The sequence below is a fragment of the Halichoerus grypus genome, chromosome X (assembly GCF_964656455.1).
Source record: "Halichoerus grypus chromosome X, mHalGry1.hap1.1, whole genome shotgun sequence".
NCBI classification, from domain to species: Eukaryota; Metazoa; Chordata; class Mammalia; order Carnivora; family Phocidae; genus Halichoerus; species Halichoerus grypus.
In genome coordinates this window covers 45,196,668-45,340,846 of record NC_135727.1, presented here as the reverse complement: position 1 = coordinate 45,340,846, position 144,179 = coordinate 45,196,668, and the positions used below count along the sequence as shown (strand labels likewise).

The 144,179-nt window shown below is 38.6% G+C and overlaps 1 protein-coding gene, 2 long non-coding RNA genes and 1 pseudogene across 11 annotated transcripts; 3 read left to right on the top strand and 1 right to left on the bottom strand.

Moving 5' to 3' along the window:
- The first annotated feature begins 13,319 nt into the window (after positions 1-13,319).
- BEX3 (brain expressed X-linked 3) lies at positions 13,320-14,824 on the top strand. 2 transcript variants are annotated; one of them, XM_036075842.2, is made up of 3 exons: positions 13,320-13,376; positions 13,773-13,857; positions 14,258-14,824. In XM_036075842.2, exon 3 carries the CDS (start codon positions 14,270-14,272, stop codon positions 14,576-14,578), a length of 309 nt encoding a protein of 102 aa, XP_035931735.1. In that variant the 5' UTR covers positions 13,320-13,376; positions 13,773-13,857; positions 14,258-14,269; the 3' UTR covers positions 14,579-14,824. The 2 variants fall into 2 exon arrangements, with proteins under 2 accessions (XP_035931735.1, XP_035931734.1); XM_036075841.2 differs by having other exon boundaries at positions 13,321-13,376; positions 14,213-14,824.
- A 24,089-nt stretch (positions 14,825-38,913) lies between these two features.
- Positions 38,914-137,707, top strand: LOC118525249 (uncharacterized). 8 transcript variants are annotated; one of them, XR_013444514.1, is made up of 12 exons: positions 38,914-38,968; positions 39,589-39,752; positions 41,880-41,955; positions 42,340-42,403; positions 43,633-43,765; positions 80,393-80,533; positions 118,729-118,882; positions 131,827-131,981; positions 132,654-132,930; positions 133,878-134,021; positions 134,691-134,905; positions 135,847-137,707. It is a non-coding gene; the product is annotated as an uncharacterized LOC118525249 (long non-coding RNA). The 8 variants fall into 8 exon arrangements; XR_013444516.1 differs by lacking the exon at positions 133,878-134,021 and having other exon boundaries at positions 132,654-132,824; XR_013444515.1 differs by lacking the exon at positions 133,878-134,021 and having other exon boundaries at positions 132,654-132,885.
- LOC118525247 (cyclin-dependent kinase 2-associated protein 1-like) lies at positions 76,033-83,022 on the bottom strand (annotated as a pseudogene).
- Positions 83,751-94,382, top strand: LOC144380365 (uncharacterized). The gene is made up of 2 exons (XR_013444519.1): positions 83,751-83,820; positions 93,896-94,382. It is a non-coding gene; the product is annotated as an uncharacterized LOC144380365 (long non-coding RNA).
- Positions 137,708-144,179: the final 6,472 nt, after the last annotated feature.

The following is a 144,179-nucleotide window of genomic DNA, read 5'->3' as shown; positions in this document are numbered from 1 at the left end:
CTATTAGTGTATCAGTGGATCCCATAAAACTTTCTGTATACAAGATCACGTCATCTATAAATATAGTTCTACTTCTTATTTTTCAATCTGGATGCCTTTTATTTCTCTTTCTTGCCTAATTGCCCTGGCTAGAACCTTCAGTGCAATGTTGAAAAGAAGTGGTGAGAACACACATCTTTGTCTTGTTCCTGATCCTAGGGGTAAGGCATCCAGTATTTCAGCACTAAGTGTGATGTCAGCTGGGTTTTTTTTTGGTAATGCCCTTTATCATGTTGAGGAAGTTCCTGATTTGGGGATGTTAAACCAACCTTGCATTCTGGGAGAAATCCTGCATAGTCATGATGTATAATTGTTTTTATATGTTGCCAGGTTTGTTTTCCTGGTATTTTGTTGGAGATTTTTGCATCCATGTTTATAAGAGATTCTGGTCTATAGTTTTTTCTTGCAATATCTTTGTTTGGTTTTGGTATTAGGGTAATACTGGTCTCATAAAATGAGAGGAGTATGCTCTCATTTTCTGTTTTCTTGGAAGAGTCTGTGAAAGATTCTTCTTTAAATGTTTGGTAGAATTCAGCAGTGAAGCCATGTGGGCTTACACTTTTCTTTGTGGGCAGTTTTATTACTACTACTACTATTAATTTGATCTCTTCACTTGTTATAGGTCTTTTCAGATTGTCTATTTTTTCTTGATATAGTTTTGGCAGTTTGTGCTTTTCAGGTAATTTGTCCATTTCACCTAAGTTATCTAATGTAATGTTATACAATATTTCATATTATTCCTTTATAATCCTTTTTCATATCTATAAGGTCAGTAGTAATGACCCCTTCTTTCATTTCTGATTCTAATAAATTGAGTTCCCTCTCTTTCACTTTCCCCTCCCCATCAATCTAGCTAAGGATTTGTCAATATTGTTGACCTTTTTGAAGAACCAGCTTTGGTTTCACTAGTTTTCTCTACTCTTTCCATTTTCCATCTTATTAATTTATGCTCTACTTATTATTATCCTATCTTCTGCTTGCTTTATGTTTAGTTCACTTTTTTGTCCAGTGTTTTAAGGTGGAAGGTTAGGATATTGATTTGAGATCTTTCTTCTTTTTAAATATCAACATTTGAAACTATATATTTCCCTCTAAGCATAGGTTTAGCTCCATCCTATAAGTTTTGGTATATTGTATCTTAAGATACCAAAGTTGCACTCCATAAGTTTTAGTATGTCCTATGTTGTGTTTCATTTTCATTCATTTCAAAGTATTTTCTGCCTGCCAAAAAGGATTTCCTTTTTGATTTGTTCTTTGATGCACCATCCATTTAAGAGTGTTTTGCTTAATTTCCAGATATTCATGAGTTTCCTAATTTTTTTTTCTGTTATTGATATGAAATATTCCACTGTGATCAAAGAACATATCTTGTATTATTTCTAACCCTTAAACTTATCTGTGGTTTGTTTTATGGACTATCACATGGTCTACCATGATAATATTCCATGTGTACTTAAAAGAATGTGCATTCTGCTGTTGTTGGGTGGGATATTCTACATATTTATTAGGTCTAGTTAGTACATAGTGTCCTCAGGTCTTTTATTTCCTGGTTGATCTTCTTCCTATTTGGTCTATTTACTATTAAAAGGGGGTATTAAAGTCTCCCAACTATTACTGTTGAATTATCTATTTCTCCCTTCATTTTTGCCAGTTTTTGCTTCATGTATTTTGGTGCTTATAATTCTTATATATTCCTTATGGACTGACTCTTATCATTATAAAATGTCCCTCTTGCTTCTGGCTTTTGGTCTGGCATGGGAAGAACTTGGAAGCCATTGCTCCATCCTAACAACAAGTAAAACACTGAACAAACTGAAAATCAACAACTGTTTTAAGATCCATTAGAGAATTGAGGCCACCAAGCAAATCATTGTCCCAAAAAAGGAGAGACAGGCAGATATGGAGAATCATAATTTGCTGGAGCAAAATCCATAAACAGAAACTTCTCCAGGAAACCAGTACTGAGGTAGAAAAACCTAAACTACAATTGATAAATTGCCAGAAGTTCAATGGGGGACAAATCTGAGAATTAAAACTCCAGATAAGCCCAGTCTTAGGTGGTGTTCCCCCACTTTTATGAGTTTTACCTCCAGGAGCCCTATGAGGTTCTCACAGTGAATACTCTAGAAAATCCCCTTGTGTTTCTGGCCGGGGGAGGGGAAAATAGCTGTTTTTAAATACATATGGAACATTCTAGTCTTCTTAAGAAGGCTTTCACTCAAGAGCAAATTTCACCAAGCCTAACCTACTAGAATTTTATCAGAGACCAGCTGACGGGGAGGAAGGGAAATATCCAACTCCAACCCCCTCTAGCCAGCCTGTCTCACCTAAGTAAGTGTGGGGTGGGGAACTGAGGAGCACTTATGAAGGCCACAGCCCTGACCATACCCAAATGTTAGGCTCCTCTAATTGCTGACTGATTAATCTATTATTTTCTTTTCTTTTTTTTAAGATTTTATTTATTTATTTGACAGAGAGAGACACAGCGAGAGAGGGAACACAGGCAGGGGGAGTGGGAGAGGGAGAAGCAGGCTTCCCAAAGCCGAGCAGGGAGCCCGATGCGGGGCTCGATCCCAGGACCCTAGGATCCTGACCTGAGCCGAAGGCAGACGCTTAACGACTGAGCCACCCAGGCGCCCCTAATCTATTATTTTCAATAATGCCCTTGGGCATCAATTGTTCTGCAGACTAATTCAATCAAATTTGGGCTGTTCCAAAAGTCAGTGCTTGATATTTGTTCCAACTCAGGGAGGAGGAGTCCTCCCAACCATCTCCTTCCCTGGATCTTTAAAACAATCTAGCCATCCTACAGTTAACTTGTATTTTCATTGAATATATTAGTCACTTCCCAGTTGCCTCCACCACAACCATCACTGTTTTTAGAGCAACTTGTGGCTTGAACTTCTCCATGGTCTGTTGAAAATTAAGTAAGTTTCATCAGGAAATGTTTGAACCTATATGCTTTATGGCTTTCTTCTTTTCCCAGGCAAAATCTCTGAGCCTGGACTCTGGATCTGGGGGTGAGGACAATGGTACTCTTCTCTCAGAGTGATACTCGTGCTTCAGGAGCTAATATCTCAGTGGAGGCAGGGAGGAAACAGCAGCCTGAGGTCCTCTCAGCTTGCTTCTCAGAGTGCGAAACCATACCTTATGAGCCACGCCAAGAGGAATAGGGCCCCGGTATTCTCAGTGATGTCACACTCACAGGACAGCCTCCATTCTATCAGTGGGGGCTGGTTGCAAGGAGAGAGCACTCACCTCTCAAATGCACTCACTTGGAGCTTAACCTTACAATATCAGTCATTGGGGCAGGATGAGAAATGCTGATGTCTTCCTCTTCCCAGGAAGAAAGATCCATAGCTGGGAGCTGCAGGAAGAGGATGCTCTATGTTCTTGGCTCATGGTTAGGAGTGCAGTTTGTGCCTCCCCGACCTGGGAGTGAGAAGGTAGGGAGAGGTCTAGGCTCAAATACCACAGACTCTCACTTTCTTACGGATTTTTTTATAGATTTTCTTAAATAGATGTTTCTCTATTTGATATATGCCCTTAAGACCATTTCCAGAGGCTTTAAATTGTTTTGTTTTTATAATTTTCACCAGTTTCACTGGAGAGCAGGTTCGCAGAGCTCCTCATGCTGTCATTCCAGAAATTGACCTTCTACACATTGCTTCTTCCTGGAAGACTTCCCTGGCAAATGGATTAAGTCCTCTTAAGTGCTCCAACTGCCCCTTCAGTACTTGCTACACTCTTCCTCTGGTTTCCTCCCATTAAATCATGAACTCCAAAAGAATATAAAAGCTATATCTGCTGTGTTCTCTTTTATATCTCCAGGGCCTTGCCTGGCACATAGTAGATGCTCAATAAATTATGGTTGAACTAAAAGTATAGTTCTTATATTTTTATTAAGTGGAAAGTCCTATGTCCTTAGAATCACTGCTAAATAGGGGCGCCTGGGTGGCTCAGTCATTAAGTGTCTGCCTTCAGCTCAGGTCATGATCCCAGAATCCTGGGATCAAGCCCCGCATCCGGCTCCCTGCTCTGCGGGAAGCCTGCTTCTCCCTCTCCCACTCCCCCTGCTTGTGTTCCCTCTCTGTGTCTCTCTCTGTCAAATAAATAAATAAAATCTTGAAAAAAAAAAAAAAGAATCACTGCTAAATATGGTAGTGAGATTGAGATGTGAAATGGGCAGGCAGTGCTTAGCACAGAAAAGGGCTTAAACAATGGATGGATAAAAGAATGAATGAGATATAGATTTGGGACTTATTAATAAACGAAACTGAGTAGAGGTTAAGAGCATGGACTTGGGAACTACACTACATGAATCTGAATTCCTGTTCTATCATTTCCTATTGTTGCTTAGCCTTGTTGTCCTGCAATTCTCTTATTTGTAAAATGGGGGATAATATTAGTACCTACCTCGTAGGATTTGGGGGAGAATAAAATGCAATAATGAATATATATATATATATATATATATTACAATGCCTGGCATATATCAGCGTTTATATAAATGCTGTTTATTTTCTTTTTTAAAAAAGATTTTATTTATTTGTCAGAGAGAGAGAGAGAGAGCACAAGCAGGGGGAGCAGCAGGCAGAGGGAGAAGCAGGCTCCCCAATGAGCAAGTAGCCCAATGTGGGACTCAGTCCCAGGACCCTGGGATCATGACCTGAGCTGAAGGCAGATGCTTAACTGCCTGAGCCCCCCAGGCGCCCCCCAGTGCTGTTTATGTTCATCACTATATATGTTTTTAAAAACTGGGATAATTCTATACATGCTATTTCATAATGTGAATTTAAAAGAAAAGTAATGATTTTTTTCTTCTACTTACCAAAAGGATACATTTTCCTTGAAGATAATTTAGTTGATAGGGGTAATCAACACCTGATGACCAGCATCTGAAATGCATCTTTAATCTCAAAGATGAGGACCACTAAATGGGAAGGGATGAGTGAGGAGCAAGGGCATCAAGTCACTAGGCATAGGTTTCTAAGTATAAAATATGGTACAAGATACTGTCATGCTACTACTGCCTGAGTCTCAGATACATGTTGGGAAATGTAGCCCCTGACTCAGAAGCTGGGGTAGGGGTATAAAGGGGGGAGGAGGAAGGGAGAATGGGAAGAGATGTGCCCATGTGTTTGTGACAGAGAGTTTACTCTTTTGTTAGAGATATATAAAAATCATCTGTACTACGAACACATAAAAAATATTGGTTTTACTAGTCTTTAAAAATAATTTCTTGCTTATTCTCTTAATTTATTGTAGAATATTTGGAAAATGTGGATCATCATAAATTAGAAGATTTATTATTATGGCTTATCACCCATCACCACAAAAGCCAAAAGCAGTTATAATTAAAATATTAGTGTATTTCTTTTAATTTTAATACAATATGCATAAACCTACAAGGTATGTGATATATATGTGTATATACACAAATATATAAACAAACAAATAAACAGTATTGGCCAAGAAAGCATAGGTGGCTCTATTTCTAGTTCTGCCACTATCTTCTTTGATAAACTTAGGCAAGCCTCTTAATTTTTCTCAGTTTCCCAATTTCTAAAATAGCCTCTTGAATGAAAATAATTCTAAGGTTGTTGTAGTTTTTTTTAAAGATTTTATTTAATTATTTGAGATAGAGAGCAGAGCGAGAGAGAGAGAGCATGAGAGAGAGAGAGCAGAGGGAGAGGGAGAAGCAGACTCCCTGCTGAGCAGGGAGTCCCGATGCAGGGGCTCGATCCCAGGACCCCGGGATCATGACCTGAGCTGAAAGCAGACACTTAACTGACTGAGCCACCCAGGCGCCCCAAGGTTGTTCTAGTTTTAACAATACATGATCTGTGAAAGCTTAGGACTCCTAGTGATACTAGCAGTATCATACTCTGTATATCCAAATCATACTCTGTAATATAAATCATACTTTGTAAATCCAAGATTAGGCAAAGGCATAGAAAACATGACTATAAAATCTAATGTTCTATAAGCCTACTAATCCATTCTTTTGGCCTCACAGTTTATTTTGTTCTATTTCCTATCCTTTCTGATGACTTTGCACATCAGTACCCAATCAGTACATAGGTGGATAATTGTAGACAAACATCCTAAACTTTTTTCTAGTAAAAATTAATTTCTTAGGGGATGCCTGGGTGGCTCAGTTGGTTAAGTGTCTGCCTTTGGCTCAGGTCATGATCCCAGGGTCCTGGGATGGAGTCCTGCATTGGGCTCCTTGCTTGGCAGGGAGCCTGCTTCTCGCTCTGCCTGCTGCTTCCTTTGCTTATGTGCTCTCTCTCTCTCTCTTTGACAAATAAATAAATAAAATCTTTAAAAAAATTAATTTCTTAGAAATCCTTAAGGTAGGAAAAATACGGGTGGAACAAGGCTGTGGAAATTCCATTTTAGGTCCTACTCAAAAATTATTTTGTACTTAATAATTGTAATCAAACAAGTGTCACTTAACATATTGACTGCCTTGTCTAGCTGGAGGGTAAAAAAGGGATTGTAAGAGGCACATACCAGTAAGGTGTGTGATGGTTTTAAAACATGGCTACCAATTATTTGGCACTCCTTCCATCAAAAGTTGGAATCTATAGTCCCTCCCCTTGAATCTTAGAAGAGGACTTATGATTATTTTGACCGGTGGAGTATAGAATTTGATTCTATGTGACTTCCAAGGTTTGATCATAAAAGGCCATATAGCTTCCACCTTGTTTACAGGGAAGATTTGCTTTAAAAGCCCTGAGATGGCCATGTTGGACAGGCTACATATGGGAACTTTGGTTGATAGTCCCAAATGAACCGGTCCCTAAGCCATCTCAGTCTCAGTTGTTCCAGGATCCAGCTGTTTGAGTCATCTACAGCCTTTCCAGGTACCCTCAGCCAAGCCATCGTAGCTGAGGCTGCAGACGTCCTGAAGCAGAGAAGAGTAGTCCCTGATATGTACTTTCTGAATTTCTGACTCACAGAATCTGTGAGCATAAATATCAGCTGTAGTTTACACCAGTGAATTTTGGGAGAGTTGTGACCCATCAGTAGAAACTTGGAAGAGCTACATGTTATGCTGCAGGTGCTAGCCACAGGCACACAACAGTCATGAAGCCAATGTGTTATCAAGTCAGTCAAATGGAATTGGGCAAGTGTGAGAAAAGGTGAGAAAACAAATGCAGAGTTTTAACTTAGCAGTTCATTTTGCGGGGGGGAATCACATACATTTTTGTATTTCTGATATCTCTTGAAAAAGAGAAGGAATATTTGGCAACCTTGGGCTTGAATCGCCTAACAATAATTGGCAAGATGTAAGCAGAGGCTGTCCCATATTGATAGAGCATGTGCTCTCCAGTTTAACCAGATTCCTGCTTAGCTGGCTTCACTCACATATATGTTACCTGTGACCACGTGAGTTGCAATCCTTGAACCAAAAGGGTCTACTGGGCACTAGGACCTTGCTAGGTGCTAAAATTGTATTATCAGTGGAATTTACATGGGACTAGCAACAGTAAGGCAAGGTAAAGTCATCTCATGAACACTGATACGTAAGTTTCCTGATATTCCTCTAAGTTCATCCCAGAGTCTACGGGAAGGTAGGAATGGTACTAGCTAAAATCTGAAGCTAGAAGGGTCAAGTGAATTCTCTTGGCCCATACATAGTCCAGCTCAATTAATCACTTTAGGAAACTATACCGGACAGAACTTCTTTTCCACCAGAGTCTTAAACAACAGGAGTGAGTGGCCATGGGTCTCTGGTGTCTCAAGATATCATCTGCAGCCCCTGAAATAAAGAAAAGCTCTCTAATAGATAATGAAGTGCTGAATATTTGTTGCTTTCACATTCAGACATCTTGAATGAAATATATTATCTCTCAAATGTTCCAAATTCTTACAGGAACACACTTAAAATTTCATCGGGTCCATTCTCCATTCTTCAAAGTTATTGGCATCACAGTTATAATGGCCATAACTTATAGGGAAGTTAGAGTACGCATAATTTCCTATATTCTTAATACTTCGTTTCAATTTGTTAATAAGTGCTTAAATTTAGAGAAAAAGAGAGAACTATAGTAAGATTGCAGCAATGAAGCCTGAAGAAGACACATAGAGAACTACTCTAGGCTGGAAGAGAGATATCCACACCCACAGAGCCTACCAGGTCTCAGACCACCATCTCCCAAGCCTGGAATTCACACAGGAGGAGATAATGAGAGAAAAAGAGGATAATAACTACAATCCAACTGGGTGCATTTCCAGCCAAATACATGTGAGCTATGTCATGGCAACATGCAAAAAGATTTCAGCAAAGAGCTTCCTCTGATGGGATACTAATCTGACATCTCCATGGTTCGATTAAGGGATAACTAGTTAAGGCAAAATTACACAACAGGTTTTTTTCCCCAGTAGCTGTCTCAGTCGTGCTCTTTCTGTCAAGCCCCTCCCCCTCTTTCTACTGGGCAATGGGCTTCTTTAACTACATCTCAATCCTGTTCCCCAACTTTTTAGTCACTTTTGCTTATTAAAATAGTCTCTGTTGGACTGTTAAAAATTTGGTTCTAGGTATTTTAAAATGCAAATCTCAGTTGTAATTTAGAATACTCCTCATCCCTCTGGGAGATCTATATCAATATCCTCTATATCTATCTATCTACATTTATATCTATAGATAGAGAGATTGATTGATTGATTATAAGGTCTTGACTCCCACAATTATGGAGGCTGTGAAGTCCCACAGTGTGCTGTCTGCAAGCTGGACAGCCAGGGAAGCCAATGGTAGAGTTCAAAGGCCTGAGATCTGGAGAACCGGTGTATAGATGCCAGTCTTAGTTAGAAGTCCTGAGAACCAGGAATACCAAGGGCAGAAGAAGATCAATGCCACAGCTCAAGCATTCAGGCAGAGAGCAAATTCAAGCTTTCTCTGCCTCTCTGTTCTATTCAGGATTAGATGATGCTCACCCACGCTGCGGAGGGCCATCTGCTTTACTCAGTTCACCAATTCAAATACTAACCTCTTCCAGAACACCCTCACAGACACACCCATAAATAATGTTTAACCAGATATATTGGCATCCTGTGGCTTAGTTGACACATAAAATTAACCATCATACCCTCCTTCATTGTGTTTACTCAGATGATTTGAGAGTTTGGAGGATGGGAACACAAAAACAATTCTTTATCAGACTACCTAGTGTAAGACTGCTGTCCCTGTGTGATTAATCACCACTGAAGCTCAAGTTTAATTTCTATAGAGCCTGCTGATAAGGACTCACATGCAAGCAGCTCCCTCAGGTTTTGCTAGCACCTTGGAAAACTGGGCCATATCTTGCATGTGACTCCTAGTTGATGACCCTCACAAGGCATTCCTGTGATTCACAGGTCTCTTTGCCCTACTCTAATAGTTTCTGGTAAGCCTATATCTCAATAAATCCCCTCCCCAGTTCCAACTCCAGTGCCTATAGGCATGGTATGATTTATTTCTCATGCCTCTCCAGAATTGAGAACTTAGGTAGGGGTTCAATCCTAGCCCTTTTCCACCTGGCCATACCACCACATCATCTCCTTAAAATGTTCTTTCCAGGATTCTGTAGCTTATAGGTAGCTCAAAATCCCAGTGGTAAAGCAGATATCCAGCAGAGGAATAAGAAGGAAATCTTACCATCTTGTAGATATCCCTAAACTTGATGTACAATTCTTTTGGGATCCCACTCCCTTGGCTTTGGGGAAGGGACCCAATCAAGTGCCACCATCTACCATAATTACAGGAGATACGGAGAGGGAATAGGTTCTTTCCACAAACACTACACTTCCTAAAATGTGAACCTAGTCTTTTCTTTCCCAGTATTACACTCCCCTTCTATCATTTTGGGGTAAGAGCCACCAAACTAGTTCATTCTCTCTCTGTCCTTGGGGGCACATGAGTCCCAAACTAAGACTCTTTTGTCTTTCTAACTCAGCCTTGGGAAATTTTAAATTTTGTTCTCAACAGGTTGCTACCTGTCTCCAACTCCTCAGACAACTCCAAGACCAAGAAAAGATCTCAATCAACAACTCAAAACATGTTAGTAAAGATAACATCATTTCCAGGACATTTTTCACCTATCTTTAAAACATCACTTCATTACAACCAACCACCTATATAGCATAATATCTGATCTGGAAAAATATACAAATGTATATTTTTATCCAAGAAAATTTGGTAGTGTCAAACAAAAGACTTACTCAAGATGGGTCAAAAAGACAACAGCAAAGCATTTAGCCACTGTGAGAAATAAAAATCCTCTTGCTAAACTTTATATTCAATAGTTACATCATAATGGTTTCCTACTTTCAAGGGATTCTTTCTAGGTAATTACTAATTTTCATAAAAGTTTTTTTTATTGCTCTAAATACAGTCCCCTGAATGAAAAGCGACTAGTTAACCTCAGTAGTGGATGCATTCAGTCAACAAATATTCACTAATCACCCACTTTGTACAAGGAACTTTATAAGTCATTGGGTATGCAAAGTAGAATAAAGCAGATATGTTTTGGGCCCTCATGGATTTTCTTTTCTTTTTTTTTTATTATATTATGTTAATCACCATACATTACATCATTAGTTTTTGATGTAGTGTTCCATGATTCATTGTTCGCATATAACATCCAGTGCTCCATTCGATACGTGCCCTCTTTAATACCCATCACGAGGCTAACCCATCCCCCCACCCTAAAGACAAGTGGATTTAGCTAAGGAAAGAATTATGATCTGCTTACTCTTCAAATCTTGTTAGAAACCATCTAATAATGGTAAAAAAAGAGTCAACTTTTAGTGAAGATTTATTAGGTTCTATGGTAAGGACTTGATATGTGTAATTTACTTCTAACAAAACCCCTGTTTCACAGAGGAAGCACAAAGACCTTGATAAGTAATTGATGCAAAGCCACATTTCAAATAAGTAGCAGGTATGATTTAAACCCAGACATTCTGATACCACAGCTCATGCTTTCAATCAGCATCCTTTCAGCCAATGTCATTAATAAATCTGTATGAAGAGTTGTGAACTGTGAAACAGAATCCAGGAATCACTATTCCTTTAAAAGACAATTTTGGGTGTGATTATGTAATTTGAGCTTTTGAAACTTGTTAAAAAGAGAACCACAGGCCCCAAAGGGCATCACTTAGGTTAAGGCCCCAAGTCAGTAGTAAACCAAGAGTTAATACCTAATCTAACTGCAGTTTTGACCCCCTAGGAATGTAACCTTTAACCAGTCAGTCAGGAATTTTCTGGTCAGCACCAATAAGGTAATCTGTCACATGGGCCCTCTTCATTCCTCCAAAGTAAAATCAAGAAATTCATATACTAAGACCCATTTGTCCCCAAATGAAGGTGACTTCAGGTGAAATAATCCTTTTTTTTTTTCTGTTTATGACTTCCTTGTACTGCCCTTAAAAACCTTTCCTTTTCTGTAGCCTATTAGAGCTCCCCTCTACTTGCTAGATGGGATGCTTCCTGATTCATGGATCATTTAACAAGCCAATTAAATCTTCAAATTTACTTGGTTGAATTTTGTTTTTTTCACAAGCTATATATCAAAATACCTCCAAAGCATAAAAACCTCAAACTATGTATGCACTAGGCATATATTCTTCCTTTATTCAATGTCCCAGCTAGTTTAACAGGGTCAGAGATTACACAGGAGTTTGGAACCAAAACCAGAGGCAGTAAACATTTGTCTGGCCTGTCTTGTCTCAGTGCATATAACTCTTTTGGTTCCTTTATCACAACCAACATCTAGTAAGTATTTTTTTATATTAAATGCCACTTTTCTAAAGACATCTGTTTTCTAACTGTGATAAAATTTGTTAAGTTACTCCAAGGTGGAGAAAGGAACATTTACTCAATTCACTCAAGGTGAATTTCAGTCTCAAGTTTAGTTGCTTCATATACCCCCTGCTTATTTTCTTTTTTTAAATTTAAATTCAATTAATTAACATATACTGTATTATTTGTTTGAGGGGTATAGGTCTGTGATTCTTATCTTATATAAGACCCAGTGCTCATTACAACACATACCCTCCCCAATGTCCATCATCCAGTTACCCCATTCCCCCATCCCCCTCCCCTCCAGCCCACCCTCAGTTTCAAGGGATTCCTAAGATTAAGAGTCTCTTATGGTTTGTCTCCCTCTCTGGTTTCATCTTGTTTCATTTATTCCTCTCTTCCCCTATGATCCTCTGCCTTGTTTCTTAAATTCCACATATCAGTGAGATCATAACCCCCTGCTTATTTCTAATATTTTTCTCATTTACATCAAAAGGCAGATGGCTGTGGAACTAACTTCTGCATATTGTATACTTCCGATCATTCTAAGAAGATATTTGTAGGGGTGGTTTGGAAAGTTTGTAAAGGAAAGCAGGGAGTAAAAAAGGCTCCTTTTCTCCAAAGACTATGGTATCAAAAACATCACAAATTTACATTAAATGGCCAATATCTGACAACTGGACTTCTCCCTAAAGATTTACTTTACAGATCGTTTTGAAAATACCGTGTACATAAAGATGCCTCTTTTTTCAAAACAGAAATTTGAAACAAGCTAGTATGTTTCAAAAGGGATGTTAATGTTGTGTGGAACTCAGAAAATATTTTCTGTGTTATACAGGTGAATATAATGAGTAAATGAGGCTTTTTCATCCCGCAAGATGAAGCGTTTCTTTCAAAAGTGAAATCTCGCAACTGTTAATTTTTTGAGGCATGCTGATTTTTTTTTTTTAAAAAAGGAAATAAAAGAAATTCTTTGGAAGAATTCACTCTGTCTCCTGGCCTCTTTCTGACAAGTCCCCTGCTCCCACCCCACCCCAGCCCTCATTCTAAATTTCCTGGGGATCTGAATTCAGGGGACGCAGTGGCAATGGTGGCAGTGCACTTGAGGGTGGGTGGGGGAAAGGGGGGGTGCGGCCAGCGAGAAGGGGAGAGAAAGCAGAACAGGACAAACTCAAGGCCCGGGGCGGGAGTGGGAGGGGTGGAGGGTGTTGCAGACCTTCCCGTGTAACCGGAGAAGGGTAAACTCCAGCCGCAGGGAGGAGAGGACCAAGCTGAGTGACAGGGCGGTGCGCGCTGGGGTTCAGCGCAGAAACAGGCGGAGGGGGTTGCCTGCGCTTGTGCTTGAGGCGAGGGGTGGAGGCGGGCACTCCCGCCGCACAAACCGCTGGAGTTGGGGGGCGAGCGCGTTGGTGACGCGGGGCCCTCACGTGACCTGGAGCTGCAGAGCGACGCAGCCTTCGGTGCAGTCGTCACTCCCGTCTGGGTACCGGCTCCCCGCGGTCCTGCGCCTGGCGGGCTGGCATCGGGCCCGAGGAAAGCGGAGCAGGTAAGGGCTCCGGGGCCGCGCGCCGAGGCCAGGTAGGCAGCTGTCGGCCTACCCCGGAGGCCGGCGCAGGGGGTCGGCGCAGCGGGTCCCGGCCAGCTTTCTCCACACCCAGCACTCTTGGGCACATCAGTAGTGGCCCCCTGGGGTGGGGGTGCTGGGGCGGCCGTTGGGGGGGGCAGCAGAGCAACTGAGAGCGACTGGAAATCACCGCCAAGTTCCTACAGGAAAATGGTGAACCTCCGGGGCAGGATGGGGGGGGGGGGGCTAGGGGTGAGGGCGGGAATGCAGATGGGGGGCGGCCGGGGGGGCCCGGGACCCGGAAAGGACCAGGTGGTGGCCGGTCGGCGCCAAGCGCTTCGCAACAGTCTCCGCTCCCTCCACGCTGGCCCTCTGCAGGTCTGCGGGTGTAGGTGTCAAGTGTCGTGGCGGCGCACTCACGGCGAGAATCGGGAGAAGGAGGAGACAGCAAGGATAGGCCCAGGTCGGTGCGGGGGACAGTGGGGGGGGGCGGGTGCAGAGCCCAGTTTGAGACCCCCCCCTCCCATCTACCTCATCCACCCCATTCCCCTGCCCCCCAGTCCTCCATTTTGGTGCCTGCGGAGCTCGGGGAAAGAATCCTGGGAAAGGAAAAATGGTGGGCTTCGGGGGAGGGAGGGAAAAAGAGAGAGCTGGAGGGAGGGGCTCGATTCGGAGGCCCCCTAGAGGACGCCTGAAGCTCCTAAGGTGGGAAAAAAATAAAATTTACAAAACCTTAGATATCAGAGCTCTGAATCCTGCTGGTCAGTGCACCAAGCATTCAGTCTCTCTCCTTGCCTTTGTCTTACTTGTGTTCAAAGAAAAACAACCAGGAAAAAAAAAATCTCATGGCAAATATCCACCAGGAAAACGAAGAAATGGAGCAGCCCATGCAGAATGGAGAGGAAGACCGCCCTTTGGGAGGGGGAGAAGGCCACCAACCTGCAGGAAATAATAGACGGGGACAGGCTCGCCGACTTGCTCCAAATTTCCGATGGGCCATACCCAATAGGCAGGTCAATGATGGGATGGGTGGAGATGGAGATGATATGGAAATGTTCATGGAGGAGATGAGAGAAATCAGGAGAAAACTTAGGGAGCTGCAGTTGAGGAATTGTCTGCGTATCCTGATGGGGGAGCTCTCTAATCACCATGACCATCATGATGAATTTTGCCTTATGCCTTGACTCCTGCCATTTTCCATGAGATTAATACTGTGATTCAACACTGTTTTCTTTTTCCTTGCATTTTCCTGATATACCTTTACTGATTCGTTTGCTGTGAACCTTATGTAATTTCCATGTGTCAGGTGGGTTCTGTGTTACCAGATTCCAATTGAAGATTGCCTTGGCACCCAGTCTAAGTTTCTGTCAACAGTAGAGTCACCCAGTTGCATGAAAAAGTGTAAAGTTAATAAAGCAATTAAAAAGCAACCTATACATTTATTATTGTCTCATTTAAAAGCATATGTATATATTATATGACCCCCCCCAATCAGAAATAAGATGTCTCAGGGTGTTAATTGGGTACCATTTCTCTGTAGTTGGATAATATGTGACTTTTTTCTTCTTCTTATCTGGAGTTTTAGAAGCAAAAACAATTTTTCAAGGAGTCCGAATATAGTACAGGTATATAATACTGGTTCAACAAACTTTAAGAGTGAACTTTAAGAATTTTCCAGTTTTAAGTGGAAGAATAAACCCTCCCTTTATTACAGATACATTCCTTTTATTTATTTTTATTTTGTTTTTTAAAGATTTTATTTATTTTTACAGAGAGAGAGAACAAGCAGGGGGAGCAGCAGAGAGAGAGGGAGAAGCAGGCTCCCTGCCGAGCAGGGAACCCAATGCTGGACTCCATCTCAGAAACCTGGGATCATGACCTGAGTCAAAGGCAGACGCTTAACCGACTAAGCCACCCAGGTGCCCCGAGATACATACCTTTCAAAAGTCAATTTTCTTGGGGCGCCTGGGTGGCTCAGTTGTTAAGCGTCTGCCTTCGGTTCAGGTCCATCCCAGGGTCCTGGGATCGAGTGCCGTATCGGGCTCCCTGCTCAGGGGGAAGCCTGCTTCTCCCTCTCCCACTCCCCCTGCTTGTGTTCTCTCTCTTGCTGTGTCTCTCTCTGTCAAATAAATAAATTAAAAAATCTTTTAAAAAAAGTCAGTTTTCTTTTCTGTGAAATGGGGAATAATGCTTACCTTACAGGGCAGCTGAGTGGAATAGATGAGGTGTGGAACTGTGTTGGGCTGCCTACTATGCAACTCCATCAGGTACTTGGGAAGGACTAAAGGGAGTTTTCACCTATGCTCACATTTTGTCCAAAGGGCAAAAATAGTTGGCTTCCACCTTGTCATTTCTCTGATATTTGCAGTACTTCTCCCCTGATCTAGTACCATGTCAGCTAGGCATACTTAACCTTCTTCTGGGTTCTGATTCTGTTTTCATTGCTGATGTGAGTCCTCAAGGTAGCAAAAACCCACTGATTTCTCTTGAGTCCCTGGTGAGCTAAACCCTGCTCCTTTGACTACTGTCGAGAATGCCTTTCTCCCCCCTTTAAAGTTATATTTATCCAAGTGAGTACCACTCCCATGGTTCTTGGTCTTTTGTTGGTTCTAACAAAATAGCCCTTTTTGGTATTATTTTTGTGCTCCTCTTCGGAGAATTCAGACTTCAATGCACTGGGGCCTAGCTCAGGAGATATATCTAGATGTCTCACCACGGTGTGTCTAGAATTCCACTACTTCAAACCTCCCAAACACAAACAGGCTGAAAGCTTTGTTTTGCCTGTGTTTTTACCCTTTGGGGGGATTTTCTCAAAAGAGAGTCTGGGCAGGCTTACCCAACCAGTTTAACAGACTTACCTAGAAGATGTCCAAATTACATTAGGGGGACACATTTTAAAGCTGAAACACTCCCATTTTTATCCCTTCCACACCTGAAACATGAAATTGCTTTGTAAGTTCTTAAAAACTATATTATATGTTAAAAAAAAAAAAGCAGGAAGGGAGGAATGAAGGGGGGGAATCGGAGGGGGAGATGAACCATGAGAGACTATGGACTCTGAGAAACAAACTGAGGGTTCTAGAGGGGAAGGGGGGTGGGGGAATGGGTTAGCCTGGTGATGGGTATTAAAGAGGGCACGTACTGCGTGGAGCACTGGGTGTTATACACAAACAATGAATCATGGAACACTACATCAAAAACTAATGATGTATGGTGATTAACAACATAATAAAACTATATTAAATATTTGGCATTAAAATTTTTATCTGAGTGCATGCCCTTCTTATGACAATAATTTTGTCTTAATCATCTTGGAGCTCAGTTTCTAGTATAGTGCCTGACATAGCAGATACTTAATTATTCATTTTGATTGATTAACTATAATGGAGTTAGGAGCCCAGCTTAATATTGTTCCTAACTGACTGTCCTTAATCAAGTATACTGAGGCAAGTAACTCCTCAGAAAGTACTACTTTTACTTTCCAGAGGAAATGGCAAGAAAAGTCTCTAACCCAAAATCTTTAATTTCTTCTTTTTTTAAAAGATTTTATTTATTTATTTTAGAGAGTGAGACCAAGCCAGGAGGAGAGGCAGAAGGGGAGGGAAAGAATCTCAGGCAGACTCTGCACTTAGCATGGAGCCTGATGCAGGGCTTGATCTCATGACCATGAGATCATGACCTGAGCTGAAACCAAGAGTTGGTCACTGAACTGACTGAGCCACCTAGGCACCCCCAAGATCTGTAATTTCTTTTAAAAACCTTTTATATACCAGCATTTATGTAAACACAGACCTCTTACTTGCATCATAATTACCTAGGGAGAATGTTAAAAATGCTGACACTTGGGTGCTCTTCCCACTTTCAACCGCCATTATCACCTCTTGAATCACCTGATCAGGAACTACTGTTTTGACAGTTCCTCAGGTGATTCTGATGCATCTGAGTTATGACAACATAGGCATAGAGAAACACTAGCAGTGATTACAGCATTTTACAGTGTGATCTAAATTACCTTGCTTATTGATAATACAATGAATATACCTTTCCAAAATATAATATTTCCAAAATTAGATTGCATTAAACAATCAATATATATCTATAAACTAGTACTGCTTTTTATCTTTCAAAATATCCTATTAAATTAATGCATTATCATGAATCTCTTATTAACAAGTATATAATAATTATGTTATTAAATAAGGTAAGCATTATCATTTCTTTTTTTTAAAGATTTTATTTATTTGACAGAGACACAGCGAGAGAGGGAACACAAGCAGAGGGAGAGGGAGAGGGAGAAGCAGGCTTCCCGCCGAGCAGGGAGTCTGATGTGGGGCTGGATGTGGGGCTCGATGTGGGGCTCGATCCCAGGACCCTGGGACCATGACCTGAGCCAAAGGCAGACGCTTAATGACTGAGCCACCCAGGTGCCCCAGCATTATCATTTCTATGCAAGCGTATGCCCTTTTACACCAATGATTTTGTTTTAATCACCCTGGAGCTCAGTTTTTTGTATAGTGCTTGATATAGTAAATATTTATTTTATTTTATTTATTATTTTTTAAAAGATTTTATTTATTTGAGAGCGAGAGAGAGAGCACGTGAGCATGGGGTGGAGGGGCAGGGGGAGAGGGAGAAGCAGATTCCCCGCTGAGCAGGGAGCCCCATGCAGGGCTCCATCCCAGGACCCCAGGATCATGACCTGAGATGAAGGCAGATGCTTAACCAACTGAGCCACCCAGGTGCCCCACAGCTTCTTGAACATATGCAATACAGTTATAATAACTCTTTTAATGTCCTTGTCTAATTTTACCATCTTTTTCATATCTTGGTCAGTTTTGATTGATTTTTCTCCTCATGGTGGGTTAGATTTTCCGGCTTCTTTGCAGGCCTGGGAATTGTTTGGATGTCAGACATTGTTAATTTTAACTTTTGAGTATTAGATATTTTTGGATCCCTAAATATATTGGTTTTTATTCTGGGACAGAGTTAAATTACATGTGAACAGTTTGATATTTTAGGTTCTTGATTTTAATCTTCGTAAGGCTGGACCAGAGTAGTGTTGAGGGTTAATTGTACTCCACTAATGAGGAAAAATCCTTCTGAGTACTCTAGCTGATGTCCCATGAATTATGAAGTCTTCAAGTCTGGCTATTAGGAACATATAGTGTTCCTAAACATGTGTGAACTTAAATTGTTCCCTTTAATCTTTTGGGGGTGGTTCTTTTCTTGGTGTGGGGTAGTTTTCTCACAGGCATTTAATGATCAGTACTCAGATAATTACTCAGACGAGATTGGGTAGGCTCAGGGTTGTATGGTCCTAGACTACTCAGATAGTTATTCAAAGAGGACGCTGAGCAGATCATCAAAATTCTTTCTCTGTGAGCTCTTTTCTTTTTGATACTCTGCCCTGCAAACTCTAGCAGCCTTGACCTCCCTAGTTCCTAATTTCTTATCTTGATCTATGGAATACCACTGGGCTACCCCTGGATTCCCACTCCTTGCACTGTGGCCTGAAAACTTTCTCTGGGAAGTAGGCTGGGGCAATCATAAGAATAACCTCATTTGTTCCCAGTCTCTCAGGGATCACAGATCTCGTTGCCCAATGTCCACTCTTTTGAGAAGAGTTGGTTCATAGATTTTATCCAGTTTTATAGTTGCTTCAGATTGGAAGGTAATTCCAGTCTCTGTCACTCTGTCCTATTCAGGAGTAGAAATACTGGTATGTCTTGAATAAATGTTTAATGTGGCCATTATGACTCTGGAGATCCTCATCCCCCAACCCAGTTCTACCCTTGACTAAAGAATTTCATTCTTTTCATTCATGTCACTTCTCTAGAGGCAAAGACTTGCATTTCTCGAGGAGTGTAGCAGGGGCAGGATGACACAACAATTTAAAACATGAACAAAAATTTTGCATCATATTGTAAAAGAAAATTTGCATCAGATACTTGTTAAAAAACAGCAACGAAGACTTAAGATTATTGCAATAGGGATCAAGACTATTGCCTAGAGGGGAGAGATTGAACTCAATTCCAATTTTAGTATATGTGCTGCCGAAGCGAGCACTTGAACTCAATTCCAAATACAAGGACAGCTGGGAACTTACTGCCAATGGGAAGGGTGAGAGAGAGGATGGAAAATTATGAAGAATAGTTTGATTAAGTATCAAGGTGGGGAAACAGCAACTTGATTAGATATGAAGCTTAATTGGATATTAAGGTTGGGGGGGGGGATTCTTGATCACTTGGCTAACCAGAATTCCTTTTTAAAACAGCTTTGCAGACCAAGACCAGGACCAAGGACAAGACCTAGTAGAAAGAAGGCTCAGAGGAGTCCGACTAAAGTTTTGGTCTAGGGGGGAATCCTTGTCAGAATGTACCAGTGATTTTTGAAGCATGGCACACAGACTTCTTGCTTTAGAATTTCCTCTTTTGCTAACAATGCAGACATAGGCACCTCTTCCCCAGATTCCATGAATCAAACATACTTCCAACTGGGTCCCCAAATATGCATTATTATCATGCTCCCCTGAAAAATTCTAAAGCACAATAAGAGACTGAAGAACCACTAGTAATGGAGTAGAAATAAAATTATGCTGGTACAAACATGCCTAGAAAAAGAATGCAAAGAAATACATAAAAATGTCAGAGATCCTAGCAATGTGTATATAACATGACCTAAATTGTCTTTTTTTTTTTTTTTTTAAGATTTTATTTATTTGACAGAGAGAAACACAGCGAGAGAGGGAACACAAGCAGGGGGAATGGGAGAGGGAGAAGCAGGCTTCCCTCTGAGCAGGGAGCCCGATTTGGGGCTTGATCCCAGGACCCTAAGATCATGACCCAAGCTGAAGGCAGATGTTTAATGACTGAGCCACCCAGGCGCCCCAAAATTGTCTTATTCTATATTAGGCTCTATTTTTAAAAATCTTTCAACATTTCTTACATCATAAAATAGATGTGTAGATTTTATGTGATGGTTTTATTTTTATCTCAAAAAAGTATTTGAATCAATGGTGTATGTTACAGATCTTGTAATCTAATAATCAAGAAAGTAAGGTGTGTAAATATATATGGGAACAGAAAATATATTTGAAAAAAGTAATGGCAGAAATGTTTCTAAGTTCAAGGAAAACGAAAAACTCAAAGATCCAAGAAGCCCTCTGAAACTACGTAGGAAAACACAAATAAAAATAAGACCACACCAAAGCATATAATGACAAAATATCTGAAAACTAGTAATAAAGAGAAAATCTTAAAAGAAGCTGGAGAAATATGTCATAACATGTAAAGGAAAACAAAGATAAAAATCACCATGTGTGGATTACTTATCAGAAACACTGTGGGCGCCTTCGTGGCTCGGTTGGTTGGGCGACTGCCTTCGGCTCAGGTCATGATCCTGGAGTCCCTGGATCGAGTCCCGCATCGGGCTCCCTGCTCGGCAGGGAGTCTGCTTCTCCCTCTGACCCTCCCCCCTCTCATGTGCTCTCTCTCATTCTCTCTCTCTCAAATAAATAAATAAAATCTTTAAAAAAAAAAAAAAAAGAAAAGAAACACTGCCAGTGGGACATCTGGGTGGCTCAGTCAGTTAAGCGTCTGCCTTTGCCTCAGGTCACAATCCCAGGGTCCTGGGATCAAGTCCCACATTGGGCTCCTTACTTGGCAGGGAGCCTGCTTCTCCCTCTGCCTGCCGCTCCCCCTGCTTGTGCTCTCTCTTTGTCTCTCTCTCTGACAAATAAATAAAATCTTAAAAAAAAAGTACAATAGAAAGCCAAAGTACAATGGAAAGATATTTGAAGTGCTAAAAACACAAACTGTCAAACTAGAATTAGATATTCTGTGTAAATATCCTTCAAAATAATGACCAAATACTTCAGTATTCAACAAAGCTTTGAAACAGTTTGTTGCCTGTAGACCAGCAATATAAGAAATATTTTTAAAAATGTACTTAAGACTGAAGGAAAATAATGCCAGAACCTTGAATATGTGCAAAGGACTAAAGAGCACCAAACATATATGTAAATATATTTTTCTCTATTTTCAATATTTTCATTTTATTTTTCTTAAGATTTTATTTATTTATTTGTCAGAGTGAGAGAGAGAAAGCACAAGCAGGGGGAGCGGCCAGCAGAGGGAGAAGCAGGCTACCCGCTGAGCAAGGAGCCTGACGTGGGACTCGATCCCAGGACCCTGGGATTATGACCTGAGCTGAAGGCAGACGTTTAACCGACTGTGCCACCCAGGTGTCCCTCTATTTTCAGTATTTTTAAAGATTATTTTAAAAATTAAAATAATATAAATACAGTGTAGAATTGATATATATTCCAGTAAAATATATGACAAAAATAATGCAATAAAGGAGAAGAAAATAGAATATGATTATTATAAGATTCTTAACATTTATAAATGAAGTGCTAAATTATTATTTGGAAGTAGATAGTAATATGTTAGAAATACAGTATGTAAACACCAGAGAAACTAGTAAAAATAAAACTGTAGTAACAAGCCAAAAGAGGAGATAACATACTAAAAATGTTTAAATAATTCAAGTGAAGGCAGGAAAAGAGGAAAAATGTGAAAAAGAGACACAATCAAATAGAAAAAAAGAGCAAAATGGTAAAATTGAACCAAATTCTGTTGAAAATTACATTAAACATAAAGCATCATGAACACTCCAATTAAAAGACTAGATTGTCTGACCAGATAAAAAGCAAGACCCAAATATATGCTCTCTACAAGAAATGGACTTTAAATATAAAGACACATATAGGCTAAACTCAAAGGATAGAAAAGTATATTCCAAGGAAAACACTAATCATAAGAAAGGCAGAGTGTTTATACTCAGACAAAGTATACTTCAGAACAAGAAATATTACTACAGAAAAACAAGGACATTTTTATGACAGAAGAATTAATTTATCAAAAGTTCATAGATATCCTAGATATGTTGCACCCAGTAAATTGCTTCAAATGCTTAAAGCAAATCCTGACAACACTGAAAAGAAAAATAGACAAATCTGCAATTATGGTTGTAGATTTCAATGCTCCTCTCTCAATAATTGTTAGAGCAAGTAGATAAAAAAAAAAGGTAAGGATATAAATACCTGAACATTAGCACACAAAAATTTGCATACAAATGTTTATAGTAGTTTATAATTGCCAAAACATGAAAGCAACCAAGATGTCCTTCAATAGGTGAATGAATAAACAAAATGTGGTTCATCCATGAATGAAATATTATTCAGTAATAAAAATACATGAACTATCAAGCCACAAAAAGTCATGGAGGATAGTTTAATGCATATTGTTAAGTGATAGAAACCAATTTGGAAAGGGTCCACAGTATATGATTCCAACTGTATGACATTCTGGAAAAGGCAAAATTATGGAGAAAGTAAAGACATCAGTGGTTGCCAGGGATTCAGGGGAAAGAAAGCAAAGTTGAAAAGGTGGAGCACAGGGGATTTTTAGGACAGTGAAACTATTCTGTATCCATAATGGTGGATACATGCCATTATACATTTATTAAAACTCATAGAATGTACAATACAAAGAATGAACCCTAATATAAACTATGGATTTTAGTTACTAATAATGTATTAGTATTGGTTCATCAATTGTAACAAATGTACCATGCTAATGCAAGATGTTAATAATAGGGGAATCTTGGGGATGGGTAGGGTGTATATGGGTACTCTCTGTACTTTCAATTTACTATTTTTGTAAATCTAAAACTGCTCTAAAAAAAAAAATCTATCAATTAAAAAAAAAAACCTGAACAACATTATCAACTTGACCTAATTGAAATTTGTAGAAGTATTCAGCCAACAACAGCAGAAAAAATATTATTTAAAGTTGGAACATGGAACATTAAATAACATTCAAACACATTTTTTAAATAAACAAGTTTCAAAAAATATAAGAGGATTAAAATCAGTGTGCGGTTACCATTGGCAACGGAATTAATTTAACAATAAATAACAGAAAAATCTCAGAAAATCGTCTTATATTTGAAATTTAAACAACATGACTATAAATAATCCATGGGTCAATGAAGACCTTACAAAAAGAATTATAAAATATTTTGAACAGAGTAATAAACTGAGAACATAGTATATAAAAATACGTGGGGTCTAGATGTGTACACACTAGGACCAAGTAGGGTTTATTCCTGAGATGCAAGGCTGATTCAACATTCAAAAATCAACCAATGTAATCCACAAAGTAAAAATATATTATTATTTCAATTGACACAGAAAAGCATTTGACAAAATTCAAACCATTTCATGATAAAAATTCTCAGTTAGGAATAGAGAAAACTTCCTCCACTTTATACAGAATACTGACAAATTGCATACAGATAAGACTGTACTTAATGGTAAAAGACCTAATGTTGTCTTCCTAAAATAGGCAGCGAAACAAGAGTGTTTGCTCTCTTCACTCTTATTCAACCTAGCGCCGGAAGTTCTAGCCATTGCAGGAAGGCAAGAAAATGAAACGAAAGGCATGCAAATTGGTAAAGAAGAAATGGAGGAAGAAAGCAAGCTGTCCCGGGGCACCTGGGTGGCTCAGTTGGGTGTCCGGTTTTGACTCAGGTCATGATCTCGGGGTTGTGGAATTGAGCCCCATGTCGGGCTCCATGCTGGGCATGGAGCCTGCTTAAGACTTTTTCTCTCCCCTGCCCTCTGTCCCTCCTTCCCCCCTCTCTACTTCTCTTAAAAATATATATATTATATATATTTACATATAAAAGAAAGAAAACTGTCCCTATTTGCAGGTGACATGATTGCTTATGGAGGAAACCCGAAAGAACTTACATTTTGTTATCTTTTGTTGTTGTTATCCATTTATCATTTTATTTTTATTTTATTTTGTATTGACTTATAATGTATTATTTGTTTCAGGGGTACAGGTCTGTAACTCATCAGTCTTACACAACACACAGTGCTCACCACAACACATACCCTCCCCAATGTCCATCACCCAGCCACCCCATCCCTCCCACCCCCCACCACTCCAGCAGCCCTCAGTTTGTTTCCTGAGATTAAGAGCCTCTTATGGTTTGTCTCCCTCTCTGGTTTCATCTTGTTTCATTTGTCCCTCCCTTCCCCTATGATCCTCTGCCTTGCTTCTTAAATTCCGCATATCAGTGAGATCATATGATAATTGTCTTTCTCTGATTGACTTATTTCGCTTAGCATTGTACCCTCTAGTTCCATCCACATCGTTGCAATAACTCCCACAAGAATTTGCAAAGGAATGTGTTCCAAAGAACATCTTAAAAAATAAAATAAAACAAATAAAAGAAAATATAAAACATTATTTGCTGATGTGTAAAGGATTCCTTTGCTCTATACAAATGTCATGAGGTTACTTATGAAATGCTAAGAGGCTTGATTGTGTTGAGTGTGCACCAGGCTACAGCCTCAAAGGAGTTCATGTTAAGCTAAGGGAAAGTTGGGGTAACCAGGGGAAATTATCCCATGTCTCCAAGTCATATGGCTAGGACTACAGAAGACTGTCACATTCTCTGTCCACCAGGGAATATCCTAGAGGTTGGGATTGTATTTCTGGAGGTCATATGGTCTGGGTATGAGTCCCATCCTTGCCACACAAAATTAGCTGGTACTGTGGACAAACCCTCCAGCCTCCATTTCCTCTTGGGTAAAGCAGGCATAAAAATGGAACCTACCTCTAGGCTTGTGGTGAGGATTAGATGATGCAAGAAGAGCACTTACCACATTCCCTGTCATACAGTAAAGAGTATTTACGGAAAAAGTTACTTACAACACCTGTACAAACTGAGAAGCTTTTAGGTAGATAATGACAAAAATACGCAGAGGCAGACACAAATAAACTTGCTGTTTCTTTATGTTTTCTGCTCTTATGTCAAATGGTGAGGAGATCCATGGTTTTGTGAACAAAAGTCAAAGCCAGCTGTTCGGTACCAAAAGGCGATGTTAGTGAACTACATGATCGTCTCCCCTTTCAGTGTGTTCTTTGTTCTTTTCTTCTGAGGGCTGCAGATGACAACTGAGTTTGAGAATCTTTCATCTTAAAGAGGCTGCATCTCCTGGAGTTAAGTTGCCCAAAGTTGTCTCCAAACATGGAAAGCCATGCGTGACGCTAAGGTGATGAGGAGCAGAAGAGAAAGAATTAGCTGCAATATGAAACAGTGATAGGGAATCATATCTGACCAACCACCCATTGTGATGGATGGATATTTCACTCAGAGGACGCTCTCTTCACTTTGCCAGCATCAGTGAGTTCATCATTTTGTGTTGGAAGAGGAGCCTTCCCACAGCCACGAGCCCTTCAGGTTGTTGTCCTCTCTTCACTCAGTCTAAATTCACAGTGATGGGTGATTTGGGCCAGAGGTTTAAAGGGAGTGTGACCAGAGGAGTTCAATGTCTGTTGGCCTGGCAACGGGGCAGCTTCATTATTACCTGCCAATGGTGTTCACCCTGAAACCTCCCTTATTACCCTAGCATACAGACCTGCTCCTCAGCCTCTGGGCTTTCAGTTCAGCCTCGGGTGGAGGAGCTACTGCTAATTTTCCTAAGAACTTTGATCACTGGCTGATGTATTTAGTGTTCCTCATTTTATACTGAAGAGTGAGTTGTGATTCTTTTCTGCCAGCACATCAGGAGGGAAGAGAAGCGCTGTAGCTTTCATCAAAAGTGTCCAACCACTGCTTTACCACATGTGGTTATCTCCTTCTGGGCTTTATCACAAATCCTCACTCTTGCTTTGGGCGGATTATGCTGAACATAGGTTCCTCTGGCCTCAGGGCCCTTGAGGAGAGACTTCATCCAAGGGCCCTCTTTCCAATCCGCTTCCCCAACTGTTCACAGGGAGCAGGGGTAATTTCTCAGAAGCCCTTTGCCCAGCCCTCAATAAAGAAAACTCCCCTCACTTTGCCAGGAGGACTTAAATTAATTCTTTTAGGATCTCAAAGCCCTTAAATTAATTCTTTTAGAAAAACAATCTACCCCACAAACCACCTTACTCTATGACTAACTCTTTCCGTGTCTAAAACTGCTGGACTGAACAGAAGCTGTGATTTCCAGTTCTTGCCCAGAAACAGCCTTCTCCCACAGGTGGATTCTGCCACCTCCCTGCTCTTCTGGATTGATCCACCAAGCTCAGAAAAAATGCTCACCAGGAAACATCTAGTGCCTTCCTACGGTCCAGTGGGGACAGTGCAGTCACTTCTTGACTTGGGGCTTTGGCCTCTTTTCTTTCCAGCCTCAGTGGGCCTGGGAAGACAGAAGCTGAGTGGTACATTGGAAAGGAAAAGGAAGGGGGACTCATAATTTCTGAGGGTGGATCTGCTGAGAGTCAGGAATCTGGCAGAGCTTTACCTTACTGGCGGTGGAGGAGGCTGGAGACTCTGACCTACAGGTGTGAATATATTTAAGGGGCAGCATGATCTGGAGTATGTGGAGAAGAGAAGAAAAATACATGTATGTTTCTATTTTAGCTGTGAGTCAGTGTCATTTCTATATGGTGGAATGAGTGTCCTGATGGGTTGGGGGAAGGGAATAAGACAATTACATTTTCATTCAATTGAGTTCTGTACCCCACACATGGAATTTAGGGTAAGGGACTGAACTCACGACCCACCCCATCCCTGTGTTTTCTTAGTCCCTTATCTTACTCTCTTGTTTTACATAAGAGTGTTTCTTTTGAGCTCCTGATGGGCAAGATCAAAGCCTAATACTGTGTCTGCTAGACAGCATACTGGAGAAAGAGAGACAGGAGATCTCCTTAGGTCCCAATGCCAGACACAAAATAATAACTCTGTGATGTTCATGTCTCATGGATCAGTCACCTCACCCTGTTAGCCTTCCTTGGAAATAGATATTTTTGTCATGTGTGCGCTTCATTGCTATGTGGTAGAGTGATGACACTGCAAAAGGAAACAGATGGAGACTGAGAGCTTGGTGAATAAACCAACATCTAGAGCATGGGATCCAGTACTTGTGTTTCCTGATTTGCCGTTCTGGTGGTCAGGCACCTCCCATCTTTCTGTGCCCCTCTCAGGGTACCCCACATTCCTGACTTCTCTTTACATCCCTCTATTATCACAAAGCATGGGGGCAAAGGGTAGGAAAGGAGGCAAAGAGAGAGAACCCTGGAAAACCTAAAATTTTCTACTCTCCTCCCCTGGAGGAATTGGGAAAAAGGAAGAAAATCATCACCCGGTTTTCTCTTGTTCCATGTGCTGTCATGTTCCCTTACTTCTTGCAAATAACTTCAGAGGAGCCCTTGTCCATTGAACCCTTGAAAGATGAGGAATTGCATAGGATCAAAAGCTATTTCCGTGTATTTTGGACAGGACCCTGCAGTACCAGCCAGATCTTCTTGGGTTCTGGTGGCAGACCACATTCATTACTCTGGGATGACATTGCATTAGTGACCTCACTCTATGTGGCCTTACCTGTCAAAGAGGATCAGCCTTTTCTTCCAGCCAGCTAGGTTGGGGCCATAGAATAAAGCCATTCCCATCCAGAAAAACACTTTGAGTTTATAGAAGGGAACTACTTTTCCATGTTAAGTCCAAAGAATTATTTTAAGAGTCATGCTATAGGCTCACTGGAATTCTTCATTCAATCACTATATTAAGTTCAATTCAGTTAAATAAAAATTCATGATTTCCAGGTCTTGGGTGGGCTCTAGAGATATTTTTGTTACATGATAGGATACCTTCATGGTTAGTACCAGTGGGTTTTGATACCACAAAGTCCTGGCTAGGGTCCTGCCTCTGCTACCCACTAGTCCTGTAACACTTGACAAGTTTCTTAACCTCTCTGTACCTTGAATTTCTGACCCATAAATGATGATAAAAACATTAAAAGGCTGTTGTGAAGATCAAATATGTCAACGTCATTGAAGTACTTAGCAAGGTATCTGGCATAGAAATGTAGACTACAATGGACCTTCACTCTTTATTTAGCCATCTTGATGTTGAAACTACTTTTGGCTCTGGCTATACCTGGTGGTAGTGTAATCAGTGTCTACATGTTCTACCACGTCAAATGCATTCTTTTTAAAAAGGGAAGCAAAACCTAAGCAATAAAATTTGGGTTGAAAATGTAGATTTTTAAAATTAGATTTTTATTTATTTATTTTTATTTTTTTAAAGATTTTTTAAATTTATTTGACAGAGAGAGAGAGGGAGCGAGAGCAGAAATACAAGCAAGGGGAGTGGGAGAGGGAGAAGCAGGCTTCCTGCTGAGCAGGGAGCCCGATGCGGGGCTCGATCCCAGGACCCTGGGCTCATGACCTGAACCAAAGGCAGACGCTTAACGACTGAGCCACCCAGGTGCCCCGAAAATGTAGATTTTGATGAAGTTTATAAGAATGATCCTACTTCAGTTTGTTGAACTGATATACAGATGGAAAAAGACTTGATGAGTCTAAATTCTATAAGCCATTTGCATTTATTTAACAAATATTTATGGGACATCTATTACATGCCAGGTGCCACAAGCCCACAAACCATATCTTCATCTCAGAACATTCTCCTAGACTACAGACCCATATATTCAAGTACCTGCCAGAAATGTATAGCTAGAGCAGTGGTTCTTAAATGGTGGTGACTTTGTTTCCTACATCAGGAGACATGTAGAAATGTTTGGAGACATTTTTTGTAGTCACAACTGGGAGAGCTACTGAAATCTTGTGGGTAGAGGTTAAACATTCCACAATGCATAGAACAACTCTCACAACAAAAAGCTCTCTGACCCACAATGTCAATAGTGCTGAGTTTGAGAAAACCTGTTCTAGAGTAAAGTAAATATTACTACCCATCCCATATACAGAGATTCAGGGTGGAACTGAACTTTCGAGTTCAACAACCGTGGATTAGAATAACCATGCTGCCTTTTACCAGGCATGTGACCTTGGAAAATGTATTTAACCTCTATGACCATTAGTAGAGCATGTCTTGGGGGAGGAATGAGCTATAACAAGGAATACTGATACCTAACTTGCAGAACAGCTGTAAGTAGTTAGAGAAACAGTATGCAAAATTCCTAATATGATGTCTGACCAGTAATAGGCCCTTGAAGTGTTAGTTTTCTTTCCGCCCCACTTCCTAGCTTCTGCTTCTGAGATGACTTTAACCTAAACTACATTGCTCTAAACAGTCAGGACACAAATGGCTTCTGAAAATGTGATGACAGGAAGGAAAATAAACTCACAGAGACCCACAAGGTGTGTAAGAGTCAATGCCACTTCTGTGTTGTAGAGTTGTTTTATGGAGGTGGGATAGGGAAAAACTTGTTTTCTCATTTTCTTTTTTTTTTAAGATTTTATTTATTTATTTGAGAAAGAGAGTGAGGGAGAGAGAGAGCACAGGCAGGGGGAGGGGCAGAGGGAGAGGGAGAAGCAGACTACCTGCCCAGCAGGGAGCCCTACAAGGTGCTCCATCCCAGGACCCTGGGATCATGGCCTGAACCAAAGGCAGACACTTAACTGACTGCGCCACCCAGGTGCCCCAAGTTTTCTCATTATCATTAAATCAATGTACCTTTACTAACTTCTTTTGGCCTCTTGGAGAGTTAACATCAAGAGTGCACACTAACTGGGTATCTGGGTTCATCTTGTCAGTAAAGACAAATTCCCAGAGAAGCACAAATCATGATGATGGGTCTTCTGGAGAACACAATGGAGCAAAAAGAAGGAACTGTTGGTCCCTGACTGTTTTCTGTATCATGTTGGGTAAGATGTGTACCTTCTCCTGGGTACTGACTCAGTTTTAGAGCATGAGATTTGAATTGGTCTTCCAGAAGGTCAAATTTGGGTATAAGCCATTTAACTTCCCTCTTCCCAAGCTTTCCTATTATCATATAAATTCTCATATTCTAGTGTTACTGGAAAATTAGGTGAATTAAACTGTGTTGTAAAAAATCTGCAACATTTATCAGTCAGAGGGAAAAAAAAGTCTTGGCAGTGGTTCTTTTAAAAAATTCTTTATTTAGGGGCGCCTGGGTGGCTCAGTTGAAAAGCGTCTGCCTTCGGCTCAGGTCATGATCCTAGGGTCCTAGGATCGAGCCCCGCATCAGGCTCCCTGCTCGGCGGGAAGCCTGCTTCTCCCTCTCCCACTCCCCCTGCTTGTGTTCCCTCTCTTGCTGTGTCTCTCTGTCAAATAAATAAATAAAATCTTTAAAAAAATTCTTTATTTAAATTCAATTTAGTTAACATATATTGTATTATTAGATTCAGGGGTAGAATTTAGTTATTTATCAGCTGCATATAACACCCAGTTCTCATTACATCAAGTGCTTTCCTTAATGCCCATCACACAATTATCCCTTTCCCCCACCCACCTCCAGCAACCTCAGTTTGTTTCCTAGAGTTTAGTGTCTCTTATGGTTTGCCTCCCTATTTTCATCTTATTTTATTTTTCCTTCCCTTACTCTATGTTCATCTGTTTTGTTTCTTAAGTTCCACATATAAAGATGTGGTATACATATATACAATTGAATATCACTCAGCCATCAAAATGAATGAAATCTTGCCATTTGCAATGACATGGATGGAACTAGAGGGTATTGTGCTAAGTGAAATAAATCAGTCAGAGAAAGACAAATACCCCTCAGTGGTTCTTAACACTTCTGCTTGGAAGGGAATATTCAATTTCCTCTTATATTTCAATGGCCACATCCAGTCACATGTCCAAGCTTGATGTCAATGGAGTGGGATCAGTGGGCCTGGGAGGGACTTGAGGGACCAGCCAATCCATGTGACCCCATAGCCAGACTTCTTAGCCCAAGGGGCAGAATTTAATCACCATCATCTTACTCAACAAGAGGGGGTTGTTGAGTACATACTAATGAGGGCACAATATTGGGGAAGTATAAATCTATTATCTTCTAAATGGGAAGGTGCTTGTTATATTGTGGGGAGGCCAAGAGATAGACCCTCATCCATTCCTGTCATTTATCTGGAAAGGTGACTTAGGCTCTATGAGCCTGAACCTGGTTATCTGTGATGTGGAAGCCATGATATTTTTCTCACAACACTGTCCTGGGGGGCAAATGAGAAAAGATGTGAAATACATATGGGCTGTAGTAGGACTTCAACACGTATTAGTCCTGGCCCACCTGCGTCCTCCCTCCTAGAGAGGAGATGACATTGACCTAATCAAAGAGCATTATTAGCATAGAAAACACCTGGAAAGGGAGTAGCAAGAACTGAAATATATCCCTATATAACATATTTGTTTTGGTGCTAGTTCTGAATTACAGAATAAGTTACCTGTGGAAGTTGGGGAAAGAGAAGAAAAGTCACTACACCATTTCCTGTTAAAGCATATGCTTTCCTGTCCCTTTAGTTTATCATCTAGTTTGACACTGGAGGAAGAGTTTCCCATTGATTCTCAGGCAGAAGAGACAGTACAGAGCAAAATAACATGGATGCTGGTTGGAAGACTGGAGTCAAGACAACGGACACATCACTGACTACAGAACTTTGGATAAGTCACTCCCCCTATGCTGACCTCAGCCCTAACACAATGATGCTCTATAATTCTATAACAGTGGCCTGAGATTTGGGTCAGAAAACTCACTTTAAATGTGGGCATCAGCAGTTGAAGGTTGAAAGATTTTTTGTGTTGTTTTGTTTTTGTTTTGTTCTGAAACTACATGTGGTAGGCAAAATTCTAAGACAATCTCCAATGATCTTCATCCTTAGGTAATCCTCTCCCCTTTGAGTGTAGGTGGAATCAATGAATATGAGGAGATATCACTTCTGTAATTATGTTATGTTATATGATAAAATGGAGAGTATCTAGGTGGGCCTGACTTAATCAAACAAACCATTTAAAAGCAGGAAATTTTCTTTGGCTGTTTACAGGAGGGGAAGTAAGAGATTCAAAGCACAAGAAAAATTCACTTCGCTATTGCTGGTTCAAAGATGGAGGGGTCCATGTGGCAAGAAATTAGAATAGCCTCTAGGATCTGAGAGCACCCCTAGCTGACAGCCATCAAGGAAATTGGGACTGTAGTCCAACACTCATGAGGAACAAGAATGATCTTGGAAGTGGATTTCCCCCAGAATCTCCAAAGACCTCAATCCAACCTACATAGACACTTTGATTCCAGCCTTTTGAACCCCTTAGGAGAGAACACAATCATGCTATACTAGGTTTCTGACCTACAGACTTGTGAGCTAATAAATGGGTATAGCTTTCAGCCATTAAGTTTGGATGTAGATGATAACTACAGAAAATACATTACCATGATAACAGTTTTTATAGTGCATGGTGTGATTGAATATATTCACATTGGTATTTGAATGCACATTCTGCATTTCTAAATGGATAATGGGTTACTTGATAATTAGAAATAAAGCCTGTTAGAGCTTTATTCATGCCAAATATATTTCAGACTTTTAAAAAGGTATAGTAAGTACTACAATACACAAACATGTATATAACCAAAGTTATGAAGTAAAACATTACAGAAAGTAGATGCCCCTGTATAACTCTCTGAATGCCTCATCCCTAGAGAGACCCATTATCCAGGGATGTGAATACATCCCTAAACAAAACACATAACTGCTTTATATATTTTTAGTTCTAATTATATAAGTAATATATGTATGTATTGCTTATTGAAATTTTTCTCTCTGAAAATAGTGTTTCTAAGATTTCTCTAATAACGTGATCTTGGGACTGTTTTGATATTTTTAAGCATGCGACCATGAACATACTTGCACATGTGCCCAGGACTCTGCAGTTCAGACTTAAGAGTGCAGCAACTGACAAGACCTCATGTCCTTTTCTCATAGATGTTGCCAAATGTCTCTGTAAAGAGACTGTACAACTGTGTTCTCCCCCAGCAGTGTATGGATTTCTCATGGCTCCACAGTTTCAGTGTAAACAGGGTGCAGCATAAATACAAAGTCAATGAAAAAAAATACAAAGTCAATGACCAGGTTTTCTTTTGAAATTCAAGAATTATTTCAATATATATTTGGAAGCATGAAGTAAGGATAAAACTGAGCATTTAGAAATGGACATGTGAAACGTACCATTTATAGGGAAATAGAGAAAAAATGTAATCTAACATTCTAACAAGGTGTCAGATTAGCAAATATTAAAAATTCCATGAAACCCATTGTTTGCACAGATTTGCACTGGTGCTCTCATCTTGTAGTGGGTTGGAATACACATTAACAAAGAGATCTCAAAACTCAACTAGATAGTAAATATTAAAAATTATGAAATGTTTATGCTCTTTGACAAAGCAGTCTCACTTACGGAATTTATCCTCCTGATGCAGTTGGGGAGGCCCCTACATCATTATTCATCTGTCCACACTGCTCAGGACTGAGTTGATCATTGCCCTAGCTGGTTCTGTACCATCCATTCCTTAATTCAAACAGGACAATCTGTCTCATAGCTGGATATCAGCCTTGGTGGACCATCCATGGAGTCATTTTAAGCACTGATATGGAACAGCACTCAGGTTCCGCCTGGAAGGACGTATTGATCTCTGATCTCACCCTTGTCTAGGTAAAATCTTCTTTCCTCTCATTCTTGGGTCCTCAGAGACCCTCGTCTCCCCACCAGGCACAAGAAGCCCAATCCTTTCCGCAAACTTAAGTTTTCATAAGCATGGAAGAAACACAGGCTTCAGATACCTTCTACTTCCCACTCTGGCACAAACCTCCCCTGAGGTAAGGGAAAGAGGCACCAAGCCTGGCTTTCTACTGCAGGGAGGGTAAAAAAAAAGCAGAGCAGAGATTACTCACCTCAGCAGTATGTGTCCTGGTATCTTTCTAAAGCTCTGCAACCAGCAACTAAAGGTGCCCAGGATGCCTGGTTCCATCCCTGGCTCTGGCAGTGGGTATGGGGAGCAACCTCTTTGCTGTCTGTGTCTGTGTTCAGGAGCACATGCTTTGTACTGACATACATCCATGAAGATAGGATAGCGATACCTCACTACCAGGACTATCATGAGGATTAAATCCAGCCACTAAGTGAAGAAAGGACCTGGGCCCAGCTCCACCATCTGGTTCATAAATAATAACTGTTTTTCCTCCCCAGAGCAGGAAACTCATGTGGCTCCTTGAATTGCTCCCTTAGGCAGGGCCCATTAACCTGAATGCAGGTCAGAATCAACTTTGGGATCCTTTCCTAAACCCTCACCTGAAACTTCCTTGTTGGTGGAAATAGGGCCTCTATCAAAGGTCATTCAAATTATTAAGTTATAACAATATAGGCCTCAGAAAAGAGATAAACCCATTTAGCACCAACTGTGTATGTGAGTGTCTGTTGCCCTTTCATTCCACCAACACCAGGTATTATGAACTTATGTCTTTATTTTCAATCAATTTGTGTTCCCCAGACTTTCCCTATTGGAAGAGTCTTATCAGATGGTCTTTAAAATTACAGATTCACAGGCTTGTCCCCTAGAGTTGTCAGATTTAGTAAGTAGACATACATAAAATAGGATGCCTAGGTGAATTTGAATTTCAGACAAACAAAATAATATTGCATGAGACATATTTACACCAGAACGTTTTTATTGTTTATCTGAAATTCAAATTTATCTGAGTTAAATTTAATTTGGCAACCCTACATATGGAAGGCTATGTGGGGTAGAACAAAGATGCTCCAGTCAACAGCCCCAGCCGAGCCCCTATCCCAGCATGGCTCGTCATCCATGTTGAGTGAGCTCTCTTGGATGTCCCAGCTGAGTGGAGCTTCCAGATGACTGCAGCCCCTGGTGACAGACACCAAATAGAGCAGAAAAATACCCAGCTGAGCCCAGTCAACACACAGAATCCTGAGAGAAAAAATGGCTACTGTTTTGGGGGTGATCTGTTAAACAGAAATGGATGTACAAAACATGTGGTTTTGTTGAACTCTCCCTCTTTTTCAGTTTGTTAACATTGGATGAGATAGGGATTCTCTTATCCTTGAAGGCTTAGTAGGATTCTGTTAAAATTTTAGCTATTGTCTGCATGTAGGCTGATGTGCAGATACAGATTTTTTTTAGCATTTCCTCAATTCCTTCTTGTAGAAAACTCCATGGGAAATTTTCACAATATATGATTTTCATCTTACTCTTGGGATTTAGAATCTAATTCCAATCCCCCTCTATAAGATGAGCCTCCTTGTCAATAATGCCTGGCAAATGACTAAGATGCTGTTGCTAAAAACTTCAATGAGCAACATGGAAAGCCATATTCTCAGAAGATTCCCTGGTGAGTATTAAAACAGAACAAGGCACAGAGCTAGAACAAACAATCCTAAAATTTGTATGGAACCACAAAAGACCCCAAATAGCCAAAGCAATTCTGAAAAAAGAAAAAAAAACTGGAGGCATCATGATTCCAGATTTCAAGCTATATTACAAAGCTGTAGTCATCAAGACAGTATGGTACTGGCACAAAAACAGACACATGGATCAATGGAACAGAATAAAGAACCCATAAATGGACCCACAACTACATGGTCAACTAGTCTTCAACAAAGCAGGAAAGAATATCCAATGGAAAAAAAACAGTCTCTTCAACAAATGGTGTCGGGTAAACTGGACAGCAACATGCAGAAGAATGAAACTGGGCCACTTTCTTACACCATACACAAAAATAAATTCAAAATGGATAAAAGACCTAAATGTGAGGCAGGAAACCATCAAAATCCTAGAGGAGAACACAGGCAGAAACCTCTTTGACCTTGGCCATAGCAACTTCTTACTAGACATGTCACCAAAAGCAAGGGAAACAAAAGCAAAAATGAACTATTGGGACTTCATCAAGATAAAAAGCTTCTGCACAGTGAATGAAGCAATCAACAAAACTAAAAGGCAACCAACAGAAGGGGAGAAGATATTTGCAAACAACATATCTGATAAAGGGTTAGCATACAAAATCCATAAAGAACTTACCAAACTCAACACCCAAAAAACAAATAACCCAGTTAAGAAATGGGCAGAAGACACGAATGGACAATTTTCCAAAGAAGACATCCAGATGACTAACAGACAGATGAAAAGATGCTCAACATCACTTATCATCAGGGAAATACAAATCAAAACCATGATGAGATACCACCTCACACCTGCCAGAATGTCTAAAATTAACAACACAAGAAACAACAGATGTTGGTGAGGATGCAGAGAGAGGGGAACCCTCTTACACTGGTGGGGGGGCTACAAACTAGTGCAGCCACTCTGGAAAAACAGTATAGAGATTCCTCAAAAAGTTAAAAATAGGGGTGCCTGGGTGACTCAGTTGGTTAAGCATCTGCCTTCAGCTCAGGTCATGATCTTGGGGTCCTGGGATCGAGCCCCACGTTGGGCTCTCTGCTCAGCGGGGAGTCTGTTTCTCCCTCTCCCTCTGTGATATCTCTTGCTCTTGCTCTCTCCCAAATAAATAAAAATAAAATCTTAAAAAGAGTTATATGCAACTGATAAATTATTGAACACTACATCTGAAATAATATGTTGGCTAATTGAATTTAAATAAAAAATTTTTTAAAAAGTTAAAAATAGAACTACCCTACGATCTAGAAATTGTACTACTAGGTATTTACTGAAAGGATACAGATTCCAAGGGGTACGTGCACCCCAATGTTCATAGCAGCATTATCAACAATAGTCCAACTATGGAAAGAGCCCAAATGTCCATTGACTGATGAATGGATAAAGAAGAAGTAGTGTGTGTATGTATATATACATATATATATATACACACATATATATGTATATATAGATAAAATATACATGAATTATATACTTTATATATACATTATATACGTATATATGTATATTATATACATTATATATGTGTATATAGTATATATATACATGAATATTACTCAGCCATCAAAAAGAATTCACATTTGCAATGATGTGAATGGAGCTAGAGTGGATTATTCTAAGTGAAATAAGTCAGTCAGAGAAAGACAAATACCATATGATCTCACTCATATGTGGAATTTAAGAAAGAAAACAGATGAATACATGGGAAGGAGGAAAAGAAAAAAAGGAGAGAGGGAAACAAGCTATAAGAGACTCTTAACAATAGAGAACAAACTGAGGGTTGATGGAGGGAAGTGAGTGGGGGATGGGCTAGATGGGTGATGGGTGTTAAAGAGAGCACTTGATATGATGAGCACTGGGTATGTAAGTGATGAATCACTGAATTCTACTCCAGAAACCAATATTGCACTGTATGTTAACTAAAATTTAAATAAAAAATAAAACAGAACCAGCAATATTTATACACTTGGAGAAGTATTCCTCAAAGAAGGTGTCCTGAAACACTTTCTCTGGCTACAAGGATGGCTTTGCAAAGAAACTTCTTTCTTGGATAAACTTGGACATGGCTCTTTCACCAGATACTCATTGCAGACCTTGGCCTTTGTGACTATCTCAATGCAACACTGTGGGATGGCTAAATCTGTCCAACTCTGGGGTTTATTAATAGGAAATGCTTTGCCTGCAGATTCTAAGCCCTTTCTCTAATATAACTTTTATAAGAAAGTTGATATATTGTTCTCCTTATTCTTTTTTCATATTTTTAGCTGGTTTAGAGTTCAGATATGGAGCAGGGATGTATGTGGATGGGACCTTAAAAGCCCAAGCATTTTGGAGCAAGATCATAGGAACGTCTGAGAGCCAGCAAGACACAGAAAGGGGAGAAGAGCAGGGGGTCAATTGTGAGACCCACCCCTGAGGGTAGAGCAGAACTTTGCTCCATAAGGGCAACTTACCACCAGGGGTTTGAAGGGGGAAGACCTGTTATACAGAGAGGCTAGAAGTATTTTGGTTATGTATGGATGCCCCTCCATATGGAAGAAGTTATCAGGAATGAATGATCAGAATTCTCCAGTACAAACCAATGTATTGTTCAATTGACTAAGTCTGCCTGCTAAATTACTATAATATTCTAAGCCGGCTTCCTTGAAATAATTTCCAAATTGCTTAAATTACACCTTTTGTGTATGTATCTGGTCATTCAGTCACATGATTATAGACAATCTTTTAGTTTTCTGCCACAGATGGTTAACTGCTTAGCATGGCGAGTAACTTTACATGTTCACCCTCCCAGGGCTAGCTCATCTCCAAGAACCCCAAGATACCTCCCTAGGGTGTGCGTGCTGATACTACTCCCCTACTGCGTCTTTAAAGCAAACTCTACATCAAAAACAAATGATGTACTATATGCTGGCTAATTGAACATAATAATAAAAAAATAATAATTAAAAAAAAACCCTGCTAAATAAAGTCTCAACAACTCAAAAGAAAAAAAAAAAACAAACAAAATTCCTCACGACAGGAACATTCTTTGTTCCACCAACTTGGGCAGAGTTCCGACAACTGCCTATTTCAGTCTAGAGCCTCTAATTCCTATGCTTTGTCCTGTGGTGGCCCGAAGAGCGAAGGTGTTTTACGTTCAGCGAGATTCCCGGGGGTGGGTGAGTCTTGCGGAGGCATTTCCGGAGTGGAGGAGAAGCCTGCGCTTTGCAGTTGCCATAGAAACCTGACGTCATGCGGCGACCGTGACGAATTTTTCATGGAGACAGACTTGCCCTCGCAATGAGAGCAGGTACCGCCCTCAGATGTTTGGGACCCAGCTGAGGGTGGGGGGGTCCTCGCCTTGGGGGCTGAACCGCCCGGGAGTGTGAGGAGACAAAGGAATCCAGGTCCAACTCTTTTCCGCTTTGGGGCTCGTTGCCCCGGCTGTCTCATAGGTAAAGCCCCTGGGGTCCTGCCCAGCTCCAGTGAGTGTGGGTCTTGCTCCAGGGGTGTCCTGGAGCTGCTTTCCTCAAAAGGCGGGGGCTAGGGAGGGAAGACAGGTAAAATGATTCTGTGCCCCAGCTTCCCAGTCTGTACAATGGAGATGAGAATACTTCATCCACAGGATCGCTGAGAACGTTCAGCGATACAACTGAGCAAGCCCAGAGCCCTGTGGTTACTGGGGGGTCATGAATGCCTGTATGAATTTAGGCCATTTCTCACTCCTTTTCAATTTTATTGTTAGGAGATAGACAAGCAAAGGAGGAGAAAAGGGCCCTCGTGAGAAGCCCATTAAAACATGTGGTTGTTATGACAACCACCCAGTTGTATCAGTGTCATTGTCAGTAACCTAGTGCCTAGCATGGTACGGGGGCACGTAGTTACACCAGTAAAGCATAGTGATAGTTGGATCTGTCTCTTCCTGTGCAGCTCTCCTTACCAGTGGCCCAGCTCCAATCAGGTGCCTGAAGGAGGCAGGTTCTGAGGACTTGAGTCCTGATGGCTGCTGAAGCTTCTACTCCAGATTCAAGGGCAGCAGTCCTCAGGAGACCCCAACACTTCACATTCCTGGTGCAATATGACGCCTGGATCAAGTGAGTGCATAGATCTGAACAAAAGCATGTTGTGGAATAGCTCCTGTGAGGTTCACAAACTAGCCTAGAAGTAGAGAAGCTACTTTGATCTGATCATGAGAGAAGAGGTTTAGCACGTGGAATGTCATTTCTTCAGCAGCCACATGGTTTGTAGTAGCCCTTGAGGCCCATCTTGGAGAAGTCTTTTGTCTGAAAGCACTGAATTGTCCAGCTTGAGGAAGGAATGTGATCTTTTAACATGCATTTGGAGTAAATATACCTAAGTTGTTCTCCCTGGGTAAATATTCAGTGATTCTCATGTTTCACTCAGATGGGTGTTGAAAAATGCATTTGATTAGAAAGTCTTCCTAGCAATTTGAGAATGTAATATAGATTGAGAATGTAATATAGTTCCCTGGCTGCTACATTTTTATTCATTTTATAATGAAATACTTAAGAAGCCAGAAATTTTCCAAATATTAGTTAAGCATGTCAGTTATAAGAATTTATATATTTTTTAAATACTTCAGAGTGTTTTATTATTATGTATTTATTATATCCAGCCATATCTGCTATAATAACCAAGTATTCTTAAATATGGTTATGTTTACTTTCCCGGTATATAACAGTTTCAGTTCCTTATTACTTGGCCTCCACGCCCCCCCACCCGCCCCACTATGTATACCCAACAAGCACTGATCTTCTCTTACTATAGATTAGTTTTCATGTCCTAGAATTTTATTTAAATGGAATCATAAAGGTTTTTTTTTTGGCTTTTGGTTTTGGCCTGGCTTCTTTCATTGAGCCTATTTGTTTAGATTTACCCATTTTTTTTGTATATATAAATAGTTCATTCTTTTTTAATTGATGAGTAGAATCCTATTATACAGATATACTACAACTTGCTTGAAATTTGTTGCTTTAAAAAAAATCAAAGCTCCTATGAACATTTTGTATACATTTTTACATGGATATGAGCTTTCTTTCTCTAGTATTTCCCCCAGGGTAAATACTTAAGAGTGCAGTGGCTGGGTCACATGGTAGATTTAAGATTAACATTGTTAAGAAACTACCAAACTGGTTGTACCATTTTTTCTTTGCCACCAGCATTGTATGTGAATTACATCCTCCACAACCCTGCCAATGCTTGGTATGGTCAATCTTTTTAATTATAGCCGTTCTCATGGGGATGTAGTGGTATCAAATTATAGTTTTAATTTACAATTCCCTTATGATGTTGAGCATATTTTTATGTGCTTATTTGCTATTTCTATATGTTTGGTGAGGTGTTTATTCATTTGGTGAAGTGTCTACATGTTTGGTGAAGTGTCTATTCTCTATTTATTGTAGTGTTTTTTTTTTTCTAATTGACTTTCTATATAGATTTTTTATATTCTAGATACAGGTACTTTGTCAGATATGTAATTTGCAAGTATCTTCTCCCACTTAGTGCCTCATTTTTTCATTCTCTTCACAGTGTCTTAAGAAGAGCATTTTTTAACTTGGAGGAAGTCCAATTTATGTATTAGTTCACTTATAGATTGTAGTTTTGGTATCTCTTCTATGAAACCTTCACCTAACTCAAGATCACAAGGACTCTTTCCTATGTTTCTTCTAGAAGACTGTCAGCTTTAGGATATATATTTAGGTCTGTGATCCATTTTGAGTGGACTTTTATATGTAGTGTGATACATGGGTCACAATTGATATTTGTGTATATGATATCCACTTGTTTCAGCACCATTTGTTGATAAGACTCCCATTTCTCCACTGAATTGCTTTTGCCCCTTTTCCAAAAATCAGTTGTCCATATGTGTGTGGGTCTATTTCTGGACTCTATTCTTTTTAATCTACTTGTCTACCTTGATTCCAATACCACACTGTCTTGATTACGGTAGGTTTCTGAGTCTTAAAATCCGTAAGTGTTCATCCTCCAATTTGATTCTTTTTCGGAATTGTTTTTCATGGTCTAGATCCTCTGCGTTTCCATATAAACTTCAGAATTGGCCTGCCAATTTCTTTAAAAATATTTGCTAGGATTTTTATTGGATTGCATTGAATACGTGGATCTATATTTAGGGAGAAGTGACACTGAAATAATACTGAATCTTCCAACCCACAAAGACACTTGTCTCTCCATTTATTTAGGTCTTCTTTAATTTTTCTGAGCAATGTTTTGAAGTGTTTAGTGAACAGGCTTTGCACATCTGTGGACAGATGATCTGTAAGTATTTCATACTTTTTGATATTATTGTAAAAGGCATTGTTTTGTAAATATAATTCCCAAGTATTATATTTTCACCAAACTGTCAGCAGCCAAATGTTTAATAATAGCTGTTGCCGGATGTTTTTTGTTGAAAGCACAGACTACTCTAAGATGAAAAAGCTACCTGATGGATAACAAGCATTTGACTGTGTTTCTATGTCAGCTTTTTAACGTTATTGGCAATGTACTGAAACTAGGGAGAAAAATGTCACAGAGAAAATTCTACAGGTCATCTCCAGAAAAATCAGTCACTAAAAGAAAATAGTTATAGTAGCTTTCAACTTTATATGTGTGGTTAGAATTGAACCAGTTGAATAGTGGGGTTTTCCTTTTTTTCCTTAGAATTGATGAATTCTGCGTTCTTGAGTGGTGAGACAGAGGAAGGAGAGACCATGTACATATATGAGTATGTATGTTTGTATGTATGTGTATATTGTGGAAGCTGCCAGGAATCTTTTTTGTGAGGAATACTTCAGGTTAATTACTTTACTGTGGTCATGTCAGTCGTGTTCACTTCCTAACACATAATAGGAAGCAAATCACAGTGGTTGTTTTTTTCCACCTTCATTTGGCCAGCCTGGTTACCATGGTGACTCAGTGACTGCTGTGGTATCTGGTGGAGATTGAGCATTGTTTTGTAATTCTAGCCTGAATCCCTTACTAGGATCATGGTTGTCAAGTGTTGCTTTTCTAATTTCCTCATTCCTTCCAGGTTTATTAATTGAAATTTGGCTGGAGGTAGGGCTTTCTCTTCTCCCTGTTTATTTGTTTTTTTTTTTAATTTATATCAGTATGACTCATAGATTCCTATTTTGCAAAAAGAGTTACCATCTGATGCTATAATTATTTTTTTTATGCTCAAATGTCTCAGAATTGGCCAATGGAAGCCCCTTCAAGTTGACTTGTGTCTCTTCGACACTTTCTTAGAATTTTTTCTTTCTTTTTTTTTTTTAAAGATTTTATTTATTTATTTGACAGAGAGAGAGAGGGAGAGAGAAAGCGAGTACAAGCAGGGGGAGCGGCAGGCAGAGGGAGAAGCAGACTCTCTGCTGAGCAGGGAGCCTGATGTGGGACTCGATCATGACTTGAGCCAAAGGCAGACGCTTAACTGACTGAGCCACCCAGGAGCCCCTAGAATTCTTTCAACATTTACTTTGTTCCCTGAGGCTATCTTTTAATCTGTAGAAAGAAAATTATGATGCCCAACTCAGCATCACTTTGAGGAACTGAAGAGAAAATAACAACCTACAGCATGTGGCGTCTAGTAGGTCCTCAGTGAATGCTATTTCTCCATTCCAATTTTGCCTCCTTCATTCTGTCAAGGCAGTGTTTCTGACATGAACATCATAGCATGAGTACCGGAGACAATACTTGGACATGGAGCAGCAAGCAGGGATGAGCACACATTTCCATGATGTGAGAGCTTCATTGTCACTGCTGTGTATGGGAGGGGGCTGTGGGATGGAGCTGGGGAAGAGGCACAGCATCATTGGACAGCTTCCAGTGACCTGAGTGGGGACAGGCAAGCACATGCTCACCCATTGCCCCTGTGTTTCATGTGCTCTCCCTTTCTCTCACTTTATTCTTTATTCCATGTGCTGTCTGATCCCCTGACTCTCCTGGCTAATGGAGCAGCAGACAAGGCTGTGGACTCTGAGCCCCTGAAATAGGAGCCGATAGAGAAGAACGAAGTGTGATGTTGAGTGTGCTAGACTGGGTCCTAGAACAAGAGTGAAGAGATTAAGATCCTATCATTGGGACCATTTAGGTAAGTTACTACCCTTCCTTCAATGTCTTCTATACAACAGGATAACAATACCCAATTCTCCCAATCACCTGGGAATATTGCATGTTGTAAGTGTGATCCCATGGGGGGAAGCAATCTGTGGTCATAGGTGGGAGGGAAGGACCAGTGTACTTTTGAGTAATTATATTAACAGACACACCCCAGATACCATTGAACTCTGGTAGTCAAGAGATTAATGGTACACAAATGTCAGATGCTTAGGTCAGGATTTCTCCAACTGTAGTCCTCAGAGTTCATCAAAAACAGGAAGGTAGAATGGGAGGGGTTTACATTTTGAATAATATCTCCAGTTGTTTCTGGTACTCATCTAAGTTTAAAAAGTCCTGCTGTGAATTTGCAGCAAACTCTTCTTATAATTTTTAATCCTTTGATGTCTAATTTCCTTGTCAACTTCTTCTGAAACTCAGCTTTAAATATCTGTGTCTGCTTCTGTGTGTCAAATAGGTAACAATTCCTTCATGTAAGTCATATTTATTCAGAGATTTACATGTGAAACACTGAACTAGTCACTAGGACACAGCACAGAACAAGATAGGCAGGGTCCCTGGCAATAAACAGGTAAACAAATCAATAAGCAGGACAATTTCATATGGGAATGAGTGCTTTAAAGAAAATAAATGAATCCATTTAATAGGAAATGATGGGGACAGGGATTATTATGGATGGGTTATCCGTGAAGTTCTTTCTCAGGAAGTGACATGAGTTGAGTCCTAAACAGCAAGAGGAAACCAGGCCTGGGCTGGCCCTTTGGTTTGTGATGTGCATGCCACAAGTTGTTCCAGGAGCAGATGATGAGCTTGAGTGGCAAGAGCTTGGCAGACAAAGTGCTGATGGTCAGAGATGAGGTCAAAGGGCAGACAGGAGCCACATCACTTGGGCCATGTAAGGAAATTAGAGTCATTCTAACGGTGGAGGGTTACAGTATGGGAGTTACATGATCTGATTCATGTGCTCACAAGGTGACTCGGGCTGCTGTGATGAGAATGGACTAGACAGTGACAAGATGGCTGTGGGGATAACCATTAGGAGAATCTTGCAGTAGTCTAGGAGAGGGATGAGGGTGGATTGGCCCAGTGCTGCCACAGTGTGCAAAGGACAGGGGTGGTCTTGGACAAGACATGTTGGCAACAGGACAGGTGGGACCTGCAGTGACTGTGGGTGGGGGTATGTGATGATAAGGCAGAATCAAGGATGAGCCCTTGGCTTTTTGTTCAGCCAAGTGCAGAAATGGTGGTGCTATTTCCTGACATCAGTTGTTCCAAGCGCTTTTGAGATGTTCTCATGATAATTAGTTAGGTATCCAACAGTGGTTATTGTGAAAGTGATTTACAAGATGCAGCATTTGATGAGTAGGATTCAGTGGTAAAAACTATTATGCTTTATTAAACACACATACAAACTATAAAACTATACAAATCTCATATTGTATTTGTTTAAAGTAGCTAACATTTTTGAGCTTTTATTGTGTACCTAGCAGTGTTCTAAGTACTTTTGTGTATTAACTCAATTCACAAAACAACCCATGAGGTAGGGGTGATTGTGTTCTCCATTTTATAGAAGAGGAAACTGAAGGACAGGTTCTTTCAATCTCCTAAGATCACAGAGATCCAGGTATCCTGACATCTTTGCAGTAGAATTTTTTAAATAATAGGATTCTGGACTATTTATCCTTGTAAAGACCAAACACAAAGCAATATTTATTTAAAAATGTGTCTTCTACAGTACTGCATAATCCCAATTTTATACATGAGGCAACTGAGTGACTGTAAGGTAAAGTAAAAGTATTCAGACTCACACAGAACTAGGATTTGGATGTGGTCTGTCTCCAGAAGCCACATTCCTAACCAGTACACTTAGAAGAAGAAAAAGACATTTGTTGCACTACATCAGCCTACGATGGGTGATGTTAGGTCAGGGCCATCTGTATCTCTTTGGGTGGAAACTATGCTTCAGTAGGCATTTGCATTGTACCAGATGGTATTTATTTAAGAAAAACAAAAAGGTAATAATTATAGAAACAAAAGGGTGTCATAGATGAACAAAGCTAGACCCTGGTTAAAGTGGTAAGGACAGATTTTAATCAGTAATATACTTTTGCAACAGGGAAGAGTTGAATGTGAACTCATCACCAATTTGTACAGAGGTGACTGAGCATTTTAAAGGGAGTATAAGGGAATAGGGAGTGTAGTAAGTAGGGGCTCAGTAGAGTCAAGGAAATGAAAAATTACAAAAATAAGGAAGTGGGTTTGCTAACTGGCCTTTATTCAGGTTAGATTTCTACTCTCCCACAGATGCTGGAGGCAGGGGCCCTATCTTCAGGTGTTGGCTGGGACAAATAGTAAATTGTTCTGGCAGCCTTGAGTTTTCTCAGGCAATCACTTTAAGAGGATTTAGGGTCATCTTAGGGATGTAGCTTTGAGCTGTTAGAAACTAACAAACTGAGGGTTGCTGGAGTGGAGGGGGGTGGGAAGGATGGGGTGGCTGGGTGATGGACATTGGGGAGGGTATGTGCTATGGTGAATTATGTAAGACTGATGAATCACAGACCTGTACCCCTGAAACAAATAATACATAATATGTTAATAAAGAAAAAAAACTATGGTAGTGTTTAGTTCAAGACTTAACTGGCCAGGGTTGAGGTGTAGTCAAGAAAAGGGCTAAGAGGAGTCTGTCTAGAGTTTGGCCCAGGAGAAAATCTTTATCAAGGGTAATAATTATATAAAGAGGAATAATCACGATAGTTACTATGCATTAGACAAATTGGCTGTTAAAATAATTCCTTGGACTTTCATGGTAAATATTTTTTCCTCTTATGAGCTCCAAGTGCTTTTCAGATGAGAATCACATTGCTCTGTGCTCTAGGCTTTGTTGGATGGACGGCAGGGCTGATTTGACCCCTTTTGAAAGGTGAAGCTAGAGGAGGTGTGGTGACTTACCCAAGGTCACCTAGAGTTAGTAGGTTGGGTTGGCCTATGGGGCCAAGTTTGTCTCCTGTCTGGTACTCAGTTTTCTGTACATCAGACATAGCTCTGTCCTTGTTCCTATGTGCAGTGAATCACTCTAAGGGCTCAAAGGATACGTGCTTCTTTAAAGTTAACCTGTGAGGGGGCGCCTGGGTGGCTCAGTTGGTTAAGCGACTGCCTTCGGCTCAGGTCATGATCCTGGAGTCCCGGGATCGAGTCCCACATCGGGCTCCCTGCTTGGCGGGGAGTCTGCTTCTCCCTCTGACCCTCCTTCCTCTCATGCTCTCTGTCTCTCATTCTCTCTCTCACAAATAAATAAAATCTTAAAAAATAAATAAATAAATAAAATAAAGTTAACCTGTGAGTAAAAAAATAAAAGTAAAAAGTAAAAAATTAAGTTAACCTGCAAGTAATATACAAGGACACTTAGTCTCTTCAAATAAAAAGAAATAGGGTATTGATTATCCTCTCCTTCCCTAATCTCTATTGGGAGATTAGAAGAAAAATTCCTGGAATCTTGCATGCAGCGTGTACTCTTTTGTGACTGGCATCTTTCAGTCAACATAATGTGTATTTACATTATCATTGTCCATAGTTGTAAATTGTTCATTCTCATTGAGGTATAGTAAGAGGTACATTATGTGGATATTTCATAATGTATCTATCTGTTTGGAGAATTTACATATTTTTACATTTTTGATTTATTTTGAGTAATGGTACTATGAATGCTCTTTTATGTATTTTTTGATAGACATATATATTTTCATTTCTCTTGGACATATACTAAAGAAAGGCATTTCTAAGTCATACGTTGAGATCAGTAGACACTGCCAAGCAGTTTTTCAAGTGGTTGTTCCGATCTGTGTTCCTACCAACAGTATGTTGTGAGTTCTACTTTTTCCAAATTCTTGACAACACTTGGTATTTTCCATCTTTTTCATTTTTGTTGTTCTGGTGGGCATGTAGTGGTATGTCACTGTGGCTTTAACTTCAATTTCTCTGTCATAAATTTTCTTTAACTCTCTCTGAAGTGTTTAGTTTCTTTTAATCTAAAGAAGGTCCATTTTTTAACCTTCTGATTTATTTGCTGAAAAAACTAGATCTTTTTTCCTGTGGAATTTAAATTTGGGGTTTTGCTAATTATATCCTTATTATATAATTTATTATGTTCCTCTGGCCCTTCTATTGTCTTTAAATTGATAATTAGGTTTAGAGGCTTATTTAGATTCAGGTTTTTTGGCACAAGTACCTTAGATGTGGTGTTGTTTAGTTCTATAGTATTACACCATGAAGCTCATTTTGTCTAGTTGTCTCCTGTTGTGACATTAAGATTCATCACTGAGTTCTGAGTTAGCCTGATCCACTGATTATAAAATTTCCCATGTGCTTTTCATCTCATGTTTTATGCAATCTGTGAAGATTGTTGCCCGGGTCTACATTTCATTAAAGGCTGCAAAAAAGTGATATTCTAATTCTGATTTTGCTTGCATTCATTAGCTAAAATTCTTTTATTAAAGAAACTTAACCTCATCAACTTTTAGGTTGTGCTAAACTTGGTTTGCATAGGAAGGGAAGGATGAATGTGTAATTCTTTCACAGTATTTCCACTTTTCAAAATAATGATTTGTTTTACTAAAATCCTCCAAAGGTGAACAGTGAGTTTGTTTTATTTTGTTTTGCTTTTTGTTAGAGTGTCATCATGAACTCAAAGATCTTTATATTTGATGTTTTAATCCATTGTGGTCATTAATCATTTTGATGTTCAAAATGTTTTATGTTTGGCCAGTGAAGTTCCTTCAGATTGGCTTCTGAGTCTTTTTAATATGCTTTCTGGCAGGATAGTTTGATCCATAATTCATGATAGAATTCCTACCCCAGACCTGGAATCAGCCATTTCTCTAAGGAAGCCTGGTTCTTTTGAGTGGGACGTGACTTTAGAGGATTCAGTCAGGGTACTAGAGGTGCTCATTGCTACTTGGTTAGCCATTGTTTCTTGACCTTTTCAATGCATGTAGCCTGTAAATACTTATTATATATATATATAACTATATATATAACTATATATAAATATATATATAACTATATATATAAATATATATATAACTATATATATATATATGTAACTTTTAAATGGACGTTATTTTTTAAAGCAGTTTTAGGCACAAAACAAAATTGAGTGGAAAGTATAGAGATTTCCCATGTGTGCCATGCTCTGCACATGCATAGCCTCTCCCATTATCAAACTGCTACATTTGTTTTAATTGATCAATCTATTTTAACACATCATTATCACCCAAAGTCCATAGTTTATGGTTTATTATGGTTCATTCTTGGTGTTGTGCATTTTATGGGTTTGGAAAAATGTATCTACCATTATAGTATTATACAGAGTACTTTCATTGCCCTAAAAATCCTCTGTGCTTCCCCAATTCATCCCTCTCCCCTTTCTAACCCCTGGCAATCACTGATCTTTTTACTGTCACCATGTTTTGCCTTTTTCAAAATGTCATATAGTTGGAATCATACAGTATATAGCTTTTACAGATTGGCTTCTTTCACCTAATAACATGCAGTTATGGTTCCTTCATGTCTTAATAGCTTGATGGTTCATTACTTGTTATCACTGATAATATTCCATTGTCTGGATGTATCACAGTTTACTTGTCAATTTATTTAGTAAAGGACATCTTGGATGCTTCCAGATTTTGGTAAGTATAAATAAAGCTACTATAAACATTCATGTGCAGATTTTTGTGAGGGCATAACTTTTCAACTCCTTTGAGTACATGCCGGGGAGCATGATTGTTGGATTGCATGGTAAGAGGATGTTTAGTTTTATAAGAAACTGCCAAACTGTCTTTGAAAGTGGCCATACTATTTTGTATTCTTACTGCCAATAAATGAGAATTCTTATTGCACTATATCCTTGGCATCATTTGGTGTTGTCAGTGTTCTGGATTTTGGTCATTCTAATAGGTGTGTAGGGGTATCTTGTTTTAATTTGCATTTCTTTGATGATATATGATATGGAGCATCTTTTCACATGCTTACTTTAACCTGTATATCTTCTTGGGTGAGGTGTTTGTTAAGGTCTTTGGCCCATTTTTTAACTGGGTTGCTTGTTTTCTTATTGTTAAATTTTAAGAGTTCTTTTTGTATTTTGGATTAACAGTCCTTTATTAGATGTGTCTTCTACAAAAATTTTCTCCAACTCTGTGGCTTGTCTTCTCATTCTTTTGAGGTTGTCTTTTTTAGAGAAGAAGATTTTCATTTGAATGAAATCCAGCTTGTCAATTATTTCTTCATGGATCATGCTTTTGGTGTCGAATCTAAAGTTATCATCAGGGGCTCCTGGGTGGCTCAGTTCGTTAAACGTCTGCCTTCAGCTCAGGTCATGATTCCAGGGTCCTGGGATCGAGCCCCATATTGGGCTCCCTGCTCAGTGGGCAGCCTGCTTCTCCCTCTCCTCCCTGCTTGTGTTCTTCCCCTATGATCTTCTGTTTTGTTTCTTAAATTCTATATATGAATGAAATCATATGATAATTGTCTTTCTCTGATTGACTTCTTTCACTTAGCATAATACCCTCTAGTTCCATTGTTGTAAATGGTAAGATTTCATTTTTTGATGGCTGAATAATATTCCGTTGTATATGTATACACTCTCTCTCTCTCTTAAATTCTATGTATGAATGAAATCATATGATAATTGTCTTTCTCTGATTGACTTCTTTCGCTTAGCATAATACCCTCTAATTCCATCCACGTTGTTGCAAATGGTAATATTTCATTTTTTGATGGCTGAATAGTATTCCATTGTATATGTATACACTCTCTCTTTCTATATATATATATACACATTTTGATTTCAGCTGGATTAGATTTTAGTTCTTTTATTTCTCTAGTAAGGGATTCTGTAGTGTCTTCTATGCTTTTTTCAAGCCCAGCTAGTATCTTTATAATTGTTGTTTTGAATTCTTGTTCAGACATCTTACTTTTATGTCCATATTGATTAAATCCCTGGCAGTGAGTACTTCTTCCTGTTTTTCCTTTTGAGGTGAGTTTTTCCATCTTGTCAATATGTCCAGAAAAGAATAGATGAGAGAGAGAGAGAGAGAGAGAATACAAAAATAGCAACAACAGGGGCACCTGGGTGGCTCAGTCATTAAGCATCTGCCTTCGGCTCAGGTCATGATCCCAGGGTCCTGGGATCGAGCCCCGCATCGGGCTCCCTGCTCAGCGGGAAGCCTGAGAATCGCTCAACAGGCCCCTCCCCCAGAAGACCAGCAGGAACATCAGGCTAATACCAAGTTTACCGATCATAGAGAACTGCAAAACTCCAGTTCTTGGGGAAAACACTATATAGCATTTGTGGTTTTTTCTTAATATTCTGTAGTCTTTCAGTTTTATATTTCTTTTTCCTTTTCAGCTATTTTATCAATTCTTTTTTGAAGTCTTTTAATTTTCATTTTTACATTTATGTTTTATATATATTTTTTTTATTTTTGGCTTCCTTTCATTGCATTCAATTTTATTTTTGTATATATATGTTTTTCTTTCTTTCCTATTTTGGGATCTAGTTTCTTCTAACAAACAGACCAAAATGCACCCAGGATCTAGTTTATTGTTGTGTTCTGTTCTACTTCTTGTTTGATTTTTCTCTTATCGTCTCTTTGGTTTCTGTTTTCTTCTGTTTTGTTTGTATCTTTCAGGTGTTGTTGTTGCTATTTTTTTTCCAAAGATTTTATTTATTTATTTGACAGAGAGAGACACAGCGAGAGAGGGAACACAAGCAGGGAGAGTGGGAGAGGGAGAAGCAGGCTTCCCGCTGAGCAGGGAGCCCGATGCGGGGCTCGATCTCAGGACCCTGGGATCATGACCTGAGCCGAAGGCAGATGCTTAATGACTGAGCCACCCAGGTGCCCCTGTTGTTGCTATTTTCAGTGAGCCCTCACAGAAAAGCAGTCAATCACTCTTGTCTCCCTGGTTTCCGTCAGAACTCTGTGTTCACTCAGCCTATGACTGAGCATCTTTATCTCAGGCACGTGACCCTGTTTCGATTCTCCAAACTTTATGGACTCTTGTGGTGGGCACCTGCACTCTGGGGAGGGAAGGGGTTCTTGCCGATGTTCTGTCTCTTTTCTGGGCCTCTGCTCAGACAGTGGTCGCCCAACTGTGTAGTAGTTCACGGTTTATGGCAACACCAAGCAGAAAGCCATCACCTGGACTCACTATTTTCAGCTGGTTTCCCTGCTCCAAATGCTGGGGACACTGCTGCAGTCAGGCACCCCCATTCTTTTTGCAACCCCAGGGATCCTGAGACCACACTGTCCCACCTGGAATTCCGCCCCGCTTTGCCACCTGAGCACCTTTCAGGCAGACTTCTAGAAGTTCCGATTTTGCACTCCGCTGCTTATAATACTTTACAGTACCTGGCTTACGGAGGCTCGCCCCCCACCCCTGCAGTTTATCTTCCAATATATTGCCTCAGATTCACTTCTCCACACCTCCTACAAAAAGTGGTCATTTTTCTATTTGTAGAATTGCAGCAATTCTTTTCTCAGTTCTCCAGTTGATTTCGTAGGTGTTCAGAATGATTTGATAACTATCCAGCTGAATTCCAGGGACCACACAAAATTAGGGTCCCCTACTCCTCCACCATCTTAACTCCTCCAATTTTATTGGTCTTTTCAAAGAACCAGCTTTTGATTTCATTGATTTTCTCTATTGATTTCTTGTTTTTAATTTCATTGATTTCTGCTTTAAATTTTATTATTTTTTTCTTTTATTTTAGATTTAATTTGCTCTATTTTCTCTAGTTTTCTAAGGTAAAAGCTTAGATTATTGACTTTAGATCTTCTTTTGAATATATGCATTCACTACTATAAATTTCTCTCTATTTACTGATTTCATTGTAGCCCACAAATCTTGGTAAGTTGTAATTTTTGTTTAGTTCAAAATTTCTCTTGAGATTTATTCTTTGACTCATGCATCATTTAGAAATGTGTTGTTTAATCTCCAAGTGTTGTGGTATTTTCCAGCTATCTTTCTTCTTATTGATTTCTAGTTCAGTTCCATTGTGGTCTGAGAGCAGACATTGTATGATTTCTGTCATTTAAACTTTGTTCAGTGTGTTTTATGGCCCAGACTGTGATGTATCTGGGTGAATGTTACATGTTGAGTTTAAGAATGCATACCATGCTGTTAGATGAAGTAGTCTATAGATGTCCATTATATTCAGTTGATTGATGGTGCTGTTGAGCTAAACTATAATTTTACTAATTTTTTGCCTGCTAGATCTGTCAATTTTTGATAGAGGGCCGTTGAAGTGTCCAACTATAATAGATTTATCTATTTCTCCTTGAAGTTTTATCAGTTTTTGTTGTATATATTTTGACAGTATTTTGTTAGGCACATACATGTTAAGAATCATTATGTCTTCTTGGAGAACTGATTCCTATATAATTATATGATGCCATTTTTTATCCCTGATAACTTTCTTTACTCTGATGTCTACTCTAATAATATAACTACTCCTGCTTTCTTTTGATTAGTGTTAGTATGGTATATCTTTCTCCGTCCATTTACTTAAAAATTTTTTTTTATTGAAGTACAGTTGACATACAATATTATATTGGTTTCAGGTATAAAACATAGTGATTTGACCATTATATACATTACAAAATGCTCACTGCAAGAAGAATAGTTATCATCTGTCACCATACAGAATTATTACAATATTATTGATTATATTCTGTAACTGTACTTTTCATCCCCCTGACTTATTTATTTTATAACTGGAAGCTCGTACCTCTATCCCCTTCACCTATTTTGCCCATCCCCCCATCCTCCTCCTCTGTGGCAAATGCCAGTTTGTTCTCTGTGTGTATGAGTCTATTTCTATTTTTATGTTTGCTTTGTTTTTTGGATTCCAACCATAAGTAAAATCATATGGTATTTATCTTTTTCAGTCTGACCTATTTCACTTAGCATAATATCCTCTACTTCCATCCATGTTGTCATGGATGGCAAGATTTCATTCTTTTTTTTATGTCTGAGTAATATTCCATTGCGTGCATGCAGACACACACACACACACACACACACACACGCAAACACACATACATACTACAACTTTTTTATCCATTCATCTATCAGTGGATACTTAAGTTGCTTCCATATCTTGGCTTTTGTAAATAATTCTGCAATAAACATAGGGGTGTCCATCCATTTACTTTTAATCTATATGTGTCATTATATGTAAAGTGGGTTTCTTGTAGATATCATATTGTTGGGTCTTGCTTTTTAGCCCACTCTGATAATCTCTGTCTTTTAATTGGTACATTTAGTGATTATTGATATAGGGTGATTAGCATCTACTATAGTTGGCCCTGTGTTCCATTTATTGCCCTTGTTTTCTATTTCTATTTTTCTCCTACCCTTTTTCTGCATTTTGTACTTTTAATTGAGCATTTTACATGATTCCATTTTCTCTTCTTTCTGAGAGTGTATCAATTATACTTTTTTAAAGATTTTTTTAAAAAGTAATCTCTACACCCAATGTGGGGCTCAAACTCACAACCCCAAGATCAAGAGTTATAAGCCCTACTGACTGAACCAGCCAGGTGCCCCTATCAATTATACTTTTTTAAAAAAGATTTTATTTATTTATTTTAGAGAGAGAGCGAGAGAGTGAGCTGGGGGAGGAGGAGAGGGAGAGAGAATCTCAAGCAGATTCTGCACACGTGGAGTCAGCCACAGGGCTCGATCTCACGACCCTGAGATCATGACCTGAACCAAAATCAAGAACTGGACTCAACTGACTGAGCCACCCAGGCGCCCCTCAATTATACTTTTTATTTTTTTATTTTATTTTTTAAAAGATTATTTATTTATTTGAGAGAGAGAAAGGAACACAAGCAGGGAGGAGGGGCAGAGGGAAAGGGAGAAGCAGGGCCCCTGCTGAGCAGGCAGCCTGATGCGGGGCTGGATCCCAGGTCCCTGGGTTCACGACCTGAGCCAAAGGCAGACACTTAACCGACTGAGTCACCCAGGTGCCCCTCAATTATACTTTTTAAAAAAACTTTGTTAAGTGGTTGTTCTAGAAGTTGTCATATTTATAATTAATCCAATTCTACATTCCAATAACATTATACAGCTTTATGAGTAATGCAAATATTTCATAATAATGAAATAATCCTAATTCCTTGCTCCCATCCTGGTCTTATTGCTGCCATTCATTTTACTTATACACAAGCATAAGTGTATACATAAGCATAGATAATCAAGGACAGTGTTGCTATTATTATTTTGAACAAACTTGTTAGATCAATTAAGAATAAAGAAAAGTTTTTATTTTACCTTCACTCTTCCTTTTCTTCATGTAGATTTGAGTTTTCTACCTACATCATTTTCCCTGTCTCTAAAGAACTTCTAACATTTCTTGCAAGGCAACAAATTCCCTCTTCTTTTTTCCTGAGGAAGTCTTTATTCTGTTTTTGAAGGATAATTTCACAGGGTACAGAATTCTAGGTTGGTAGTTAGTATCTCACATCTCTTTTGGATCTAAGATGAGTTGTTGATTTTTTTTTTTCAATTCATTCAGCTTTTTAACTTTTTAGAATAGTGTGTTAACTTCCAACTTTTCACATGCTGGACCAGAAACCAGAAGTCCCATTTTACATTTTGATGAGAATATATACATCACTGGCTTCCAAAATGGGCTGTTCCTCTATCCCCTTATAGACAATCATTTTTTTTATCAGGTTTTATTTATCCTTTCAGTTTTTAAAAATATAAGGAAATATAACACGTATATTAGTTTTTACCCCTGTTCTTAGGTAAAAGGTGGCATATTCTGCACCAGTGCAGTCCAATAGAAATTTCTGTAGAAATGAAAATGTTCTGTATCTATGTTGCCCAATATGAAACATGGTGAGTGCTAATGAGGAATGGAATTTATTGTGTTGTTTAAATTTGGTTTGTTAAGTTTAAATGCCATGTGTGGCTAGTGGTTACTGCATTGGACAGGAGCAGCTTTACATACTTTTCTATACCTTGTTTTTCACTGAACAGTGTATCCTGGAGATCACTCCATAGCAGTAGAGAAAGGGAGTACTCATTGCTTTTTATAGCTGTATAGTACTCTAGGATGTAGGTATACCTTAAATACCTGTGTATTTTTACTAGATAGCATCAAATCCCCTCTACAGAGATTGTACTGTATCTCCAGCAACGCATCAGAATCCTGCTTCCTCACAGGCTCTCTAAGAGGAACCCTGAGGGGGGGGCGCCTGGGTGCCTCAGTCATTAAGCATCTGTCTTCTGCTCAGGTCATGATCCCAGAGTCCTGGGATCAAGCCCCTCGTAGGGCTCCCAGCTCAGCAGGGAGTCTGCTTCTCCCTCTCCCTCTGCCCCTCTACCCTGTTCATGCTCTCTCTCTCGCTCACTCTCTCTGTCTCAAATAAATAATTTTTTTTAAAAAAAAAAGAGGAACCCTGAGGGAAAGTGAATATGATGTGAGAAATCTATGAAAACTATTTCATAAATCAGGAAAATTAGATGTTTGGACAAGGGTCCTAATCCTTGTCTTTGAGACTCTGGCTCTATTCTTTTCTGTCTCCTGTGGATCTAGGCCCCTCCAACTGAGAGAGGAGGTTTTTTTTTTTAATGTATTTTCCCTTCCTTTTTTTTAAATAATTTTTTTATTATGTTATATTAGTCTTAAGATGAAGCAGAAACTCCATGTTACCTGAGAATACTAGTGGGAAGGACTTGCCTTCAGGGATGAGGCAGGCACAAAACCAGTTCAGAAATCCACCACTCTCATCTAACAAAGGGCTAAAGGAAAGAGTAAAATGTGTAGGTAGTTCTCGCCATGAGAAGAAACAAGACTGACCTTGTTCTTTACTTTCTATGAGTGAGATCTTTGAGGAGAAAGTAGGAGCCTGTTAGTGCTATGCAGGAGGAAGGAGGTGTGGGTTACAAGGTGCGACAGTTTTTCAAGGTTCAAATTCTCACCTCTAAACCACATGATTTCCTGTTTGGATGCTGAATTTCCGGGACTCAGGATGAAAGTTGGACTAAACTTGCTTGGAATGGAGTCCATTTGAGGTCAAGTTTCATCACCCCATGGGGTGAGTGCTAATACCCATCTTGCTGCCTGTGGACATTTCCAATTATGCAGGTCTAGAGATCAAGAGAGACAAGGTGTGGGATACAGATATTGAATTGGACTGACAGTGCCTGGTACAAAGTAAAAACCCAATACACATTAATAAATTAGTGAGATGTAGGAATAAGCAGAACAGGAAACCATGTATATGTCTGCTCAGTATTTTTATAAGCATATGAATTTTTCAAAGAGAATTTGATCACTAAGTACTTATTGTTTCATAATCTGCTTTGAGGAAAACATTTTGTGTCTGATTTTTAAAAAGTATGCCTTTTCATTGGGAAAAAAATAACCTATAGAAAATGGAGAAAGATGCCACCTGGTGATCAGAGTCAGTTGCAGGTGTAAAAGCCTCTTCTAGGGAACCTGGCAAAGGGTGAGGTAATGGGAGAGAGTGAGGGTAGTATATTGATTTTATTGTATAGGCAAAACTTTCTGGAGTTTTCTACACACTGGTGGTAATCCTGCTACATTCTTGCCTGTTGGGAATGAAAGGCTTATGTGCACAGTCTTTCAGCTCCCACTCAGTTACAGTAAGAATGGGCCTTGGGCCTGGAACACTTATTTTCCAAGAGATAAAGAGCCCACATAGCCTGTGCCAGGTTTGTTGCCTTGTGTGGGAATATCTTTCTCTGTTTCAGATTCAGTGAGTACTCGTTTTGCTTAACAGTGTGTGCCAGTGACCCTTAGGCACGGCCCCACCTTTCAGTATTTGTCACATCACCAGTTAATGGTTTAGTTGTTTAAGACATATCAAGCAATATCACAGTGCATTAGAAATTAAAATTATTCTGTCTCTCCTTTCTGTCTTCACCTTCTCCCCCTACATAATACAAATATAGTCACTGTTGATTTATTCATACCTATTCTCCAGACTTTTTTCTCTCTATATAATATACTAACTTATATTTAATCACACATAAATATCTATAAATCCATGTTGAGATATATATTCTTTTGCATAATGAGGCCCATATTCTACATTATTTTTTATATTTTTTTATTGTCTTTATTTTTAAATTTTTTTTAAGTAAGCTCTAGGCCCAGTCTGGGGCTTGAACTCACAACTCCAACATCAAGAGTCACATGCTCTACTGACTGAGCCAGCCAGGCACCCCCTACATTATATTTTTGACTTGTTTGACTGACTAAATATGATTCTTTTTTCATTTTATTTATGTGTGGTGTGTTTCTAAGTATTTGTTGGGGATTTATATTGCTTTTTATGTACATTGTCTTTTTTTCTTATTGAGATATAACTGACATATAACATTATATTAGTTTCAGGTGTACAACATAATAATTCAGTACCTGTATATTTTACAAAATGATCACCACAATAAGTCTAGTTAACGTCGGTTACCACACATAGGTACAAATTTTTTTCTTGTGATGAGAACTTTTAAGATCTACTCTCTTAGCTTCCATGAACAAAATATAATACTGCTTTACACATTTTCACTGCATACATACACAGCTATCTTCCACCTTGATGATTTATTTATGTATACCTAATATGTATATCATGCATAATATATATAAAATATATTTAATATCATATATATTGTTTATTATACATAATTAATTATATAATATAATACATATTATGTAATACTTATATATTATATAATTAATAAATGTATAATGTAATAATATATAATATGTAATGAATATTATAATATGTAATATATATTTACTATATATTATTATTATTTATTATATATATATGATCTAACTTTATATCTATTTATTAAAATTACATGTTGCATATGTCCCTCCTGGCCCTTATACTCAGGGAGTATTGTGAGGAGTTCCAGAAGAAAACTTCATTGATATTGCAGTTCAGTATGTGGTACATCATTCACAATGCCAGTGTTTGCTGCCTTCCCATTCCAATTCTTCTGATCTTTAACAAGGATGTTGTTTCTTAGTCTCAATAGAATTACTATATTTTAGTGAGCATTTGGGAATGTAAGAAGTAGAGAACACCACACACCACACACACACACACACACACACACACACACACACACAAACACGTATTACGTAGGAAATTTGGTGCCATCTGTGTGGTATGCAGTGTAAAGGAGCTGGGCTGGGGAAAGTCCTCACCCTTCACATGGTAATAATTGTATTTTTCCTCTCCTCTATTGGTGCCCTCCTTGTTCACATTAGGACTGCACATAATTGGGTCTGGAACCTATTGGAAGCTCCAGGAAGAGGTGACTGGGGGCTTGGCAGGGAAGAAGACTGCACTGAGAGTCAGGAGCTCTTCCTGGGTCTCAGTACCTGAGCCATCCCAGGATGAGTTCCTTCCCTTGCTTGTGACCTGCACTATGAAGCAGGTGTTCGCTGAGCATCCATCACTCTTTACACCTTCAGTGGCCTGGGGGCTGCAGAGGTCATGGTAATGGTTTCATAGGGTCCTCGTCCTTTTAGAAGTTATAGTGACCTTTGTAGAACCTCCTTAATATATAAAGAGGAGGGAGGGTTCACTGGAGTCGTCAGACACTCCTCAAAGAGGAACTGGGCCTGGCACAGTGGGCAGGAGTTATGGATGATGAATAGGAGGGTGGGGACAGGGAGTCCAAACTGACTGGTGAAGAATGGGGGCCTCCAGGTGAGCAGACAGGGCTCAGAGGTAACTGACTGGACACTCTAGGGGGCTGAGACCACCCTGGTTTAGGATTGATTGGAGATTTTAAAAGGACACATTTGCTTCCATGGGATGCTATGTAGTCCCTTTACACACTGAAATGACACAACTGTTGGTGAGAATATATTTTATATATATTATGCATGATATACATATTAGGTATACATAAAGTGCCCTATATGTCTCACTGGTCCATGGGGGCAGGAAAAAACCAGGAGCACCGACAGTAGTAAAGCTGATTTGATGTTCAGCTCCCTAAACCTTCATTAAAGTAGAAGCAGACATCAAGGGGAAGGATTTACCATTAATGGAACCCCACACTGGCTGGAAATGATACTTTTTCATTTCTCACTGACCCTGGGTCCCATAGAATCCCATGTGTCAGCAAGTTTCTGCCTGCCTCCTGCAGTCGCATAACCAGAACACTCTCTCTGTGCGTTAGCTCTCTCTCCATGCTTTCATTTGTTTCATTTCTGTATCCTCCCAGAGATCACTCGGTGAGGCTTTTCTCCTCCTTTGTTGCCTCAACTCCTTTCATAAGTTCAGTGGGTTATATCAGAGAACCACACAGCTTGGACAAGTTTAAGCAAAATTTAACGTTCACTGTCACTGTCTTTTACATATTGCTTTTGCACACTTATAATTTCTGCAGGGTTAAATGTGGCACCATGACCACAACTGGAGCTGGATTTGTTGACCAAACACCCCCTGATGATTGGGTAACTGTGCTGTGGTAGAAACATGAGCTCTGCATACTTTACACAAAAATGCATTTTGCTATTGTCCATACTACTTGACCTTTTTAAATGTGTTCACATTACCCGAACTTTTAAACTGTGTTCAGTAGACTCTGCACAGGATCTCACCTGGGATGTGGGTTTTTTTCTGGATTTCAGTCATGTTAACTGCATGCACATACACAGTTGGCCCTATCCTGGATTCTTTTTGGGTAGCTTCAGTGTTTTCCCAGGTGGACCCACAGTGCTCTTTCCATTTATCTCTAAATTCATCTTTCTGCCAGCTTACTGAAGGTAGAAATTAACAAACATGCAAAGGATGATTCCTAGGCTGTCCTGAGTCCTTTGACCTTAGAGCAGAAGTATCTAATAACCAGGGAATGGAGCTAATGAAGTAAGATATGTAGTATTTGTACAGTTTGGAACACCTGGAAAGCATTGCATTCCAATAGAGATATTTTTTAAGGAAAGAGAAAAGATCACTGAGGTCAAAGTAACCAAATGTCTTAAGAAGTGATGTTCAGTTCATAACCATCTAGTTAGAATATGGGGAAAAGGTATGCCCTTATCTCAGGATATCTCTCATTCATTTCTTGATTCATACATTCATGAATAATAGGTGCCCCAAACAGTGGTGAGTACCTGCATGCCCAGCACTTTCTGCTGGTGTGGTCAATACAATCCCTTTACCATCTACCATTTATAGTGATACAGTCTTCAGTATTTCCTTGACATATATTAAGAACCACATCAGATAGTGTTATAATTTTTGCTTCTACCATAGAACAGAATTTGGAAATCTCAAGAGGAAGAGGAAAATATTTAACCATATTTTTGTGCTTTCTGTTGTTCTTTTTTCCTTCCATATTTTCCTGAATTTCTTTTTATATCAATTCCTTTCTGTTTCCTGTACCCATTCTTTAGGGTATATCTGCTGGTGACAAATAATCTTAGTTTCCCTTCATTTAAGAATGTCTTTTTAGTGCTATTAATTCTTGAAGGATAATTTAGTTGGAGATAGAATTTGAGGTTGACCATTCCTTTATTTCAGCACTTGAAAAATGTGCCACTTCCTTCTGGACTACACAATTTTTGACAAGAAATATGCTATCCTTCATGCCATTTTCTTCCCCTAAGTAATGCATTCTTTCTCCCGATTTCAAGATGATGATGATGATGATGATGATTTATCTTTAGTTTTCTGAGCTTTAGAAGGAATGCCGTTAGTGTTTCTCCATTTAGTAGAATGCTAGCTTTTTGTCTGAGGTGTGTATACATATTTTCTTTTTTAATTTAAATTTTTCTTAGTTAACATACAATGCAATATTGGTTTCTGGAGTAGAATTCAGTGATTCATCACTAACATACAACACCCAGTACTCATCACAACAAGTTACATATTTTCATGTTAAGCAATTACCCACCAATTCCAATTTTATGGAGTTTTTTAAAAACATGAGTGAGTGTTGATGTTGATAAATACCTTTCTGCAAATGAAGATGTCATATAATTGTTTCCTTGGCTCTGTTAATACACTAGATTGTATTAATAGATTTCCTGATATTGAAACACCTTTGCATTTTTGGAACAAGCTTTATAAGGTCATCATCTATTTTTATGTGCTATTCAATTGTGTTTGGTAATATTTTATTTAAGAACATTCCTTCAAAAAAAAAAAGAACATTCCTTCATATTCTTATAGATACTATTGTGTAATTTATTTTTTTGTGAAATTGTTACTGTTTTTAAAATCAGTCTTATACTTCAGCATTTTACATATTTTCTAAGCCCATGAAATAGTTTAAACTCTTAAAGGTTTGGTGGAATTCTCTGGAAAGATCTCATCCTGTGCTTTTTCATGAGAGAATTATTTAAACTCATTCATTGTTTCTTCATGTAATTGGCCTGGTTAGACTCTTTGTTTCTATTGGGGTCAATGTGAATAAGTTGTAATTTTCAAAAAATTTATCCATTTTGTCTATGATTTTAAATGTACAGTTGACTCTTGAACAACATGTTTGAAGTGCATGGGTCCACTTACACGTGGACCTAAGTACTGCATTCAGTGCTTAGGTCCATAAATGTATTGGAAAATTTGGGAGATTTGCAACAATTTGAAAAAAAAAGCAGATGAATTGTGTAGCCTAGATATACCAAAAAAATTAAGAAAAAGGTATTATTGTGAGAATACAGTATGTAATACAGATAACATACAAAATATATGTTAATCAACTGCATGTTATTGGTAAGGCTTCTAGTCAACAGTAGGATATTAGTAATTAAGTTTTTGGGGAGTTAAAAGTTATACTCCCAATTTTCAACTGTGCAGGGGCTCAGCACCCCTAACCCCTGTGTTGTTCAACAGTCAATTGTACTTGAATGAAATTCTGCAGATTTTTCACGTAAGAGACTCGAAACTTTCCTTTCTTTTATTTTTTATTTTTTATTTTTATTTTTCTAAGATTTTATTTATTTATTTGACAGAGAGAGACACAGAGACAGAGGGAACACAAGCAGGGGGAGTGGGGGAGGGAGAAGCAGGCTTCCTGTGGAGCAGGGAGCCCGATGCGGGGCTCAATCCCAGGACCCTGGGATCATGACCTGAGCCGAAGGCAGACGCTTAACGACTGAGCCACCCAGGTGCCCCACTTTCCTTTCTTTTAAAGACATCCAAATCCCTTGGTTGGTTTAGGGAGCTGATTTTTTTTACTTTAATTTTTTCTTTTTAAATTTTTTTTCTAATTTTATTGATATACAATTGACATATAGCACAGTATTTGTTTAAGGGGGTACAGCATAATGATTGACTTATATATATTGTGAAATGATTACAAAAATTTTAGTTAACATCCATCATTTCATACAGATACAAAAAAAAGTTTTTTCCTTGTGATGAAAACCCTTAGGATCTATCCTATTAACAACTTTCCAATATGCCACACAGCAATGTTAACTACTGTCCTCATTTTTTACATTACATCTCCACTACTTACCTATTTTTTAAAATTTGAGTATAGTTGATATACAATGTAATATTAGTTTCAGGTGTACAACATAGTGATTCAACAAATTTATATATTATGCTGTGCTGACCAGAAGTATAGCTGCCATCTGTCACCACTACTTATTTATCTTATAACTGGAAGTTTATACCTTTATCCAATTCCCCCTCTCCCTAGCCCTCACTTCTGGTAACCACGAATCTGATCCCTTTTTCTATAAGTTTTATTTTGTTTGTTTGTTTAGATTCTATGTATAAATGGTAGCATACAGTATTTGTCCCTTTCTTTTTTTTATAGGGGAAGGGAAGGAAAAATAAAATAAGATAGAGGGAGGAAAACTATAAGAGACTCTTTTCTCTTTTTTTTCTTTTCTCTTTTTTCTTTTTAGAGAGAGAGCACGTGCACATGTGTGCGTGCGAGCAGGGGTGGGGGGCAAAGGGAGAGCGAGAGAAGGAATCTTAAGCAGGCTCCATCATCAGTGTAGAGCCCGAAGTTGGGCTCAATCTCATGACCCTGAGCCAAAATCAAGAGTCGGATGCTCAACCAACTGAGCCACCCAGGTGCTCCAAGAGACTCTTAACTATACGGAACAACCTGAGGGTTGCTGGAGGGGAGATGGAGGGAGGGAATGGGGTAATTGGGTGATGGGCATTAAGGAGGGCACTTGATGTAATGAGCACTGGGTGTTATATGCAACTGGTGAATTACTAAATTCTACCCCTGAAACTAATACTACACTATATGTTAACTAACTTGAATTTAAATAAAATCTTGAAAGAAAAAGAAGTATTTGTCTTTTTCTGTCTGACTTATTTCATTTAGGATAATACCCTCAAGGTCCATCCATGTTATTGCTGCTAATTTGTATTACAAGTGCTCTGCATATGTATATTTTCCTTTCCTTTTACTATTTTAGTTGCACAAGGAAAATATTTCAAAGCTGTTTTAATCCATGTGTGTTGGTTATCCTGGTCCCTAGGCTGAAGGAGCCTGTGACTAAAGTTGCCCGTGAATCCTGCTGTTGCAGCATTTTCCCTTCTGGAAGCTGTGGGCTGAGCACTGGGTGATCTCATGTAGTTTCTCCCTTTCTCTCCCCTGTGGTTCTCTGTTTGGCTAACTGGGGGTTAAACTCATGAACCTGCTTTTAGTTAAAGGTACCTTTATTTGGAGAGAACAGAAAGAAGCATGTTGTAAAAATACTTTCGTCTCATGACCTTCACTAAATCCTGGGAAGGAGAGACACTGTAGGACTGCAGAATATAAGGTTTATTTGAGAGACATGCTTGCCCTTCCCCTAGGCATCCGTGTGTCCCTGAAGCTGTCCAGTTAAGACTGCCATGTGGTAGATTCATAAATTAGTTCTAGGACCATCCTATTATCTAATTCCTTTGGCTTAGGGATGTTCCCCATTCTAACACTGAGCCCATTTCCTATGGGAAAGGCTGGAGATATTTATTTTTTCTGATTACTTTTTTTAACTTCCAAAACCAAGGCACTTTCATTGTAGATAAAAAATGGAAAATGAATGAAAGCAAAATAAAAATCATTAGAAACATTTGAAAGTCTACTATTCATGGATAAGTACTAGTGGTTTAATAAATTTGTAATTTTCAGAAATTTTGCCATTCAAATATAGCCATATATATTTAAGAATAGCAATGAGATGATGTCCTACTTACAGCTTTGTAAACTACTTTTTTTTTTTTTTTACAACAAACATGAAGGTCAATACTTGCCAATTAATATAAGCCCATATAATAAAAATGCTAGTAAAATCACTAATGGTCCATTATGGTATGATAATAATGATAAGAAAGGTTAATATTATTGCTGATTCCCTCTGTGCCCCAAACTGTTGTAAGTGCTAAACCTATACTTATTCATTTCAACCTCACTGCAGCCTAGGAGGAAGAGCTATTGTTGCTCAACTTTACACAACAGGGAATTGAGGCACAGTGAGGGCAGGGCTAGCAAGTCACAAGACTAGATTTGAACAGAATTTGTGTGGCTGCTGAGCCCCTACTTTTAACCAGTGTACAGTACTGCTTTTCATCTTATAAGATCCTCAACCTTCCTGTTGAATTAGGGCACAGCAAAAGAAAACTAATTAAGGTCCCATGTTTTTTTTCTCGGTTAACTAGGCAAAAATTTAAAATATTGATCTTCAGTAGTGTGGTTTGGAATTTGGGGAATGGTGTCCTCTTATCCTGTGGAATCTTGTATCTTGTCTCCCTCGCTGGGCCCTCCAGTATCTTGTCTCCCTTCCTGGGCCCCAGGGATGTTCTGTTCTAAAATGAATGGCTTACCTATGGTTGGGGGAGAAAATGCTTATGTTTCCCAGCCATTTTAATATTTTGTGTAATTGCAAGAGTAATCGGTGTTTATTATAGTTAAAAGTAGATGACATGGAAAGGAAAATAATACCTCAAAGTTCACCACCCAATGTAAAGCCTTTTTAATATTTTCATCTGTATCATATTCTTCCAGAAGTATTCAAGTATTCTTATGCAGGTACTTATGTATTTATGCATGTATTCATACATTTATATATTTATGTGCAAAACATAAGATCTCATCTTTATTTAACATTTAACTTTATAACTTGCTTGTCTCACTGTAGTAGATTGAATTGTGTACCCCCCAAATATTTCCAAATTCTACCACCCCCTCCATATCTTATTTGGAAATAGGGTCTTTGCAAATATAGTTAAGTTAGAGATCTTGAAAAGTTGTCATTTTGGATTTAGGATGGTCCCCAAATCCAATGACTGGTGTCCTTATAAATAAGGGAGAGGGAGATTTCACGCACACAGGAAGAAGGCCATGTGAAGATAGAGCAAAGTTATGTTGCCACAAACCAAGGAAAGCCAGTAGCTACCAGAAGTTGGAAGAGGTAAGGAAGGATTCTCCTCTCAAGGCTGCAGGCTCTAAGCCTGGTCCCACCAACACTTGATTTCAGATTTCTGGTCTTGAGAACTATGAGATCATAACTTACTATAGTTCTAAGCCACGAAGTTCCTGTTATTTAGTTATGGCAGCTCTAAGCACTAATACATTCATTAACCACATACCCCAAAAGTCATTGATTATGGATAAACATCAGTCTATATCTTATCTTTCATGCCTGAGAGGATAGTAATGCTAATAAGGACATATAAGAAAAACAAATATGGCTAAATTTTTCTTATGTGCTAATGATTTTTTTTTATTGAGTCATCTAATGCTCATAGCACCCCTATGAGATAGATACTGTTGCTCATTCTCATTTTATAAATGAAAAGCTGAGGGACACAGAGAATAGGGACTTGGCCCAGGACTGCACAGTTAAGGAGCAGGACAGCTTAACTTTGTATAGCACCACATTCTCCAGAGCGTGGAAACAGTCAAAGATTTGTTATGAAGCGACAGAAGCAGTCTGCAAAAGTACACGTCTTTTAGGTAGTCATTAAAGGTAATATTCATATCTTCATATATTTATACAAATAATGACTTGGTGACAAAAAGATGCCTGTGACCTTGGTGAGAGCACGTTCTGTTCTGGGGACAGAAGCTCTAGTGCAGTGAGATAAGAAGTCAGTGGAAAGTGAAGAATAACAGGGAATGCAGAAAATGCTTTCTGGAACTTTGATTTTGAGGGCCAGTGGGTGGGGAGGGAGGCAGAGAAGGGAGAGAAGGAAAGAGGGAAGGAGGAAGGCGGGGAGGGAAAGAGAGAGAAAGTCTATGACTGAATGAGGATGAAGCTAGTGGGATATCTCCAGTGGAACAGTATGGGTTTTGAGATCAATATATATTTAGCCATAGGTGAATGGAAGAGTGGATAATTGCATGTCAATGAAATGCTAGTAATTCGTGGATTGTTGCCTCTCAGAGAGGCAGTGGATGGCAGGAATCCTAATGTGATGTGGCTGGATAATGCATGCTCTGAGGACTCTGAGGACCCCTGCACTGGTGACTGTGTGATGGGTCCAGAATTTTCCTACAAATCTATCAGGATATGGAGCTGTCCAGGAGCAGCAGTAAGGCAAACACCACAGTGTGCTACCCTGGTGTTATCACCACTGAGCTCACCAGATGAGTCAGACAAGCCTGTCTTCCCAGCATGGGCAACTGTATTAGGGTCTGCTCAGGGGCATGATGTTGAACAGCTCTTATGAGATTCTGAATCACTTAAGAAAGTAGAGAACCTCCGTCTCCAAAAATTTGACTCAAGGCATGTCAGAGAGATATTTTCTTCCCTCCTCTACATATCTATAACCTCATTAAGAGAAACAACTTTTCACAGTGCCTGCCTTAGCCTTGAGGCTCAGCCAGCACCTACTGTTCTAGCTCAACATTTAAAGGGCCCCTGAAGTTCCACTACATGCCGTATGATATAGACAACTTTTCTCATTTAATCTTTCGAACAGTTCTGTACAAAAGTATGGTGAGTCCCACTTCACAAATGACCAGGTTCAGGTTGACAGAGCCTAAGTCATTGTTCCAAATAAGTGGCAAGATGGGAATGAGGTTCTATCCCTTGCCCTCCCTAGAGAACACAGAGCAGCCTCCCCTTTCAAAGATGGGTTTTCAGGGCTGGAGAAATGGTTGGATCACAACCCCCCTGCTATTGTGGCCCCTTGGGTACTCACTCAGGGGAGATGAAATTCTACTCCTTATGCTGAGAAACCTGGGTGTTGCACCACATCCATTGGCTGATCCCTGAAATGGGGAGTGGGGTTTGGGCAGAAGCTCGGGTGTTGACCTTGGGACAGGTTATCTTGAGGGAAGGAAAGTGATCTGTATAGAACTGCTTTAAGAAATTGTACTTTATGTTTCATCTCATCTAATCCTAACAGCCATTCAAGTTATTCAGCATTATTACTAATATCTATACCAGGATACTGATTTTAGAGGAGTTCATGTAAATTGGGAAATGCTTTTTGTCATCTCCCTATCAACAGCTAATTTTGGAATAACTCTGAAATTTTTCTGTAATTTTTTAATGCCTCCAGGGCTCTGAACACTCTAATCTCTCCATAAGATGTCATTACATGCTCCCAGTGTGTTATTCACCTTTAAAAAAATTATGCTCCATAAAGCTTTAAAGTCACAATATTATTGAAATTGAAAAGCAAATTTGAAAGTAAAAAACATAGGGGCACCTGGGTAGCTCAGTTTTTAAGCATCTGTCTTCGGCTCAGGTCATGATCCCAGGGTCCTGGGATCGAGCCCTGCATCAGGCTCCTGGCTCAGCTGGAAGCCTGCTTCTCCCTCTCCCACTCCCCCTGCTTGTGTTCCCTCTCTTGCTGTCTCTCTCTCTCTTGTCAAATAAATAAATAAAATCTAAAAAAAAAAAAGAAAGTAAAAATTAACAAAGAATTGTGTGAAGACATTGGGGAAAGTGTTTGCAAATATCTCAGATATGCGGTTAGGAGGCACCATTCTATTGACAACAGACCATTTGGGTCGGGGGTAGGAGTAGGTCTAGTGAGAGATGCAGGACAATTCACTTTATAAATATATTTTATTATTTGGAATGTTGTATTCAGGAAAAATGGTACTGTCATAAAATTTTGGAAACAAAAAAGACTTGTGAACAGATTGAGAAATGTGTACATATATTAGTTACTTTGTAAAGTCTCCATTATATTCAATTTCAAGGAGAAATGAAGATAGATAATGAAGTAGATTAAAAAAAATTAAATTGACTCTGTGTGTGTGTGTGTGTGTGTGTGTGTGTGTGTGTGTGTGTGTGTAATTCAGACTGGAGCAGTACTTTTAATCTCAGGTTTAGATATTCCAGAATATGTGCTTTTTTATATCCTAGAAAAGTGATTAATGCAGAGGGATTGTTCCAGTTAAATAAAACTGCAAGAAACACTGGCAAGCTCCCAAACCTCCACCCCACTCTCCCCCTTGCTCAACCCCTTATCTGAAACTTCACAGCTGCAGTATTAGATCTTCCCACCAGGTAGCACCACATCCATTTCCATAAGTGTTCTTTTAAGGGTACGTTTGGCAACAGAGTAAAAAATATCATGAAACGGTCTGTGTACTCTATGAAACCAATTCTGTTTGGAAAATTCATAAGTATATTAAAGCAGCTCCATCTGCTGTTGACCCCAAATCTATATCACGTTCATTGATTTATCTCTTCCCTCATCACTGTCCACTGATGTGCCCTGTAGGTCGTACACAGGGCTCTCTACCAAAGAACACGGTATTCACATTACATTACCCTACCCCTGTACAGACAAATCAGACCTTCTCTTCCACCCCACCCCATCTGTCATCCCCTGTCCATGATACAGGACACACCTGCCCAGATCCCGCTCTGACGCTCCATTTTCTCTCAGTCACCTCCCACCTGTCCTGAGCTGCTGTTCGCCCACCGCCCACTGCCAAGGCGCCACTGCCACCTGGTGTTTCATCGTCTGCAGACCCTGGAGTATATGTTTTTACAGTCTTCTTTTATATTATCAGGTTCCCCCCACCCCCACCCCAGGCAGAATTAGAATCATTCTGTACATAGCTTCATAGGCTGGATTTTAAGGGAGGGTATTGCTTTTTGTTTGGTTTTTTGGGGTTTTTTTGGCTCTTTAAATAAACGTCTTTTGGGGCGCCTGGGTGGCTCAGTCGTTAAGCGTCTGCCTTAGGCTCAGGTCCTGATCCCGGGGTACTGGGATGGAGCCCCGCATGGGGCTCCCTGCTCAGCGGGGAGCTTGCTTCTCCCTCTCCCACTCCCCCTGCTTGTGTTCCCTCTCTCGATGTCTCTCTCTCCGTCAAATAAATAAATAAATAAAATCTTTTAAAAAATAAATAAACGTCTTTATAAAGAATGAGAAAATGGCGGTACGTTGGTGCCACCTCGTGAAAGAAGCCTGAACTGCAGCTTGAACATTGCCGAGCTGAAAACTGGGAGGGAAGTGCCCAAACCTACCGGGCAGAACTTTCTGGAACTCTGGGAGGAAAAGGGGCATTCTTAGGATAAACTCTAGCTTTTACTGATCGTACTGCAATACAATCTTCTTCTATACCCAAGCAATTGAATTCTGTCATGGGGGAAAGGAAATCTTTTCCTCTTGGGAAAATACCTGTTTGCCTCCATTTGAACAATCATTTCAACATTCCTGATCTATAAGTGTGACAAAGAGGTGGTTGCTGAGTTGGCAAATGTAATTTCTGTGGAAGCATGGGGAAACACAGCCCAGTTAGATTAGAGATGAATACTAAGTTTGAAGGCAGGTGCAGTGGGATGTGAATGAGCATTGAGAATTCTTAGAATTTTGCTGCTAAGGGGAGAATATATGTAAAGAGGACAGGGATGTGGAGAGAAGCCCAGGGCATTAATGCATATTTTTAAATTATCAATGATAAGAGAATTGAGCAGGTTGAAATCTTCATGGGAAGGAGCCATCTCTTCTTAGATTTAACATCTCAATTTACAACCCCACCCTTTCAACACTTTACTTCCTTTCCTTTTTCATTCTGGAGAAGCCTAAAGCTTAACCAAAGTGATGGTGTAGAGTTTGGTCCTAATGCCTGTTAACTGGATAGACAGATGAATGGATGGATGGATGCAGGAGGTGTTAAACATGTGCTGGGAAGTCATTGATTTTTACATCTGAGGACAGCTCTTCATGCAGTTAATGAAACCATGGTGTTGGGTGGCTGTGAGGATGCAGCTTCTCAGGACTCAGCAACTGATGGCTGCAAGATGGGAGGCATTTCCTATGTGAAGGACCAGCCTGAGTATCCTGGTTACCATAGATATGTGAAGTCATTGTGGCAACCGTGGTGACAGACAGACCTGGCCTGGCAAGAAGAGCATATCCTGCCTCTTAGGTGTCTGGGACTCAACTGAGGGATCGGTCCTGCGGTGGGGGCTGAACTGCCCTAGGGTGTAGGGAGACAAAGGGATCCCAGATCCAAGTCACTTTTTTCCCGTTTTGGGACTGGGTGACCCTGTCTTGTAGGTAAAGCCACTGGGGTATGGCCCAGCTCCAATGAGTGTTGGTCCTGCTCAAGGGGTGTCCTGGAACTGCTTTCCTCTAAAGGCAGGGGTACAGGAGGGAAGACAGATAATGACCTTGAGCCTCATCTTCCCCTAGTTTAAAATGGGGATAAGAATGCTTAACTCAGGATCGCTGAGAACATTTAGTGATACACATGAGCAAGCCCATGGCCCTGTGGTTATTGTGGGATCATGAATGTCTGTATGAATTCAGCCCACTTATTATTCCTTTCCAACTTCGTTGTTAGGGGATAGATAAGGAAAGGAGAAGAAAAAGGCCAGGTGAGAATTCCATTATAATATGTGGTTGTTATGACCATGACCCATTGTATCAGTGTCATTGTCACTAACCTATTATCCTAGCATGGTGCTGGGCACTTAGTTACATCAATAAAGCATGTTGGTAGCTGGATCTGTCTCTCCCTATGTAGCTTCTCATGCTTGTGGCCCAGCTCATATCAGATGCCTGAAGGAGGCAGTTTCTGAGGATCTGTGTCCTGATGGCTGCTGATGCTTCTACTCCAGATTCAAGGCCAAAGTCCTCAGGAGACCCCAATACCTCACATACTTAGTGGTACATGATGCCTGGCTCAAGTGATTTCACAGATAGGAATAAAAGCATGTTGTGGAATACCTCCTGTGAGGTTCACAAACCAGCCTAAAAATAGAGAAACTGCTTTGATCTCATCATGGGAGAAGAGGTTTAGCAGGTGGAAATTCATTCCATCGGCAGCTACATGCTGTGTAGTAGCCCTCATGGACAATCTTAGAGATGCCTATTATTGCTGAAAAGCAATAAATTGTCCATTTGGAGAAGGAAGTGGGTCTTTAATATGCATTTTTAGTAAATATACCTAAAGTGTTCTTGCCATGTATATAATAACTTTCAATTTTCACATATCTCATAGATGGATGTGGAAATGTGCAGTTGTTAGATCTTCCTAGCAAATTCACATTGTAACATAGATTCTCTCCTGATACCCATGTTTGTTTTCCATTATATAATGAAATTTTTTAAAGAGCCAGAAATTTTTGAAGAATCAGTTAAAATGTCAGTTACTAGAATTTAGTATTTTTTAAAATATTATTACCCTAGACTTTGCCTTATTATAATGATAGCCACTTTCCATAAAATTACCACTCTTAAATATTATAATTTTTACCTAGGATATCATATTTTTGTATCTGTACTTCAGAAGGAAATGGACATCAACTCTCCCTAAATATCTGGTTAAGTTTCATTGCAAATGATTACTTCTTTTTTGGTTTTATGTAGTGTGGACCAATTTGATTAGATATAGTGTGGGTCTGTTAATACTGTAAGAACATAATCATGGGAATCTTCTACCTGATTTAATTGCATCAGACAAGTGTGAATATATAAATATATGTTAAATAATTCATTGAAGTGGGGTTGATACTGTACATATTTAAAGTATGTGCTCTAGTAAGTTTTGATATATGTATACACCTGTGAATTCAACACTACAGTCAAGATAATGAACATATCCATCATTTCAAAAACCTTTGTGCTCCTTTGTAATGCCCCCATCTACCTCTCTCCAGGCTTGCTCTCCACATCACCAGACCCTATTCCCAGGCAACCCCTGATTAGCTGTCAGTATGGATTAGTTTTCTTTTCCTACAATATTATGTAAATGGAATCATAAATGTGTATTCTTTTTTGTCAGTTTGCTTTCCTTTAACCTAATTATTTCTAGATTTATTTGTTGCATATATGAATATTTCCTTTTTTATTATTGACTAATATTGCATTATGTGGATATATACAATTTATTCTATCCATTCAACTGGTAATAGATATTTGGGCTTTTTCCAATCTGGGGCTCTTGTAGATGAAGATGCTATGAATATTTGTGTATAATCTTTGCTTGGACATATGCTCTCATCTTCTTCAGTAAGTACATTTAGAGTGTGAAAGCTGGATCATATGGTAGGTATAAGATAGAATCATATGGAAACAGACTAACTGCTTTCCAAAGAGGTTGCACCACTTTTCATTGCCACCAGCAGTGTATGAGAGTTCCATCCTCCACAGCCTTGCCAGGATGTGGTATGCTCACTGTTTTTATTTTATCCATTCTCAGAGGGGTGTAGTGGGATTACATTTTCCTAATAACTAATGATGTTCAGCATCTTTTCATGTGCTTATTTGACATTTGTGTATCTCTTTTGGTGACTTTCAAATATGTTGCCCAATCACTTATTTTAGTGTCTGTTTCTTCTCTTTTTAAAAATTTTAATTCCAGGGGCGCCTGGGTGGCTCAGTTGTTGAGCAACTGCCTTCGGCTCAGGTCATGGTCCCAGGGTCCTGGGATCGAGTCCCATATCGGGCTCTCTGCTCCACGGGAAGCCTGCTTCTCCCTCTCCCACTCTCCCTGTTTGTGTTCCCTCTCTCACTGTGTCTCTCTGTGTCAAATAAATAAATAAAATCTTAAAAAAAAAAAATTTAATTCCAGTGGTTGACATACAATGTTATACTAGTTTCAGTTGTACAGTATATTGATCCAACAATTCCCTATATTACTTAATACTCATCAAGATAAGTATACTCTTAATCCCCTTCACCTATTTCACCCATGCTCCCATGCACCTCACCTCTGGTAACCACCAGTTTGTTTCCCTTATTTATTTATTTCGCTTCTTAAATTCCACATGAGTATAATCACATGGTATTTTTCTTTCTCTGACTGGCTTATTTCACTTAACATTAGACTCTCTAGATCCATCTATGTTGTTGCAAATGGCAAGACTCCATCTTTTTTATGGCTGAATAATATTCCATTTGATATATATAATATGTATACATATTTGTGTGTATATATATGTATATACATATGTGTGTATAGTGTATGAAAGTGGTCCAGTTTCATTCTTTTGCTTGTAGCTGTCCAGTTTTCCCAACACCATTTGTTGCAGAGACTGTCTTTTTCCCGTTGCATATTCTTGCCTCCTTTGTCAAAGATTAATTGACCATATAATTGGGGGTTTATTTCTGGGCTTTCTGTTCTGTTTCATTGATCTATGTATCTATTTGTGCCAGTACCATACTGTTTTGATTACTACATATTTGAAGTCTGGAATTGTGATACTTCCAGTTTTGTTTGCTTTTTCAAGATTGCTTTGGCTATTTGGGGTCTTTTTTGGTTCCGTATAAATTTTAGGATTTTTCTAGTTCTGTGAAAAATACTGTTGGTATTTTGATAGGGATTGCATTAAATGTGTAGATTGCTTTGGGTAATGTAGACATTTTCACAATATTTGTTTTTCTAATCCATGAACATGGAATGTCTTTCTGTTTCTTTGTGTCATCTTTAATTTCTTTCATCAATGTTTTATGGTTTTCAGAGTAGAGTTCTTTCACCTCTTTAAGTTTATTCCTAGATATGTTGTTACTGTGGTGCAAATGTAAATGGGATTGTTTTCTTAATTTCTCTTTCTGCTGCTTCATTATTAGTGTGTAGAAATGCAATGGATTTCTGTACATTGATTTTGTATCCTGCAAACTTACTGAGTTCATTTATCAGTTCTAGTAGCTTTTTGGTGGAGTCCTAGGGTTTTCTATATATAGTTTTATGTCATTTGCAAATAGGGAAAGTTTTACCAATTTGGATGCCTTTTATTTCTTTTTATTGTCTCATTGCTGTGGCTAGGACTTCCAGTACTATGTTGAATAAAAGTGGTGAGTAGACACCCTTGTCTTGTTCCTGACCTTAAGGAAAAAACTCTCAGTTTTTCCTCATTGAGTACGATGAAGGCTGTGGGTTCTTTACACATGGCCTTCATTATGTTGATATTGGTAGGTATGTATTTATTGCCATTTTGTGGTTGTTTTTGTAGTTCTTCTCTGTTCCTTTCTTCTCTTGCTCTCTTTCATGGTTTGCTGGCTTTCTTTAGTGATATACTTGGATTCCTTTCTCTTTATTTTTTGCATATCTATCACTGATTTTTGATTTGTGGTTACTGTTCAGTTTGTATATAACATCTTTTTTGTTGTTAATGAAAATAAGTTTTATTACATCAAGTAATAAATACATACAAAGATGCAAACAATTTTATTCACTTTCTTCCAGATTTTTAGATCAACTTACAGGAAAGGCGGAACTGAAATCCATACACAGTCTCAATAGGAAAATTTTCAGGGTTTCTTGTTAGGTTAGGTTTGTTAGGTTGCTCTTTCTTCTGTATTCATAACTTGTGCATTTTTTAAATTGACCTTAAAGCACTGATAGTCATACAAGCAAATGATTAAGCACAAAAGAAGTTACATTAAATGGAATCCACACCATGTGGCAAACATATGCACTAAAAACAAAACCCTCAGAGTTGTTGTATTAGCTTATGAAAAGGAACAAAGAATAATCTGGGTAACCTAACTGTATTCAAAAGAGAGGATGAAAGGGAGACACTGGTATCTTTGCTGTGAGGTAAGTATCTTTTACATGCAACTTTTAAATCAATGCTTTAAAAAAAATCGTGGGTAGTTCCTAACTATTTAAAATGTAAATCCTAGTCATCTGCAAAATATTTCTCAATCTCAGAGCCTCATGAACCATGGGAGGGACACGGGAAGGAGAAAACAAACTGCTACCATTTTGAAAACAAGAGTTTCATCTGAGCGTGGGAGATGAGCTGTAACTTCTCATCTTGGAAGAAGATGGAAAACCTTCCGCACTAACAGGCAGCTAGGATCTGGCATTCCACTCCTTTTCAGCCAAGCACTCTCACACCAGTCCTCTGGTGTGAATAATGCCTCATTTTAGTCTCTCCATGGCGCTCTTGTTCCCTGCATAGGTGGGTCTAATTTCCTTCCCCAACTCCTCGATGATGGCTAGCAACTCAGCATATTTGCTTTTGGGAGCCTGGCTGTTCCCCGTTCCCTGGGTGTAGCCTAGAGATGGTAGCCCATAGTCACTTAGCAACTGGTGGTACTGTAATTATGTTGCCATACTGGTGGATGGCAGGTAGACGCTCCCAGCAGTATTGATGAAGGCCACGGGCATGTCTGTATATAACATCTTATACATGCAGCAGTCTATATTAAGTTGATGGTTGCTTCAGTTTGAACCCATTCTTTACTCCTCTTCCCCAACATTTTAGGTATATGGTGTCATATTTAACATCCTTTTATTTTATGAATCCCTTGACTGATTTTTACAGAAATACTAGTTTTTACTGCTTTTGTGCTTCCTACTTTTCTTACTCTTACTTACAGTCTTTCCTTTCCAACTCATAAAATTTGGCCCCTCTCACTTTCAAAGCCAAATGTTATGGGGATTTATCTTTCCTGTGTGGGCTTCCTGGTGTGATAGTCTGTTTCTTTCCCCTCTCCATGCCAGGGTCTCTCCCTCTGCAGAAGGTCCCAGGACTCCCTTTAGCTCCTAACTGCATCTCTGCCTTTCCTACCCTCTCTGATATGGCCTCTTTTCTTTTTTTTTTTTTTTTACATTTTTAAAAAATTTTATTATGTTATGTTAATCACTATACATTACATCATTAGTTTTTGATGTAGTGTTCCATGATTCATTGTTTGCTTATAACACCCAGTGCTCCATTCAATACATGCCCTCTTTAATCCCCATCACCAGGCCTACCCATCCCCCCACCTCCTCCCCTCTAGAACCCTCAGTTTGTTTCTCAGAGTCCATAGTCTCTCATGGTTCGTCTCCCCCTCCGATTTCCCCCCTTCATTTTTCCCTTCCTACTATCTTTTTTTTTTTTAACATATAATGTATTATTTGTTTCAGAGGTACAGGTCTTTTCTACCTTTAGTTGTGGAGTTTGCTCTGCCAGTCTTTGGGTCATTTTCTGGGTTATTTCCATTGATGTGAGTGTTATCTAGTTGGATCCATAGGATGAGGTGAGCTTAGGGTCCTCCTAGTCCATCATCTTTTTTGTAATTCTCCTCTTCTAATTGACATTTATAAGAATTTTTCTTCTAGATACAAGTCCTTTATCATATATATGATTTGCAAAATTTTCTCCCAGTCAGCAGCTTGTCTTTTAATTCTCTCAATAATGTCTTTGGAAGAACAAAGTTTTTAATTTTGAGAAAGTCTAGTTTTTCAATTTGTTTATTTATTGTCTTGATTTTGCTTTTGGTGTCCTATCTAGGAAATCTTTACCTAACTTGGGGTCAGAAGGATTTTCTACTGCGTTTTCTCCTAGAAGTTTTATATTTTAGCTTTTTATTAAGTCTCTTGTTCATTTTGAGTTGACTTTTGCATATGGTGTGCTATATCTATCACAGTTGATGTTTGTGCATATGGAGACCCACTTGTCCCAGTACCATATGTTGAAAAGTCTACACTTCCTGCACTGAATTGCCTTTGTAGCTTTGTCAAAAGTCAGTTATTCATTTATGAGTGGTTCTATTTGTGGACTCTTCATGTTGTTCCTTTGATATACAATTCTATCTTTATCCCAATACCACTCTGTCTTGATTACTGTGGATTTATGATGAGTCTTGAAATAAGACAGGTCTTATTTCAAGACCTATCCTCCCAATTTATTCTTTTTTTTCAAAGTTATTTTCATATTCTTGTCTCTTTTTATTTCCACATGACTTTTAGTATAAGAATGTCAACTTATGTTTTAAAATGTATGCTAGGATTTTTATTGGGATTGTATTGATTCTATAGGTCAGTTTGGGGAGGATAGATAATAATACTAGGTCTCCTCCCTCAAGGAGATGATATATCCTTACATTTATTTAGGCCTTGTTTAATTTCTCTCAGCTGATGTTTTGCAGGGGTCACAGTACTGGCCTTGCACATGTGAATATGCATGTGCTATATAGTTTTCTCTATGTAGTTCATACTTTTTATGCTATTGTTAATGGCAGTATTTTGTGTTACACTTTTTAGTTATTATATTTTCACTGAACTCTCAGTAGGAAAATGTTGCTGAGTAATGTTTCTGGTTGAAAGCACAAGTTACTTAAGGATGGAAAAAATACTTGATGTTTAAGACCTATATTAGTCAGGGTCTCCAGAGGAATAGAACCAATAGAGTGTTTATAGATAGATAGAGATATATTTTCAGGAATTGACTCATGAGATTTTGGAGACTTGGCAGAATCTAATGGGAGAACCTGCCAGGCTGAAGACTCAGGAAAGAGTTACAGTTGGAGTCTGAAGGCAGTCTGTTAGAGAACCACAAGGTACTGATGTTGTAGATGATGTCAAAGGCAGTCTACTGGCAAAATTCCCTCTAGATCAGGGAAGATCAGCCCTGTGTTCTGTTCATGCCCTTCACCTGATTAGATAAAGCCCACCCACGTTATGGAGAGCTAATTGCTTTACTCAAAGACTGCCCATTTCAGTGTAAGTCACATTCAGAAACACTCTCACAGAAATATCCAGTATAATGTCTGATGAAATATCTGAGCACTGTGGCCCCACCAAGTGGACACACAAAATTCATCATCACAATATTCATTTGCTTAGATTGCCTTATTGGCTTTTAGATGTGATTGGCAATATACTGATCCTAGGGAATCAAATGTCCCATGGGAAATTCTACAGGTCATCTTCAGAAAATTAGTTACTAACATGAAATAATTTAGTGGCTTTTAACTTTATTTGTTTGGTTTGAATTGAATTGTGGAGTTTTCCTCCTTTATCCCCAAACAAATCCACCTCAATTAATTCCTTGGATCTTGGGTGGTAAGAAAAAGAGGGAGTGAGCACATATGAGTGTGTGTGTGTGTGTGTGTGTGTGTGTGTGTGTGTGTATGTGTGTAGCTGTGAGGAATATTTCTTGTGAGGAATATGTGAGGTGAATTACTGTGAGTTATGTCAGTCCTCCTTAGTTCCTAGCACATGTTAGGAGACAAGTCAGGATAGTTGCTGTTTGTTTTTTCCCAGCTTTCCTTGGACAGCATGGTTACTCTGGTGACTCAGTGATTACTGGGGTATTTCATACAGAGTGAAAATGCATTTGTGATTCTTGCCTGAATCACTCGTTACCATGATAGCTTTTACGTGTTGATCTTATAATTGTCATTCCTTCTAGATTTATAAATTGTCATTAAAATATTGGGAAGTGGGGCACCTGGGTGGCTCAGTCGGTTAAGCCACTGCCTTCGGCTCAAGTCATGATCCCAGGGTCCTGGGATCGAGCCCCGCATCGGGCTCCCTGCTCAGCGGGGAGCCTGCTTCTCCCTCTCCCTCTGCCTGTCTCTCTGCCTACTTGTTCTCTCTCTCTCTCTGTCAGATAAGTAAATAAAATCTAAAAAAAAAATATTGGGAAGAGCTTTTCCATCTCTATTATTTATTCATTCATTCATTCATTCATTCATTCATGTATTTATTTTATTAGTATGACTCATGGATTTTTATTTTGCTCAAAGGCTTACCATCTATACACAGTATAATTGTGTAGTTTGATGCACACATTGTTACCGAATTGGCCAGTGTTTACCGCTTCAAATTAGGTTCTGTGTCTATTTGTCACCTCCCAAAATACTTTCAGTATGTACTTTGTTCTGCAAAATGGAGTATTTCCCAAAATATAGAAGGAATGTAATGTTGCCTCTGACATTAATTTGATAGCATGAGTACCAGATAGAATAGTTGGACATGGGGCGCCTGGGTGGCTCAGTTGTTAAGCGTCTGCCTTCGGCTCCAGTCATGATCCCAGGGTCCTGGGATCGAATCCCACATCAGGCACCCTGCTCGGCGGGAAGCCTGCTTCTCCCTCTCCTACTCCCCCTGCTTGTGTTCCCTCTCTCTGTGTCTCTCTCTCTGTCAAATAAATAAAATCTTTAAAAAAAAAAAAAAGAATACTTGGACATGGAGCAGCAAGCAGGGATGAGCCCACATTTCCATGATGTGAGAGCTTCAGTGTCACTGCTGTGTACGGGAGGGGGCTGTGGGATGGAGCTGGGGAAGAGGAAGAGTGTCACTGCACAGCTTCCAGTGACCTGAGTGAGGACAGGCAAGCACATCCTCGCCCTTTTTCCCTGCCTTTCGTGTGTTCTCCCTTCCTCTCACTTTCCTCTGTATTCCATGTGCTGAATGATCCCCTGTCTCTCCCTTCTAGTGGAACAGCAGAGCAGTGTGTGAACTGTGAGCCCCAGAAACAGGAAACAATAGAGAAGAACCAGGTGTGATGTCCAGTGTGCTAGACAAATTGCTGGAACAAGAACAACAAGATCAGGGTCCCATCGTTGGGATACTTTAGGTAAGTCACTACCCTTCCTCCAGTGTCTTTTATATAACAGAATAACAATACCCAACTCTCCCAACCACTCAGGAGTATTGTGGACTTTAAGTGAGATCCCATGTGAGAAAGGAATCTGTGGTTATAGGTGGGAGGGAAGGACCAGTGCCCTTTTGAGTAATTTATTAACAGAGACACACCACGTATCACAGAACTCTGCAAGGTAGGCATTAAATAATGGTACAGAAATGTTAGATGTTTAGATCAGGAGTTTTCCAAGTATGGTCTATATACCCCCTCATCAAGTTGGCATGGAGTGCTTGTTAAAATAACAGGTACAGAAGATCACCCTAGGTCTGCTGTATCCAAAACAGGGAGGTGGAGTGAGAATGATTTCTCCTGTGTGTTATGGTATTCACCCAAGATTGAATAGCACTGCTGTGAATTTGCAACAAGGGTTTCTTAAAATTTTGAATCATTTAATGTCTTATTTTGATGTCAGTTTCTTTGGAAGCTCAGCTTTAAATATTTGTGTGTGCTCCCAGTGGATCAGAAAGGGAACAATTCTTTCTTTTCAGTCATACTATTCAGTGTTTATTTGGGAAGGACTGCCATAGTTTCTTAAGGCTCATGTAACTAAGTACCACAAACTGGATGGCTTAAACCATAGAAATTTATTATCTCACAGTTCTGGAAGTTAGCCCTGATCAAAGTATTTCCAGGGCCATGCTTCCCCCCAAATCCTTTTGGGGACTATCCATGCTCCTTCCTAGGTTCTGGTGGTTTGCTGGCAATCTCTGCATTTATTGGCTTGCAGATGTTGGCTCCAATCATTGTCTTCATCATCACAGTGTGTTGTCCCTATTTTGTCTTCACATGGTTATCTTCTCATAAGGACACCAGTCACATTTGTTTGAGGACAGACCCTACTCCAGTATTAACTAATTGCATCTGCAGCAACCCTAATTTCAAATACGGTTATGTTCTGAGGTATTGGTGGTTCAGACTTAGCATATCTTTTTGGGGGTGATGCAGTTCAATCTATAACAGCCATTGAAGTAGCCACTTGCCATGGATGCATCACATTGAACAAGACAAGGCAGCATCCCTGGTGCTTTGTTTCTAGCCTGGAAAAACTGGCAATAAGCAGGTAAGCAAATTAATAGGCAGGAGAATTTCATATGGGATGAGTTCTTTAAAGAAAATAAATGTATCCATTGCGTAGGAAATGATGGGGACAGGGAGTGTTATAGATGGTGTTGTCATTGATGCTGTTTCTCAGGCAGTGACATTTGAACTGAGTCCTGAACAAGAGGAAACCGGGCCTGGGCTGGTATTTTGGTTTGTGATGTGTGTGGTGCTAGTTCCAGGAGCAGAGGATGAACTCAAGTGGCCAGAGTCTGGCAGACAAAGTGCCAGTCGTAAGAGATGAGATTGAAGGGCAGACAGGAGCCACATATTTTGGGCTGTGTATGGAGATTGGAGTCATTCTGAGTTTGGAGGGTTGCAGTATGGGAGCAACAAGATCTGATTCATGTGCTCACAAGGTGACTCTGGCTGAGTTCACAATTAGATATCTAAAATTTTTTTTAAATATCAGGGGAAAATGGTTTGTTTACTATGATACCCATCCTGCTAGGAAAATTCATAAGTGTATTAAAGCAGATTCATTTTCCACTAACCGCAGACTACCTGGTGTTCATTGATTTATCTCTTCCCTCATTATTGCCAGCTGATGTACATTGTGGACTGTGCAGAGTGTCCCTACCAGAAAACAGGGTGTTCACCTTCTATTACCCCATCTCTGCAGGCTACACAGACCAACTTATACTCCCTGTTTGTCATCCCCTGTCCATGACACAGACCACAGCTGCCCAGACCCCACTCCGAGCCCCATCCTCTCTTAGTTATCTATTTCCTTTTCTGCCCTGCATTGCCCTTTGCATGCCTGCTACAGACTGCCAAAGCATGCCACTGCCACCAGGTGTTTTTTTTTAAGTTTATTTATTTTTTTTAGTAATTTCTATACACAACGTGGGTTTCAAACTCATGACCCTGAGATCCAAGAGTCACATGCTCTTCTGACTGAGCCTACCAGGCGCCCTTGCCACCAGGTGTTTTGATGTCTCCGGACCCCGTAGTATATCACAATCTTATTTTACATCTATCATTTTTTCAGGTGTAAAGTCATTCTGTATAGGTTCACAGCCTGGGTTTTTAGGGTGGTTATTGTTATTTGTTGTTTTTTTTTTTTACTTCTTGCAAACATTCTGTAGGACCGAAGTTTGATGCTGGTGGTACGTTGATGCCACCTTGTGACAAAATCCTGAACTGCAGCTTGAACAGGATAATGGGAACAAGGGGCTGGTGACCCACAGAACTTTCTGGAAGTCAGGATGGAAAGGGGAAAACTCCTTGGATACAGTTATATTGATGGCCTGTCTCTGGACATTTTATATAAATGGAATCATGCAACATGTGGTCTTTTGCATATTTGGCTTTACTGTCATAGCATTTTCAAGGTTCATCCATGTTATAGCACATATCACTATTTTATTCCTTTTTCTTTTTTTTTTAAAGATTTTATATCTTCATTAGAGAGAGAGAGAGCATAAGCAAGGGGAGGGGCAGAGGAAGAGGGAGAAGCAGACTCCCTGCTAAGCAGGGAGCCTGATGCGAGACTCGATCCCAGGACCCCAGGATCATGACCTGAGTCAAAGGCAAACGCTTAACCAACTGAGCCACCCAGGCGCCCCTGATTCCTTTTTATTGCCAAATAATATACCACATTTTATTTATGCATTCATTAATTGATGGAAAATTGGGTTATTTCCATTTTTGGCTATTATAAATAATGATGCTATGTATGTCCATGTCCAAGTTTTTATATAGACATATGTTGTCATCTCTCCTGGCTGTGTACCTACAGTGGGATGCTGGGTCATATGGTAACTGCTGAAGCATTTCAGGAATTACCAGAGTGTTTTCATGACCCTGACAGTATTGAGGAGTACAGGCATAGTCTTGTTATTTTTTCTCCTGATTAGATTGAGGTTATGCATTTTGGGAAAGAACACCAAAGAGTTGAAGTGCCCTCGCATCACATTACATTTAGGAGGACCTGATACCAATATGGCATCACTGAGATGTTGACCCTCAGTATGAGGTTAAGGTGATGTTTGTTTAGTTTGACTAATGTACAGTAACTATTTTCCATTCACCTACTATATTCTTTAGATGTGAATCACTAAGTCAGTCCTGACCTCAGGGTTGGGAAATGGAATTAAGGTTCACCTCATGGAGACAAGGTATCTACATATGTTATTTTGAATTATTTGATGAAGATAGTTTGTCTCTTGTCACCTGTTTTTTTATTATTTCAAATGTTTATTTATATGAATCTTTATTCATATACTTATTTTGTAGATTGCTTTTTATTTTATTTATTTTTTTAAAGATTTTATTTATTTATTTGACAGAGAGAGAGACAGTGAGAGAGGGAACACGAGCAGGGGGAGTGGGAGAGGGAGAAGCAGGCCCCCCGCCGAGCAGGGAGCCCAATGCAGGGCTTGATCCCAGGACCCTGAGATCATGACCTGAGCTGAAGGCAGTGGCCTAATCAACTGAGCCACCCAGGCGCCCCTAGATTGCTTTTTAATGGATACATCCCAAAAGGAAGTCTACCATCATGATTTAAATAGTGTAGAAGAAAAATTTGACTGAACACTAAGGAAACGGCAAAAGAGTTCCCTATCTCCACCATTATATATTGCCACCATTGTAGAGTGTAAATACGCTATATTAGACAATACTTTTATACTATATTTAATCATGGCAGATTTTAGAAGCACATTATAATTTTACATGAGTTTATTGCATACTTGGGCTTTTTGAGGAAGAAATAAAGAATAGGTAAGACAGCTTATTGAAGTGACCATAAAAAAGTATTGATAACATGTACAAAACATATTTGTAAAATTTTTTTTCAATGAAGCAAAAGTATGAGATATGTGGGAGAAAATGTATGCTTCATTTGAAAGCCCATTATCTAAAGTAGTCTTTTAGTTATCTACCTCTGACTCTATGGAAGGTATCTTACAACTTAGCTTTTTTATATGACTGTATTGCAATACAATCCTTGTCTATACCCAAGCAATTGAATCTTTTCTGGGGGAAGGAAATCCTTTCCTCTCGGAGAAATACTTGTTTGTTTCTATTTGAACAATCATTTCAACATTCCTGATCTGTACCTATGACAATGTGGTAGTCATTGAGCTGGCAAGTGTAATTTCCGTGGAAGGATGGGGGAATGCTGCCTCATAGATGAGGAATGAAGACTGAGTTGCAGGACAAGTTCAGGGACATGTGAATTGAGTATCAGGGATTCTTAGAATTCTGATGTAAAGGCGAGAATATATGTAAAGAGGAGAGCAGGTAGAGATGTGGACAGAGGCCCAGGGCATTAAAGCATATTTTGAAATCCTCAATCGTAAAAGAACTGAGCATGTTGAAATCTTAATGGGAAGGCGCCATCTCATACTAGATTTAACTTCTGAATTAACAACCCTACCCTTTTCACACTTTACTTCTTTGTTTCCATTCTGGAGGAGCCTAAAACTTAACTAAAGTGATGGTGTAGAGTTTTTCTTAATTCCTGTTAATTGGATGAATGGATGGATAGATGCATGCATGCATGCATACATGTAGGAGGTGTCACACATGTGCGGGGGGGGAACTCATGGATATTTACATTCCAGGCAGAGCTCTTCTTGCAGCTGAGTGAAGCCATGGTGCTGGTCGCTGAGAGAATGTACCCTCTCAGAACTGTGCAGCTGATAGTTTTGGTAGTTTATATATGTTTCTAGGAATTCATCCGTTTCTTCCAGATTGCCTAATTTGCTGGCATATAATTGCTTATAATATTCTCTTATAATTGTTTGTATTTCTTTGGTGTTAGTTGTGATCTCTCTTCTTTCATTCATGATTTTATTTATGTGGGTCCTTTCTCTTTTCTTTTTGATAAGTCTGGCTAGGGCTTTATCAATCTTGTTAATTCTTTCAAAGAACCAGCTACTAGTTTCGTTGGTCTGTTCTACTGTTTTTTTTTATTTCTATATCATTGATTTCTGTTCTAATCTTTATTATTTCCCCTCTCCTGCTAGATTTAGGCTTTATTTGCATTTTTTTCCAGCTCCTTTTAGGTGTAAGGTTAGTATGTGTATTTGGGACTTTTCTTGCTTCTTGAGGAAGGTCTTTCTTTTTTTTAAGATTTTATTTATTCATTTGACAGAGAGAGAGAAACAGCAAGAGAGGGAACACAAGCAGGGGAAGCGGGAGAGGGAGAAGCAGGCTCCCAGCCAAGCAGAGAGCCTGATTCGGGGCTCGATCCCAGGACCCTGGGACCATGACTCCAGCCAAAGGCAGACGCCCAACGACTGAGCCACCCAGGTGCCCCTTGAGGAAGGTCTATATTGCTATATATTTCCCTTGTAGGACCATCTTTACTGCATCCCAAAGGTTTTGGACTGTCATGTTTTCATTTTTATTTGCTTCCATGTATTTTTTTTTTATTTCTTCTTTAGTTTCTTGGTTAATGCATTCATTCTTTAGTAGGATGTTCTTTAATCTCCATGTATTTGTGGTCTTTCCAAATTTTTTCTTGTGGTTGACTTCAAGTTTCATAGCACTGTGGCTAAAAATAAGCATGGTATGATCTCAGTCTTTTTGTGCTGGTTGAAGCCTGATTTGTGATCTAGTATGTGATCTATTCTGGAGAATGTTGCATGTGCACTCAAAAAGAATGTTTATTCTGCTGCTTTAGGATGAAATGCTCTGAATATATCTGTGAAGTCCATCTGATCCAGTGTGTCATTCAAAGCCCTTGTTTCCTTGTTGATCTGCTTAGATGATCTGTCCATTGCAGTGAGTGGGGTGTTAAAGTCCCTACTATTATTGTATTTTTCAATGTGTTTCCTTAATTTTACTATTAATTGGTTGATATAATTGGCTGCTCCCACGTTAGGGGCATAAATATTTACAATTGTTAGATCTTCTTGTTGGATAGATACTTTTATTATGATATAGTGCTCCTCTTAATCTCTTATTACAGTCTTTGGTTTAAAATCTAATTCGTCTTATATAAGGATGGCTACCCCAGCTTTCTTTTGATGTCCATTAGCCTGATAAATGGTTCTCCACCCCCTCACTTCCAATCTGGAACTGTCTTTTGGGTCTAAAATGAGTCTCTTATAAGTAGCATATCAATGGGTCTTGGGCGCTTTTTTTATCCATTCTGATACCTTATGTCTTTTGATTGGAACATTCAGTCCATTTACATTCAGAGTAATTATTGAAATATATGTATTTAGTGCCATTGAATTACCCATAAAGTCGTTCCTGTAGATTGTCTCTGTTCCTTTCTATTCTTTGTTGCTTTTGGTCTCTCTTTCCCTTTAATATGTCTTCAGAGCTGGTTTAGTGGTCATGAACTCCTTTAGTTTTTGTTTGTCTTGGAAACTCTTTATCTCCTTCTATTCTGAATGACAGTCTTGCTGGATAAAGTATTCTTGGCTGCATATTTTTCCCATTTAGCACATTGAATATATCATGCCAGTCCTTTCTGGCTTGCCAGGTCTCTTTGGACAGGTCTGCTGCCAGCCTTTTGTGTCTACCCTGGTAGGTTAAGGACCTTTTCTCCTGAGCTGCTTTCAAAATTCTCTCTTTGTCTTTGCATTTTGCAAGTTTCACTATGATATGTCATTGTGTTAACCTGTTTTTGTTGATTTTGAGGGGAGTTTTCCGTGCCTCTTAGACTTGAATGCCTGTTTCCTTCACCAGGAAGGGAAGTTCTCAGCTATAATTTGTTCAAATAAACCTTCTGCCCCCTTTTTCCACTCTTCTTCTATGATACAGATATTATTTTGTTTTACGGAATCGCTGAATTCCCTAAGTCTACCTTCATGATCTACTGGTTTTCTTTCCCTCTGCTTTTCAGCTTCATTATTTTCCATAATTTTATCTTCTATATCACTGGTTAGCTCCTCTGCTTTTCCATCCTCATGTTTATGGCTCCACTTGGGACTGCATCTGAGTTATAGCATTTTTAATTTCGGCCTGAATAGATTTTAGTATTTTTATCTCTATAGCAAGGGATTCTCTAGTGTCTTCTATGCCTTTTTCAAGTCCAGCCAGTATCCTTATAATCATTGTTTTAAATTATAGTTCAGACATCTTACTTATAACTGTATTGATATAACTGTATTGTATAACTCTATTGATTAAATCCCTGGCTGTGAGTACTACCTCCTGTTCTTTCTTTTGGGGTGAATTTCTCTGTCTCGTCATTTTGTCCAGAAAAGAAGAAAGAAGAAAAAAAAAAAACAGCAAGAACAACAACAACAAAATACAAAAAATCTAGATCCTGGGTGTGTTTTGGTCTGCTTGTTAAAAGAAACTAGATCTTAAAATAAGAAAGAAAAAAAAGTCTAAAAATAAAATAAAATACAATGGAAGCAAACAAAAAATAAAAAACATATAAATATGTATAAATAGATATAAAAATAAAAAATAATTGAAAAAATAAAATAAATGAAAAAATAATAAAAAATAAAAAATACAAGTACAAAGGAGGGTAGATTCTATTTTCCCCTAGAGCTGAAGCTTTGCAGCCCTCTATGATCAGTAAACTTGGTGCAAGGGAGCTGTTTATGCTGGTCTTCTGGGAGAGGGGCCTGTTGCGTTGATTCTCAGGTGGACTTGCCCTGGTGGAAACGCCCCTCCAGGACTCAGGGAGGCAGGGCTTGGTGTAAGCGGCTCCAGACTCCACTAGGTGGCACTGTTTGGTCCCTGAAGCCTTTCAGCACTGATGGGCAGGGCAGGATGAATACAGCAGCCCAGAAGCTGAAAATTTGCGCCTGCCTCTCTTCAGTGAGCCCTCACAGAAGAGCAATCAGTCACTCTTGTCTCCCTGGTTTCCGTCAGAATCCTGTGTTCATCATGCCTGTGTTGGAGCTTTTTTATCTCAGGCTCATGCCTGAGTTTCAAAAGTCCAAATTTTAGTGACTCCTGTGGCACAGATCCAACGCTGTTCCTCCTAGGGAAGGTCTCACTCCACCTCCGCCATTTGCCAGACCTGAACCAGAAAGCAGTCACACCACCACTCAGAAGTTCACAGTTTATGGCAATACGAAGCAGAAAGCTGGCACCTAGAGTCACTGTTCTCAGCTGGTTTCCACACTCCTATGCCTGGGAACAATGCAGCACTTAGGCACCACCCATTCTTCTTGCAACCCAGGGGATCCTCGGACCATGATGTCACACCGGGATCCTGCCTTGCTTTGCCACCTGAGCACCTTTAAGCCAGGCATGTCCCCCACTGTAGCAGACTTCCAAAAGTTCTGATTTTGTACTCTACTGCTTATAATACTTTGTGGTAGCCTCCATAAGCAGGTTCCCTCCCCGTGGCTGTATCCTCAGCTATATCACACTGGATTCAAGTCTGCACACCTCCTACCTTCCAAAAGGTGGTCGCTTTTCTACTTGTAGACTTGCAGGATTTGTTCTCTCAGACCTCTGATTGATTTCTCAGGTGTTCAGAATGATTTGATAACTGTCTAGCTGTATTCGAGGGATGAGATAAACTTGGGGTCCCCCTATTCCTCTGCCATCTTAACTCCTCCTCCCTGCAGACCTGATTTATCTTGTAACTGGAAGTTTGAACATTTTGACTACATCTACCCATTTTTTCTTCTTTATTGAGATATAATTAACGTATAATATTATGTTGGTTTCAGGTATACACCATAATGACTCTGTATTTATTTTGTGAGATGACCACCACAATATGTCTACTTAACATCTGTCAACATACATAGGTACAAAATTTGTTTTGTGGTGGTAATTTTAAGATCTACTCTGGTAGTACCTTTCAATATGCAATACAGGATTAATAAATATAGTCACCATTCTCAACATTACATCCTCATCACGTTTTTATTTTATGAATGGAAATTTGTACTTTTTGCCTTCTTCAGTCATTTTGCCCACTGCCCACCCCTCATATAGATATTTAATGCCTCAAAATATTCTGTTGTTTTTTTTTTTAAGATTTTATTTATTTGTCAGAGAGAGAGCACAGGCAGAGGGAGAAGCAGGCACATCTTCTTTATCCATTCATATATTGATGGATACAGGACTATTTCCATAGTTTGGGTATTGTAAATAATGCTGCTATAAACATAGGGGTGCATGTATCCTTTTGAATTAGTGCTTTTGTGTTTTTTGGTAAATACCCAGTAGTGCGATTACTGGATCATAGGGTAGTTCTGTTTTTAATTTTTTGAGGTACCTCCATACTGTTTGCCAGAGTGGCTGCACCAGTTTGCATTCCCACCAGCAGTTCACAAGGGTTCCTTTTTCTCCACATCCTCACCAACACTTATCATTTCTTGTGTTTATTATTTTACCCATTCTGACAGCTGTGAGGTGATATCTCATTGTAGTTTTTTTTTAAAGATTTAATTATTTATTTTGAGAGAGAGAGAGAGAGTGGGGGTGGGCAAAGGGAGAGGGGGAGAGAGAATCTGGAGCAGACTCCCTGCTGGGCATGGAGCCTGACGTGGGGCTCGATCTCATGACCCTGAGATCATGACCTGAGTCGAAACCAAGAGTCAGATGCTCAACTGACTGAGCCATCCCAGCATCCCTCATTATAATTTTGACTTGCATTTCTCTGATGATGTGTGATGTTGAGCATCTTTTTATGTGTCTTTTGGCCATCTGGATGTCTTCTTGGAGAAATGTCTATTCATGTCTTCTGCCCATTTTTTAATTGGATTATTTGTTTTTTGGGTTGAGTTGTATCAGTTCTTTATATATTTTGGATACTAACCCCTTATCAGATGTGTCATTTGCAAATATCTTTTCTCATACAGTAGTTTGCCTTTTAGTTTTGATGATTATTTCCTTCACTGTGCAGAAACTTTATTTTGATGTAGTCCAAATAGTTTGTTTTTACTTTTATTTCCCTTGCCTCAGGAGATATAACTAGAAAAAAGTGGCATCAACCCATGTCAGAGAAATTACTGTCTGTATTCTCTTCAAGGATTTTTATGGTTTCAGATTTCACATTTAGGTCTTTAATCCATTTTGAGTTTATTTTTATGTATGGTGTAAGAAAGTGGTTCAGTTTCATTCTTTTGCATGTGGCTGTCCAGTTTTCCCAACACCATTTATTGAAGAGATCATCTTTTTTCCCATTGGATATTCATTCTTCCTTTGTTGAAGATTAACCATATAGTTGTGGGTTTATTTCTTGGTTTTCTATTTTATTATATTGATCTATGTGTCTATTTTTATTCTAGTACCATACTGTTTTAATTACTATGGCTTTATAATATAATTGAAGTCTGGAATTGTGATACCTCCAGTTTTGTTTTTCTTTTTCAAGATTGCTTTGGCTATTCAAGGTCTTTTGTGGTCCCATATAAATTTTAGGATTGTTCGTTGGTGTTCTGTGAAAAATGCTCTTGGTATTTTGATAGGGGTTGCACTAAGTGTGTAGATTTCTTTGGGTAATATAGACATTTTAACAATATTTGTTTTCCAATCCATGAGCATGGAATGTCTTCCCCTTTGTTTTTGTTGTCTTCAATTTCTTTCATCAGTGTTTTATAGTTTACAGAGTACATGTCTTTCACCTCTTGGTTAAGCTTATTCCTAGGTATTTTATTATTTTTGGTGCAGTTGTAAATGGGATTGTTTTCTTAATTTCACTGCCTGCTGCTTCATTATTAGTGTATAGGAATGCAACAAATTTCTGTACATTGATTTTGTATCCTGCAACTTAACTGAATTTGTTTATGAATTCTAGTAGTTTTTTGGTGGAATCTTTAGGGTTTTCTTTATAGAGTATCACATCATCTGCAAATAGTGAGAGTTTTACTTCTTCCTTACCAATTTAGATGCTTTTTATTTTTTTATGTTGTCTAATTGCTGTGGCTAGGACTTCCAGTACTGTGTTAAAAAAAAAAAAAAGTGGTGATAATGGACATCCTTGTCTTGTTTCTGATCTTAGGGGAAAAGCTCTTAGTTTTTTTATAATTGAGTATGATGATCACTGTGGGTTTTTCATATAAGGCCTTTATTATGTTGAGGTATGGTCCCCCTAGACCCACTTTGCAGAGGGTTTTTTTAAATCATGAATGGATGTTGTACTTTGTCAAATGCTTTTTTTTACACCTACTGAAATGACCATATGATTTTTATCTTTTCTCTTATTGATGTGATGTCCCATGTTGATTGATTTATGAATATTGAAATGCTCTTGCAACCCAGGAATAAATCCCACTTGACCATGGTGAGTGATTTTTTTAATGTATTGTTGGATTTGGTTTGCTAATATTTTGTTGAGGATTTTTGCATCTATATATATGAGAGATATTGGCCCGTAATTCTTTTCTTTTTTTTTTTTTTTTTTTGTGGTATCTTTTCTGGTTTTGGTATTAGGGTGATATTGCCCTCATAGAATGAATTTGGAAGTTTTCCTCCCTCTTCTGTTTTTTGTAATAGTTTGAGAAGAATAGGTATTAAGTTTTTAAAAAAATGTTTGGTATAATTCCCTGGTGAAGCCATCTGGTCCTGGACTTTCATTTTTGGGGGAATTTTTTGATTACTTTTTTTTGATACTTAATTTTTGATTCCATTTCATTGCTGGTCATTGGTCTGTTCAAATTTTCTATTTCTTCCTGCTTTAGTTTTGATAGGTTATATGTTTCTAGGAATTTATCCATTTCTTCTAAGTTGTCCAATTCGTTGGTATATAGGTTTTTATAATATTCTTTTTCAATTGTTTGTATTTCTGTGGTGTTGGTTGTCAGTTCTCCTGTTTCATTAGTGATGTTGTTAATTTGAGTCCTCTCTCTTTTGTTTTTTGATGAGTCTGGCTAGATGTTTATCATTTTTGTTGATGTTTTTAAAGAACTAGCTCCTGGTTTTAGTGATCTGTTCTATTGTTTTTTAGTTTCTGTATCATTTGTTTCTGCTCTAATCTTTATTATTTCCTTTCTTCTACTGGTTTGGGGTTTTGTTCTTCTTTTTGTACCTCCTTTAGGTGTAAAGTTATGCTGTTTATTTGGGATTTTTCTTGCTTCTTGAGGTAGGCCAGTATTGTTATAAACTTCCCTCTTAGAAGCACTTTTGCTGCATCCCAAAGATTTTAGACCCTTGTGTTTTCATTTTCATTTATTTCCATGTATTTTTTTATTTTCTCTTTGATTTCTTGGTTCACCCATTCATTGTTCAATAACATGTTATGTAACCTCCGTGTATTTGTGCTCTTTCCAGATTTTTCTTGTGGTTGATTTCTAGTTTCATAGCATTGTGGTCAGAAAAGATGCATGTCATGTATGACTGCAGTCTTCTTGAATTTGTTGAGGCTTGTTTTATCGCCTAATATGTGATCTATTCTGGAGAATGTTCCTTGTACACTTGAAAAGAATGTGTAATTCTGCTGTTTTAGGATGGAGTGTTCTGAATATATTCATATATATGAATATATGAATATATATGAATATATATGTTAAGTCCATCTAGTACAGTGTGTCATTCAAAGCCACTGTTTCCTTTTCTGTTTGGATGATCTGTCCATCGATGTATATGGGGTGTTAAAGTCCCCTACTATTATTATATTACTATTAGTTATTTCCTTTATGTTTGTTATTAACTGTTTTATGTATTTGGGTGCTCCCATGTTGGGTGCATAAACATTTGCAGTTGTTATATTCTGTTGTTAGGTTGTCCCTTTTATTATTATGTAGTGTCCTTCTTTGTCTTGTTACAGTCTTTGTTTTAAAGTCTATTTTGTCCAATATAAGTATTGCTACTCTGGCTTTCTTTTGACAACCATTTGCATGATAAATGTTTCTCCATCCCCTCACTTTCAATATGTAAGTGTCTTTTGGTCTGAAATTAGTCTCTTGTAGGCAGCATATTGATTGGTGAAAAAGAGAAGTTTCTTAAAATATGTGTAATGTAATGATTTGGGGAAAGAATATGTGTAAATGAACACATTCTGTACAGCAGCATTCCTTCCTCTGAAGATGTGTATGACACTGGAGTAGTTAGTTATCCTTTGTGAGCTTGAACTTGCTCATCTGTACAATGGGCATATTGATATTTACCTCAGAGAACTGTTATGGGAAATGAGCAAACATTTAGAGAGCACCTGATACATAGTATTTCAGCAAATATATGTATGGTCTTCACTGTGTTATTTCACAAATGAGTCTAAAAATGAACATCTTATAGCGGTCTTTCAGATTGGGCAGAAGGAAAAGAAATGAATACATATTTATATGATGGAATAACTTTGGTATTTCTTTATAGGATGAATTACCTGAAGATGGTGGAAATGAAGAAGCAAATCATCACCTCTTTTTTTTTTTTAATGTTTTCTGTTCTTTTCAACTTTCATTTTGACACTAGAATAGCCATCTTCCTTTGAGCCCCAGAAAGGAGACAGTAGTAAATAATAGAGTATCAAGATGGATCTGCTGTCCCAAATACCAGATTGGTCCTTGCCCATAGGACCATGGGTAGTCCTTTCCCCTGCTCTGGCCTCAGTCCTAACAGAACAATGAGTATAAACCCAATGGTTAGGTACAGGGACTTTGGACTCAAAGTTGCTTGTCAACCTAGGAAAATTTAATGACTAATTTTATGATCTTTAACAAATATTGATTCATATGTGAAACCACATGTAATGAATATACATTATAGATGCATGCATAGAGTTTGTAATGGGAGGAAATGCACAAATGTGGTACTCTTTTTTTAAACTAATAAATGGTAGGATTGCTGATTGTGTATTTCATTCTAGATTTCACTGTTTTTCCCATAATTTCTAAATTAGTATGAGTCATTTTAAAAATCAGTATTGAAGGTCATAAAGAAACATTGCTTATAAAATATTTTAGAAATTCTTAAAATAATATAACACTTCTATATCTTCCTACTAAATAATATCACATATTGTTATAACTCATTTGAAGTATTTTCTGGCTGCAGTAGTCTTCTTATCCAGAGGTAGCCACTCACAAGAATTTAGATTTTTCATTCTCAACACATTTATAGTTTTTTTTAACATATGTATATATCCTTATGTGAAATATGCTATTATTCTCTTGCATGTTTTATCTATGTTTGCCTGGCTATAGTCTATGTGTGGGTTTGTGTGTGGATTTTGAACATTCTTTTAATTGTTTGAAGGTATTTCAGGAGACATTTTCACAATGTATGATTTTCATGCTACTTCTGGAATTTAGAAATTTATTCCAATCCCCTTCCATAAGATGAGCCTCCACTGCACTCATGCTTTTTAAGGCAATAAGAGTGTATTTATTGAAACTGCTCCCTGAGATACATGGAAACCCATTTCCTCAGAAAGTGGCTTGGTGATTGTGCAGTTGGAACAAGGAATATTATTCATTTTGAGAAGTTTTCTCAAAAAAGTTGTCCTAAAGTACTTTCTTCTGCTACAGGGATAGCCTTGCAAGGAAGCCACTTTTCCTGAATACATGTATACAGGACTCTTTCATCAGACAACAGATAAATACTCAGTGTAGTTCTTGACCTTTCTGACTGTCCCTGTGCAGCATTGCTGGGTGGAAAAGTCTGTTCAATTCTTGGGTTTGTTAATAGGGAGACCACCTGCCTTATAATGAATCTAAGCCACATTCTCCAATATCTCCTTTATGAGGAATAAAGCCGATGCATTTTCCTTCTTATTTTTTTGTACTGTATTTTAGTTGGCTCAGGGCCCAGATGTGGAGAAGGGTGTACTTTGGGGTCCCTTAAAGGTCAAAGCTTTATGAAGCAAGAACATAGGAATAGTTTGAGAGCCAGAAAGACATAGAATAAGAGAAGAGCTGTGGACCCACCCCTGAGGAAGAGGCAGAGGAAAACACGTGCTCCATAAGGGCAGTTTGCTACAAGAAGTTTGAAGAGAGAGGCCTGGGCTGTGCAACCCATTTGTCCTTCCAATCTCACTAATCAGATAAGTGATTCTCTAGGTAGAGGAAGGAGTGTTTAGAGAGGTTAGATGGGTTTGGTCATGGATGTGCCTACCTGGAAGAAAATATTGGGAATGGAGGACAAGAATTCCCCAGGATAAAACCAATGTATGGTTCAACTGACTAAGTTTCTGCCTACTAACTAACTGACTAGTAGTTTAGGCCTGCTTTCCTGAAATACTCTGAGACTTCTTGCATGACATTTTCTGTGTATGTATCTAGATGTTTCAGTCACATGATTATAGACAGTGTCTTTGTTTTCTGCCACACATGGCTAACTTCTTAGCATGGCCTTGATTTCATATGTTCATCCTCCAAGGGCTAGCTCACCTCCAAGAACCCTACTATACCTCCCTGGATCTCAGTGTACTTGTTTCCAAAAACCAAGTTCTGCTACCCATTGATGGAAAAGCCAATACTCAAGAGATGAGTTTTGATTGGAAAGGATATGAACTTAATTCAGAAGGCCGGCTGCCTGGGGAGAAGGTGGACTCTTGTACAAAGGCCAACTCTGAGATTTCTGCCTGGACCAAGGATTTTTTAAAGTGGTTTAGGGCAGTTAATCAATAAGGGCAGTACAGTGGTCCATAACATTTCTTGATTATGTGCAGACTCAATGGTGCCAGCTACAGACGTTATCTCTGTGCTAGGAGGTTGTGCTAGGGGGCCTGGTCCCTTAGTGCCCGGTGGTTGTGCAACAGGGTTTGGTTCCTGTTTCCTAATGTACAGGAGTGGTCTGTTCAAGAATGCATGATGTATAGATACGTGAAGGAAGGTTAATCAATTCACATGTGCTAAAGGTAGTTGCTAAAGTTTAAAGACTACTAGGTGAGCTGGAGGCACTGAGGAAGCTTCATGCCGTTAATACTCCCCTTAATACTGTCTCTTTAAGGCAAAGAAAATTTCTGACCACAGGGACATTCTTTGTTCCATCAACAAGGGCAGAATTCTGTCAATTACCAGGTTTCAGTCTAGAGCCTCTAATTACTATCTATGCTTTCTCATATGGTGGCCTGAAGAGCAAAGGTGTTTTGCTTTTAGGGGAAAGGAAGGGGTTGGATGAGTATGCACAGGCATTTCAGGTGTTGGAGGAACACCTTAAGCATCTGGGTTGCCGTAGAAACACTATGTCAATTGGGGTTTGTAACAATTTTTTATAGAGACATAGGTGCCTTGGTGGAGATTGCAGGGTCCTGCTTTCAGGTGTTTGGGATTCATTTGAGGGTGTGGTTCCCTGTGGTGGGGGCTGAACCGTTCTGGGGTGTGAGAAGACAAAGAGTCCAGATCCAGGTCACCTCTTTCCTGCTTTGGGGTTCAGTGCACCACCTGTTTCATAGGTAAAGCAATTGGGGTCCTGCCCAGCCCCGGTGAGTATGGGTCCTGCCCCAGGAGTATCCTGTAGCTGCTTTTTTCTAGAGGCAACTGCTCAGGAGGTAAGACAAGCAATGACTCTGAGCCCCAGCTTCCCCCTCTGTAATATGGGGATGAGAATGTTTTGCCCACAGGATCTCTGGGAACATTCAGTAATACACATGAGCAAGTCCATGAACCTGTGGTTACTGTGGGATCATGAATGTCTGTATGAATTCAGGCTACTTACTCCTTTTCCATGTTGCTGGTAGGGGATAAACAAGGACAGGAGAAGAAAAAGCCCTGTGAGACAGGAGGAGAAAAAGCCCTGTGAGAAGTCCATTATAATGTGTCGTTATAACCAGACCACAATTGTGTCACTGTCATTGTTATTAACCTAGTGCTTAGCATGGTTCTGGGCACATATACACAAGGAAAGCATAGTGATAGGTGGATCTGTCTCTTATAGATGAGCTCATATCATGTGTCTGAAGGAGGCAGGTTCTGAGGATCTGTGTCCTGATAGCTGCTGAAGCTTCTACTCCAGATTCAAGGGCAGCAGTCCTCAATAGACCCCATTACTTCACATTCTTGGTGGGATATGAACCCTGGATCAAGTGGGTTCATTGATATGAAGAATATCATGTAGTATAATAGCTCCTGTAAGGGTCACAAACTAACTTAAAGAAGCTGCTCTGATCTCATCATGGGAGAAGAGGTTTAGCGGTGGAATTTCATTCCATCAGCAACTTCATGCTGTGTAGTAGCCCTTGTGCCCCATCTTAGAAATACCTATTTTTTGCTGAAAACAATAAATTGTCTAGATGGTGCAGGAAGTTGGTCTTAATATGCATTCGCAGTAAATATATACCTAAATTGTTCTCACAGTGTAAATAATAATCTGCAGTTCCCTTGTATCTCATAGATGAGTGTGGATGTGCAGTTGTTAGATCATCCTAGCAATTTGGCATTGTAACATAGATTCTTCTCCAGTGCAGTTTTTGCCATATATAATATGACGTATATATAAATGTAGATATACGTTTTTAAAAGAGCCAGATAATTTCCCAAATGTTAGTTTGAAATGTCAGTGACTAGAATTTAATATATTTTTGAATTGAAATGTAGTTGACAAACAATGCTACATTAGTTTCAAGTGTACAACAGAGTTTCTACAAGTCTGTAAGTTATGCTATGCTTACCATAAGTATAGCTACCATCTGTCACCATACAGCCCTATTATAATACCATTGACTCTATTCCCTATGCTCTACCTTTCATCTTCATGACTTATTCCATCAACAGAAGCCTGTACTTCCCACATCTCTTTAAAATTTAATATTTTAAAAAATATTTATTACCTTAGAATTTGCCCTACTACAATGATACTCAACCTCTTTCCAAAAATTAACCAGTTCTCTTAAATATAATTATTATTTTCCTAATATATATTGTTTCAGTACTTCAGAAGGAAGTGGACACCAACTTTCTCTAAAAATTGGGATAAATTTCATGGCAAATGATGTTTCTTCTTTGGTTTATGTAGTGTGGACCAATTTGATTGGATATAGTGTGGCTCTGTTAATAGTATAAGAACATAATTGTGGGAGGGGCACCTGGGTGGCTCAGTTGTTAAGCGTCTGCCTTCGGCTCAGGTCATGATCCCAGGGTCCTGGGATCGAGACCCGCATCGGGCTTCCTGCTCAGTGGGAAGCCTGCTTCTCCCTCTCCCACTCCCCCTGCTTGTGTTCCCTCTCTCGCTGTGTCTCTGTCTGTCAAATAAATAAATAAAATCTTAAAAAATAAAAAATAAAAAAAAAAGAACATAATTGTGGGAAGTTTTCACACAATTCATTTAAATGCATCAAAGAATTAGGAATATATAAATATATGTCAAATACTTTATGAGGTATGCTTGACATGCAATGCACTACATATATTTAATAAGTATATGCTTTAATCAGTTTATATATATATGTACTTATGAATTTAGTACTACTGTCAAGATAATGAACATATCAGTCACCTCAAAAAACTTCTTCAACCCCTTTGTAATGCTGCCATCTGCCTCTCTCCAATGTCCCTGTCTATGTCTCCCTACCTCCTTCCTAGGCAACCACTGATCTTTTGTCACTATGGATAAGTTTTCCTTTCTTATAATTTTATGTGAATGGAATCCTACAATGTGTTCTTTTTTGTCAGTCTTCTTTTGTTCAACCTAATTATGTCTAGATTTATGCATTTGTTACATGTAAGAATATTTACTTTTTTCCTTTTTTTAAAGATTTTATTTATTTATTTATTTATTTATTTAGACAGAGTGAGCAGAGGTAGGGGAAGAGGGAGAAGGAGAGAATCTCAAGCAGACTCCCCACTTAGCACAGTGATCATAACCTGAGCCGAAATCAAGAGTTGGATGCTTAACCGACTGACCTACCCAGTCACCTCAATTTCCTTCTTTTTTTTATCATTGATTTATATTCCATTATGTGGATATACCACAATTTGGTGTTTCCATTCACCTAGTCATGCATATTTGGGTTATTTCCAATTTGGGGCTCTCATAAATAAAGTTGCTATGAACATTTAGGTGTAAGTTTTTGCTTGGACATATGGTTTCTTTCTTTAATACTTAGGTGTATTTACTCAGAGGAGTTATAAAATTAACATTGTAAGAAAGTGCTTAGCCTTTTTCCCGTGTGGTTGCACCATTTTTTGTTGCCACCAACAGTGAGTATATGAGAGTTCCATTCTCCACAACCCTGCCAGGACTTGGTATGGTCAGTGTTTTATTTTAGCCATTCTCAGAGGAGGAGTAGGATTACATTTCTTAAATGACTAATGATATTCAGCATCTTTTCATGTAATTGTTTGACATGTGCATATCTATTTTGGTGTATCTTTTCAAATATGTTGACTACTTTTTTATTGGAGTGTCTGTTTTCTTCTTATTTTCCTTTGTGAGATTTTAAATTCTGGGTACAATTCCTTTATCAGGTATGTGATTTACAAATATTTTCTCCTGGTCAGTGGCTTATCTTAATTCTCTAAACATTGTCTTTAAAGACAAAAGTGTTTAGTTTGAGGGAGTTTAGTTTTTTAATTTGTTCATTCATGGTTTTGATTTTGCCTTTGATGTCATATCTAGGAAATCTTCAGCTAATGTAGGATCACAGGATTGTTTCCTTTGTTGTTCTCCACAAGTTTTATACTTTTAACTTTTATAATTAGGTCTTTGATTTATTTTGATTTGATTTTTGCATATGGTGCAATAAAGGATTACAGTTGATGTTTGTATATATATAGACCCACTTGTCCCAGCACCATTTGTTGAAAAGATTATTTTTTCTCCATTGAATTGCCTTTATAGCTTTGTCAAAACCTCTTGTCCATATATGTGTGGGTCTATTTGTGGACTCTTCATGTTGTTCCTTTTATATACAGTTCCACCTTCATCCCAATACCACACTGTCTGGATTACTATGGATTTATAATGAGTCTTGAAATAAGGTAGTGCTTATCCTCCAACTTTATTCCTCTTTTTCAAAGTTATTTTCATAATCTAGGTCTTTTGAATTTTCACATGACTTTTAGAATAGGACTGTCAGTTACTTTTAAAGAATTTGTGCTAGGATTTTTACAGTGATTGCATTGAATCCACAGATCAGTTTGGGGAGAATAAATGTCTTAACAATACTGAGTCTTCTGACCCCTGAATACAGTATGTTTCTCTATTTATTTAGGCCTTGTTTAATTTCTCACAGTAACATTTTGCAGCGTTCAGAGCATAGGCCTTGCACACCTGTGGACTTAGGTATGCAACATAGATTATCTCTATATAGTTCATACTTTTTGTTGCTGTTGTCAATGGCTGTATTTTTACTACAATTTTTACTGAACTGTCAGTAGCCAAATGTTATTAGGGATTGTTTTTTGGTGAAAGCACAAGTTACTCTAGGACAGAATGCTCATGACAGAAAGCACAAGTTACTTTAGGACAGACCTAAAGCTTCTTAACACCTGTATTAGTCAGGGTTCTCCAAAGGAACAGAACCAATAGGATGTTGATATGTGGATAGAGAATTATTTTAAGGAATGGACTCATGAGAGTGTGGAGCCTTGGCAAAATCTAATGGGAGAGGCCACTTGGTTGGAGACTCAGGAAAGTTACAGTTGGGAGTGTGAAGGTAGTCTTCCTGAGTACTATGAGATACTGATGTTGTAGTGAAGTCAAAGGCAGTCTCCTGGACGAACTCCTCACTAAGGGGAAATGGCCCCTCTGGTCTATTTGTGTCTTCACGTGATTAGATGTGGCCCACCAACCCTAAGGAGGGCTAATTGCTTTACTCAAGATCTACCTATTGTAATGTACATATCATTCAAAAACACTCTCACAGGAGCATCCAGAATAATGTTTGATCAAATATCTGGGCACTGTGTCCCTGCCAAGTAGAAACATCATCACAATATTCATTTGCCTAGATTTCCATATTATCTTTTAGATGTGATTGGCAATGTATTGATCCTAGGAAGTAAAATGTTCCACAGAACATTCTACAGGTTGTCTTCAGAAAATCAGTCACCAAAATGAAATAGTTTAGTAGCTTTCAATTTTTTTGTGTGTGATTAGAATTTAATTGTGAAATTTTCTTTTATTCCCAAACAAATCCACCCACCTTGATGAATTCCTGGGTTCAGAGTAGTGCTTAATTTTGTAAGTTTCATGTGAGCTGGAGCCTCCCAGAATAAAAAGGAGGATGTATGACCTGGCACGTGTGCAACAAGGATCATTCTTGTTTGAGCTAGGATCCCCTTTATGTTTGAATCTAGAGAAAATATGAGGACTGTGTGCAGGGTAACTTACCTGCAATAGTTATTATAAAAACTAATTTAAATTTTCCTTCTAGTGACTCCAGTAAGGGGGAGAGAAAGGGGAAAAACCGAAGCCAGTGATAATGTACAAAACTTAGCAAAATTTCAGTTTGTGGAAAAAGTATTGTCAATTATTCATAATTATATGCAGTCAACCTTACTTCTAACTACAGTAAACTCTTGTTTTATTGAGATCCAAATTCCCTGCATATTACCTTTAATTTTTTGTTGGTGTTTTTATAACTTCTTTACCCAAATAATGCATTTTCATTATTGAAAGTATAGCAACTATGGGTGAGCAAAGTGAAGCTCCCTGTATTGTTCATTTTGAACCTACAGAATGACATACAGAGCAATATGTCAAAACCTTATTCAAATAAGCTGTCTTCAGAGTGAATACCCAGAGTCAGCACGGACTTAGCAAAACTTCTATGTTGCTTAATACTGTCAAGTGACAATCAGTGACCCTGAGACACTCCCAGGTTCTCAAGTGCCTTTGGGATCATGAAAGACAGGTTAAATAATGTGAAGTCTTGATCTGGTGTTCAGAATATATCAAAGTTATTGACAAATCAATGGTGCTGTACTATATATAGATACTCAATTGAAGAAAAGACCTGTTTTCTGGATAAGAGAGTGTTTACATATCTATGTGACAAGGGAGAGAGGACAGTTGCTGGCAGACACATAGTTAAAGGTTGCCCGGGAATATGAACTGTAGGAGTGAGGATTACATTGCCAGGTATTACAGTGTTCCATGAGCCTATAATTTTATAAATTTTGGATAGAGTGGATGACATACATATAAAGGGAGTTCTATGGAAAGCTCATGAGCAGACCCACACATATAACATTATTTCATATGGTACAGGTATGACATTTCCAATCAGATGCATTGATCAAGAATAAGAGTTGGTCAGCTGGTAAAGGGTTTGTCAAAAGGCGAAGTTAAATCATATCTTAACGCTTGTCACTTAAGAAGGCTTCATCTACTTGTTAGTACTTGATAAAAGCTAAGATAAAAGCAAAATCAAAACCAACAAAAATACAGGATCTAATCTGCACATATGGCATGATAATAGTTACATGAATTGTGTATGTAATGCATATATAGTACATGTGCAGACATCCGTTAGCAAAAAAATGAAAGTGTACAATGTTAATTTTGATGATTGTGAGATTCCTGAATATTGAATTTTTTCTCAAAGTGTAGTTGACACATGATGTTAAATTAGTTTAAGGTATACAGAATGGTGATGGCACAAAGGTATACATTATGCTATGCTCACCACAAGTGCAGCTATCATCTGTCACCATAGAACACTATTATAATACCATCCATTGTAATCCCTATGCTGTACCTTTCATCTCTGTGACTTAATCATTCCATAACTAAAAGTCTGTATCTCCCACTCCCCTTTACTCATTTTGCCCTTCCCCCAGCCCCTCTCTGGCAACCATCAGTTTGTTCTCTGTATTTATAGGTTTGTTGTAATTTTTTGTTTGTTTTTTTAGATTCCACTTATAAGTTAAATTATATGGTATTTGTCTTTCTCTCTTTGACTTATTTCACTTAACATAACACCACCTTGGTCCATCCATATTGTCGCAAAAGATATCATTCTTTTCTTATTGCTGAATAATACTCCATTTTTTATATATATCACATCTTCCTTATCCAGTCACCTATGGATTATCACTTGGGTTGCTTCCATACCTTGGCTATTGTAAATGATGCTGAAATAAACGTAGAGCTGCATATATATTTTTGAATTAGTGTTTTCAATTTCTTTGGGTAAGTACTCCCTAGCTGAATTACTGGATCATATGGTATTTCTATTTTTAATTTTTTGAGCAACATCTGTATTGTTTTCCACAGTGGCTGCACCAATTTACATTCTTACCAACAGGGCACGAGGGTTCCCTTTTCTCTACATCCTTGCCAACACTTGTTACTTCTTGTATTTTTTATTGTAACCATTCTGACAGGTGAAAGGTGATATCTCATTGTGGTTTTGATTTGCATTTTCCTGATGATTAGTGACACTGAGCATCTTTTCATGTGTTGGTTGGCCATCTGTATATCTTCTTTGGAAAAATGTTTAGTCAAGTCCTCTGCCCATTTTAATCAGATTATTTATTTTGTTTTGTTTTGTTTTTGGTGTTGAGTTATAGAAGTTCTTCATATATTTTGGATATTAACCCCTTATCAGATAAATCATTTGCAAATATCTTCTTCCATTCAATAGGTTGCTTTTTCTTTTTATTGATGGTTTCCTTGGCTGTGCAAAAGCTTTTTATTTTGGTGTAGGCCCAATAGTTTATTTTTGCATTTGTTTCCCTTGACTGTGGAGGCATATCTAAAAATATGCTGCTAAAGGCCAATATCAAAGATATTATGCATATTTTTTTTCCTAAGGGCATTATGGTTCCATGTCTTACATTTAGGTCTTTCATCTATTTTGAGTTAATTTTTGTGTATGGTATAACAAAGTAGTCCAGTTTCATTCTTTTGCTTGTAGTTGTCCAGTATTTTCAGCACCATTTATTGAAGAGATTATCTTTTCCCCATTGTATATTCTTGCCTCCATTGGCATATGTAAGCATGAGTTTATTTCTGGACCCTCTGTTCTGTTCCGTTGATCTATGTGTCTGTTTTTGTGTAAGTATCATACATTTTTGGTTACTGTAGCTTTATACTTTATCTTGAAATCTGGGATTGTGATAACTCCAGCTTTGTTCTTTCTCAAGATTACTTTGGTTATTCAGGGTCTTCTGTGGTTCCATACAAATTTTAGGATTATTTGTTCTAGTTCTGTGAAAAATGCTGTTGGCATTTTGATAGGGATTGCATTGAATCTGTAGATTGCTTTGAGTAGTATGGACATTTTAACAATATTAATTCTTCCAATCCATGAGCATGGAATATCTTTCCAATTATTTGTGTTGTCTTCAATTTCTTTCAACAATGTTTTATATTTTTCAGAGTATAGTCTTTTATTTCCTTGGTTAAGTTTATTCCCAGGTATTTCATTCTTTTTGGTGCAATTGTAAATAGGATTGTTTTCTTAATTTCACTTTCTGCTATGTTATTAGTGTATAGAAACACAACCAATTTCTGTGTATTAATTTTGTATCCTGCAACTTTACTGAATTCATTTATTTCTTCTAATAGTTTTTTTGATGGTATCTTTAGAGATTTCTATTTATAGTATTGTGCCATCTGCAAATAGTGACATTTAAATTTCTGCCTTACCAATTTGGATGCCTTTTATTTCTCTTCCTTCTCTGACTGGTGTGGCTAGGATTTCCAGTACTATGTTGAATAAAAGTGGTAGGAATGCACATCCTTGTCTTGTTCCTCATCTTAGAGAAGAAGCTCTCATTTTTTTCCCCATTGAATATGATGTCAGCTGTCTGTTTTTCATATATGACCTTTATTATGTTGAAGTGTGTTCCCTCTAAACCCACTGAGTGTTGATATTTTTGCCTCTGCACTTGGCTCCATGTTAAACATTTGTTAATATGAGTATGGATTATATTTATGATTAAAAACATTATCCCCTAAAACTCTGCTACTTATGAAATATTTCAGTTAAAAAATATTGTGAGCCATGAAATTAATCCAGGTAGGAAAATCTTAACACTTGTTTCCTTTTCTCCTTAGGATAATCAGTATCCAGAATGACATGATTATCATTTCCATGCATTCCTTTCTTACTTTATTCTGAATGAGAGCTTCCCTAAACAAAACATAGGGAATAAAACAAATCATGTTTTATATGATTTCACTACTTACAGATGCACACAAACACATTTACACATAAACATAGTAGATGTTCTCATCCTTCAACTTGCTAATTTAGCAAAATGTATGCATACATACATTCATATATATGTATTATAAATAATATATGTGTGTGTATAATTTATATATATATAGTGTACATATATATGATGTGTATATGTGTAGAGTGTATATATACACATACACAGAAAACCCAATCCATAATCTCAAGGGAGTGTTGGGAAGAGTTCAAGGGTAAACCTCCCTCCAGTTCCAGAAGGCTATTGGGTGCGTCACATACAATGCTAATTTTTGCTTCCTTTCCATCCTAACTGCTCTGAGTTTTAACAGGGATTTTGTTTCTTAACCCATTTATTTCTTCTTTACCTTTAACTATTCTTTCCTTCTCATTCTTATAGTTTTGGTTGTGATTCTTTATCATGCTTTTTTCTATTAAGTTTTTAATTTTAATTCCAGTGTAATCAGCATGCAGTATGATATTAGTTTCAGGTGTACAATATAGTGATTCAACAATTCTATATATTATTCAGTGCTCATCATGATAAGTGTACTCTTAATCACCTTTCACCTATTTCACCCATCCCCCCACTCACCTCGCCTCTGGTAACCATTAGTTTGTTTTCTATAGTTGAGTCTATTTTTTGGTTTGCCTCTTTTTTCCTTTGTTCGTTTTTTTTGTTTCTTAAATTCCACATATGAGTGTAATCATATGGTATTTGTCTTTCTCTACTGACTTATTTCACTTAGCATTATGCCCTCTAGGTCCATCCATGTTGTTGCTAATGGGAAGATCTCATTCTTTTCTATGGCAGAGTAATATTCCATTGTGTGTGTGTGGGGGGGGAGTATAGATGCAATATCTTCTTATCCATTCATCTATCAATGGACGTTTGGGTTGATTCCATATCTTGGCTATTGCAAATAATGCTGCAGTAAGAATAGGGGTGAATATATCCCTTTGAATTAGTGCTTTTGTATTTTTTGGGTAAATACCCAGTAGTGCGATTACTGGATCATAGGATAGTTCTATTTTTACCTTTTTGAAGAATCTCCATGTTGTTTTCCATAGTGGCTGCACCAGTTTGCATTCCCACCAACAGTTCACTAGGGTTCCTTTTTGTCCATATCCTCACCAACACTTATTTCTTGTGTTTTTTTATTTTAGTCATTCTGACAGGTGTGAGGTGATATCTCACACCTGTAGTTTTGATTTTCATTTCCCTGATGGATGATATTGAGCATCTTGCGTCTGTTGTTCATCTGTATGTCTTCTTTGGAGAAATGTCTCTTCATGTCTTCTGCCTATCCTATTTGTTAATTGGATTATTTGTGTTTTTTTATGTTAAGTTGTATAAGTTTTTTTTAATATATTTTGGATACTAATGCTTATGTCATTTGCAAATATCTTCTCCCATTCTATCGGTTATCTTTTAGTTTTGTTGATTGTTTCCTTTGCAGTGCAGAAGCTTTTCATTTTGGTGTAGCCCTAATAGTTTATTTTTACTTTTGTTTCCCTTGGCTCAGAAGACACACCTAGAAAAATGTTGCTATGGCCAGTGTCAGAGAAATTACTGTCTGTGGTCTCTTCTAGGATTTTTATGGTTCCGGGTCTCATGTTTATGTCTTTAATCCATTTTGAGTTTATTTTTGTGTATGGTGTAAGACAGTGATCCAGCTTTATTATTTTGCATGTTGCTGTCCAGTTTTCCCAATACCATTTGTTGAAGAGACTGTTTCCCATTGCATATTCTTGCCTCCTTCATCGAAGAGTAATTGACTAATCATGGCTTTATTTCTGGGCTCTGTTCTCTCCAGTTGATCTGTGTTTTTGTGCCAGTACCATTCTGTTTTGATTACTTCAGTTCTGTAGTGTATCTTAAAATCTGGGATTGTGATACCTCTAGTTTTATTCTTCTTTTTCAAGACTGCTTTGTCTGTTTGGGGTCTTTTTTGATTCCATACAAATTTTTAGGATAATTTGTTTTAGTTCTGTGAGAAATGCTCTTGGTAATTTGATAGGAATTGCATTAAATGTGTACATTGCTTTTGGTCGTATGGACATTTTCACAATATTTGTTTTTCCAATGCATGACCATGGAATATCTTTCAATTTGTTTGTGTCATCTTCAACTTCTTTCATCAGTGTTTTATAGTTTTCAGAGTACAGGACTCTCACTCCTTGGTTAAGTTTATTTTAGGTATTTTATTATTTTTGGTGCAATTGTAAATGGTGTTATTTTCTTAATTTCTTTTTCTTCTACTTCATTATAGTAGATATGAATGCAACAGATTTCTGTATATTGATTTTGTATCCTGCAACTTTACTGAATTCATTTATCAGTTCTAGTAGTTTTTGGTGAGTCTTTAGGGTTTTCTATATATAGTATCATGTCATCTGCAAATAGTGAAAGTTTTACTTCTTCCTTACCAATATGAATGTCTTTTATTTATTTTTATTGTCTGATTGCTGTGGCTAGGACTTCCAGTACTATGTTGAATAAAAGTGGTGAGAATAGATATCCTTGCCTTATTCCTGATCTTAGAGGAAAAGTTCTCTATTCTTCCCCATTGAGTATGATGTTAGCTGTGGGTTTTTCACATATGGTCTTTATTGTTTTGAGGTATGTTCCCTCTAAACTGCTTTGTTGAGGGTTTTTATCATGAATAAATGTTGTCCTTTGTCAAATGCTTTTTCTGCAGCTCTTGAAATGATCATGTGGTTTTTATCCTTTCTCTTACTGATGTTATGTATCACATTGATTAATTTGTAAATATTGAACTACCCTTGCATCCCAGGAATAAATCTGACTTGATCATGGTGAATGATTTTTTAAAATGTATTATTGGATTCATTTTTCTAGTATTTTGTTGAGGAGTTTTGCATCTACGTTCATCAGAGATATTGGCCTGTAGTTCTCCTTTTTTGTATCTTCATCTGCTTCTGGTATCACGGCAATGATGGCCTCATGAAATGAATTTGGAAGATTTCTTTCCTCTTCTTTTTTAGAATAGTTTGAAAAGAATATGTATTAAGCCTTCATGGGATCATCCAGATTTCTGGATTTTTCACTTAACTGGGACAATCCCTCTGTATCTATCACTTGCTTAGAATATAAAAAAACAGGGTCACATACATCTATGTAGAAGTATCTATTTCATTTTCTACAGGTTATTTTTTCTTAATGAAAAGATGTAACTTTCCGATAAAGTAACGCAAAGTTTTCTTCAAACCAGATTATGAAAGAATAGCTGTTGTGATCGAATGCTCTTTGAAAAATTCACATGTGAATAAAAAAACTGGAAGAACATATACATAATTTTATATCCTACTGATGCCTATATCTACATCTCATGTTTATTAAATGTGAATTAGATGTCTACTGTGTGCCAGAAATTGTCACTCCAATTCCATATCTGCATCCACATCTTCCCTGTCTTGATATCTAGACTGGATAACTGAAAATGTTCACAGATGGAAAGATGGATGTTAGTGGGCACCCCATGGGGTGTTTAGGTTGTCCTAAAACAGACTCCATTCGAAGCACTTTTTGACTAAGCTTAACCCTGAGTCCCAGAAACCCAGCATTTCAACAGGAAATAATTCAGTTGAAGGGGGAAGTTGTACCTTCAGAAATTGAAGCCACTTGTAAACCAGACCTCCACTGTCTTGAATAGCACTCAGAGGCTACTACCTTCTCTTGAGGAGACCTCACTCCCAGAGAGAGAGTGAAGGACAAGGTAACACTTGTGTGGTTTCAGTCTTGATTCTTTCATGGGTGCAAACTAGAAGTTTTATTTTCTCTTTAGTCCATGGCCAGGTTGTATGGTAGATTTCTTTCTTTCTTTTTTTAAAGGTTTTATTTATTTATTTGAGAAAGAGAGAGAGAGAGATTGAGAGAACGAGTGGAAGGAGGGGCAGAGGGAGAAGCAGACTCCCTGTGGAGCAGGCTGCCCCTTGTGGGACTCGATCCTAGGACCCTGGGATCATGACCTGAGCCAAAGGCAGATGCTTAACTGACTTAGCCACCCAGGTGCCCTGTGTGGTAGGTTTCAAAAATGATTTTGTGGCTGTCTTATCCTAGGAAGTTCATCTCTACCATTTAGTCCTCTGAGGGGGTCTATCTGAGGTGACATAGAGTTTCTGCTTCATTGAAGACCTTGTTTCCTGGTTGTGGGGGCCTGGACTCAGATGCACAGGAGAAAGAGGAGAGACAGTTCTCAAAGACAAGGCTGAGACCGGGACCCTGATCTCAACATCTAATTCTCCTGAGTTAGTAACATGGTTTCTGTACCTTTCTCACAAAACGGTCACCCCCTCAACTGTTCCTCTTAGGCTTGACACCCCACTATGATCCAACTTTCTCTTGTCCAGGGAAGTACAGCCAGTGAAATTCCTCTATAACCTGGTGGTAGAGGAAACTTTTCCAGCTATGACTAACAATCCATAAACAATTGGGGAGTGATATAACAAAAATTAAGCTGAATAAATTGCAAAGATCTAATTGGCTTTATTAAACGAATCATGAATCTGGCAGCATCCCATCAAACAAATAGAGGGGCATTCCTAGGAGATGTAAAAAAAAATGGAAGGTAGTTATAGAAGGAAGGTGGGGCAGGAAAGCTATTAGCAAAAGAAAAGAGTTATTTCAGGCAAGTTGGCTTTTCTATAGGGTGGAAAGCAAAGGGTCTTATACTGATTGCCTCAACTGTTGGGGGGCGGAATGGAGAGGGCCCACGTGTCGGATTAATTAGCACTGATTGAAAATTCCTGATTGACTGGTTAAGATTACATTTCTGGGGGAGGTTGAAACTGCAATTAGATTATGTTATTAAGTCCCCGTTTGGGAACATGGTCGCAGTAACACCATTTTGGTTCTGTGTTTGTTTGTTTGTTTGTTTGTTTTTTTAACAAGGGAAAGAGTGATGTATTTAATTCCATTTAAAAAATTACATGACAAAAGCAAAAAACAAGGAAAATACAATGGAAAAGTATGATTTGTAATATTTTAGACCTGCCTCCTTGAAATAACTCTGAGACTTCTTAAATGACTTGCGTGTGTGTGTGTGTGTGTTTAGATGGTTCAGTCACATGATTATAGACAATCCCTTAGTTTTCTGCCACAGATGGCTGACTAACTGCTTACCAAAGCCTTCGTTTTATATATTCACCCAGCAAGGGCCAGCTCATCTCCAAGAACCCTAGAATACCTCCCTGGGGTGTGTGTACTGATAATATGCCCCTACTGTCTCTTCAAAGCAAACAAAACTCCAGATGACAGGGACATTCTTTGCGCCATTAACCTGGGCAGAGTTCCACCAATAGCAGGGGTCCCAGTCTAGGGCATCTAATTACAATGCCTTCTCACTTGGTAGCCTGAAGAGTGAAGGTGTTTTGCTTTTGGCAAAAGACCAAGGCATGGATTGCTGAGGGGACACATTTCTGGTGTGGGGGATCCTGCCTGTGCTTCATGATTGCCATAGAAACCTAACGTCATTAAGGCCACCGTGATGACTTTTCAGTAGAGACAAAACATACCCTGGTGTGAAGATCAGGTCCCACCTTAGGTGTTTGGGACTCAGCTGAGGGCATGGGTCACCTCAGTGGCTGGGGTGTGGGGATGCAAAGCAATCCAGATCCAAGCCTGTTTCCCACTTGGGGGCTCAGTGTCCCAGCCATAATACTTGGGTGTTACAGGCTGTGTCATAGGTAAAGCAATTGGGGTCCTGCCCTGTCCCAGTGACTTTGGTCCTGCTCCAGGGTTGTTCTGGAGATGCTTTCCTCTAAAGGCATGGGTGCCCTCCTTAAGGCACTGGGTGTTATATGCAACTAATGAATCATTGAATACTACAGCAAAAAACCTATGATGTACTATATGTCGGCTAACTGAACATAATGAAAAAAAAAAAGTTAAAAAAATAAAGGCATGGGCACAGTAGGTAAAAGAGGTAAGGACTCTGAGCCCCAGCTTCCCCCTCTGTCAAATGGGGATGACAAAGCTTTACCCACAGGATTGCTGAGAACAGTCAGTGATACACATGAGCAAGCCCATGGCCCTGTGGTTACTGGAGGATCATGAATGCCTGTATGAATTCAGGCCATTTCTTATTCCTTCAAAACTTTGTAGGGGATAGAGTAGGAAAGGAGAAGAAAAGGTCCTGGTAAGAAGCCCATTATAATAACATGTGGTTGTTATGATCAGGGCCCAATTGTATCAGTGTCATTGTCCTTCCCCAGTGCCTAGCATGGTGCTGGGCACATAGTTATACCAGTAAAGCATAGTAATTGCTGGATTGATCCCTCCGCCACTCTTCTGGTCAGTGGTCCATCTAATATCAGGTGCCTGAAGGAGGCAGGTCCTGAAGATCTGTATCCTGATGGCTGCTGAAGCTTCTACTCCAGATTCAAGGGCAGCAGTCCTCAGAAGACCCCATCACTTCAAATCCTTAATGGGAAATGACATCTGACACAAGGGTATTCAAAGATCTGAATAAAAGCATATTGTGGAATAGCTCCTGTGAAGTTCACAAACTAGCCTAAAAGTAGAGAAGCTACTTTGATCTCATCATGGGAGAAGAGGTTTAACAGGTGGAATTTTAGTCCATCAGCAGCTACACTGCTGTGTAGTAGCCCTTGAGGCCCCTATTAGGGATTCCTTTTTGCTGAAAAGCAATTAATTGTCCAGTTGTAGAAGGAAATTGGTCTTTAATATGCATTTGCAATGAATAACCTAAATTGTTCTTTCCATATAAATAATAATTGGCAAATCACATGTATCTCCTAGAAGGGTGTTGAAATTTACAGTTTTTAGATCTTCCTAGCAATTTGACATGGTAATATAGATTCTTCCCTAGTGCTCATGGTTTTCCCCCAATTTATAAAAAGATTCTTTAAAGAGTCAGAACAGGGGCGCCTGGGTGGCTCAGTCATTAAGCATCTGCCTTCGGCTCGGGTCATGATCCCAGGTCCTGGGATCGAGCCCTGCATCGGGCTCCCTGCTCGGCGGGAGGCCTGCTTCGCCCTCTCCCACTCCCCCTGCTTGTGTTCCCTCTCTCACTGTGTCTCTCTCTGTCAAACAAATAAATAAAATCTTAAAAATAAATAAATAAATAAAAATAAAGAGTCAGAACATTTCCATGTGTTAGTTTAAGATTTCAATGACTAGATTTTAATATTTTATTTTATTTTATTTTTTTAAAGTTTTTGTTTATGTATTAGAGAGAGAGCACAAGCGGGCAGAGGGGCAGAGGGGGAGAGAGAAACAGACTCACTGCTAAGCAGGGAGCCTGACGCCGGGCTCAATCCCAGGACCCTGGGATCATGACCTGAGCCGAAGGCAGACACTTAACCGACTGAGCCACCCAAGCGCCCCAATATTTTATTTTTTTTGTTAAAGATTTATTTATTTATTTTAGAGAGAGAGCGCTAGTGGGGAGAGGGGCAGAGGGAGAGAATCTTCAAGGAGACTCCCTGCTGAGCGCAAAACCCAACTCAGGGCTCAATCTCGTGACCCATGAAATCATGACCTGAACCAAAACCAAGAATTGGACACTCAACTGACTGAGCCACCCAGGCATCCCTAGATTTTAATATTTTAAAAAATATTTATTACAGTAGAGTTTGGCCTATTCCTCTCTCAATAATCTGAGCAGTTACTTATAAATATCATAATTATTCCTAATACATAATATTTTATTTCCGTACTTCAGAAGGAAATAGACATCAACTTTCTCTAAATACTTGGATAAATTTCATTGCTAATGATTGTTTCTATTTTGGTTATATGTAGTATGGACCAATTTGATAAGAGATAGTGTGAATCTGTTAATACTATAAGAATAGGGGCTCCTGAGTGGCTCAATCGGTTAAGAGTCTGCCTTTGGCTCAGGTCATGATCCTAGTGTCCTGGAATCGATCCCTGTGTCGGGCTCCCTGCTCAGCACAGAGCCTGCTTCTCCCTCTCCCTCTGCTGCTCCCCCTGCTTGTGCTCTTTCTCTGTGTCAAATAAATAATAAAATCTTTTAAAAAATATTATAAGAACATAATCATGGGAATTTTTCACCTAATGGAATTGTATCGAAAAATTATGAATATGTAAATATATGTCAAATATTTCCTTAAAGTTTGGTTGACATACAATACACTGTACATATTTAAAGTATAATCTCTAATAAGTTTTTATATCTATATGCACTTGTGAATCCAATACTACAGTCAAGATAAGGAACATATTCATCACTTCAGAAAGTTTCTTTGTACCCCTTTGTAATGCCCCCATCTACCTCTCTAGCCTCCCTCTCTACATCACCCTACCCCATTTTTGGGTGACCACTGATCTTCTGTTACTATGATTTTTTCCAATAATTTTATGTGAATGGACTCATACAATGTGTATTTTTTTTGTCATTCCTCTTTCTGTCAAGCTATTTCCACATTTGTCCATGTGTTGCGTATATGAATATTTTTTCTTTTTTATTGTTGGCCAACATTCCATTATGTGGGTATACCACAATTTGATCTATTCACTCACCTGGTAATGGATATTATTTTTTTTCCAATTTGCAGTTCTTATTAAAAAAAAAGGTGCAATGAACGTTTGCGTATAATCTTTGCTTGAACATATGCTTTCTTTCTCTTGGGTAGATACATCTGGAGTGTAGCAGCTGGATCATATATGGCAGGTGTAGGATCAGCATTGAAATAAACTGACAAAATGTTTTTCAAAGTGTTGGCACTATTTTTCATTGCCACCAGCTACGTATGCAAGTTCCATCCTCCACAACCATGTAGGACTTGGTATGGTCAGTTTGTTTATTTTAGCCATTCACAGAGGGGTGTAGTGAGATTACATTTCCCTAATGACTAGCAATATTCAGCATCATTTCATGTCCTTATTTGAAATTTGTATATTTATTTTGATTATGTATTTTATCAAATATGTTTTTCCATTTATTTATTTATTTATTTTCCCCCACCTACCTCAGCAACCCTCTGTTTCCTATAGTTAAGAGTCTCTCATGGGTTTTCTCCCTCTCTGATGACTTCCCATTCAGTTTTCCCTCCCTTCCCCTATGATCCTCTTCACTGTTTCTTATATTCCACATATGAGTGTAACTGTATGATAATTGTCTTTCTCTGATTGACTTATTTCACTCAGCATAATATCCTCCAGTTCCATCCATGTCAATGTAAATGCTAGGTATTCATCCTTTCTGATGGCTAGGTAATATTCCATTGTATATATATACTAACTCTTCTTTAACCGTTCATCTGTTGATGGACATCTTGGCTCTTTCCACAGTTTGTCTATTGTGGACATTGTTGCTATAAACATTGGGGTGCAGGTGCCCCTTCAGATCACTACATTTGTGTCTTTGGGGTAAATACCTAGTATGCAATTGCTGGGTCATAGGGTAGCTCTACTTTTTAGCTTTTTAAGGAACCCTCCATACTGTTTTCCAGAGTAGGCTGTACCAGCTTGCATTCCCACCAACAGTGTAAGAGGGTTCCCCTTTCTCCACATCCTTGCCAATATTTGTTGTTTCCTGTCTTGTTAATTTTAGTCATTCTGACTGGTGTGAGGTGGTATCTCATTGTGGTTATGATTTGTATTTCCCTGATGCCAAGTGATGTGGAGCATTTTTTCATTTGTCTGTTGGCCATTCGTATGTCTTCTTTTTTTTTTAAGATTTTATTTATTTAGGGGCACCTGGGTGGCTCAGTCGGTTATGTGTCTGCCTGCAGCTCAGGTCATGATCCCAGGGTCCTGGGATCGAGCCCCATGTCGGGCTCCCTGCTCAGCAGGGAGCCTTCCTCTCCTCACTCTCCCACTCTCTCTCTGTTAAATAAATAAACAAAATCTTTTTAAAAAAACTGTAAAAAGCAATTAGCCCTCCATAACGTAGATGATCCTCATCCAATCAGGTGGAGGACTGAATAGAACAAGAAGAAAGCTCTCAAAATATTTTATAATAAAGCAGGATGGTTGCTGTTTGTGTTTTCCCAGCTTTCCTTGGCCAGCATGGTTACCATGGTGACTCAGTGACCGCTGTGGAACTTGGTACAATCTGAAAATACATTTATAATTTTTGCCTGAATCACTTATTTTTCTTTCTTTTTTTTTTTTTAATTTTTTTATTGTTATGTTAATCCCCATACATTACATCATTAGTTTTAGATATAGTGTTCCATGATTCATTGTTTGTGCATAACACCCAGTGCTCCATGCAGAACGTGCCCTCCTCAACACCCATCACCAGGCTAACCCATCCTCCCAACCCCCTCCCCTCACTTATTTTTCTAATAGCGGTTAAGTGTTGCTTTTATAATGCTATCATTCTTTCTAGATTAATAATTTAGCATTCAAATGTTGGGTAGAGCTTTTCCATTTACTTCTTTTTTTTTAATTTTCTTATTGTTATATTAATCACCATACATTACATCATTAGTTTTTGATGTAGTGTTCCATGATTCATTGCTTGTGCATAACACCCAGTGCTCCATGCAGAACGTGCCCTCTTTAATACCCATCACCAGGCTAACCCATCCTCCCACCCCCTTCCCCTCTAGAACCCTCAGTTTGTTTTTCAGAGTCCATCGTCTCTCATGGTTCGTCTCCCCCTCCGATTTCCCCCCTTCATTCTTCCCCTCCTGCTATCTTCTTCTTTTTTTTTTCTTAACATATATTGCATTATTTGTTTCAGAGGTACAGATCTGTGATTCAACAGTCTTGCACAATTCACAGCGCTTACCATAGCACATACCCTCCCCAGTATCTATCACCCAGCCACCCCATCCCTCCCACCCCACCCCCCACTCCAGCAACCCTCAGTTTGTTTCCTGAGATTAAGAATTCCTCATATCAGTGAGGTCATATGATACATGTCTTTCTCTGATTGACTTATTTTGCTCAGCATAACACCCTCCATTCACTTCTATCATTTACTTATTTATTCATGTATTTATTTTCTTAGTATGACTCATGGATTCCTATTTTGCTCAAAGATTTACCCTCTGATATTATAATTATATATTTTGATGCTCACATTGTCACAGAATTGGGCAGTGTTAGCTCCTTCAAATTGGCTTCTGTGTCCATATGTTGCCTCCCTTGAATTCCCTGAGAATGTACTTTGCTTTGTGAGCCTGAGGATTTCCCAGTCCGTGGAAAGAAAATAATGTTGCCAACCTCAGAGCAATGCTTTGAACATTTAAAGACTAAAAGTTTAAAAATAGCAACCTATACTATGTGGCAAGAAGAAAGCTCTCAAAATGTTAGTTGCCCAATCCAGTTTTACCTCCTTCATTTTGTCAACCTGCTGCCTCTGACATGAACATGATAGCATGAGTACCAGAGAGAATACTTGGACATGGAGCAGCAAGTAGGGAAGAGCCCACATTTCCATGATGTGAGAGCTTCAGTGTCTGCTGTGTGTGGGAGGAGGCTGGGGGATGGAGCTGGGGAAGAAGCACAGCATCACTGCAAAGCTTCCAGTGACCTAAGTAGGGATAAGCAAGCACATGCTCATCCCTTTCCCCTGTGTTTCATGTGCTTTCCGTTCCCCTCACTTTCCCCTCTATCCCATGTGCTGTCTGATCCCCTGACTCTCTCTTCTAGTAGGTCAGCAGAGAAAGGTGTGGACTCTGAGCTTCTGAAATAGGAGCCAATAGAGAAGAACCAAGTGTGACATTCAGTGAGCACTAGATGATGTCGAAGAGGAGCTCATGGCTAAAGACTTCCACCTTAAAAACATGTTCATAAAAAGAATCACACACCTTTATTTTTTGAAAACCAAGGAAGAATTAGCTGACAGAAACTCAAAGTAGCCCTTAACCTTGTAACTTTCTTGTGAGCTGGAGTCTCTCAGAATAAAAAGATGCATGAAGTGGCAGGGGTGCAGCAAGGATCATTCTTGTCTGAGCTGGGATCCCATTTATGTTTGAAACTAGAGGAAATATGGAGCATGAGGGAGTGAGTTACCTGGAAATAGCTATTTTTGATGGCTAAATTTCTTTGTGTCTGACTGTAGTAGTGAAAATCAGAGAAAGAGGGAAAACTGAAGCTAGTGATAATATGCAGTACTTAGCAAAATTTCAATCTGTGTAAAAGCATTGTTGATTATACCAAATTATGTGTAGTCAGCCTGACTACTAACCACACAGTAAGCTCTTTTCTTGGAATCCAAATACCCTGAATTTTACCTTTAACTTCGTGTCACTGTTTTTAGAGCTTTCTTTACACAAATAATGCATTTTTATTGTGGAAAATGTAGCAATTATGGATAAGCAAAGGGGGGCTCCCTGTTTGGTTCATTTGGATCCTATAGAATGACATACAGAGCAAATGTGTCAAGACCTTATTCAAATAAACTCTTTTCAGAGTGGATACCCAGAGCCAGCACAGACTTAGCAAACCTTATATATTTCTTAATACTATCCAATACAAAAACCAGTGATGCTGAACATGCCAGATTTTCAAGTGCCTTTGGGATTATCAAAGGCAGGTTAAATAATGCAAGGTCTTGATCTGGAGTTCAGAATATATCAAATCCATTGACAAATCAGTGGTGCTCTACTGTATATGGATACTCAATAGAAGAGATGACCTTATTTTCCAGTTATTCTGGATAATAGACAGTTTACATATATAAGAAATGAGAGGGGACAATTGCTGGTAGATACAAGTTAAGGGTTGCCCAGGAATAATTTCATCTGGATCAATATCCCAAGGAAGAGGCAGGGTGCCATTTCTGTACCAAGAGGTGAATGGAATTTGCCTGTTGAATGCTGTAATCAAAAACAAACAACACTTCACTTTACAGATTAAACTATCCTGTTTTCTCTTAAAAAACTGAATTGACTGTGTGTGTGTTTCTTGTGTTTCTATGTCCCTTCTGGCTCTACTACCTCCTACACATACTCATGGTTATAGTTTATTTATTTTTTTGGGGGGGGTGAACTTTACTGTATGTAAATTTCACCTAAAAAAAAGAAAGAAGGCGACAGTCGCACATCAGTGGGTCCTGTTGGTTATAGTTGAAACTCAGTAAAGACCAGCATCAGATCTCCAATTCAGGGTTAGACATCCCAGAAAATTTGTTTTTTTTTTTTTTAATTCTAGGCAAGTGATGGATACAGAGGGATTGTTCCAGTTAAGTGAAAATCCAGAAAGCTGGCTGATCCCATGAGGTCAAGCTCCAATCTCCATCCTCCCTCCCCTGTGTGGAGCCCCCTGGTCTGAGACTCAGAGCTGCCATCCTGGATCTCACCACCAGGTGACATCACATTTGTCTCCATTTTTGTTATTCTTTTTTTATGAAAAGGAGTGCATTACGAAGAGTAAAAAATATCACAAAATAGCTATGATACCAATTCTGCTTGGAAAATTCATATGTATATTAAAGAAGATCCATTTGCTTTTGACCCCAAACTACATCGTGTGTATTGATTTATCTCTTGCCTCATCACTGTCAGCTGATGTACAGTGTGGACTGGGCAAATGTTCCTTACCAGGGAATAGGGCATTCTCCCTCCATTACCCCAACATTGTATAGGCTGCCCGACCTTCTCCCGCCCCTTTTCACCCCCTGTTCATGACAAAGGACACAGCTTCCCAGATCCTGCTCAGATTCCCTGTCCTCTCAGTCACCTACCCCTTGTTCTACCCAAAACCACCCTTGAAATACCTGCCACCATCTTCCAAGGTGCACCACTGCTACCAGGTGTTTCATCTGCAGGCACCAAAGTATATGTTTTCACGATATTCTTTTACACCCAGCAGTTTTTCCAGACAGAATTAGAGTCATTTTTCGTAAGTTTAATGCCTGGGATTTTGGAAGATTATTATTTTTCTACTCTTTGCAGAAGCTTCAGAGAAAAGTTTGATGTTAGTGGTACTTTGGTGCCACCTTGTGACAAAACTCTGAACAGTAGCTTGAACATGTCTGGGAAGGAAAGTGGGAGGGAGGGGCTCTGACCCAAACTCACCAGACTGAACTTTCTGGAAGTCAGGATGAAAATGATAGAATTCTTTGGGTACAGCGTATTGATGGCTTTCTCTGGACATTTTATACAAATGGAATCATACAATATGTTGTCTTTCGCATATTGAGCGTCTTTCTCTTGGCTTAATGTTTTCAAGTTTCAAATATTGTAGAATGTATCAGTATTTCATTCATTTTTTTGGCCAAATATACCACATTTTATTTACCCATTCATTAATAGGCGGACATTTGAGTTGTTTCTGCTTTTGGCTATTATGAATAACGATGCTATGTACATTCCTATACTAGTTTTTATATAGACATATGTTTTCATTTTTCCTGACTGTGTGCCTAGGAGTGAAATTGTTGAGTCATTTAGTAACTCTCTGTTGAACTGTTTGAGGAACTGCCAGACTGTTTTCATAACCCTGACAGTGTTGAGGCGTGCAGGCATAGTCTGTCGTTCTTCTTCTGATTGGACTCCTGTTATGGGTTTTGAGAAAGAATACCGTAGAGTTGAAGTGCCCTTCTGTCACTTCATATTTAGGAGGACATGATACCCACATGACATCACTTGATAACTGGAGATGCTGACCTTCATCACAGGGTTAGGGTGGTGTTTGTCTAGTTTCTCCAGTGTACAGTAACTATTTTCCATTCACCTATTCTATTCTCTGAAGTTAGTCACTAAGTCTGTCCTGCCCTCAGGGGTGGGAGTCAGATATGGTTCACCTCATGGAGGCAGGGTATCCACATATATTATTCGGAGTTATTTAGTTTATATCATGGAATCCATTTTTGTTAATTCAAACATTTATATATGTGTCAATATGGATTCATGTATACATATTTTCTCAGGTTTTTTCAAATGGCTACATCCCAAAAGAAGGTCTAGTATCATGATTTCTTTGGTGTAGAAAATGGATTTTGACTGAACACCCAGGAAACTGCAAAAGAGTTCCCTAACTTTGCCATTATATATCACTACCATGGTATTGTCTAAATATGGTATGTTAGACAATGCTTTCAGATAATATATTTAGCCATGGCAGAGTTTGGAATGACATTATACTTTCATATGATTTTATTCCATGATTGATTTCCTTGAAAAAGAAATAAAAACATATGACAGAGTTTATTGAAATGATGATAACAAATTCTTGCTAACATGCATAAAACATATTTACAAAATCCATTCAATGAAGCAAAATTATAAGCTATGTCAGAGAAAATGTGTGCTTCATTTGAAAGCCCATTGTGAAAAGCACAGTACTTCAGTTATCTGACTCCTACTCTATGGAAGGTATTTTACAACTCTAGCTTTTATGTAGTTGATCCCATTGTAATATAATCCTTGTCTTACCCAAGCAATTGAATTCTGATCTGGGGATAGGAGATCCTTCCCTTTTGGGGAAATAGTTGTTTGCATCCTTTGAACAATCATTTTAACATTATAGATATGTACATGTGATAAAGAAGTGGCCGTTAAGTTGGTAAGTGTAATTTCCATGGAAGCATGGGGGAACATGGCCTAGTTATATAATGCATGAAGACTGAGTTGGAGAGAAGGTGCATGGAGATGTAAATTGAGTATGGAGATTTTTCTTAGAATTTTGGTGCAAAGGTGAAAGTATATGTAAAGAGGAGAGTCACGAGAGTTGTGGAGAGGGGCCCAGAGCATTAAAGCATATTTGTAAATCATCAATTATAAGAGACTTACGCAGGCTGAAATCTTAAAGGGAAGGAGCTATCTCTTCTTTGATTCAACATCTGAATTTACCACTCCACCCTTTCCACACTTTACTTGTTTCTATTCTGGAGAAGTCTGATTCTTAACTAAAAGGATGGTATAGAGTTTGGTATTAATGCCCGGTAAGTAGATGAATGGATGAATAGATGCAGGAGGTGTCTAACATGTCCTGGGAAATCACCGATTTTTGCATCTTAGGACAAAGCTCTTCAGGCAGCTAATGAACCTGTGGTATTGGGTGGTTGAGAGGCTGCAGCTTCTCAGGATTCAGCAACTGATGGCTGCAAGATGGGAGGCATTTCAAGTGTGAAGGACCAGCCTGAGCATTGCAGTTGCTATAGAAACCTGACATCATTGTGGGATGTTAATGGTTTTTTAATAGAGACAGATACGTCCTGGGAAGAAGAGCATGTCTGCCTTCAGGTGGTTGGGACTCATCTGGGAGAGGGGGTCTCGGTGATGGGGGCTGAAATGCCCCGAGGTGTGAGTAGACAGCAGGATTCAGTTCCAAGTCACCTCTTTCTGACTTTGGGATGTGGTGCCCTGGTTGTTACTTACGGAAAGCCATTGGGGTCCCATCTGACCCCAGTGACTGTGGGTCCTGCTCCAGGGGTGTCCTGGAGCTATTTTTCTTCCAGTTCAGGAGCATGGGAGGTAAGACGGGTAATGACTCTGAGCCCCGAGTCCCCCTTTGTACAATGGGGATGAGAATGCTTCATCCACAGGGTCACTGAGAACAGTCAGTGATGCACAGGAGCAAGCCCATGGCCCTGTGGTTATTGTGGGATCATGAATGCCTGTATGAATTAAGGACACTTCTTATTCCTTTTCAACTTTATTGTTAGGGGATAGATAAGGAAAGGAGAAAAAAAAGGGCTCTGGTGGAAAATCCATTAAAATGTGATTGTTAGGACTATGACCCATTGTAGCAGTGTCAATGACACTAAGTTAGTGTCTAGCATGGTGCTGGGCACATAATTACTCCAGGAAAACATAGTGAGTGCTGGATCTGTCTCTCCCTGTGCAGCTCTTCATGCTGGTGGTCAAGCTCACATCAGGGGCCTAAAGGAGGTACTTTCTGAGGATCTGTGTCCTGATGGTTTCTGAAGCTACTATTTCAGATTCAAGGACAGTGGTCATCAAGAAACCCCATCACCTTACATCCCATGTGGGATATGATGTCTGGCATGGGTGACTTTATAGCTGAAAAAAAGCAGTTGTGTATGAGCTCCTCTGACAGTAGATTAGTTTTGATTTCCTATAGTTTTACATGAAAAGAATTATAAAGTTGCATTTTATTTTCATGTGGCTTGTTACATTCAGCCATTGATTGATTGATTGTTCTGAATTATCTTTTATTTTTACATGCATATGTGGAACATTATTTATGAATACTTGGGAAATACTTTCTTGAATATTTGGTATATAATACCTACTAGAAGAAAGTTTGTATCTGGGAATCATAGATTTTCAATTCTTTTTTGAATCATGAATTATCCATTTGATATGCACTGAAGTAGAAAAACACACAGAATTATCTTCAGATTTAGGATTATACTAAATATATGATAAGTGAATATAACAAGTTGGAGTTATTAAACTCTCCCAAGAAGTGACAATTGAAATAATATTTTTTCCCTTTTGTAAAGCAAAATTTTGTACTTTGATGATATAAACCAAAACATAGAAATGAGTTGTGTTTGTTTGCTACATACATATTTATTTTTTTCTATTATTATTATTATTATTATTATTATTATTTTATGTTAGTCACCATACAGTACACCATTAGTTTTTGATGTAGTGTTCCATGATTCAGTGTTTGCATATAACACCCAGTGCTCCATGCAATACGTGCCCTCCTTAATACCCATCACCAGGCTAACACATCCCCCCGCTCCCCTCCCCTCTAAAACCCTCAGTTTGTTCCTCGGAGTCCATAGTCTCTCATGGTTCATCTACCCCTCCGATTTCCCCCCTTCATTTTTCCCTTCCTTCTCCTAATGTCCTCTATGCTATTCCTTATGTTCTACAAATAAGTGAAACCATATGATAATTGACTTTCTCTGCTTGACTTATTTCACTTAGCATAATCTCCTCCAGTTCCATCCATATTGCTGCAAAAGTTGGGTGTTCATCCTTTCTGATGGCTGAGTAATATTCCATTGTATATATGGACCACATCTTCTTTATCCATTCATCTGTTGAAGGACATCTCAGCTCTTTCTATAGTTGGCTATTGTGGACATTGCTGCTATAAACATTTTTTAAAAATTTTATTATGTTATGTTAGTCACCATACAATACATCATTAGTTTTTGATGTGGTGATCCACAATCCATTGTTTTTGTATAACACCCAGTGCTCCATGCAGTATGTGCCCTCCTTAATACCCATCACCGGGCTAACCAATCCCCCCTCCCCCCTCCCCTCTAAAACCCTGTTTGTCTCTCAGAGTCCATAGTCTCTCATGGTTCATCTCTCCCTCCAATTCCCCCCTCATTTTTCCCTTCCTACTCTTAATGTCCTCCCTGCTATTCCTTATGTTCCACAAATAAGTGAAACCATATGATAATTGACTTTCTCTGCTTGACTTATTTCACTTAGCATAATCTCCTCCAGTCCCATCCATGTTGATGTAAAAGTTGGGTATTCATCCTTTCTGATGGCTGAGTAATATTCCATCGTATATATGGACCACATCTTCTTTATCCATTCATCTGTTGAAGGGCATCTCGGCTCTTTCCACAGTTTGGCTATTGCAGACATTGCTGCTATGAACATTGGGGTGCATGTGGCCCTTCTTTTCACTACATCTGTGTCTTTGGGGTAAATACCCAGAAGTGCAATTGCTGGGTCATAGGGTAGCTCTATTTTTAAATTTTTGAGGAACCTCCACACTGTTTTCCAAAGTGGCTGTACCAACTTGCATTCCCACCAACAGTGTAAGAGGGTTCCCCTTTCTCCACAACCTCTCCAACATTTGTTGTTTCTTTCCCTGTCCATTTTTGCCATTCTAACTGGTGTAAGGTGGTATCTCATGTGGTTTTGATTTGAATTTCCCTGGTGGCTAATGATGATGAACATTTTTTCATGTGTCTGTTAGCCATTTGTATGTCTTCTTCAGAGAAGTGTCTTTTCATATCTTCTGCCCGCTTTTTGACTTGATTATTTGTTTTTTGGGTGTTGAGTTTGAGAAGTTCTTTATAGATCATGGATACCAGCCCTTTATCTGTAGTGTCATTTGCAAATATCTTCTCCCATTCTGTGGGTTGCCTCTTTGTTTGGTTGACTGTTTCCTTTGCTGTGCAGAAGCTTTTTATCTTGATGAAGTCCCAAAAGTTCATTTTTGCTTTTGTTTCACTAGCCTTTGGAGATGTATCTTGAAAGAAGTTGCTGTGGCTGATGTCAAAGAGGTTACTGCCTATGTTCTCCTCTAGGATTTTGATGGATTCCTGTCTCACATTGAGGTCTTTCATCCACTTTGAGTTTATCTTTGTGAATGGTGTTAGAGAATGGTGGAGTTTCATTCTTCTGCATGTGGCTGTCCAATTTTCCCAGCCCCATTTATTGAAGAGACTATCTTTTTTCCATTCCATGTTTTTTCCTGCTTTGTCAAAGATTATTTGACCATAGAGTTGAGGGTCCATATCTGGATTCTCTATTCTGTTCCATTGGTCTCTATGTCTGTTTTTGTGCCAGTACCATGCTGTCTTGGTGATCACAGCTTTGTAATATAGCTTGAAATCGGGCAACATGATGCCCCCAGCTTTATTTTTCTTTTTCAACATTTCCTTGGCGATTCGGGGTCTTTTCTGATTCCATACAAATTTTAGGATTGTTTGTTGCAGCACTTTGAAAAATGTCATTGGAATTTTGATCGGGATGGCATTGAAGGTATAGATTGCTCTGGGTAGCATAGACATTTTAACAATGTTTATTCTTCTGATCCATGAGCATGGAATATTTTTCCATCTTTTTGTGTCTTCTTCAATTTCTTTCATGAGTGTTTTGTAGTTCCTAGAGTATAGATCCTTTACCTCTTTGGTTAGGTTTATTCCGAGGTATCTTATGGTTTTTGGTGCTATTGTAAATGGAATCATTTCTCTAATTTCTCTTTCTACAGTTGCGTTGTTAGTGTATAAGAAAGCAACTGATTTCTGTGCATTGATTTTGTATCCTGCCACATTACTGAATTGCTGTATGAGTTCTAGTAATTTCGGGGTGGAGTCTTTTGGGTTTTCCACATAAAGTATCATGTCATCTGTGAAAAGAGAGAGTTTGACTTCTTCTTTGCCAATTTGAATACCTTTTATTTCTTTTTGTTGTCTGATTGCTGTTGCTAGGACTTCTAGTACTATGTTGAACAATAGTGGCGAGAGTGGGCATCCTTGATGTGTTCCTGATCTTAAGGGAAAGGCTCTCAGCTTTTCCCCATTGAGGATGATATTCTCTGTGAGTTTTTCATAGATGGATTTTATGAACTTGAGGAATGTTCCCTCTATCCCTATACCCTGAAGAGTTTTAATCAGGAAAGGATGTTGTATTTTGTCAAATGCTTTTTCTGCATCAATTGAAAGGACCATATGGTTCTTCTCCCTCCTCTTATTAATGTGTTCTAGCACATTGATTGATTTGTGAATGTTGAACCACCCTTGCATCCCGGGGATAAATCCCACTTGGTCGTGGTGGATGATCCTTTTAATGTATTGTTGGATCCTATTAGCTAGGATTTTGTTGAGGATTTTGGAATCCATATTCATCAGGGATATCAGTCTGGAATTCTCCTTTTTGATGGGGTCTTTGCCTGGTTTGGGGATTAAGGTAATGCTGGCCTCATAGAATGAGTTTGGAAGTTTTCCTTCTGTTTCTTTTTTTTTTTTTTTTTTAAGATTTTATTTATTTATTTGACAGAGAGAGAGAGATAGTGAGAGCAGGAACACAAGCAGGGGGAGTGGGAAACGGAGAAGCAGGCTTTCCGCTGAGCAGGGAGCCCGATGCGGGGCTCGATCCCAGGACCCTGGGATCATGACCTGAGCTGAAGGCAGACGCTTAATGACTGAGCCACCCAGGCGCCCCTGTTTCTATTTTTTGAAACAGCTTCAGTAGAATAGGTATTATTTCTTCTTTGAATGTTTGGTAGAATTCCCCAGGGAATCCATCAGGCCCTGGACTCTTGTTTTTTGGGAGGTTTTTGATCACTGCTTCAATCTTGTTACTGGTTATTGGCCTATTCAGGTTGTCAATTTCTTCCTTTCAGTCTTGGCAGCTTATAGGTTTCCAGGAAGGCCTCCATTTCATCCAGTTTGCTCAGTTTATTGGCATATAGTTGTTGATAATAATTTCTAATAATTGTTTCTATTTCCTTGGTGTTAGTCGTGATCTCTCCCCTTTCATTCATAATTTTATTAATTTGGGTCCTTTCTCTTTTCTTTTGGATAAGTCTGGCCAGTGGTTTATCGATCTTATGAATTCTTTCAAAGAACCAACTTCTAGTTTCGTTGATCTGATCTACTGTGTTTCTGGTTTCTAATTCATTGATTTCTGCTCTAATTTTAATTATTTCTCTTCTAGTGCGTGGCTTAGGCGTCGTTTGTTGCTTTTTCTCTAGTTCTTTAAGGTGTAGAGTTAGTTGGTGAATTCGGGATTTTTCTATTTTTTTGAGTGAGGCTTGGATGGCTATGCATTTCCTCCTTAGGACCGCCTTTGCAGTATCCCATAGGTTTTGGACCGATGTGTTTTCGTTCTCATTGATTTCCATAAATTGTTTAAGTTCTTCTTTGATTTCTTGGTTGACCCAAACATTCTTGAGCAGAGTGGTCTTTAGCTTCCAAGTGTTTGAATTTCTGCCAAATTTTTTCTTGTGTTTGAGTTCCAGTTTTAGAGCACTGTGGTCTGAGAATATGCAGGGAATAATCTCAATCTTTTGGTATCGGTTGAGACCTGATTTGTGACACAGTATATGGTCTATTCTGGAGAAAGTTCCATGTGCGCTCAAGAAGAATGAGTATTCCGTTGTTTTAGGGTGGAATGTTCTGTAAATATCTATGAGGTCCATCTGGTCCAAAGTATCATTCAAAGCTCTTGTTTCCTTGTTGATTTTCTGCTTAGATGATCTGTCCATTGCTGAGAGTGGAGTATTGAGGTCTCCTACAATTAACGTATTGTGATCAATATGACTCTTTATTTTGGTTAACAGTTGGCTTATATAGATGGCTGCTCCCATGTTGGGGGCATAGATATTTACAATTGTTAGATCTTCTTGTTGGATAGACCCTTTAAGAATGATATAGTGTCCTTCTGTGTCTCTAATTACAGACTTTAGTTTAAAATCTAATTTGTCTGATATAAGAATTGCTACCCCAGCTTTCTTTTGAGGTCCGTTGGCATGGAAGATGGATCTCCATCCCTTCACTTTCAGTCTGGATGTATCTTTAGGTTTAAAATGAGTCTCTTGTAGACAGCATATGGATGGGTCCTGTCTTTTTATCCAATCTGCAACCCTGTGCCGTTTTATGGGAGCATTTAGGCCATTCACGTTGAGAGTGATTATTGAAAGATATGAATTAATTGTCATCATTTTGCCTGTGAAGATGTTGTTTTTATAGATAGTCCCTGTAAATTTCTGTTGTATATCACTCTTGGGGTCTTTCTCCTTTTATAAAACCCCCCTTAATATTTTTTGCAGGGCTGGCTTAGTGGTCAGATATTCTTTCAGTTTCTGCCAGTCTTAGAAGCTCACATCTCTCCATGCATTCTAAATGACAGCCTTGCTGGAGAAAGTATTCTTGGCTGCATGTTCTTCTCATTTAGTACCCTGAATATGTCTTGCCAGGCCTTTCTGGCTTGCCAGGTCTCTGTGGATAGGTCTGATGTTATTCTGATGTTCCTCCCTCTGTACGTAAGGAATCTCTTCTCCCTAACTGCCCTTAAGATGGTTTCCTTGGTTCTAAGTTTTGCGAGTTTTACTATTACATGCCGGGGTGTTGGCCTGTTTTCCTTGATCTTGGGAGGGGTCCTCTCTGCCTCTAGGACACGAATGTTTGTTTCTTTCCCCAGATTAGGGAAGTTCTCAGCTACGATTTGCTCAAATATATCTTCTAGTCCTCTCTCTCCACCCCCTCCGGGATTCCAATAATTCTGACATTGGAACGTTTCATGGTGTCACTTATTTCTCTGATTCTATTTTCATGGATTCTGAGTTGTTTTTCCCTGGCCTCCTCTTTTCCCTTTTTATCTATTAAATTGTCTTCCAGGTCACTAATTCGTTCTTCTGCTTCACTTACCCTAGCTGTTAGATTATCTAGATTAGATTAGATCTCATTGATAGCATTTTTAAGTTCTGCCAATTCAGCTTTCATTTCTTCCCTTAGAGACTCTATGTTGCCATTAATTGATTTCTCCATTGTAGCTATTGTCTTCACAATTGCTAGCCTGAATTCCATCTCCGACATCTTGGTTATATCTGCATCCATTTGTAAATCTGCTGCATAAGTCATAATCTCTGAGTCTTTCCTGTTTTGGGGGTTCCTCCTCCTAGTCATTCTGTTGATGGGTGGTTGAGGGAATGTATAGAGTCCAAATTATTGACCACAACCCAAGGAAGATGCACCTGTTTTCTAGGGACCTTAGGGTTGCTGGCCTCTTGTTTTCCCAGCCTGTCTTCTGGGGGAGGGGCCTGCTGCACTGTTACTCGGGCAACCCTGTTTGAGCAGAGTTGCCCTGCCCCCTGTGGCGAGGGATGGGCTCAGGGAAAATTGGTTTTTTGGGGCTTTTGTTCTCTGGCGGCTTTCCCTGGTGGCTTTCCACGTCTTTTCGGAGAGTCAGAGCAAAAGATTCCTCTCTGCCTCAGAGCAGAGAGATCGCAATCTCTTCTTCAGTGAGCTCTCCAGGCCACACTATCTCCGTTTTTGTCTGTGCTGCTATAAACTGCAGTCCGGGTTTGTGTGCCCCTCAGCAGCGCTCCCAGTCCTTGCCTCCAGGTCGGGCTAGTCTCTGCCCTTTGTGCTTCTAGAACTGCCAGCCGCCCCCAGGTCACCCGCGTGGCTGGGCACTCCAGTTTCTGTCCTGGGGGCTGCCCTAAAGTGCTTTCCCTGCCACTACCAGTCTGCGAGTCTGTTCCCCGTCCCCAGTGTAGGAGGTTATCGCTCACCAGTGGTGTAGGATCCCCATGGCCAGGCTCCCTCCCCCTGCCGTTTATCCTCCGATATCTGCCCGCAGAATCACGGCTCCCCATTTCGTGCCTCGAAACCAACCGCCTGCGATATTCTGTTTGTAGAGATCCAGATCTATCTTCTTACATCTCAGGCTGATTTTGTGGGTGTTCAGAGTGGTCTGGTAGATATCCAGCTCAATTCCGGGGACCAGTTGGAATAGGGTCCCCTACTCCTCCTCCATCTTTTCTCATTTGCATTTTTGACTCCTTTCACGTAGCTTACTATTTTCAAGGTTCATCCATTTTATTTTTATTTGCTTATGTATTTTTTATGTATTTACTTATGTACTTAGTAATTTATTTATATAAGTATATATGTATGAATGTATGTATGTATTTTATACCTTGCAGGCAATTCTTAAAAGTGGAGTTTGAGGATGGTGGTTCTTTGGCGCCATCTTGTGGCTACAGCCTGAACTACTGCTTGAATCCTAAGGAATAGGAAAATCGGAGGGATGGTCTCTGACACAAACCCACCACACAGAACTTGCTGGAGTTCAAAATGCAAAGTGGGGAATTCCTTGACCAAACCATATTGGTGGGCACTCTCTGGACCCTACTAATAAATGGAATCAAACAATATGTGGTTTTTCCATTTTTGACATCTTTCACTTAGCTTACTATGTTCAAGGTTCACCCACTGAATTGTTATTTATTTACTTATGTATTTATTTATATATTCATGTATGTATGTATGTATGTATGTATTTTACACCTTGCAGGCAATTTTTGAGAGTGGAGTTTGATGATGCTGGTTCTTTGGCGCCACCTTGTGACAAGAGCCTGAAGTGCTGCTTGAACACAAAGGAACAGGAAAATGGGAGGGATGGTCTCTGACACAAACCCAGACAGCAGACAGCAATTTCTCAGGTTAAAATGGAAAGTGGGGAATTCCTTGACTAAACCATTACTGGAGGGCTCTTTCTGGACACTACATATAAATAAATCATTTTATAGACAAATATAGACATATTTGTGGTCTTTTGCATTTTTTACTTTCAATTATCATACTATTTTCAAGGTTCATTCACTGTATTTTTATTGATTGATTGATTCATTTATTTAAATAATAATTTACTTATTGATTTACTTACTTATTTATTTATATATTATACTCCTTGCAGACTGTTTCTGAAAGTGGAGTTTGATGGTGGTGGTTCTTTGGCGCCAAATTGTGGCGAAAGCCTGAACTGCTGCTTGAACCTTAAGGAAGAGGAAAATGGGAGGGATGGTCTGTGACACAAACCCACCACACAGAACTTGCTGGAGTTTCCATTTTGAAATGGAAAGTGCAGAATTCCTTGACTAAACCATATTGGGGTGCTCTCCCTGGACACTACATATAAGTCTAATTATACAATATCTGGTCTTTTGCATTTTTGACTCCTTTCACTTAACGTTATATTTTCAAGGTTCATCCGTTTATTTATTTATTTATTTATTTATTTATTTATTTATTTTACACCATGGAGACAATACTTGAGAGTGGAGTTTTATGATGGTGGTTCTTTGGTGCCCCCTTGTGGCAAAAGCCTGAACTGCTGCTTGAAGGAACAGGAAAATGGGAGGGATGGTCCGTGACCCAAACCCACCACACAGAACTTTCTAGAGTTCAAAATAGAAAGTGGGAAATTCCTTTACTAAACAATATTGGTTGGCTCTCTGTGGACACTACATATAATTGGAATCATTTTTATAGACAAATGTAGACATATTTGTGGTCTTTTGCATTTTTGACTCCTTTTGCTTAGCTTACTATTTTCAAGGTTTATCCATTTTATTTTTTATTTATTTACTTATGTATTTCTCTATGTAGTTATGTATGTATGTATGCATGTATGTATATATTTTACACCTTGGAGGCAATTCTTGAGAGTGGAGTTTGATGATGGTGGTTCTTTGCGCCACCTTGTGGCAAAAGCCTTAACTGCTGCTAAAACACTACAGAACAGGAAAATGGAAGGGATGGTCTGTACACAAACCCGCCAGACAGATCTTTCTCAGGTTAAAGTGGAAAGTGTGGAATTTCTTGACTAAAGCATATTAGAGGGCTCATTCTAGACATGGCATATAAATGGAATCATTTTTCTAGGCAAATATAGACATATTTGAAGTCAGTTGCCTTTTTTGTCTCCTTTCACTTAGCTTAATATTTTCAAAGTTCATCCATGTTATTTATTTATTTAGGTAGTTAGTTAGTTAGTTACTATCTTGCTTATTTACCTATTTATGTATATGTATATATGTATGTATGTATTTTATCCTTTACAGAAAACTCTTGAGAGTGGAATTGATGATGGTGGTTTTTTGGCGCCACCTTGTGGCAAAGCCTGAACTCCTGCTTGAACACTAAGGAACAAGAAAATATGAGGGATGGTCTGTGACACAAACCAACGAGGCAGATTTTCTGGAGGTCAAAATGGAAAGTGGGTAATTCCTTGTCTAAACCATATTGGTGGGCTCTCTGGACACTACATATAAATGGAGTCATTTTTATAGACAAATATAGACATATTTGTGGTCTGTTGCATTTTTTACTTCTTTCACTTAGTCTAATATTTTTTAGGTTCATTCAGTTTATTTATTTATTTTGTTAGTTACTTACTTTCTTGCTTTTCATTTACTTACTTACTTATTTACTGATGCATGTATATATGTATGTATGTATGTATGTATGTATTTTATACCTTGCAGAAAATACTTGAGTGGTGTTTGATCAAGGTGGTTCTTTGGTGCCACCTTGTGGCAAGACCCTGAAGTGCTAATTGAACACTAAGGAACAGGAATATAGGAGGGATGGTCTGTGACACAAAACCACCAAACAGAACTTTCTCAGGTTAAAATGGAAAGTGTGGAATTCCTTGACTAAAGCATATTGGAGGAATCTTTCTGGACACGACATATAAATGGAATCATTTTTATAGACAAATGTAGACATATTTGTGGTCTTTTGCATTTTTGACTCCTTTCAATTAGCTTACTATTTTCAAGGTTCATCCACTGTATTTTTATTGCTTGATTCATTTATTTACATAATAATTTACTTATTGATTTACTAATTGATTTACTTAATTATTTATATATTATACTCCTTGCAGACTGTTTTTGAAAGTGGAGTTTGATGATGGTGGTTCTTTGGCACCAAATTGTGACGAAAGCCTGAACTGCTGCTTGAACCCTAAGGAAGAAGAAAATGGGAGGGACGGTCTGTGACACAAACCCACCACACAGAACTTGCTGGACAAAATGGAAACAGAGGAATTCCTTGTGTAAACCATATTGTTGAGCTCTCTCTGGATGCTACATATAAGTGGAATCATACAATATCTGGTCTTTCGCACTTTTGCCTCCTTTCACTTAGCTGAATATTTCAAGGTTCATCCATTGTGTTTTTATTTATTTACTTACATATTTATTTATTTATGTATATGTATGTATGTATGCATGTATTTTCCACCTTGCAGGCAATTCTTGAGAGTGGAGTTTGAGGATGGTGGTTCCTCGGCGCCACCTTTTGGCAAAAGCCTCAACTGCTGCTTGAATGCTAATGAATAGGAAAATGGGAGGGATGGTCTGTGACACAAACCCACCAGACAGAACTTTCTCAGGTTAAAATGGAAAGTGGGGATCCTTGACTAAACATATTGGAAGGCTCTTTCTGGACACAACATAAAAATTGAATCATTTTTATAGACTAATATACACATATTTGTTGTAGTTTGTATTTTGACTCATTTCACTTAGCTTACTATTTTCAAGGTTCATCCATTGTATTTTTATTGATTGATTGATTCATTCGTTTGTTCATTCATTCATTAATGTACATACTAATTTACTTATTAATGTATTATTTATTTATTTACTTATTTATTTATATATTATACACCTTGCAGATAATTCTTGAAAGTAGAGTTTGATGATGTGGTTCATTGGCGCCACTTTGTGGCTGAAGCCGGAAATGCTGCTGGAACCCTAAGGAACAGGAAAATGGAGGGATGGTCTGTGACACCAACCCACCACACAGAACTTTGTGGGGTCAAAATGGAAAGTGGGGAAATCCTTGACTAAACCATATTGTTGGGCTCTCTATGGATACTACCCATAAATTGAATCATTTTTAGAGACAAATATAGACATATTTATGATCTGTTGCATTTTTGACACCTTTCACTTAGCCTAATATTTTCAACATAAAACCAGTTTATTTAGTTAGTTAGTTAGAGAGTTACTTACTTTCGAGGTTTCTTACTTACTTATTTAATGATTCAATTATTTATTTATTTATTTATTTATTTATTTATTTATTATTTTACACCTTGCAGAAAATACTTGAGAGTGGAGATTGATGATGGTGGTTCTTTGGCACCACATTGTGGCAAAGGCCTGAACTGCTGGTTGAACACTAATGAATAGGAAAATGGGATGGATGGTCTGTGACACAAACCCACCAGACAGAACTTTCTCAGGTTAAAATGGAAAGTGGGGATCCTTGACTACACATATTGGAAGGCTCTTTCTGGACACGACATATAAATTGAATCATTTTTATAGACAAATATAGACATATTTGTGGTCTTTTGTATTTTGACTCCTTTCACTTAGCTTACTATTTTCAAGGTTCATCCATTGTATTTTTATTGATTTATTGATTGAATCATTCATTCATTCATTCATTCACATACGAATTTACTTATTAATTTGCTTATTTATTTATATATTATAGACCTTGGTGACAATTCTTAAGAGTTTAGAATGGTGGTTCTTTGGCGCCACCTTGTGGTAAAGTCGGAACTGCTGCTTGAACACTAAGAAAATGGTAGGGGTGGTCTGTGACACAAACGCACTGGACAGAACTTTCTCAGGTTAAAATGGAAAGTGGGTAATTCCTTGACTAAAGCATTTTGGAGGGCTCATTCTATACATGGAATATAAACGGAATCATTTTTATAGACAAATATAGACATATTCGTGGTCTTTTGCTTTGTTGATGCAATTCACTTAGATTACTATTTTTTGGCTCATCCATTCTACTTTTATTGATTAATTAATTGTTTCATTCTTTCATTAATTCATTTACTTACAAATTTACTTTTTGAATACTTATTTATTTACTTATTTATTTATGTATTATACAGCTTGCAGAATTCTTGGAAGTGAAGTATGATAATGGTAGTTCCTTGGCACCACCTTGTGGCTACAGTCTGAACTGCAACTTGAATCCTGAGTAACAGCAAAATGGGAGGGATGGTCTGTGACACAAACCCACCAGACAGAACTTTCTCATGTTAAAATGCAAAGTGGGGAATTCCTTGACTAAACCATATTCATGTGCTCTCTCTGGACACTACATGTAAGTGGAATCATACAATATCTGGTCTTTTGCATTTTTGACTCCTATTAGCTGAATACTTTCAAGGTTCATCCATTTAATTAATTAATTTATTTATTTATTTTATGTCTTTATTTATATATATTACACCTTGCAAAAAATACTTGAGAGTGGTTTGATGATGGTGGTTCTTTGGCGCCACCTTGCTGCAAGATCCTGAACAGCTGCTTGAACACTAAAGAACAGGAAAATGGGAGGGATGGTCTGTGACACAAACCCACCACACAGAACTTCCTGGAAGTCATACTGGAATGTGGTCAATCCCTTGACTAAACTATATTGTTGCGTTCTCTCTGGACACTACACATAAATGGAATCATTTTTAGAGACAAATATAGACATATTTATGACCTGTTGCATTTTTGACTCCTTTCACTTAGCCTAATACTTTCAAGGTTCAACCAGTTTATTTAGTTAGTTACTTACTTTCTAGCTTTCCTATTTACTTACTTATTTACCAATTCATTCCTTCATTCATTCATTTATGTATGTATGTATGTATTTTACGCCTTGCAAACAATAGTTGGGAATGGAGTTTGATGATAGTGGTTCTTTGGCGCCACCTTGTGGCAAAAGTCTAAACTGCTGCTTGAACACTAAGGAACAGGAAAATGGAAGGGATGCTCTGTGACACAAACCCACCGCATTAAACTTTCTGGAGTTCGAAATGGAAAGTGTGGAATTCCTTGACTAAACCCTATTGGTGGGCTTTCTCTGATACTGCATATAATTGGAATCATTTTTATAGAAAAATATACACATATTTGCGGTCTATTGCATTTTTGACTCATTTCACTTAGCCTACTATTTTCCAGGTTCATCCAATGTATTTTTATTTACTTACTTATGTATTTATGTACTTATATATGTAGTTATGTATCTATGTATTTTACACTTTGCAGGCAATTCTTGAGTGTGTTTAATGATGGTGAATTTTTGGCGCCACCTTGCGGCAAAAGCTTAAACTACTGCTTGAACGCTAAGGAACAGGAAATGGGAGGAATGGCCTGTGACACAACCCCACCACACAAAACTTTGTGGGGGTCAAAATGGAAAGTGGGGAATTCCTTGACTAAACCATATTGGTGGGCTCTCTCTGGACACTACATATAAGTGGAACCATACAATATGTAGACTTTTGCATTTTTTCTCCTTTCACTTAGCTGAATATTTTCAAGGTTCAACCATATCATTTATTTATTTATTTATTTATTTTATGCCTTGCAGAAAATAGTTGAGAATGGAGTTTGATGATGGTGGTTCTTTGGCTCCACCTTGTGGCAAAACTCTGAACTGCTGCTTGCCCACTAAGGAACTGGAAAATGGGAGGGATGGGCTGTGACACAACCCCACCACATAAAACTTTCTGCAGTTCGAAATGGAAAGTAGGGAATTCCTTGACTAATCCCTATTGGTGGGCTTTCTCTGGATACTGCATATAATTGGAATCATTTTTATAGAGAAATATAGACATATTTGTGGTCTTTTGCATTTTGACTCCTTTCACTCAGCTTACTATTTTCAAAGTTTATCCATTGTATTTTTATTGATTTACTTATGTATTTATGTATTTATTTATGTATTTATGTATGTATGTACGTATATATTTTACACTGTGCCAGCAACTCTTGAGTGGAGTTTGATGATGGTCGTTCTTTGGCGCCACCTTGTGGCAAAAACCTGAACTTCTGCTTGCAAATGAACGGGAAAATGGGAGGGATGGTCTGTGACACAACCCCACCGCACAGAACTTTGTGGAGGTCAAAATGGAAAGTTGGGAATTCCATATTGCTGGGATCTCTCTGGACACTACATATAAGTGGGATCATACAATATGTGGTGTTTTGCATTTTTGTCTCCTTTCACTTAGCTGAATATTTTCAAGGTACATTGATTTTATTTATTTATTTATTTATTTATTTATTTATTTATTTTGTACTTATTTATTTATATATTATACAGCTTGCAAAAAATACTTGAGTGGAGTTTGATGATGTTGGGTCTCTTGCGCCACCTTGTGGCAAAAGACTGAACTGCTGCTTGAACACTAAGGAACAGGAAAATGGGACGGATGGTCTGTGACACAAACCCACCACATAAATCTTTCTGGAGTTCAAAATGGAAAGTGGGGAATTCCGTGACTAAAGCATATTGGAGGGCTCATTCTAGACATGGCGTATAAATGGAATGATTTTTATATACAAATACAGACATATTGTGGTCTTTTGCATTTTTAACTCCTTTCACGTCACTTCTTTTTTAAGGTTCATCCATTCTGCATTTATTTATTGAATGATTGTTTCATTCATTCATTCATTTACTTCCATGCTTATTTACTTATTAATATACTTACTTATTAATTTACTTATTTATTTATATATTATACAACTTGCAGAATTCTTGAAAGTGGAGTTTTATGATGGTGGTTCTTTGTTGCCACCTTGTGGCTACAGTTTGAACTGCTGCTTGAATCCTAAGTAACAGCAAAATGGGAGGGATGGTCTGTGACACAAACCCAGCAGAGAGAACTTTCTCATGTTAAAATGGAAAGTGGGGAATTCCTTGACTAAACCATATTCGTGCGCTTTCTCTGGACACTACATATAAGTGGAATCACACAATATCTGGTCTTTTGTATTTGTGACTCCTTTCCATTAGCTGAATACTTTCAAGGTTCATCCATTTTATTTGTTTATTTATTTATTTAATTTTTACTTCTTTATTTATATATTATACACCTTGCAAAAAATACTTGAGAGTGGAGTTTGATGATGGTGGTCCTTTGCGCCACCTTGTGGCAAGATCCTGAACTGCTGCTTGAACACTAAGGAACGGGAAAATGGGAGGGATGGTCTGTGACACAAACCCACCACACAGAACTTCCTGGAGGTCAACCTGGAAAGTGAGCAATTCCTTGACTAAACCATATTGGTGGACTCTCTCTGGACCCTACACATAAATGGAATCATATTTGTAGACAAATACAGACATTTTTATGATCTGTTGCATTTTTTACTTCTTTCACTTAGTCTATATTTTCAAGGTTCAACCATTTTATTTATTTAGTTAGTTACTTACTTTCTAGCTTTCTTACTTATCCATTTACTGCTTCATTCATTCATTCATTCATTCATTTATAATTGTGTATTTTACACCTTGCAGAAAGAGTTGAAAATGGAGTTTGATGATGGTGGTTCTTTGGCGCCACCTTTTGCCAAAAGTCTGAACTGCTACTTGAACCCTAAGGAACAGGAAAATGGGAGGGATGCTCTGTGACACAAACCCACCACATAAATCTTTCTGGAGTTCAAAATGGAAAGTGGGGAATTCTGTGACTAAACCATATTGGTGAGCTTTCTCTAGATAATGCATATAATTAGAATCATTTTTATAGACAAGTATAGACATATTGCAGTCTATAGCATTTTTGACTCCTTTCTGTTAGCTTACTATTTTCAAGGTTCATCCATTGTATTTTTATGTATTTACTTATGTATTTATATACTTATGGATGTATGTATGTATTTTACACTTTGCAGACAATTATTAAGAGTAGAGTTGATGATGGTGGTTCTTTGGTGCCACCTGTGCAAAAGCCTGAACTGCTGCTTGAACACTAGAACAGGAAAGTGGGAAGGATTGTTTGTGACACAAATCCACCAGAATGAACTTTCTCAGGCTAAAATGGAAAGTGGGGAATTCCTTGACTAAAGCATATTGGAGGGCTCATTCTAGACATGGATATAAATGGAATCATTTTTAAATACAAATACAGACATATTTGTGGTCTTTTGCATTTTTGACTCCTTTCACTTAGCTTACTATTTTTAAGGTTCATCCATGCTACTTTTATTGATTGATTGATTCATTCATTCATTCATTCACTTAGATACTAATTTACTTACTAATATACTTATTTATTTACTTATTTATTTATATATTATTCAGCTTGCAAAATTCTTGAAAGTGAGGTTTGATGATGTGGTTCTTTGGCACCACCTTGTGGCTACATTCTGAACTTCTGCTTGAATCCTAAGTAACCGGAAAATGGGAGGGATGGTCTGTGACACAAACCCACCAGCCAGAACTTCCTCATGTTAAAATGGAAAGAGGGGAATTCCTTGACTAAACCATATTGGTGCGCTGCCTCTGGACACTACATATAAGTGGAATCATACAATATCTTGTCTTGCATTTTTGATTCCTTTCCATTAGCTGAATACTTTCCAGGTTCATCCATTTAATTAATTAACTTATTTATTTATTAATTTTTATTTATTTAGTTGGTTATATTTTACTTCTTTATTTATATATTATACACCTTGCAAAAAATACTTGAGAGTGGAGTTTGATGATGGTGCTTCTTTGTCGACACCTTGTGGCAAGATCCTGAACAGCTGCTTGAACACTAAAGAACAGGAAAATGGGAGGGATGGTCTGTGACACAAACCCAGCCGACAGAACTTCCTGGGGGTCAAACTGGAAAGTGGGCAAATCCTTGACTAAACTATATTGGTGGGATCTCTCTGGACACTATACATAAATGGAATCATTTTAATAGACAAATACGGACATATTTATGATCTGTTGCATGTTTGACTCCTTTCACTTAGCCGAATATTTTCAAGGTTCAACAAGTTTATTTATTCAGTTAGTTACTTACTTACTTATTTTCTAGCTTTCTTGCTCATTTACTGAGTCTTTCATTTATTTATTTATTCATTTCTTTATGTATGTATGTATGTATTTTACGCCTTGCAGAAAATAGTTGGGAATGGAGTTTGATGGTGGTGGTTCTTTGGCGCCAACTTGTGCCAAAGGTCTGAACTGCAGCTTGAACGCTAAGGCACAGGAAAATGGAAGGGATGGTCTGTGACACCATCCCACCACATAAAACTTTCTGGAGTTCGAAATGGAAAGTGGAATTCCTTGACTAAACCCTATTGGTGGGCTTTCTCTGATACTGCATATAATTGGAATCATGTTTATAGACAAATATAGACATATTTGCAGTCTATTGCATTTTTGACTCCTTTCATTTAGCTTACTATTTTTAAGGTTCATCCACTGTATTTTTACTTATTTACTTATGTATTTATGTATTTATGTATGTATGCATTTTACACTTTGCAGAAAATTCTTGAGAGTGGAGTTTGATGATGATGGTTCTTTGTCACCACTTTGAGGAAAGCCTGAACTGCTGCTTGAACACCAGGGAACAGGAAAACGGGAGGGATGGCCTGTGACACAAACCCACCAGACAGATCTTTCTCAAGTTAAAATGGAAAGTGGGAAATTCCTTGACTAAAGTATATTGGAGGGCTCATTCTAGACATGATATATAATTAAATCATTTTTATATACAAATACAGACATATTTGTGGTCTTTTGCATTTTTGAATCCTTCCACTTACCTTACTAATTTTAAGGTTCATCCATTGTACTTTTATTAATGATTGATTGATTGCTTCATTCATTTGTTCATTCATTTAGTTACATACTAATTTATTTATTAATATATTTATTTCTTTACTTATTTATTTATATATTATGTAGCTTGCAGAATTCTTGAAAGTGAAGTTTGATGATGGTGGTTCTTTGGCGCCACCTTGTGGCTAACGTCAGAACTGCCCTTGAACACTAAGGAAAAAGAAAATGGGAGAGATAGTCTGTGACATCCACCAGACAGAACTTTCTGGAGGTGAAAAAGGAAAGTGGGGAATTCCTTGACTAAACCATATTAGTGGGCTCTCTCTGGACACTACCTATGACTGGAATCATTTTTAAAGACAAATATAGACATATTTGTGATCTCCTGCATTTTTGACTCCTTTCACTTAGCCTAATATTTTCAAGGTTCATTCATGTTATTTATTTATTTATTGGCTTACTTACTGATTTACTTATGTATTTACTTAATTATTTATTTATTTATTTATTTTACACCTTGTAGACAAATTTGAGAGTCGAGTTTGATGATGGTGGTTCTTTGGCGCCACCTGTGGCTAAAGCTTGAACTATTGCTTGAACACTAAGGAACAGGAAAATGGGAGGGATAGTCTGTGAAACAAACCAACCAGACAGAACTTTCTCATGTTAAAATGGAAAGTGGGGAATTCCTGGACTAAACCCTACTGGAGGGTTCTCTGTGGACACTACATATAAGTGGAATCATACTAACTGGTCTTTTGCATTTTTGACTCCTTTCACTTAGCTGAATACTTTCAAGGTTTATCCATTTTATTTATTCATTCATTAATTTATTTATTTATATATTATACACCTTGCAAAAAATACTTGAGAGAGGAATTTGATGATGATCGTTCTTTGGCGCCACCTTGTGGCAAGATCCTGAACTGCTGCTTGAACTCTTAACAGGAAAATGGGAGGGTTCGTCTGTGACACAAACCCACCACACAGAACTTCCTGGAGGTCAAACTGGAAATTGGACAGTTCCTTGACTAAACCATATTGGTGGGATCTCTCTGGACACTACACATAAACAGAATCATTTTTAGAGACAAATATAGACATATTTATGATCTGTTGCATTTTTTACTCCTTTCACTTAGCCAAATATTTTCAAGGTTCAACCAGTTTGTTTGTTTATTTATTTATTTAGTTACTTACTTTCTACCTTTCCTAGTTACTTACTTATTTACCAATTCATTCATTTATTCATTCGTCCATTCATGTATGTACATATGTATGTATGTATTTTATGCCTTGAAGAAAATAGCTGAGAATGGTGTTTGATGGTGGTGGTTCTTTGGCACCACCTTGTAGCAAAAGCCTGAACTGCTGCTTGAACACTGAGGAACAGGAGAATGGGAGGGATGGTCTGTGACACAAACCCACCACATAAAACTTTCTGGAGTTTAAAAGGGAAAGTGGGGATTCCTTGACTAATCCCTATTGGTGGGCTTTCTCTGATACTGCATATAATTGGAATAATTTTTATATACAAATATAGACATATATGCGCTCTATTGAATCTTCAACGCCTTTCACTTGGCTTACTATTTTCAAGGTTCATCCATTGCATTTTGAGTTATTTATTTATGTATTTATGTATTTATATGTGTATTTCTGTACATATGTATTTTACACTTTACAGACAATTTGAGAGGGGAGTTTAATGATGGTGCTTTTTTTTGGCGCCACCTTGTGGCCAAAGCTTGAACTGCTGCTTGAACACTAAGGAACAAGAAAATGGGAGGAATGGTCTGTGACACAACCCCACCACACAGAACTTTGTGGGAATCAAAATGGAAAGTGGGGAATTCCTTGACTAAACCATATTGGTGGGCTCTCTCTGGACACTACCCATAAATGGTATCATTTTAACAGACATATATAGACATATTTATGATCTGTTGCATTTTTGACACCTTTCACTTAGCTTAATATTTTCAACAAAAAAAACAGTTTATTTATTTATTTATTTAGTTAGTTAGAGAGTTACTTACTTTCGAGGTTTCTTACTTATTTAATGATTCAATTATTTATTTATTTATTTATTTATTATCTTACACCTTGCAGAAAATACTTGAGAGTGGAGATTGATGATGGTGGTTCTTTGGCACCACATTGTGGCAAAGGCCTGAACTGCTGGTTGAACACTAATGAATAGGAAAATGGGATGGATGGTCTGTGACACAAACCCACCAGACAGAACTTACTCAGGTTAAAATGGAGAGTGGGGATCCTTGACTACACATATTGGAAGACTCTTTCTGGACACGACATATAAACTGAATCATTTTTTTTTATACACAAATATAGACATATTTGTGGTCTTTTGTATTTTGACTCCCTTCACTTAGCTTACTATTTTAAAGGTTCATCCATTTTATTTTTATTGAATGATTGATTGACTCATTCATTCATTCATTCGTTCATTCATTTATTTACATACTAATTTACTTATTTATATATTATACAACTTGCAGACAATTCTTGAGAGTAAAGTTTGATGATGGTGGTTCTTTGGCGCCACCTTGTGGCAAGATCCTGAACAGCTGCTTGAACACTAAAGAACAGGAAAACGGTAGGGATGGTCTGTGACACAACCCCACCACACAGACCTTTGTGGGGGTCAAAATGGAAAGTGGGGAATTCCTTGACTAAACCCTATTAGTGGGCTCTCTCTAGACACTACATATAAGTAGAATCATACAGTATGTAGTGTTTTGCATTTTTTCTCCTTTCACTTAGCTGAATATTTTCAAGGTTCGTCCATTTTATGTATGTATGTATGTATGTATGAATCTTACGCCTTGCAGAAAATAGTTGAGAATGCAGTTTGATTATGGTGGTTCTTTGGCGCCCCTTGGCAAAAGCCTGAACTGCTGCTTGAACACAGAGGAACAGGAAAATGGGAGGGATGGTCTGTGACACAAACCCACCACATAAATCTTTCTGGAGTTCGAAATGAAAAGTGTGGAATTCCTTGACTAAACCCTATTGGTGGGCTTTCTCTGGATATTGCGACTAATTTGAATCATTTTTAGAAACAAAGAAAGACATATTTGTGGTCCTTTGCATTTTTGACTCCTTTCTCTTAGCTTACTATTTTCAAAGTTCATCCACTGTATTTTTATTTATTTACTATGTATTTATGTATTTATTTATGTATTTACGTATGTATGTATATATGTATTTTACACTTTGCAAGCAATTCTTAGGAGGGAGTTTGATTGTGGAAGTTCTTTGCCGCCACCTTGTGGCAAAAGACTGAAATGCTACTTGACCCCTAAGGAACAGGAAAATGGAAGGGATGGTCTGTGACACAAACCCACCACATAAATCTTTCTGGAGTTCGAAATGAAAAGTGTGGAATTCCTTGACTAAACCCTGTTGGTGAGCTTTCTCTGGATAATGGATATAATTGGAATCATTTTTAGAGACAAATATAGACATATTTGCGGTCTTTTGCATTTTTGACTCCTTTCACTTAGCTTACTATTTTCAAGGTTCATCCATTGTATTTTTATTTATTTACTATGTATTTATGTATGTATGTATGTATGTATGTATGTATTGTACACTTTGCTGGCAATTCTTGGGAGTGGAGTTCATTGATGTGGTTCTTTGGCACCACCTTGTGGCAAAAGCCTGAACTGCTGCTTGAACACTAAGGAACGGGAAAATGGGAGGGATGGTCTGTGACACAACCCCACCACACAGAACTTTGTGGAGGTCAAAAAGGAAAGTGGGGAATTCGTCGACTAAA

Bases quoted from the DNA above. Each gene is read 5' to 3' on its own strand.
- BEX3 (XM_036075841.2), top strand. From the start codon at position 14,240: ATGGCAAATATCCACCAGGAAAACGAAGAAATGGAGCAGCCCATGCAG.